The 121896-nt window shown below is 50.5% G+C and overlaps 4 protein-coding genes and 1 long non-coding RNA gene across 6 annotated transcripts; 4 read left to right on the plus strand and 1 right to left on the minus strand.

The window, feature by feature from the left end:
- Positions 1 to 16145: 16145 nt before the first annotated feature.
- LOC133344825 (homeobox protein Hox-D8-like) lies at positions 16146 to 28138 on the plus strand. The gene is made up of 2 exons (XM_061555044.1): positions 16146 to 17816; positions 25087 to 28138. The coding sequence occupies exons 1-2, from the start codon at positions 17312 to 17314 to the stop codon at positions 25380 to 25382; spliced, it is 801 nt and encodes a 266-aa protein (XP_061411028.1). The 5' UTR covers positions 16146 to 17311; the 3' UTR covers positions 25383 to 28138.
- A 1680-nt stretch (positions 28139 to 29818) lies between these two features.
- On the plus strand, positions 29819 to 43911 carry LOC133344823 (homeobox protein Hox-B7-A-like). Its single transcript, XM_061555041.1, has 2 exons — positions 29819 to 30868; positions 41644 to 43911. Exons 1-2 carry the CDS (start codon positions 30238 to 30240, stop codon positions 41922 to 41924), a joined length of 912 nt encoding a protein of 303 aa, XP_061411025.1. The 5' UTR covers positions 29819 to 30237; the 3' UTR covers positions 41925 to 43911.
- A 4804-nt stretch (positions 43912 to 48715) lies between these two features.
- On the plus strand, positions 48716 to 63485 carry LOC133344824 (homeobox protein Hox-B7-like). 2 transcript variants are annotated; one of them, XM_061555043.1, is made up of 3 exons: positions 54057 to 55875; positions 56763 to 58896; positions 63245 to 63485. In XM_061555043.1, the coding sequence occupies exons 2-3, from the start codon at positions 58302 to 58304 to the stop codon at positions 63475 to 63477; spliced, it is 828 nt and encodes a 275-aa protein (XP_061411027.1). In that variant the 5' UTR covers positions 54057 to 55875; positions 56763 to 58301; the 3' UTR covers positions 63478 to 63485. The 2 variants fall into 2 exon arrangements, 1 of the variants encoding a protein (XP_061411027.1); XR_009755375.1 differs by lacking the exons at positions 54057 to 55875; positions 56763 to 58896 and adding an exon at positions 48716 to 49411 and having other exon boundaries at positions 63245 to 63383.
- Positions 63486 to 68249: 4764 nt separating this feature from the next.
- Positions 68250 to 103196, minus strand: LOC133344827 (uncharacterized). Its single transcript, XR_009755378.1, has 4 exons — positions 102658 to 103196; positions 81202 to 81348; positions 79526 to 79614; positions 68250 to 68671 (listed from the first exon to the last, which is right to left on the minus strand). It is a non-coding gene; the product is annotated as an uncharacterized LOC133344827 (long non-coding RNA).
- Positions 103197 to 110002: 6806 nt separating this feature from the next.
- LOC133344822 (homeobox protein Hox-A4-like) lies at positions 110003 to 120910 on the plus strand. Its single transcript, XM_061555040.1, has 2 exons — positions 110003 to 111634; positions 117095 to 120910. The coding sequence occupies exons 1-2, from the start codon at positions 111133 to 111135 to the stop codon at positions 117571 to 117573; spliced, it is 981 nt and encodes a 326-aa protein (XP_061411024.1). The 5' UTR covers positions 110003 to 111132; the 3' UTR covers positions 117574 to 120910.
- The last annotated feature ends 986 nt before the right edge of the window (positions 120911 to 121896 follow it).

A 121896-nucleotide genomic window follows, 5' to 3' on the forward strand; every position in this document is an offset into this window, starting at 1 on the left:
GTCGTCCAGAATTAGTATCCTCATCAGCAGCAGCAGCGAGTGGTGAGGGCCTCCCATAACGGCGTGCGGGGGGTGGGGGGGCTGGGGAAAATCTCATCGTCTTCAAACTAAAGCGGAAGTGGTGTTACATCTGACACCGTGACGTCAAAGCAAGCCTCCCCCCCCCCCAAAGCGCGGGGCCCTGGGCGGTCGCCCTAGGGACGACTTTGGCCCACGGTCAATCCGCTGCTGGATTAACACGCCTCTACACACCCGTCCCCACCTCTCACAATCGGATCCATAATTCCCTACGGGGGCACGTGACCCCCCCCCCCCCCCGCACTCCAACGTGTGCAGTAGACGTATAGCAGCGTCGTGAGATGAGGCCGCGATTTGAATGAATCAACTTTATGATTCATCAACGTCATGGATCCACGTTATGATCAATCCACGTTATGAGAAATTCACGCCGTGAATCCCACGGTCATAAATCCACGTCATGAATTCGCGATATGAATCCACGTTATAATTAAGCCACGTTATGACTAACGCACCTCGCCGATCCACGCTGTAGCTGTACAACTGCGTGTACTGTATACACGTTGACATTCTTTTGCACCGTACGAAGCCAACCGTGCCAATCGGAGGTGCGGGAAATCGGCGGTGTGGGAAATCGGCGGTGCGTTCGCGTGCCTCCGCATCCACGGCCGACGAAGGAACCAACATTGAAGCAGTTGCGAGATATTAAAAAAAGAAATCGTAATGCAACTCGAATTGGTCGTAACCTCCACCGCATTCTCCCACTAAGCGCATGTTTTTTTCCATTCCCAGCGCTCTGCATAGGTTTACGGTCACCCACAGCGGCATTGAAATGTGCATCCCTCCCACTGCGTTCGGTAATGGATGGAATTTACAGAGCGGAACACCAAATTCGCCTGCGTTCCTTTGTCGTTGTTATGGCAAACGCAGGTGAGCGAGGGTGGCGTGCCGAGGGGGGGGGGGGTGGCGGGGGGGGGGGGAGTCTGTCTTGAGGATCCAGGTGGCGGGCCTGAAGGAAATGTTTCCATGCTGGGTGAAGATAAAGGCGCACCCTTGCAATTGCGTTTTTCAAGTCACTGCTGGAGATCGCGGAATGGACTCCACTGCAGTGAACTATCTCTCTCTCTCACTATATATCTATATATACATCTCTTTACGGAGGCACTGTAGAACGGTGATTCGTCTTACTCGAAGCACGCTCCGTAGATGTCTTGGAAGATATTGGGAGCACTCGCATTTTACCCCACCGCACGCGACTTGCTGTGTACGTACCGACGCTCTTTTTTGGGGCCCAACATTTCCTTGTATGGGGATCTAACCGCGCGTGTGTGGTTAAGGTGGTGAGAGGCGACGCAATGGAGAGCGGAGGTGCAGTGGTTAGCGCACTGCGCTACAACCGTGACGTTCCGAGTTCGATTTGCCGCTCATGATCAATAACAGTGGCCAATATTTTAACCTCTCCTAGGTCTCCACCCGAGGTCGAATTCAGCCTTAAATGAGAACTCCCTTCGTGTGATGTGCCGGTCATCATAGGCACTTGCCCAAACAGTATGCGTGGGCTACATGGTGCATCTGTGCCTTTGTGTGCCTTAATAGGTGCTCACTAACGGCACTTGCCCCAACATTCTGTTACAGGCTATACGGGGGTGGGGGGTCTTTATCTTTACTAGGCAATGCAACGTTTTCACCGCACGCGTTCTCCATCTTCAAGTCATCATTTGGCCAAAAGGTGACCGGAAGGTGGCAGCACAGCAATAGATTCCTGGATCTGTCTGTGCTCGAGATTCGAGTGTTTATTTCCTCGTGTACGTACGCAGTGAGCTTTGTCCGGATACTCCACTTTGATCTCGCGTGCAAAATAAACGCTCATCCGGGAGATGGCCAAACAATTCAATGCAGGACCCACCTTGGAAAGGAGTCTTGAGACTCAGTGCTCATTGAACCTGCACAGTGCAGAATGACCTCCGACCCCTTGCCATGGGTGTCGGTCCTGAGAACACCAGGACGCAACCCCGTCCGTAATTTGCATATGAAATCGCGTTTGTGTGCTGCACGCTGCAACGCTTCTTCGTCTCAGTGCCGCGTGTTGCATTCAAGAGGCTGGATTTATTTAGTTATTTTCAGCATCACTTGCATTCAATGCACTTGCTGATTAAATCGCATTCAGAGGTTAATTTGTCAGTTTAACACGTAGACTTTCGCGACCAATATCATCAACATTATCATCCATAATAGAGGTTTTTTGGGTTAGATCGCGTAAATATGTACTATTATGGAGGGTAATTTATGTTCTTACCGCTGTTGTTGTTGATGATGATGATGATGTTTGTTTGATATTACTGATACATATTGCGGCGAGACAGACTTTTGCGACGGGTGTCTGTCACTCGCCTGTGTGCCCGTTTCATTCATTCGCGTCTCCCCTTTCGCGTCGTGTTGCAGCTTTCACTGCAGCGCCGTCAAAGGGGGGGGGGGGACTTGCCTTCGCGCCGCAAAATGCAGCTGACCGTTGCGTCCCGGTGTTCCGTGCAGCCTTCCTCCGAACAAAAAAAATGACCAACCGCATTGTCCGTGCGTCCGTGCCGCGTGAGCTCTGCATGCGATCATGCATCGGACGCCCATCGCCCACGCGGTGGGACGTCCATGCGTTCCGCATTGAAGCCGCAGTCCTTGCCGTACGTCGCTTTTGTGATACAGCGCAAGTTGTAAGATTTCAACACCGCTCGTTGCGCGTGCCCATTGCCCCGTGCCAACCTGAGCACACCGTTGCGCAAGCCCGAACGTCCTCTCGAAGTGCAATGGTTGGCGAACTTTTTTTAAACGCATCCGGTATATGCACATGGATGGGATCGATGTCGAGCAGGAACCTTCGGGCTCGGGGTGAATTCTCCCCCCCCCCTCCCCCGACGTCTCACGCCACCGTCATGTCGGCCGTGCCTCGGAATCCGTTGCCCGCCGGGTTTTATTCGCACTCATAATGACAATGATGACAACAACAATAATAACAGCAGAAACATCATGCAATGGATACTCTTTAGCAATAACAGTATTTGCGTGCGTGCGTGTATGCTGATGTTTTAGACGCCGCACCAGATGGTCGTGTAATGCTGAGTCGACCTAGGGGAGGCCCACGACCGGTGAAAATATTCCCAAACGATGTCTGCGCTAAAGGAGAATCTGACTCGTTTCGCCGACCTCGTAGCGCAGTGCTCTAACCACTGCACCACCGTTCCCCAAACACACGTGCAAAAACAAAGACAAAGATCTCCCGGAGAAACTGTTAGGGCAAGTGCTGTTAGAGAGCACCTATGAAGGCCGGCACGGCACACGAGGGGGTGGGTGGCCAACACCACGCCCGGCCGCCTTTGTATCCCTAGCGGCGATGTTTACGCACCGCACCAGGTACTGATTCGAGGCTCAGTCGACCTAGGGGGAGGCGCAGGAGCGGTTAAAATAATCGTCACCGTTGTTGGCCGTGAGCGGGAATCCAACTCGGGTTGGTAGCGCAACGCGCCGACCGCTGCGCCACCGCTCCCGGTGGACACACGCGCACACACACAAGGGGGACACGCCGACTAACAGACAGACACACACACACACTCATGGCATCATACGAATTGAGTGCGATGCCACACGCCCGCGCGGGTGCTGCGGTCGTGCTCGATAAGCGGGCGCGTGCACGCGCGCGCCCTTCGGATCGTTTATTGTGCCGGGGGAGTGGTGGTGGGGGGTGGTGTGTGCGGGGGATTACGGCGCCAAATCACGGTGATGGATGATGCGCGAGACCGACTCTGGCCAGGCCGGCCGCGATCACCGCCGTGCCCAACCGCGGCTCGCGCGCGCGCCACGTGGTCGCGCGCGCGAGCCGATGCATTCACGAACCGGTTGGCGGGCGTACGGTGCGAGAGAAGTTCGGCGTACGGAAAAGAACGGCGCGAGACCCGGCCGCTGTTGTGTGTGTGTGTGTTTTTTCTTCGTTTTTTCCGTGCGGTGTGTTTAAGTTGTTACGAAGAGCTGCTGGAATGCAACGCGCCTGAACTACTCCTGCTTGTGTATGCAGTTGTTAACGCTGGTTCCTTATGTGTAGTACGCTCGTCGATCCCCACTCCCTGCCATAGGAATGTGGAGTGAGAGTCTTCGTCTTCGCGTGCCAGGTACGCGTTGGCATCGGGATGATTTGACGCGCGTTGTGCGTTTGATGCAGCAGATTACCGCGCAGCGCTACGAACCTGGCGACCCGAATTCGATTCACGCTCACCAACACCAGTGGCGATTATCTGAACCGGTACTGAGCCTCGCCTAGGTCAACTCAGCCTCAAATAAGTACCTACTGCAATCAACATCGCCACTGGGGAGACAAAGGCGGCCTCGCGTGGTTATGGCCATCCATCCCCTCGTGTGCCGTGCCGGCGTTCATAGGTGCTACGCGCTAACAGCACTTGCCCCTACAGTCTGTTAAGGCTATTACGGGGGATCTTTGTCCTTGTGTATGATGCCTACAACTGCTTTCTGCTGCCCGCGTTGTCGAAACTCTCTTCACGAATGGGGCCATCCGTGCTGACGGCTCCGTTGCCTCTGCACACTTTCCGGCAGGTGACCGTACTTTCTCCCTCCGACTGCGGCTGACCGCCTCTCTGTAAACTACAGTGAACTCACAAAGCGTCTTCATACACAGCCACACTGGACTGTCGCTCCCCGTATTGCCATCTGAATGGGCCCTCGCGTGCTGTCGCGTTAAATACGACTTCTAATACACAGGCTTGTGTCACCTCCCTCCACCTGCGGTTGTAAATGTCAGTCCTGTGTGCCGATCTGCAGCCCGGCGTCTGCATTGTGCCAGTCCTGGAGATTGATTGACGCCTCTCCCCTATCCGTCATGCGCATGATGGCAGCAGCAATTTGTTCAGGAGCTCGGTGCCAATGTCGAAATCTGCTGCTGCTGCTGCTGGTCACGACGAGAGGGTTTCAGGGGCGAGAAGAGGTTCGTGTCGTTTTGCGCCTCCTCCTCCTCTGTTGAAGGAGAGCAGTCTACAGTAGTTTATCCATAATTGAGGGATTTTTAGGGGTTAGACCGCATACATATTATTCTGTCGTTATAACCCGCCACCACCCACCCGACACAGGAAATTAGTAAGGTTTGTCACGTAAACAAAACGTGCCATTTAGTTACTAGTTCAGCACGCCGCTTGTGTGTTGGAGAGTAAACCCACAACATTTTCAATTCGAGTACACCGTTTCGCCTGTAATTACAACCAGTCTCATCAGGCGACAACCAGAACAATTGTTTACTGTACGATTCATAGTTTCGGCTTACATAGCCACAGTCGCATTGCTATTGCTTGCCCTTAATGCACATCCCTGTGTGTCTGTGTGTTTACCAAACGGTCCATAGCCTGGGCTGCATGACCAGAAGCGCACTGCAAGCTGTTGTGGCTCGTGTCTTTAGCTTTTTTTTTCCGCATGAGATGTGCGCATTATTGGCCTGTCGACGATGTCCTCATGCGGCCGATGAGGTCCAACCCACGAGTGTCCTTGGACGATCGAGATTTCTAAAACCCGCTCACGCCATCACCGCACCTCGGTGGGACATTGCCCCGCCCCCCGCCCCCGCCGAGGGTAATGTGGAATTTCCACAATTGGGTCCGCGCTATAAACCGGAGGTGTCCATCGTTGTTGAAACGTACCGCAGCACTCTTCAAGGAAAGGGCTGATGGGACCACAACCGTGCTATCGTCGGTCCAATGGACAAGGCCTCCAGCCAACGACACAAACACTGCAACACGCGCACGAGTCATCACCTCCAGCGTGTGATTACTTTAGTTTTTTCGTCGTCGAAAGTTATTTCAAACGCATTGTCCGTTGCGTCCCTCGCTCGAGTGTGTGTCAACATGCATCCTCCATTCTCAAGGCGTCGACGAGGGTTTGTGGATGTGCCCGTTTCTATTAGCGGTACAGAGCCAGTGGCGGACGTTCCACATTCCTATGGCGAGGATTAACTGCGTCTCTCATGTACCCGCTGGTAACTTCGGCCAAAATTGTACGAATTTTATTCACCCTGAAAGGATGATTGGCTAATGATGACGCATTCTGTTAACGCATTGCAATGTATATTCGGCTGATGATGACGCCTACCGTCAATATATAGAAAGGTACACGCATCTTAATTCTGGGCGTGTTTAGCTGCTGGGTAAATTGTTAGCTCGCTTGGAGAGGCCTTCATCCAGCAGTGGATTGACTTTTAACATAGAATCGTTAACACGGCCAAATATAGTACATTGTACACTTACGTAGTAAGATGTCCAAAGGACGCGCCGTGTACTGCTGTCTTAAGATGCGTAAGAAGCCGTGCGGGTATTGTGTTGTGTAGAGTCCTGCGCTACGAACCCGGCCACCCCAGTTCGATTCCCACTCACGGTCAACACCGGTGACGATGATCTAAAGCGGTCCTGGACCTGCCCTAGGTCGAGTCAGCCTAAAATGAGTAACTGGGTTTGGCGTGTAAACATCGCCGCTGTGGGAACAAAGACAAAGATCCCCCGTGTAGCCTTAAGCGACTGTTGGGGCACGTGCTGTCAGCGAGCAGCAACGATGAAGGCCGGAACGGCACACGAGGAATGAGGGAGGCCAACACAACACCAGACCGAATTTGTTCCCACAGCGGCGATGTTTGACACACCGCACCGAGTACTCATTTGAGGCTGAGTCGACCTAGGGGAGGAACTAAGTCGACCCAGGGAAGACCCATGCCTGGTTTAGGGTGTTAACGGCCGTGAGCGGGAATCGAACTAGGGTCGCCGGGTTCGTAGCCCCGGCACGCTCACCGTTACAAAGATCCCCCGTGTAGCCCCCACATACTTTTGGGGGCAAGTGCTGTCAGCGAGTACCTATGAAAGGTCCTCTCCCACACACACACACATGCGTGCTGTGTGTGGGTGTCTGTATGCACACACTCACACACGCTTATACATAGATGCGTGCGAGTGCGTATGTGTGGATAAATATTTTAAACGTAGTGCATCAACTTTCGTAGCGCAATCGACAATATATAACACCAGCAGACAGAAATTAAAAACAAACTTTGTTTATTTTCGTATGCCAGGGCAGATAACAAAGTGTCAATTTATGACGCCTCTTGAAATATCCAGTACATACTTGTTTTTTAATAGACGTAGTCTCACACGCACACACATATATATACAGTTTAGACAAAGATGAGTCACAAATGCCCCCTAAAGCCTTAGCAGACAATTTGGGGCAAGTGCTTTTAGCGATTAGCAACCTAAGAGGGTTGGCACAGGCACACGACGGGGTGGGTGGCCAGCACAACCACGCCCGGCCGCCTTTGTCTCCCTAGAGGCGATGTTTACACATCGCAACAGGTATACTCATTTGAGGCTAAGTCAACCTCGGGGAGGTCCATGACCGGTTCAAATAATCGGGTCGCGGGGTTCGGAGCACAGGGTGCTAACCCCTACACTACAGTCACTGTATATAAATATATATACACACACGTACAGGCGGCTGTAAATATACCGAGTGTGTGTGTGTGTATGTGCTTGTGTACCGTGTGTGCGCGCGTGTATCATGTGTGCAAGTACCGTATGTGTGTGCCCGCGTGTACGGTGTGTGTGTTCGCGTGTACGATGTGTGTGTACGGTGTGTGTACGGTGTGTGTGTGTCTGTTCGCTGTTATGGGTGTGTGTACGGTGTGTGTGTGTGTGTACGGTGTGTGTGTGTTCGCTGTTATGGGTGTGTGTACGGTGTGTGTGTGTGTACGGTGTGTGTGTGTGTACGGTGTGTGTGTGTACGGTGTGTGTGTGTACGGTGTGTGTGTGTGTACGGTGTGTGTTCGCGTGTATGATGTGTGTACGGTGTGTGTGTGTATGATGTGTGTACGGTGTGTGTGTGTACGTTGTGTGTGTGTGTACGTTGTGTGTGTGTGTACGGTGTGTGTGTGTGTTCGGTGTGTGTGTGCGAGTCCGCGTGCCCTCCATCTCGGGTTACGTCCGCTGCCGTGAATGCCGTAGCTGGAGGAGCGTGCGAGGTGGCGTAATGTCACGAGAGAGAGAGAGATACACTTATAACCCATCGAGTCACGATAATAATTAAATTAAGATTACCGTATTCTCCCGATTATAAGACCCCCCACCGCTAAGCCGCGCAGGACCCACTGCCCTGTCCCTCCTCATGCGTTTTAAAGCAAAGTTTGGGGGACTTCTGTTAATCCGGTAGGTACTTCGATGAGCTATTACCACCACCACCACCAGAGTGTGTATTCGTGTCCCCAGAGTCCTATAATATGGACATGATGATGATCATTTGCCCAATCCACTTATTTGCTGGTTTCTTAGGGGTTGTTTGGTCAGACTTCACCACGCTGGTAAGAGCGCCTCGGTCAAGTGAGGTGGGGCGGCCCAGCTTCGTGTTCAGATGATCACTCGCCACTGATGTTCGCCGCGGTGGGAAATCGAACCCTCGGTTGTCGAGTGAAGTGAGCAGTGCACGAACAACCCGCAAAAACTGTCGGCTCTTGAAATGCGCACAATAATAAAGACATGCATCGCGACCAACAAACACGACAAGATAAATATCCCCCGTGTAGCCTTAACAGACTTTTGGGGCAAGTGCTGTGAGCGAACATCTACGAAGGCCGGCACGGCACACGACGGGGTGGGTCGCCAGCATCACGCCCGACCCCCTTTGTCTCCCCAGTGGCGATATTTACACATCGCAGCAGTGACTAATCTGAGGCTGAGTCGACCTCGGGGAGGCCCAGGATCGGTTCAGATAATCGTCATTGGTGTTGGTGGCCGTGAGCGGGAATCGAACTCGGGTCGCCAGGATCGTAGCGCAGCGCGCTAGCCACTGCGCCACCGCTCCCCTATAAGCAAACACACACAGAGACAAACACACACACAGAGACAAACACATACACGCATACAGACACACCGTTTCCGAAATAGTTTCAGAGAAAGTGTAGCAGAATTTGTGTTCTGAGTAAGAATGCATTGGCGGGGGGGGGGGGGGGGGAATGCGTAATTAATATCGCTAACACATTAAAACTGTCCCGATGATGATTGTGACGATGTAGAATATCAAGTACGATTATCAACTCGAAGGGCACAAAAGGTGATGTCACGTAGCGTGCGATGTCGGTCTATACTGCCAGAAAGCCATCACCTGCGGGCGCTGACAAAGCAGTACATCAAGTCGCAACACATTGTGCGCTAAAGTACACGCAGTTATAAGTGTGCCCATTGTGTTAATAGGCAATTCATCATTCGCACATTGTTGTGTATGGGTTTTGAAAAAATATTTATATCTATAAAAGACGAATGCAAGAGATGATACGTGAACTAAAAAAAAATAGTGTGTCTGGCACGGGTCGTATTTTGTGTGCTCTTGTGGTCACAATTTGGGTTAGGCGTGTGTGTGGGTGTGTAGGTGTGTGGGTGTGTGTGGGTGTGTGTGGGTGTGTGTGTGTGTGGGTGTGCAGATGTGTGTGTGTGGGGGGGGCGGTGATGTAGCAGTTAGCACGCTGCGCTACGAACCCGGCGACCCGAGTTTGAATCCCGCTAACGGCCAACACCGGTGACGATTTTCTGAACCGGTCCTGGGCCCTCTCCTAGGTCGACTCAGCCTAAAATGGGTACCTGGTGCGATGTGTAAACTTCGCCACTGGGAAGACAAAGGCGGCCGGGTGTGTTTCTGGCCTTCCACCCCCTCGTGTGCCGAGCCGGCCTTCAATAGGTGCTCGCTAAAAGCACTTGCCCCAACAGTCTGTTAATGCTACACGGGGGATCTTTGTTTTGTTTCGTGTGTTTGTATGTGTGTATATTCCGTGTGTATTTCGTACGTATATTTCGTGTGTGAGTGTTCCGACTGTGTGTTTCGTTTGTGTGTACTTCGTGTGTGTATCTTTCGTATGTGTGTCGTGTGTGTGTGTGTGTTAGTTTGTGTATATTTGATGTGCGTGTATCTTTCGTATGCGCTCCGTGTGTGTGTTTCGATGTGTGTGTTTCCTTTGTGTGTATTTCGTGTGCGTATATTCCGTGTGTGTGTATCCTTCGTATGTGCTTCGTGTGTGACTGTCTGTGTGTGTATTTTGTGTGTGACTATCTGTCTGTCTGTGTGTATTCCGTGTGTGTGTTTCGACACCGCCGTAGAAGCTGCACGAGGATCATTTAAGTTACCCACGATTTACCCCACCCACGAGAAATCCGTCGAATCCTGTATTCAATTAATTTAAACAGTTTTATTTTAACCCATCACATTTGCGTAATTACGTTTTGGCTAATTAACTATAGCTCACGTACATATTTGTTCTGTATATACTGTATATACTGTAGTCACCGTGGTAACACGCTGAAAGTTGCCAATAATTACCATAGTCTACATTGCTAGCGTCCAGGGGGAAATATATTGCTAATAAATAAAATAACAACCCTCGTTGCTGAACGCCCACTGTGGCTTGTAGTATAACTGTACGCAAACAACAAATGATGTATCTATAATACAATAAATATTCAGACCACACAATAACCACAATTATTATCCCAACTCTGCCCACTAATTACCGTTCATGCGAGACTCTGCATGGGTTTCTACCGTTGATGCACCGCTGTTCATGCGCATGTGTTGAACGGGGGCCTTCAGAACCCGCGAGACGCGACGCGGGGTTTGCCCCCCCACACAAAAGCATTCTTTTCCTTTTTTTGTGTGCTCCGATATTTTCCGAGCTAATAATTTTATTTAATTTCCAGAGACCGCAAGCGTAACATTTAAAACAGGTGTGTAAAACTTACTGCCCTTCTTCGACCGTTAAGCTCCTTTAGAAATCTGTGTAGTCACATAAAATGGCTATAAAATTTTACTGTCGATCGTTAGCCGAGCGCAAACCTACATAATTCTGTCACTGATACAAGGCGATGCCAAGAAGCCTGTACGCTTGTCGAGAGGAGAAATACGAACGCACACAAAATATAACGCCCGTGATATTACGGACGAAAATAACAACACGCGAGACGGGACCCAAATATGTCTGTCTGTCGCTATTTCATCAGGCACACGATCGACAGATACAACAGAGAGATGCGGCGATAGAGAGACACGCAATACGGAGAGACGGAGACACGTGCTTTCGGATGTAGTGAACGCACTTGGCTCAACGTACAAGCCTCACCGCTCGATGCAACCGCGCACATTTGAATATTAACACCGTCTGTAAATGCTGAGCTATAAATGAGCGATGCAATTCATTTCTGAATGAACAGATACATACATTTATACGTTTTAGATACGCACGTAAATAGTTTAATATAATAGTTATTACTGTACAGTAGAATTATATTAAAACGTTACTTATTTATGTAGCATTACCATGGATGGGTCTTTCTTTATAAAGTCTGCTTTCCAAACGCGTCCAGGAAGTGGAATCGTCCGTTCATAAATTGTCCAAGCATTTAAAGCACCAACCTTCCTGAAAATGAGGTCTTGAGACTCAGATTATACTATACCTATGTATTACTACAACGATCAAACATACTTTTCGCTTTTTCATTTTGCCTAGAATGTAAATATTCGACTCGATGTGTGTACAACGTGAATGGTTCTGTATGTGTAACATGAACGCTTCTCAATAAATAACGTGAACGCTTCTCCGTGTACCATGTGAACGGTTCTAAATTAATGTACAATGCGAATGGTCCGTAGTGCCCTGGTCGTTGTTATTACATTACAAGAACAAAACGTATCATATCCATATGGCATCGTTCATATAACTCAGACACGGGGAATTGTATAGGTTTGATCTCGGTTGTAATGAATATGCAGTTCAGACTCCGCGAGACAACTCTCCCCATCCTATGTATGACTTTGTGCACGCGTTTCCGTCCCGTCATTATCATTCGTAACACATAGGCATACAGTGGAATTAATTTCTGTTCATATTATACTCTACTTACAACCACGAACACACAACACAGCCAGATTGTTGTTGTTCCAATTATAAACAAAACTATTTAATCTGAATTGTCTTCATCAGTGTCGTCCTCGAATATCGAGGCGTGAGAAATGTCAATTGCGTAACGCTGGGCGCGCTCGCCTCTTCGGACAATAGCTGAATAGGACGAGTGACAACGGGTGACGACTCTAGTCGTCGTATCGGCCAGACGTATAGGCTATGGGACTGCTGGCTATAGACTCGTGCTGACTCTAGAGTGGAATTCACGTCGGTCTCGACGTTTCTATAATTCGTGCTCGAGCGTGCATGTATCTTCGTCTGTGCATGAATGTATCGAGTGGGGAGTGGTGGCGCGGTGGTTAGCGCGAGTTCGATTTCCGCTCACGGCTAACACTATTGACGAGCTATTGACTGAACCAGTCCTGGGCCTACCCTGGGTCGATTCAGCCTCAAATGAGTGGTGCTGGCCACCCACTCCCTTGTGTGCATTACTGGCCTTCAGAGGTGCTCGCTAACAGCACTTGTCCCCAACAGTCTCTTAAGGCTATACGGGGGATCTTTGTCATATTGTGTGCTGTATATAAGTATGCGTGTGAGCGCATTTGGGAGTAAATATGGTTGACTTTTTACGTAAGTATACATGCCGGCCAATGCAAACCTCCACAGAGCACTTACTCCAAGTCTGTAAAGACAATACGGGGGATCTGTGTTTGTGTATGTATGTGTATACGATGTGAGCACATATGCAGGCCAACACGTGTGTGTGTGTGTGCGTGTGCCGCATCGGCCTTCATATGTGCTCGCTTACAGCACTTACCGAAAATAATCTGTTAAGGCTATACGAGGGATCCATAATAAAAAATGTTTTGGGTTAAATCGCGTAAATATGTGTCGTTAAACCTACCAGCACCGGACACAGCCAATTAGTTAGGGTTGTCACGTAAAGAGAACACGTAAACAGAACATGCCAACTCTTACTGATTGGCTTTGTCGGGTGGTGGCGGGTTTAACGACACGTATATTTACGCGATCTAAGCCCAAATAGAACTGTATTATGGATGATATTGGTCGCGAGAGCCTTCGTGTGATACGAGGGAGATGTTTGTCTGTGAATGTATGTATCGTGATTGGCGGTGCTATAGTGGATCAGTCACTGTTCTTGAAAACGAAGATTTAAAATGTCCAGTAACCATAGCGACTTGAAGAACAAAGCACATTTAAAAAAATGAAATGTATATACTGTATATATAACGTCGCGAACCTGACATCCGCTTCCCCTACGTCGACTCAGCATAACAAGGGAGTTCTACGGCTGTGGCGTTGTTCAAAATCACCATTGGACTCAACAAAGGCGATCGGGCGAGCGTGCCTCTGCCAATACTGCCCCCTTGTGTGCGGTTTCGGTTTTTAATAGGTGCTCGCTAACCACTGCCCCCTTTTCCGCCGACAATCTGAGGTCGCGTTCAACTCGATATGGTTTCGCATCGGTCGTGTCACGCCAACGAGCGTCGGTTTAAACATTTTAAAAAAACATCAAGTTTTAATGGCACCAAATAAAGTTGCTCACACAGAGCTAGTGACCGATGCAATGGGTCGCGCGCGTCGCGGAATTAGTTAAACATTTGATCAATTACGCGATTGAGAGCGAGTCAGATTGTGACGTAAAATTCCAATTTAATTCGTCATTAACACTGTGCCATGACAAGTAAAGAAAACACAACATATATTATAGGCGACGGTTTGGGCAATGGGCCTTCTTTATACAGAAAAAGGTGCCCAGATTATTGAGGAGCGGCATGTGCAGTGGTTAGGGCATTGCGCCGTGTACGCCGGCGAGCCCGAGTTACGTGGCCCATCACGATGAGTATCGGTGAACGAAATAAAACAACAATAATATCGGATTCGGCGCTGGAACCCCCTTCACCTACGGGGTTGAATGACCACAGCCGCCGCGGCGTATCGGGGAACACCTTCATGCAGCAGTGGATTGACCCGAAGGCTGTAACTTATTGGAATCGTTGTCGTTAACGTTATTGCCGCGCGCGAGTCGTATCACGTGCAATTATATACGCAACGCGGAGTGTCTATGTTACGCGAAATGCGTGCATAATGTGGATTTTAATATTGTGTGTTGTGAACAGTAATAACGCGAGTAAAACAAACCGTGAGAAAAGATTGTATAATATGTAACGTGAAATGCATTATATATGTTCATTTATTATAACGCGGCAAAACTTAACTAGTGGGTGCACGTATACGGGACACACATAGAGAGCCCGAGCAAAAAATATAAACAATAATATTACTACACAATGGCTCTCAAACATAGCGCATGCAATATTCCATCTAAATATCGCGTTATATTCAGGAAATATCGGGTTATATTCAACCAAATAGCCCGCTATATTCCACAAGAATATTGAACTATATTTCACGAAACATCACGTAATATTTCACCAATTATCGCACTATATTCCATCGAATCATCGCACATTCCATTCACATATCGCCCTATATTCAACCCATATATCGCACTAAATATACAAATTTTCCACCCATATATCACGCTACTGTATATTCCACCGATATATCGCACTATATTCTACCATATCGCACTATATATATTCGACCAATATATCGCACTACAATATTATCCTCATTGCTCACGCTCACTACATACGCGCGGTGGGAAATGCGCGATAATCTGTTTCCAAATTAAAACTCCACTCGTCTCGACCCCAGACACACAAAAAAACACCCCACCCTCCCACCCACCACCACCCCCACACATTCACAGCGACCCCTTAAACCCGCGAATACTGCGCGTCCGCGACCGTTCGCGGCTTTTATTTTACGGTCCGAGCGGCGGTTTTGGAAACGCGACAAAATTTACGCACGCACAGAGGGACGGAGAGAGAGAGAGAGAGGGGAGAGAGTAGGGGGGTGGGGAGAGGAAAGGAGAGATAACAGGAGGAGAGTGGACACCGGTTCGTGGTCTTGGACACCGCCAATGTTTTATTTTGTGGTCGTCTTTAGGCCCCTCGCTCGCCAACAGCTCTCGTTCTCTACCGACCACCTCGCCATGTGGACCCTGCACGGCCCGAGACAGATGTTGTTGCATTCGTAGCTCTCGTTATATTTCGTTTTATTATTTATTGGGATTTTTTTATTGTTTGGTTTTTGAGTCATTTTTGCTCCACCGCGTACGCTCGGTGCGCGAGTTCTGAAATTGTTTCGCCTGTGTGTGCCCGCGTGTGTGTGTCCGTGTGAGTGTGTCCGTGTGTGTGTGTCTGTGTGTGTGTGTCCGTGTGTGTGTCCGTGTGTCTGTGTGACCGATGTGTAAACATCGCCACTCGGGAGACAAAGGCGGCTGGGCGTGGTGTTGGCCACCCATCCCCTCGTGTCCCGTGCCGGCCTTTATAGGTGCTCGCTAACAGCACTTGCCCCTACAGTCTGTTAAGGCTATACGGGGGATCTTTGTCTTTGTCCGTGTGTGTGTGTCCGTGTGCGGCCGCGCGTGGTCCTGGCCACCCACCCCCTCGTGTATCGTGCAGGCCTTTATAGGTGCTCGCTAACAGCCCTTGCCCGTATACAATCTGTTAAGGGTATCCGGGGGGGGGGTCTTTGGTTTTGTTGTGTGCGCGCGTGTGTGTGTGTGTGTTAGCCTGCCTTCGATACATTATACATATTTAAAGGATGAACTTTGGATAGCCACGGAAATGTTGACGTCTGCGGTTTATCTCTGCGCGTGCAATTGAGCGTTCGTTTGGCGTCTGTTTGAGTGAAAGTGAAAGCGGACGCAGATAGTGGTCGGCTAACATCGCGCAGAAATAGAAACTTCATCTAAACAAAGGGGGGGGGGGATCCAGGCGGTGACATTATTGGCCTAATTACCGCGTGTACATGCAGTGCGCTGTCCGCGAATAAAATTCCCGACACTGTTACAATTAGAAGGACCCCAACCCCCCCACCCCCATTATTCCATCTTGAGATATATGTATAAATTCGTTTTTTAGTATCATCTGTACTGTCTGTCGCCGGTCACGACCCGCCTATATATTAAACAAATTTCATAGCGGTGTTGACTGCCAATGGTAAAGGGGGGGGGGGGTATAGCGGGTTGTGTGTGTGGGGAGGAGGGGCAGAGGGAGGGGTATATGTGTGTGTGTGGGGGGGGGGTCCCAATATAAAATAACGTATCGCTTTGTTAATGAGCCGCTCGCAACGCTGTATATATATAAATGATGTAATGGCGTTTGATAACTTACGCGTCTTCCTCGGATCATAAAGAGCTGTGAGGCCCGCGCTCCCTTCGCCTTGTTATGTGAGACACTTGCAAAGCGGTCGTTTATAAAGCAGAGAGAGAGAGGGGGGGGGGGCGCTCTAAAGCTATAAAACAGAGAAAAGGCCTTTCCTGCACGCCGGAGCAACGGGAAGTGAAGAAGTGACAGGTACCCCAAAATAGGGGGGGTGGGTGGTGAGGGGGGTAACGGCACCCCCACGCACAGAGATCTTTGCGCAATTTACAGTCCGTGCGGGCACGGGGAAGATGTCTCTTTAGGAACCCCCCCCCAAAATTAAAGGGAGAGCGCAAGAACTTTCAACACCGAGGCCAGAGTTGTCAGTAGCCGTGCAAGAGAAAAAAAAGCGTCAAAAATATAGACGGGTTTTTTTTTAGGTGCGTATAAATAATTCACATCGCGGGTTAATCGGCTTCTCCTGGCGGGATTTTATTTTATCGCGCATGTACATCCATTTCCACGCTGCGTGTTATTCTATCATTTGCTTCAACATATTAATCCGCCCAATATTCCGCCCCACCGTGTGGCAGGAGCAGGCAGTGGAAGGAGAACATATATAGTGAGTGGGGAGGGCTAGGAAGCAATAAATTCCACATGTTCGCGCAGACTTTGAGCGAAAATACATTTGATCGCCGCGTTCTCGAGGTGAGCAGCCCAAATTTTTTGCGGGGCTCGGCAAGCCTTTTAAAAAAAATTTCTAATCTTATTCTAAATAAAAACTCAACAAACCCAACCAAACCCCCTCCGCTTCGCTGAATGGCCGCGTTTACCTAACAACCACGACGGAGCTCCGAGACGCTTCGTCTCCCCCCTCTGGCTTGCTCTCAACATGTGCGTCCGCGGCAGGGGTGTCACTCTCCCCGCTCGCCCCTCTTAATTGGCATGCAGCGGTAACAACCCCCCCGATCGTGCGCACCGCTCGCGTGCAACGCGGGCGCAACCGCGACCAGCCCGCGCGAGTCTACGCAGAGCGCGCGTCCTCCTGCCAGTCGCATCACCGCCGCCGCCGCGACCCCCTCGCCGACTCCCGATGAATTCGTACTTCGCGAACCCTCTCTTCGCGAAGTACAAGGCCGGCGATGCGCTGCGCCCGAGCTACTATGACTGCCGCCTCGCGCCGGACGCCATGAGTGGCCGCCAGGCCGTCTTCTACGGTGCGGGTGCCGGTACCGGAGCCGGAGGAGGAGGAGGAGGACCCCCGGCATTCGAGCACCCGGCCGGTACCGGCGCGGGCACGGGCGGAACGGCGGGAGTTCACCACCAGGAGTTCTACCACAACGGAAGTTCGGCCGCGGCGGCGGCGGCTGCCGCGTACCAAGCGGCCGGTTCGTGCGCGCTGGACGCGGCGGGTAACTTCTACGGGTACCCGGCCTTCCCGAGGCAGCCCGTGTTCGCCCTGCAGCAGGAGTGCGGCGGCGTGGTGCAGTACCCGGGACCCGACTTCAAGTCGTTCGGGCCCGGCGCCGAGGAGGAGGCCGAGTACCCGGGTCAGGGCTCCTCGTCGGCGCAGCTCTTCCCCTGGATGAGGTCTCAAGGTGCGTGGGTGGTGGTGGTGGTGGTTGTGGTGGTGGTGGTTGTGGTAGGTTGTGGGGGGGGGGGTGGCTGGCGCGGGTCGTCTCTGTCCCCTCGATGGCCCTTGTCGTCTCTCTGCACGCGTGCCTCTGTCTCTCTTTGTGTGCGCTCACAATCGTGCGTCTGGCCATCCCCTTGTGTTGTCCTGTCGATGATCTGTGTACGGGGATGGCAATTGCGCTTTCCCTTCCTCGTTGATAACGTCTTACGGAGCAGAACGATTGTCGAGCAAGATGACGTTTCGGGCAACGTTCCCCGTTCATCGCTGCTTGCTGCGTTGTTGCTATGCAATGTTTATTATTCATGTTCTTGTTATAATTACAAATTATTGTGCTCTCTGATTACTGTCCCATTCCTTATTCCGTAGCTTGCCTAACAGCTGCTGTTGCTTTCATTATTTTTTTGTGTCCGTTGCTACTGCCGGTCGTTTGTTGTTGTTATTGTTTGCTTATTTATGGATGCGTCCATTGTGTCGTGCGCACACAAAAGGCAGACGGACGCGCCTGGCGTACGGGCGGGAACCACAATAGCGCAGCCGTCATAGGATCGGAGCCGTCGTCTGCGGGCTACATCGTGGCCAGGGCCCGTCGATAACGAACGCCGCAGCTAAAGGAAGCGAGCGGCCACTGCGTGCAATCAACTCGGAGATGCGAAGCCGATAGCGGGCCTCTGGGGGTCCTTATCGCCGGATAGTTTTTTGTTGTCGATTCTTCTCGTTTTCACGTCACCTATTTAGGCGCGCGCGTAATTGTCCTCAACTGTACGCTGGCTACATTTCATGGGCGCATGTCGGAAGGATAGTGACGTAACCGGTGAGCACGCATCAATATATATGCAGTATATAGACCGTGCTATCTCGTAAAACGGTTGCAAAGTGCGTATTTTATCTGGGTTGATATGGATGACATGAAAGTTGTGTGTTTTGTAATGCGCACGCAGTTACGCGCTTAAATAATCGACAACGTTTGCGCTAGCTCATAATTACGGTAGTGCTATAGCCGGGGTGGGTAACAATACAAGCAGCTGCCTGTCTCTCTTGGATATTGTGTTGAAATTCACCAGTTTGTTGGATCATTTATTTAACAGTCTCTGTGTATATATATTAATAGTGTCCATTGGACCTCTTGCGAAGACATTGGTTGTTGTTTTTAAAACCAATGCGACCAAATATTGCGCCAGTCGTGTTATTGTGTTGAGCGCATTAACTTGTCCATTGGTTTGATCACCCTACTCGTAACACACTTTAACATTTAGATTTTACTTTTACGGAATTTTACACCCACCACCACACTTTTGGAAATTCTGTCAGCGTGTATACCTATGTCTAGAGATGCTGGCACTACTCTGTGTGTGTGTATTCTATACGAATTGCGTGGGTACACGTTCAAGATAAACAATCTTTATAGGCGCAATAAGCTCAAGTGCCACGTTACCACCGTTCCAGAACAACATATGCGACGTCATGAGCCCTACAAAACGCGGTCTGCAACAAATAACAAGACAACTAGTTTATATATTTGGCATCACATACGTTGCGTTATCTGGGCGGAACATTATCTCGGGGGCAAATGTGTGTGCGTGCGCGTGTGGCGATTGGCATTGCTCGTGGTGGCATTGTGCAATGTTTAAATTATTACAATTATTAGTACTGCCTTCGTAAATCATTGACGCGTTGACTTCTTTTTTTATTTTGCCCCGTGCGTGGCCCCTATGCTGCTCTCTCGCCCGTTTCCATCTAACCGCGTGGGGTCGCTGGGCCGATACGGGGCGGTTTCTTCTAAATGCCGAGGCGAAAGAAAAAAAAGGGGGGGGTGGCTTTATTACAAAAATCTCGAGCAAAGCAGAGCGCGGCCACGGTTCATTAAGTAAGGACAATCGTGGTGGCTCAAACGCTCGCAGGGTCTGCCCTGAACCTCGCCTACCCCCCCCCCCCCTGGCTGCCACCACCACCCCACCCCTCCGTGTTTACAGTCACGGCCAAATAAAAAAAAAATATTCCACGTCGTCAAGTCACTCAATGCTCCATTAACCCCACGAAGTGTTTCCAAACGTAAAAATGTTAATAGCGCGCTACACGTACCGTATAAAGAGAAAGGACACGTACGGCGAACGTTGCGAAAGTATTTTTTTCGTTGGGGGGGTGGGGGAGAGGGCATGTTTGTATCAAGTACGCTTCCCGTGCACGTTGTTCCACGGCAGCCTCACGGATTCGTTTACAAGTAAGCGTTTAAGAGACCGCGTTAGCTGAACGCGCGTGCGTGCGTGCGCGCGAGCAACGATGGCACGCAAGGCCAATCAATGTGCTGCCGATAAACTGGAAATGACCCGGTTTAAACTAAAAAATAACACCACCGGCTGTAAATGCTTATTGCGCGTGTGTAAATACCCTCCACACCGTGTGTGTCCACAACAGCCACGGAGTGAACGGGCTTCCGCTAGCAGGCCGCCGGTGACCTCTGTGTAATAATGATGGTGGCCATAATCATCATCATCATCATTATTTTAATATTATACTGCCAATAGAAATGTACCGGCCTCTGTCAATGCACTGCTGAATTCGGTCAAGAGGTCGGGGGGGGGGGGGGCGTGGGGGGTCCGTTCAGATCTCACTCGCCACTGATGTTAGCCGTGGCAGCAAAATCGAACTCAGGGAGAGAAAAAAAACCCAGGTTCATAGAGCAAATCCCACCGATAATTCCCTTTGTTGAATACGTGTGAGGAATGCGCGCGCGTGTGTGTGTCTGGTGCGGGGGGAGCGGTGGTGCAGTGGTTAGCGCGCTGCGATACGAACCTGGCGACCCAGGTTCGATTCCCGCTCAAGGCCAACACCAGTGACGAATATCTGAACCGGTCCTGGGCCTCCCCTAGGTCTACTCAGCCTGAAATGAGTACCTGGTTCGGTGTGTAAACGTCGCCACTGGGGAGACAAAGACGGTCGGGCGTGGTGCAGGCCACCCACCGCCTCATGTACCGTTCCGGCCTTCATAGGTGCTACTCGCTAACAGCACTTGCCCCTACAGTCTGTTAAGGCTATACGGGGGATCTTTGTTTGGTGCAGGGGGAGCGGTGGTGTGGCGGTCAGCGCGCTGCACTACAAACCCGGTGACCCGAGTTTGATTCCCGCTGACGGCCAACACCGGTGGCGATTACCTGAACCGGTCCCGAGCCCCGTTCCATAGGTCGACTCAGCCTCAAACGAGTACCTGGTGCGATTTGTAAAAAAAAACATCGCCACTGGGGGAGACAAAGGCGGCCGGGCGTGGTGCTGGCCACCAACCCCCCTCGTGTGCCGTGCCGGCGTTCACTAGGTGCAGCACTTGCCCCAACAGTTGAAGGGTATACGGATGAGGAGGGGGAGGTCTTTGTCTTGTATGGTGCAGCGTTAAGTTTAAGATGGCACGCACGACGCGGAACTGAACTAAAACTGTCGCGGTTTTATGAACACCCGTGGGGCCAAACTGCCGCAGGGAAACACGCAGCAAAGTCAGCTGAGGCAACCTCAGTCAGGGCGCTATGTCACCCACAGTGCAGTGCTCGCGTGCGCACGTAGGTAGGTGCTCGCGTGCGCACGTAGGTAGGTGCTCGCGTGCGCACGTAGGTGCTCGCGTGCGCACGTAGGTGCTCGCGTGCGCACGTAGGTGCTCGCGTGCGCACGTAGGTGCTCGCGTGCGCACGTAGGTGCTCGCGTGCGCACGTAGGTGCTCGCGTGCGCACGTAGGTAGGTGCTCGCGTGCGCACGTAGGTGCTCGCGTGCGCACGTAGGTGCTCGCGTGCGCACGTAGGTAGGTGCTCGCGTGCGCACGTAGGTGCTCGCGTGCGCACGTAGGTGCTCGCGTGCGCACGTAGGTGCTCGCGTGCGCACGTACAAAGGTAGAGCTCCCCCGTATAGCCCTGCCAGACTGTTGGGGGCAAGTCCTGTTAGCGAGCACCTATGAAGGCCGGTAAACGGCTGGGGGAGGGGGGGGGGGGGTTTGGACAACATCGCTCCCAGCCACCTTTGTCTCCCCAGTGCTGATGTTTACACACCGCACCAGGTAACTTATTTACGGCTGATTCCACCTAAGGGAGGCCCAGAACCGGTTGAGGTATTCGCCACTGTTATTATTGGTGGTGGGTGGAAATTGAACTCAGATCGCTGTGGTTGGTAACGCAGCGCGCTAACCACACTGCACTACCGCTCGCCACACGCACACAAAGGACAAAGACCCCCGTGTAGCCTTAACAGACTATTGGGGAAAGTGCTGCTAACAAATACCTGTGAAGGCCGGAACGGCACACGAGGGTGTCGGTGGCCACCACCACCACGCCCGACCGCTTTTGTTTCCCCAGTGACGATGTTTATGCACAGCACCAGGTACTAATTTAAGGCTGAGTCGACCTACGGGAGGCCCAGGACCGGTTCAGATATTCGTCATTGGCGTTGTGGGTCTTGAGCGGGAATCGAACTCGGATCGCAGGGTTCATAGCGCAGCACGCTAACCGCTACACTACCGCTCCCCACACCTCCCCACACCTCCCCACACCTACACACACCTACACAAACCTACACACACCTACACACACCTACACACACCTACACAAACCTACACACACCTACACACACCTACACACACATACGCGCGCGCACACAGGGAGAGAGCCCCCGTGATTCATGTGCGAGTAGTACATCCGTTAGACGGCGCGCGTGCGTGCGCGTGCGCGCGAGCGCTCGACGATTTGGCAGCAGAATGTTGGAGGCGAGAGGAGTTGTTACCCGGACGAGAATAGAGAGTGGAGATCTGTCGCCAGCACTTTTAAGCGCAGTCTTGTTTGCAGTGAATGAAGAGAGAGAGAGAGATGGGGGGAGGGGCTTTTCTAATGATTTATAATTTTTGCATTTAATGGGCTAGTTGTCAGCACACTCCGAGATTAACAGCACGTGGCGTTATTCGAGAGTAGCGCCGCACACGCGCTGACTTATGATGGAGATTGCTCAGCAATTGACACTGTCTTCTGTCTACGTGTCCGAGCATTGCAAACTTATCAGGTGTATACGTGTTACGTAATGTGTGTATACATATACTCGATAGATAGGTGAAGTGGTATCGATATGTGTGCGTGTTTACGATGTGTATTACGCTTATTTAGTATAGCATGCCAATCAATACACTCACGGATGTATTCGAGTGCGTGTGTGTGTGTGTTTGTATGTGTGCAATTGTGAATAATATTAGACGGTAATTCAATCGCTAACAAGTCAGCCTGTCCACAGTAAACAAAAAAGGGCGAGAGTGGGGGGGGGGCGTCTGGTTTTGTAGCAGATCGTGTGTGGACATCTGTGAAAAAGAGCTTATTAGCTCATCGGATTACTCCATAATAAATACATATTTTGTGTGTGTATCGTGTGTACGTTGTGTGTATGTTTGTACGAGTCATTGTAAGTACGTGCGCTTGCGAATGCTCATTGCACGTGTTCATATGTCGTGTGATGTGTGTCGACTCAGCCTCGAGTGAGTACCTGGTGCGGTGTGTAAACATCGCCACTGGCGAGACAAAGGCGGCCGGGCGTGGTGTTGCCCACCCACCCCCTCATGCGCCGTGCCGGCCTTCATAGATGCTCGCTAACAGCACTTGCCCCAACAGTCTGTTAAGGCTATGCGGGGGATCTTTGTCTTTAATTGCATGTGCGCGTATGTGTTCGTCACCGTATTACTCACGATTCCTCTTCACTTACCAAGTAACGTCTAATAGAGTCTCGAGACTGGTTCTCAGGAGGGCCCTGCATTTCGATTGATTGCAGGATGTTTGGATAATTCCATTAATGAGTCTTTGACACCGAAGTATCCGGATGAGATTTCATCCACCTAATACAACGAAGCTCCACACAGATGGATTCAAGTGCACGCGTGATTGTGTGTGTGTCTTTGTATATCATTGGGAGACGGTAGTATTTTTCGATTTAAAGCTTTCGTGACTGCAGGGATTCATCTGCTTGGTTATTTCGGTAAAGTCACGTAGAAGGGAAGTAATAAAATAATAAAAAAAAACATAATAAAATAATTCTCACGACGTTTCGGCCACAACGCAAGCAGCCGTCTTCACCTGTTGTAGCCGAAACGTCGTGAGAATTATTTTATAATGTTTTATTTTTATTATTTTATTACTTCCCTTCTACGTGACTTTACCGAAAGAACCAAGAAGACGGTAGTATCATTCCTAGTCGGGGCCTTCCCTACGTCGACTTAATATTGAACTAGTAGCTGGCGCACGGCTTTTAAAGATCTCCACTGGGGAGACAAAGGCGTCCGGGAATGGTTCCGTCAAGACCCGACTCCCACACGCGCCAGGCCGGCTTCAATAGGTGCTCGCTGACAACACTTGCCCCAAACAGTCGGTTAAAGGGTCCACAAGGGGGTGACGTCTCCTTTGTCTTCCATGTGTGTGCCTCTGTGCGTGTACAGCGTTTCTAGATGGGGTCGCATCCAGACGATGACATGGACAAATTGCATTGTGACGTGTACACATTGTACGTATGGGTTGTCATAGCAAATACCTGGACTACGATCCGTGTTTGTTCTTTGGTAAGGTCATGGTATTGTCTTTAGGACACGTGTGTGCGTGTGTGTGTGTTTGTGCGATAGTGTAGCGGTTAGCGCGCTGCGCTATGAACCCGGCGACACAAGTTCGATTCCCGCTCACGGCCAACACCAGTGACGATTATCTGAACCGGTCCCGGGCCTCCCCTAGGTCGATTCAGCCTCAAATGAGTACCTGGTGCAGTGTGTAAACATTGCCACTAGGTAGACAAAGGCGGTCGGGCGTGGTGCTGGCCACACCCCCCCCCCTCGTGTACCGTTCCGGCCTTCATAGGTGCTCCCTAACAGCACTTGCCCCTACAGTCTGTTAAGGCTATACGGGGGACCTTTGTTTGTTTGTGCACGTGCTCTTGTGTTGCGCTAGCCACTCGCCCACACGCGATGATGTAACCCGCACGCCATGATGTAACCCGCACGCCATGATGCAGTGCACAGGCTATGATGTGGCCCACACGTTATTACACACTGCACGCTATGACATAGCTCACAATCGATTCTGCGGCCAACACACACTGCCATGTAGACCACACGCTACGCTGTAGCTCACGCTACGATGATGACCTCGTGTTGCATTGTTTTGTTCATTGCTGTTGTCTTTTTTGCTGCTGTTGTCGTGACGTCTTCTCTGTTGTCGTTGTTGTTGTTTTGCTGCTCACAGTGGGGCCGGGCAGGCGACGGGGCCGGCAGACCTACTCGCGCTTCCAGACACTGGAGCTGGAGAAGGAGTTCCTCTTCAACCCGTACCTGACGCGCAAGCGACGCATCGAGGTGTCGCACGCGCTCGGCCTCACCGAGCGCCAGGTCAAGATCTGGTTCCAGAACCGGCGCATGAAGTGGAAGAAGGAGAACAACAAAGACAAGTTCCCGGCCAGGAAGGAGGACATTGAAGAGCCCGCGAAGAAGGCGGAAGAAAACTCGGGCGACGAGGAGTCGCAAGGCACCTCCAAGGAGTGAAGGGGGCGCCGGGGGGGGGGGGGGACGGTGCGGGGAGGGGCGGGGGGAGGACACCGCAAGGGACACGGAAAACAGATCAGGAGCGAGAGGAGGAGGAGGAGGGGGGGGGTGGTGCCAAGTGCCGGAGAGGATTTAAGAGGAGGAGGCGGTGGTTGCCGCGTCCTATTTAAATGTCAAAACTTGCACCCGTGCACTAATAGAACAAGGCGACGTTTTTTTGTTGTTGATCTGAGTAAACGCGAACAACGCGTTTGAAGGCCAAAAAAAAAAGACACGGGGGAGTTTTCGAACGCCTAAATGCTAAGATGGTTTGTCGGGATGTGATTGCTGGGGGGGGGGGATGCGAAGGGGGGAGACGGGAGGGAGAAAGGGCATGGTGTGTGTGTGTGTGGCGGGATGAATTTCAACAAAAAAACAAAACATGGTTCCGGTAATGTTCCGTGAGCGAGGCGATCTGATGCGTCAGAATAACTTCTCTCCGGATGGAAATGTTTGAGCAAGGTTCGGCTCAACCTTGCTCTTCTCTCCCGCTCCAAGCGCCGCCTGCCATAAAGGGGAAGCGGAGTGGGTGGGGGGGGGGTCTCTGCGATGAGCGGATGGATTTGTTTACGAGGGTGCTAGGTGCTGTCTGTGGCTTGTGAAGGACCCACAGAGGGTCGCCCCTCCCGCTCATCCCTCCAGTTACGAATTCCGCCGCCTCCGCACCCCCCCCCCCCCCATCTCCCCGAAAACGTCCACGTTTTATTCTGTTCACCATCTTGTTCACTATCTTGTTCACTATCTTGTTCACTATCTTGCAATGCGGGCGAGGAGCCAGGCGGAGGCGAGAGTGGATAAAGGATTTTGAGAGGCAGAGGGAAGAATGGACGAAGTGGGATGATGATGATGGTGGTAGTGATGGTAATGATGGTAATGATGGTGATGATATGAACCGAGAGGGGGGGGCGGTGGTGGTTGGTGGTGCTGCTGCGGTGAATCAACAAAAAGTAGTTCAGCCCCCCCCCCTCGACCACCCACAAGTACATAGCAGGGCTAGAGGGGGTGAGGTTAACAAGTCGACCAGTAGTCAGTAGGGCTAGAGGGGTGAGATTAACAAGTAAGTCAACCAGTAGGCAAGAGGGGTAGAGGGGGTGAGGTTAACAAGTTGACCAGCAGATAGCAGGGCTATACGGGGTGAGGTTAACAAGTAAGTCGACCAGTAGATACCAGGGCTATACGGGGTGAGGTTAACAAGTTAGTTGACCAGGTGACAGCAGGGCTAGACGGGGTAAAGTTAAGTTAACAAGTAAGTCTACAAGTAGTCGACTGCGACACTGCTTGCGTTGCCAGTTCAGCGGCATGATTGCCTCCGTCAGTCACCGCAGATTAGTTGGAACAGAAGTCTTAGCCTGACCCGCGCGATTTCAGCTTCACTCGAGATTCGTGTCTTTTTGTGTGTGGGGGGGGGGGGGGTGACCACGAGAAACACAGTGCATGTGATGATGTCCGTGTGGAGTCGCTGTCAACAAATATCACGGGTCGAAGGAGCAACTACGGAAGAATAATAATAATAAGGGTGCAGTATTGCCCAACAACATGAGCTACCTTGTCATTCTTCACTTATACGTGTATATTGGTATTTTATATTAAAGCAACAGCGTATTGAAATGCATGTGTGATTACGCTATGTTGTGTACGATTATACCCGTGTTAAAACGCGTGCGCGCGCGCGCGTGACTATGTAATGTTTAGTGAGATGCATTCGTGGTGCGTTCTAAAAGTGAAATCCTCGTAATTTTCGCGTATTATATCTCTCACACACACCAACACACGCCGTCGGTTTGGTTTTGTATGAAATTATTTCGCGTTTCGTTTTTCAGCAAGGAGGATAACAACAAAAAGACGCGTCACTGTCCCATTATATTTTGTGTCACGCGTGGTGCAACAGAAGAGGGTATTTAAGTTACTTATGTAACCGTGAAAGGACGAAATATATTAAATGACAACACCGCACAGATGCAAAATGCCTCCACTCTCACGTGGTGTTCGCGCCCATGCAAACGCACAATATTACAACAAACATCTAAACGCATTTCTCAATGACAACATTGTGGCCTTAAAATAAATATATGTACTATATATACACATCCACTGTACACAATAGGCAACGTTTCAGGAAATGTTCCCTTCTTCTTTCATGTGCCATGAAAAAGGACCATTGCCCAAAACGTCGCCTATCATATATTTGTATATACTTTAAGGCCAACGGTGTTGTTAACGGATGTGTTGTGTTTCTCGCTGCCGGTATTGTTGCTAAGTGTGCTTGCGCACAGCAATACTGCCAACCCACCAACAACGCCATCAGCATCACCACCACCACCACCGAATCAAATGTATTCCGCACCTCCGGTGAGCACGGCTGAACACGTACGGTGCGAAAGAAGTTCAACATACACACGACGCAATCGAGTCAAGAGGCGGTCAAGCGAACGTCTTGAGAACTAAGACAGCCGAAGCAACGACAACAGCAGAGCTAACAGCTTGCCCATGTAACGATTACGACGAAGCGACAAATATACATTCATATCCAGCACATCCATCTATACAGTACACGCACGGCTCCAGATCGTCAGTCCCACCCGCTGAGACTGCACGAACGGGGATTCCATCTACAACGTCATTGCGGGTCGTGGAGATGTATGTGACCATACTTCACCAAACGTATTGAATCGCAAACAGACGAACACGAACATTTTACAGGCGCGTTGATGTCAAGGTTGGGGAAGGGTGCGGGGGGGGGGGATGACGACAATTGAGAAAAAAAATAAAATCCTAAATGTGTATGTTGCTCGTACTTTTAATTCACGTGTTGTTATTGTTGTTGTTGTTCTTAAGGCGCGTTCACCGCCCTCGTGTGTATGCAATGCGAAACATTCCCACTGCCCTTTTGTGTCAAGTCTGGGCTCACCCCCACCGTCTGCAACCCCCCACCCTCGGCTGGTTTTTAGACGAGGGGAGGGGCTGGCTTGACGTGGGGGGGGGGCATGCAATTGAATACCGTGGATAATTAGTATCGCGATTGCTTTGTGCGTACGACCACCAGAGCCATAACAGACTCGGCCAGTGGTTGGCTCGTGAATGATATCAGATTTGCTCTCTGCGTAATATAAAGTGGGGGGAGGGGGGGGGGTGCACAAATGGCACCCGCTCATGGTCGAGCGAGAGCGTCGTCTGGGACGTCGAAAGCTCCACCGAGTGTCACGCTTGTCCCGCTCCCAACACATGACCAGCTACCCCGCCCGCCGATGTTGTTATTGACGGGGAAGACGCTCAGACACACACGCGCACTCAGACACACACGCGCTTACTCAGACACGCACGCGCTTACTCAGACACACACTGACTCAGACACACACACGCACTCAGACACACACTCACTCAGACACACACGCGCACTCAGACACACACTCACTCAGACACACACTCACTCAGACACACGCACTCAGACACACACACGCACTCAGACACACACTCACTCAGACACACACTCAGACACACACTCACTCAGACACACACACTCAGACACACACGCGCGCTCAGACACACACACTCACTCAGACACACACGCACTCAGACACACACTCACTCAGACACACACACGCACTCAGACACACACACTCAGACACACTCACTCAGACACACACGCGCGCTCAGACACACACACTCACTCAGACACACACTCACTCAGACACACACTCACTCAGACACACGCACTCAAACACACACTCACTCAGACACACACTCACTCAGACACACACACTCACTCAGGCACACTCACTCAGACACACACGCACTCACTTAGACACACATACAGGCGCACTCAGACACACACACTCACTCAGACACACACACACTCAGACTCAGACGCGCTCAGACACACTCGCTCAGACTCACACGCGCTCAGACACACTTACTCAAACACACACGTGCACTCAGACACACAATTACTCAGACACACACTCACTCAGACACACACTCACTCAGACACACACACGCACTCAGACACACACAAGCACTCAGACACACACTCACTCAGACACACACTCAGACACACACACACTCAGACACACACACTCACACACGCGCGACCGACCACGCACTCTCTCACTCGATCGTAAACTGCGGCGTCTGTAATGAAAATGCTTCGGCAGGCAGACAGGCTGCCCGAATAATTCCCCTTTCTGTCTGTCTCTCTCTCTTAAAATCGTCCGTGGAAATAATAACAATCATGCGTGTGTGCGTGCGTGCGTGTGATACGGGCCAGGTACGTAGGCACTGCATATGTATGATGGCGCGATAAACCAACCACGCCACCTCTCGTCGTAGCCCCACGCACCCCCCCCCACCCCCACAAAACACGGCCGAACCAAAAACATTAAACAAAAAGCGACGTGCGCTCGATTAATAAAGACCGGATAATAGATCCGTCGTCCCGTCCTCAAATTACTGTATTCGTTCCGTTTGCCCACGAAATAAATAAAAAAGGCGGGTCGGTTACTAATATTAACAACAACAATATAAACTCGTTTGGGTAGCAAACGCTCCCGCTTGACCATTGTTTAACAACAGCACAAAAAGGCCCCCTATTTAAATGGCTTTAACAGAGTCGAGATGACTGATGCGCCTTTCGCTTTGCCCGCGTGTATTGGCTAACCGCATACCACATGGCGCTGCCACGTGACCTCGCCGTACCAGCGAGAGAGCCGTGCAGTTGTAAATCTGTGGATTTATGTCGTCGTAATTCACGGATTTCTCCCGAGTTTTTTCCCGAGAAATAAAAAAAACGTTTCTGCATGCAAATCATTAGGGCCAAAATATGAATTCTGCATATTACATGAACGCTCTGTTTTCTAAATATGCGTCGGAAAACTCCGCGTATTTGTCCGCCGGAGGTTTACCCGAAGCGCCCTGCGGAGGAGCCTACCCGGGCGAGAGCTGCCCGACTGCGAACGCCATCTCGGCACCCTCAGCCGCCTCATCCACCACCACCTCCTCGTCATCATCATCATCATCCTCGTCGTCCTCTACCTCGTCTTCCCCTTACGCAGCAGCCAGCGCGCTCTACCACCACCACCACCAACAGCAGCAGCAGCAGCAGCACCATCATCATCATCCGCAGCAGCCACATCACCATCACCACCCAGCCTCCCTTTACGCGTCGTCGGGCTTCGGTCTCGAGCGTCTGGGAGCGGCGGCCGCCGCCTCGCTGCACGGCTTGCAGTTCGCCTACGAGCACGGGGCTCTCCACGCCGCGGCCGCCGCCTACGGGGGGGACCCGGCGGCAAAGCGCGGCGACGTCGAGGTGGTGGGGACCCCGGTGGCTGGCAAGCACCACCAGCAGCTCCACCACCACCAGCACCAGCAGCAGCAGCTGCAGCTGCACCAGCAGCAGCACCATGCTGGGCTGCCCAGCGGAGTGCCCATTTACCCGTGGATGCGCAGTACAGGTATTTGTTGTTTGTGTTTGTTGTTGTTGTTGTGATTCCGGCTACAAGCGGCAGCGAGAGACCCGAGTCGAGCGACCGGTCGGGGGCAGATCGAGAGAGCGGGCGGGCGGGGGAGAGACCGAGAGACCGTCCCGGGGGGAGGCCGAGAGACCGGGCGGGCGGGGGAGAGACCGAGAGACCGTCCCGGGGGGAGGCCGAGAGACCGGGCGGGGGAGACCGAGAGACCGTCCCGGGGGCAGGCCGAGAGACCGGGCGGGCGGGGGAGAGACCGAGAGACCGTCCCGGGGGGAGGCCGAGAGACCGGGCGGGGGAGACCGAGAGACCGTCCCGGGGGGAGGCCGAGAGACCGGGCGGGGGAGGCCGCGCGTCGTTCGCCTTTGTTTTGCCTTGCGCGCCGCCGGCTCCCCTCCCCGCGTCTCCCTCCCAGCGTCTCCCTCCCCGCGTCTCCCTCCCCAGCGTGTCCCCCTACTCCCCGCGTTCTCCCCTCTCTCGCCGCGCGTCTATGGCCATTGTTAGCGGAAGCGCAGACAGCGCGACATCTGTGCGGGAGACGTCCGCCTGCGATTTGTGTTCCCGTCGTCGACGCGACAGGGAGACGACGTCGTTGGTGCATAGGCACCCGCTCGAGGACGAGCGAACATTGTTGGTGTTGGTGGTTGGTGTGGTGGTTGGTGTTGGTGGTGTTGGTGGTTGTTGTAGTGGTGGTTGTGGTGGTTGGTATGGTGGTGTTGGTGGTTGGTGTGGTGGTGTTGGTGGTTGGTGTGGTTGGTGTGGTGGTTGGTGTGGTGGTTGTGGTGGTGGTGGTTGGTGTGGTGGTGTTGGTGGTTGGTGTGGTGGTGTTGGTGGTTGGTGTGGTGGTGTTGGTGGTTGGTGTGGTTGTTGTGGTGGTTAGTGTGGTGGTTGTTGTGGTGGTTGTGGTGGTGGTGGTTGGTGTGGTGGTGTTGGTGGTTGGTGTGGTGGTGTTGGTGGTTGGTGTGGTTGTTGTGGTGGTTAGTGTGGTGGTTGTTGTGGTGGTTGTGGTGGTGGTGTTGGTGGTTGGTGTGTGTTTTGTAGCAGCAATAGGCCGTCACTGACGATGTGTGGTCTACGCGAGAGGACTTTGTCTACAGTGCAGTATATAACAAGTATATACTGTGTGCGTTGTAGCTGATTGGCAACAGTGTTTGCATGTTGAACTTCTTTCGCACCGTACGTAGCCAACCGTGCTAATAGGAAGTGCGATTATTAGTTTCAGTAGTCGAAGACGACATGGAGGATTTTGTCATGCGCGCGCGTGTATGTTTATGTCTTTGTGTCGGCCACCACCAGTGACAATTATCTGAACCCGTGCTGAGCCTCTCCTAGGTCGACTCAGCCTCAAACTAGTACCGATCGCGTTGTGTACACATCGCCACAAAGGGAGACAAAGGCGGCCGGGAGTGGTTTTGGCCCCCGCCCCCTCTCGTGTGTTGTGCCGGCTAAATTAAAGCGCACGCTAGCGCTTGTCCCAAAAAGTATATCAAACTCGACGGTGTATGGATGTATGCTGTGTGTGCGTGTGTGAGTGTGTGCTGTGTGTGAGTGTGTGTGCGTGAGTACATGCACAATACAAGCTGCGTGCCGATTTCGATGCGAGGGAGTTGGTGGCGCCGTGGTTGAGCGCGCTTTGCGCTGCGAACCCGGCGTCTCCCGCGAGTTCGATTCGCGCTCACGGCGTTCCAAAACACCAGCGACGAGATTGATGTGATCCCGAACTACGAGTGGAGAGACAAAGGCGGCCTCGTGGTTGTCCGGCCTTAATAAGGTCCTCGCTTTTTTGTTTGTTACATCACCTGACCCCCACCCCCCCCCCAACAGTCTGTGCGGTCGCACAAAGAGAGGGAGCAGCTTTTGTTACAAACTAAACACAAAATCCCTCCGCGGTATTTAATGCGGCCGCTCCACTCTCTGCCCTCGTTCCTGGTGTACCACAATGAGCGATCGAGAACGACCGTCGCCGATTAAGTGTGGTCCCGTTGACGTTTCATTCGCGCGAATGAACTGGATTCGGTGTACGCTTTTACTCGAGTTAACTGGGACACTCCGTGCCACGAACACGACGCAACCAACCAACGTCAAACGCGACGATGTCCCGTAATGTTCGCCCAGGCCCCGTCGCCTCCGAATGTTACGCGCAGCATCAATAATTGACGTCTCTAGCATCATTTGAGTTGCGTTAGCGCGGCGATATGATGATGGCCGGTGTTACGTAGCAAGCCCCTGGCTGTATCCATCTCCAATCGCGTACTCCGGTGCGGGAGGTCTCGATTGTTTTACGCGTCGATGCCGGCGTAAGGCACTACCACTGGAGTCTTCGGTACGCATGTGTTATGGATGTCGAGCTTCTTTCGCACCATACTTAGCCAACGGTGATACTCCCATGTGCCTGGCTGTGTGCACTCTACTTGTGTGCAATATTCCTCAATACTATTGTACCCCATATTCTATATGGCATAATAGATGTGTGTGTGGGGGGGGGGGGGTATTTACATAATTCCCCCAGCAACAGTGTTGCGGACTGGTATAGACCCATGACAGTGGTTTTGTTATGGCGGTACCCACCCCCTCTATCTCCCCCGGCCGCCCCACAAGCACAAGTGAGGTTACTAAGGCCACGTTACCGAGAGAGATCGCGTGCTCACGCCTCCAGTCACCGCGGTGTTAGAGCAGGGCATTCGTTTCATGTTGTGTGTGTGTGTGCACTATCCACAACCCACCCACCCCCCCCCCCCCATCTTTTTTTGCAACGTGGCACGCTGACATTTCCCACATTCGACAACGTCTGTCTACCTGCACGGTGTCCGTGCCGCAGCCTGCGCCCCACAATGTTGAGCAGCAACCCGCAGGCCAATCGAGATCTGGCTTCAACGGCGATGACATTACGCCACGCAGATATTCGCTCGCCTACACTCATAGACCACCAGCAGTGTTGTTTAGGTGAGGGCGGCGGGGTGATGTAGGGGAGAGGTATTTCCACTAAAATGCGTTCCCGAGTAGAAAAAAAATTCTCCATTTCCCTTTCGTCTATTATTTGTTCTCCCCCCCCCCCCACCAACTTGAATCGTCACGAGGAAAACGCGTTCCACGACGCGCGGAGTTTCCCGTGAATACGGCGCGAGCGCTTCGCCGCGCAGCGCTCGACTTGGCCACACGGCGGCCAGCTCCACTCGCGATGTCGCGAACTCTTCACCCCCCGCCCGCCCGCCCCGCCCCCCTCTCTCTCTCTCTCGCTGCTGCTGCTGCTGGGCAATGGGCGCGTGCGTCTCTGTCTGTGTGAGGGCGTTGTGTGCGTACGGAGAGCGGTGGCGCAGCGCTTAGCGCTGAACCACTGTGCTACGACGACCACTACCCCCCATCACCAGGACCCCCCACCCACCCACCCGTCCCCAGTTCGATGCCCGCTCACGGTCACCAACACCAGGGACGATGATCTGAAACCGGTCCTGAGCCCTCTCCCAGGTCGACTCGGCCTCAAATGAGTACCTGGTGTGATGTGTAAACATCACAACTGGGGAGACAAAGGCGACCGGGCGTGGTGCTGGTCACACCTCCCCTTCGTGTGCCGTGTTGGCCTTCATAGGTCAACGTTAACAGCACTTGCCCCAACAGCACGTGAAGGCTATTCGAGGGATCTTTGTCTTTGTATGTACAGTGTGTAAAACATTTGGCATGTTTACTTTAATATTAGAGTGCGTTTTGTGTGTGCGTGTGTGCACGCATGCCTGTGTGTGTGGGTGTGTATGCTTCTGAGTGTAGAGTATGTTGTGTATGTGTAGGGAGCGGTAGAGTAGGGGTTAGTGCACTGCGCTACACACCAGGCGACCCGAGTTCAAATCCCGCTCACTACCAATAACAGCGAATATTTGAATCGGTCCTGCGCCTCGCCTAGGTCAATTCAGCCTTAAATGCGCACCTGGTGCAGTGTGTAGCAAACAGCACTGGGGATGCAAAGGCGAATGGGGATGGTATTGGCCACCCACGCCCTCGTGTGCCGTGCCGGCCTTCATAGGACCTCGTTAACAGCACTTGTCCCGACAGTCCTAAGGCTATAGGGGGAATCTTTGTGTTTGTTTTGTCTTTGTGTGTGTACAGTGTTTGTATGTATACCGAGTTGGGAGTGGCCGTGCTGTGGTTCGTGCTCTACGCTCAGTTGCCAGCCACCTGGGTTCAATTTCCGGCAATGTGACCGATGATTAGAATGCATACATTTATCAGACAGCCTCGCTGAGTCTCTGGGCCAGTGCTCTCAATTTCAGGGCCCACGGCCTTCAGTGCGGCCCCTGACGTGCGGCACGTGACAACACACGGCACGTGACGTCACACAGCACGTGACGTCACACAGCACGTGACGTCACACAGCACGTGACGTCACACAGCACGTGACAACACAACACGTGACTGACAACACACAATACGTGACGTCACACAAAACGTGACAACAACACGTGACTGACAACACACAGCACGTGCCAACACACAGCACGTGACAACACACGACACGTGACGTCACACAGCACGTGCCGTCAAGCCCAACAATGGTGTCAAATGTGTGACCGCCATGACGCTGATGCCTTATCGGAAGAAGTGGCCTCTCCTCTGAAAGTTCGTGAAGAACACTGCTCTCGACTAACTCGCATGAGCTTCATGCTTCAACACGGTTGACCATTTCCATGAATGTGTGTTTGGCCGATGGGAGAACGTTTCAGAGTGCCTGGAGAAAACCCATAAATGTGAGGGGGATAGCACTTGACGGTCAAAGCTTCTCACAGATGGATTCAGCCCATTGCCGGACTGCCATCTCGTGCCCACGTCTCAGAACCAAGTCTGTAACACCTGTTATTAGTCTCTCCCAGACAGTCGTCTCCCAGTCCCACGACTAGCCACGGTCAACACACCCCTGCTTTAGCTCACGACATCTGGCGATATCGGGCTCACTTGTGCTTGGCCTCCTCCTCGGTCGACTCAACCTTATACGATCTTGGCACGTTTCGTGGCATCACCCCCTCGTGTATCCTGACGAACTTAATTGGTGCTCACCGACAGCCCTGCAGTAAGCCCGGGACCCATAAAGCTAATCGGTTGATCTTTATATTTGTCTAGTGTGTGTGTGTGTGATGATATCTTGTTAAATAGTTTAATTTTACTGACGATCTTGTTTATCGTACTGGGCCAAACATCCCAATCGTGAAACTCAGTGAGGTTTTTTTTTCCCTTGATGAACAACTGATATTTTTCAATCCAAAGCTTAACAAAGCGACCCTGAAAATCACTAATTTTGGGACCGCACACAGAAGCAGCAGCATTGCACCTCCGAAACTGAGAATACTTGAGAGGATCCTCCTGCAAATACATCTTGATACTTGGTAAAGGTTTCCCGAGTAAACAGGTGTAAATGAATAAAAACACAAAGTCATTGTCAATACGAGATAGAATAGTGGTAATATAAATGTGATCAAATCAGAGCTGGGAAGCTAAGCTGATTTACTCCTAGTTATATGACTGAACTAAATCTAAACTATGTTTTTATTCTACGAGGTAAGGCCCACTGAACTATATATCTCATTTTCAGAAGCGACCTGGCCACAAATGATAGCTCAACAAAGTGGCTTATCACGTGGAAATGTATTACAGCCCAATACTCAAAACGCGTGTTTCTAAATGTGGAGGAAAAATCCGGAGGGTCCGGAGAAAAATCCAAGCGACCACGGGGAGAGAAAGAGAGATGCAAACTCCAAATACACAGGAACTAGGGTCGGAAACGAACTGTGTGTATCAGTCGAGCTAGATAACAGCTTGCCACTGTATATTTCGTCTGCCGCGAAGCAACGTTGTGTGGACAACATCATATAGATGGGGCTGTGCAGAAAAAAAAAATCTATTGTTATCTCGAACCGGTGCCGGGCCTCCCCTAGATCAACTCGGCCTCAAATGAGTACCTGGTGCGGTGTGTAAGCATCAGCACTGGGAAGACAAAGGCGGCCGGGAGTGGTGCTGGCCACCCACCCCCATGGTGTGCAGTGCCGGCCTTCATAGGTGCCTCACGCAAAGGCTTTACGGGGGGGGGGGGGCAGTCTTTGTTATCCGTGCTTTGATACGCATTAAACCCACGGCATGTTCAGCGTTGTAAATGTGCACAGCGAAGTCGACTCGACGTATTGTTGACCAATCATCGGGTTCGTGCAACGTGCGGAGCGAGCTTAGTCTTTGAACCGGTACACGTGGACAAAAGGGCCCTGTAACCGTGGCTGGGTCGCAAGGCCTGGCGTTTAACGAAGCCTCCACCGACCGTATTTACCCGACTAGAAGATGCTCTGGAGGGAGGAGAAAAAAAGACACGCGCACCCAAACGTATACCTGGTGTCAATAAAGTTGTACAAAACTGGTCTCTCACACGCACAACCAAAGACAAAGATCCCCCGTGTAGCCTTGACAGACTGTTGGGGCAAGTGCTGTTAGCGGCACCTGTGAAGGGCGGAACGGCACACGAGGGGGTGGGTGGCCAGCACCACGCCCGGCCGCCTTTGTCTCCCCAGTGGCGATTATTTACGCACCGCACCAGGTACTCATTTGAGGCTGAGTCGACCTAGGGGAGGCCGAGGACCGGTTCAGATAATCGTCACTGGCGTTGGCCGTGAGCGGGAATCGAACTCTGGTCGCCGGGTTCGTAGCGCAGCGTAGCGCTGACCGCTACGCCACCGCTCCACATCTCTCACACGCACGACCGCACACAGACACACACACACACCGAATCACAAGTAGCATCCTCCAATTTTGTTTACAAATAAGTACAGGGGTGTCGGTGCGTCTTATAATTAACCAGACGGATAAGGTAGCCCCCCCCCCCCCTATGCATTCCACGTTTCGCACGCCTAACTGACGCGTTCGATTCCAAAATAGGTTTTACTCTACCAGCGAATGCCAACGTTGTTACGTATCTAAACACATGCAGTAATATATGAAACACACACGGATCTGCCTGTCGACGTAAACATTGTATTAACAAACGAAAAATGGATGTAGGTCCATCAGCCACCTTCCGCCTCTTCGTATATGCGTGCGTGCTTGCCGTACAGTAATGTATATACTAAACCATGTGGACACCCTGACCTCTAGCAATACTGTACGCACATCCCTTCACGATCTTCCGCCACGTCACTCATGGTATAAATATTCCAGCAATGATGGAGATCATCGTGATTACCATCAGCCATGGTCTCTCAACTGCTGGATGAAGACCTCCCCACGATGCCCCGCTTAGCATAAGAACAGCATCCTCAGCCGTGTAGCCCTTGTTCAGGCGAACCCCTGTTCAGACAAGCACCCTGTTCAGGCGAACCCCTGTTCACACGAGCCCCTGTTCACACGAGCCCCTGTTCACACGAGCACCCTGTTCACACGAGCCCATGTTCACACGAGCCCCTGTTCACACGAACCCCTGTTCAGACGAACCACTGTTCAGACGAGCACCCTGTTCAGACGAGCACCCTGTTCACACGAGCCCCTGTTCACGCGAGCCCCTGTTCACACGAGCCCCTGTTCACACGAGCACCCTGTTCACACGACCCCTGTTCACACGAGCCCCTGTTCACACGAACCCCTGTTCACACGAGCCCCTGTTCACACGACCCTTGTTCACGCGAGCCCTGTTCACACGAACCCTTGTTCACACGAACTCCTGTTCACACGACCCCTGTTCACACGAGCCCCTGTTCACACGAGCCCCTGTTCACACGAACCCCTGTTCACACGACCCCTGTTCACACGAACTCCTGTTCACACGACCCTTGTTCACACGAGCCCCTGTTCACACGAGCCCCTGTTCACACGAGCCCCTGTTCACACGAGCCCCTGTTCACACGAGAACACTGTTCACACGACCCCTGTTCACACGATAACACTGTTCACACGACCCCTGTTCACTTGAGCCCCTGTTCACACGAACCCCTGTTCACACGAGCCCCTGTTCACACGAGCCCCTGTTCACACGATAACACTGTTCACACGACCCCTGTTCACTTGAGCCCCTGTTCACACGAACCCCTGTTCACACGAACCCCTGTTCACACGAGCCCCTGTTCACACGAGAACACTGTTCACACGACCCCTGTTCACACGTGCCCCTGTTCACACGAGAACACTGTTCACACGACCCCTGTTCACACGACCCCTGTTCACACGAGCCCCTGTTCACACGAGAACACTGTTCACACGAGCCCCTGTTCACACGAGCCCCTGTTCACACGAGAACACTGTTCACACGACGCCTGTTCACTTGAGCCCCTGTTCACACGAACCCCTGTTCACACGAACCCCTGTTCACACGAGCCCCTGTTCACACGAGAACACTGTTCACACGACCCCTGTTCACACGTGCCCCTGTTCACACGAGAACACTGTTCACACGACCCCTGTTCACACGACCCCTGTTCACACGAGCCCCTGTTCACACGAGAACACTGTTCACACGAGCCCCTGTTCACACGAGCCCCTGTTCACACGAGCCCCTGTTCACTCGAGCCCCTGTTCACAGGAGCACCTATTCACACGAACCCCTGTTCACACGAATCCCTGTTCACACGAGCCCCTGTTCACACGAGAACACTGTTCACACGAGCCCCTGTTCACACGAGCCCCTGTTCACAGGAGCACCTGTTCACACGAACCCCTGTTCACACGAACCCCTGTTCACACGAGCCCCTGTTCACACGAGCCCCTGTTTACACGAAAGCCCTGTTCACACGAGCCACTGTTCACGCGAGTCGATATGAATGGCTCCATCGCCGTGGTGGCGTTTCCCTCCTTCGACTGCCATTCCGTCAGCAGTCTCGCCCACCGGCCATCGACCAACCCTTTCCAGTGACGAGTCCCTGCACTTAGCCAGCAGTGAATGCGTCGTTGTGTACGCTCTGCGTTTGTTCTGTGATTCCATTCCTTGCCGTCTCTTGTATCTCAGTGCGTCGTTTGATCTACTTTGCTTTTGTTCCGAACTCTTCGGCGTTTTGTTTTTTTCTTACCTCCGTGATCGTTTTTGTGGCCTCACAGCCAATACTCCTCTCTCTACACGCAACGGTGTGTTCCGTTCCATTATGTTCCTCTCTTTCCCATAATCGCACCCTACCATTCTCCCCAATCTCGCTCTCAACCGAACCGTTTTGCTCCGCAAGCGCATCACCGAGTGTATCCAGACGATGTTTTTGAGCAGGGCTCTGAATGATTGGGAACCCGCACGCGGCCCACCCCGTGAGGTGCGGCCACACGCGCGGGAGCCTCCACTGAGACCGAGAGAGTCTCCACTGAGACCGAGAGAGTCTCCACTGAGACCGAGAGAGTCTCCACTGAGACCGAGAGAGTCTCCACTGAGACCGAGAGAGTCTCCACTGAGACCGAGAGAGTCTCACTCGCGAGACAAATGTGGGCTCCGTGCCAGCGCGTTATCTCTCGAGTGCTTGCGCGCCTGTATCTTAATGAGGGTTACGTGTAACTATATTCTTTCGTCACTCTCGTCTCGCTTTAAACGTCCGGTAGCATTCAGTCTCGAAACTAAAACTCAACATTTGTTGTGACATTTTCGAGCTAAGGCCCACTATGCCGTATAGCCCAACGAAGTGGCTTATCACGTGGACATTTAGAGCAGCCTGAAATACTCCAAACGCATGTTGATTCTAAATGTGGAGGGAGAAAAATCCATGGGGAGAGAGAACATGCAAACCCCAAATATACAGCAGGCGTCAGGGTCAGGATCGAGCCCACGACCTCATGCATACCAGGCGAGGTAGTTAACATCTCGCCAGCGGCTTTCACCTGGATTTAATTCATTACTTGATCTGACTCTTTGTCTGCTAATTGCTTTGCCAGTTTAATTTCCAGTTTGGCAAAAGTCGCCCGGCCAGTAATCACCTGGCACATCATCCAATACTCCAATCCGTCCACTGTCTCCCAATCCAATCGCGGATCAATGTCAAGATCGCACCGTCTTCCAGGTCCTCCATGTACAGGGTGGTCCAGATGTCTTGTGACGCCCCCCCCCTCCCGCCATTTAATTATTATAAAAAAATATATGCAAAGGAAAAATAATGTTCGGGGTAATTTAATTGGCGGGTCACAAGACATATGGACCACTCTTTACTCCCCTCCCCCTCGTTCCCCAGCTCCCTCTCCTCTCTCATCTCACTCCAGGCACTGTTCCGCACCCCCCCCCCCCCCACTCTCATGTTTCTTTACTCCCCTTCTCCATGCACCCTCTCTCCACTCCAGCAACCAAGGCGTCCTGTCGGTTCCCAGCCCACCCTTCGCCCGCTGGGAGGTCGCACATTCTCCTCCGCTGCCCCCGCATCATCCGGAATTCCCTTACGACAGACATCCGTGCTCTCGACACCCTGTCTCTATTCTCGTCCCGGCTCGAGTTTCATTTTTTTTCCGTCTCGTTCTCCGTGAAACAACGATGCTCGCTGTAATACTCCAGAGGCCGTCGCGTTTCGACTCTTACCATCAGCAGCAGCATCAATCCACTGCTGCATTAAGGCCTCTGAAAGCTACCTCCACCTCCCACGGCTCGCCCCCGGCATACGAATGTGGAACGTCCACCAACTGGCTCAGTGCCGTGAACGGGAGATCGCGGCCAGTTGCACGGCGGTCATTTGGAAGCGGAGGAGATCGCTTTGACGTCTTTGAGCGATGATTGTTGTACTTATCGTCACGATCATTATCGTTGTAACGTGTTCCCCACACACACACACTCTCTCTCTTGCACCACGCAGGAGGCCACGATGGCAAGCGAGGCCGGCAGACCTACTCGCGCTACCAGACGCTCGAGCTGGAGAAGGAGTTCCACTTCAACCGCTACCTGACGAGGAGGCGCCGCGTCGAGATCGCCCACTCGCTGTGCCTCACCGAGCGACAGATCAAGATCTGGTTCCAGAACCGGCGCATGAAGTGGAAGAAGGAGAACAGAGGTCCGAACCCATCGCCCGAGGAGGCTCACGAGGAGGAAGACGACGACGATGAGGAGGAGGAAGACGAGGAGAAGAAGGCCGAATGATGATGATGATGATGATGAGAGCGACGGTTGTAAGAATGATGCTATGATTTTGTCCATCCCGAGATGTGCATTTTAGGTTCAACCGATGATTGGTGAAGATGATGATGATTATGACGGTGGTGGTAATGATGATGATGCTGGTGGTCACGGTGATGGTGGGTGCGGTTTGATGGTGATTGTGGCGGTGGTGGTGATGTTGTATTGTGCGACCCTCGGCGTGCATTTTACATTAACCCGCTGACGATGGTGTGATTAGGTATTGTACAAGAGTGCATCTCGTGATAACGATGATAGTGGTGACGACGATGGTGCTGATGATTATGGTAATTTGCTTGGCCCACGCCGTCCCGTTTTTCTTCAACCGATTGACGATAATGACGGCGATGGTGACGATTGTTGGTGGGTCGGTGAGTGGAAGTCGCCAGGCTTTATAACCCAGCGATCATCAAACGCATTCTTGAGTGATCTGAGCCGTCCACGCGTCGTGCCCTGACACGCACACCCGGGTGTGTGTGTGTGTGTGTTGGCATGTTATAACATACAATACACGGAGTCGCTTTTTTCAATTTCTTGTAAATCATAAACCGCAATTTTAACTCCCCGTTTTTGCACGCTCGGTGAACCACTATCTGGAATGTTCAATATATACGCCGTCTTAATTGTGTTTTAATAATGTTTTAACCAGCCTGGTGTCTCAGCTGTAGAGCGAGCGACTACCAAGTCGGTGGTGTGGGGGGGGGGTCGATAAAATTAATACCACTTTGTGGCGATGTCCACAGTGGTTGTCTTACGGATATAGATTGAGTCGTCGCCGCCGCTGTCATAGGGATGTGGAATTTCCCGCCACTGGCTCAGGGCTTTAAATACCGCCTCAAAGCTGCTCATTTGAGCATGAATTACTACTACGATATTATTATAATTATGTTTAACGCTCCAGGTGTTTCCTCGCGGAGTAAACTATAAGTACTGTACTCGATAGGCTACATAAATTAGTTTCATGCAAAACTATTGAATAATAATGATAGCAATACTCTGGGCCTGCTTAGAGGTATTAGCTTTCAAAAATAGATCAAGAAAAGAACTACCTAGACTCGAGCAAAGCCAGTACTTTAATGATGCTACCTATGAATTACTACCAGTATATACACGTGCAGAGTGTACACACACACACACACACCGTCGTGATTAAACAGCAAAGGGTGTTTTGTTACAGCTGTGACTCGTTTAACAAAAAATACAATATCCCCGTTGATAGATCTGGTTAACGATACGCATATGAATATATACACATAGCAACTATGACGTTAGTGTTGTGTAGATATATTGCGCGCGTGTGTGTGTGCACGGAGCGTTTGTCTTTCTTACTTCCCCAAAGTAATGGTTACCTCTCGAAACGTAGGGATCACCTTTATATATATATATATATAAAAAAACCCCACACACGTGTACACTACCTTCTTGTAAGCTAGCCACCCACCATATAACCTCGCGTGTCTGTACTTTATATGATTTACCAATAGTGTGACGTATATAGGATTATACTCCCAAATGTGAAAGTTACAACAGATGATACAGATTCAATTCGTGTGCTTGTAATATTTATTACATATACGTGACTTTTTTGACAAGATTTTACAAGGCATGTGTGTATTGTCGTTATTGTTGTTGTGGTTTTTTGTTCTTCCACTTTGCTGCGTGTGTATCATCAAGGCGTGTCTGTTCTCACGCGTCCGCGACAGAGCTGTGGCCCAAGATGGCAAGTAGGTTGAGTGTGCGTGTGCATGTTTCTTGATCATTTTCCTCCTTTTTTTTTGCTAAGAGTGTTATCAAAATAAAGTAATAATACAAAAAACTAATTCTACCGCGTCTTCGAGCATAAAGCCATATTCCATTGCGGTGTTTTCGTGATTAGCATTCCCATATATGGGGGTCCGTGTCGTGTATTCGGTCTCATTTGGACGATAGCACTGGTCAGACAGCGAGCTTCGCGTGAATATCGCGTAGCGCGATCACATCACAAAAAAGCAAAGATCCCCCGTATAGCGTTTAACAGACTGTTGGGACAAGTGCTGTTAGCGAGGACCCGTGGAGGGTGTCACGGCACACGACGGGGTGGTGTGGTCAAGCAGTCAAGCCTGTCCAGTCTTTGTCTCCCTTGCGGCCTTTAAACGAGTACCTTGTGCGGTGTGCATTGAGCATCATCACTTGGGGAGACTCGGCCTGGCGAGCGTGGTTCTGACCACAGCACCACCAATCGTGTGCCGAGGCGGCCTTCATAGGTGCCTCTCGCTTACAGCGCGTGCCCCAACAGTCTGTTAAAGGCGTATAGTGGTAAACCCATACGGCTACTGGTAGCGCCTGTGCATAGATGTGTGCGTGAACACACATTGTATACCCGTAAGTTCACGAGCTCCGTTCGGAACGAGATGCTTGCCATAGGAATTAGCAGATAATATCGTGACGCATGATAATATTCGGCTTGAACGTATATTATTAAACACACCTAACACAAATGGCTATCGTATCTGAACCGATCCTAACTCCGCCGCCACCATCATCGGCGTGGTGAAAGTATGGTTAAACAAGGCCTTCATCCAGCAGTGGATTGACACAGAGCTGATAATAATTTTTTTATTTTCTATTTTAAAATGATTCTTGTTTTTATCAAAAGGCGCTCTAACGTTACGCAGTGCGTGCATTGCATAAACAAAATACAAATGATAACGTTTCGTATCTCGAATGCAAAACTTAAAAAGTACAGCTTATCGCGTTCAGATTAGAATGTGTCCACACCACTCACGACGATCTAAGTTATATACTGCATCATCAAGGCAACTGTTGAAGTGTTTTTTTTTTGTAATTCAGTACGAGCGGTGTGCGTGCGTGATATAATTACGGCGCATGCGATTGTATTTGACTACTGCGTTTGCAGTGGCGGTTGACTACAATACACTCAACAACAACAACTCGCTCAATAGCAACAACGCCGTAGCTTTAAAATGAGAAAATTTCCATTTAATTGGCGACGTTTCAGGCAATGACCCTGCCTGATAGCACGTAAAGCAATTTGGTTCGGTTTTCAGTTGGTTGTGTGTGCCATGAAGAAGGGCCATTGCCCGAAACGTCCCCGATTAAATCTATTTTACTATTGAACATGCCACATTGTTGCTGACGAGTGTGTTGAGTTGTGGGTGTTTGTGTTAAATGCACAGTACACGATCTGCAATGTCGTTTAAACAGCGCGCGTCTGCTATGCGACTGACGCCATGAAATTATATTTATTACGCCCGTAAAAATATCGATAATTATGAGAGAATTCATTTGTAAAACGCCAATGTCCACAGCCCGAATTGGTAAGTCCACTGTTGGAGGACAGGGTCACGAGTTCGGGGGACGTTCGGCCACGCGTTTATTCCACAGCAACTGTTTGGTGCGGGTTCCGTGTGTACGGAGACGAGACGGCGCTCACGTTGGTCGCCGTGATGGTCTCGTGATCTCAACGGAGGTGTTTCTGCTGTGTTTTGCAATTTCGTGCGCTTAACCACTGCCCCACCGCTCCACCTGCAGTCTCTTTTAGTCGATCGAATATTCATTGAATCACCCACACGCGTCTTTAAAGATCAGTACCACGCATTATTGTTGTATACTTATTAATCGCAGTGATATGGAGCCGATAGTGGGGTTAGTTTGTCGCAAAAAACGGCAAGTACGTCACCGTATTTGCCGATTGTTCACATTCGTATCCTAAATAAATTACAAATATACGGCAATGTTCACAATTATCATTGTTACACATAGGGAGGGGTCTTATATGTTTCAACAGTCCAGATTCAAAACATGTTCTGTCTCGACGGCTTGTGACTGATGCTGCCTCTGTCTGACCCTTGGGTAAGGCAAACCGAAATACCAAGAAGACCATTTTTTTTTAAATCGAATTCGAGTTAAAAAAGAACTCAATATTTAAAGAGCCGCAATGCAATGTGAATAATGTCACGGAGCAGTCCTCAAAGTGCCGCATGCGGCTGCGGTGCCCCAGGTTGCCGTCTCCTGGACTCTACAAGAGTCATTAGCCGCGGTTTCTTCACAGCGTTCTTGAGACGTGGTGTCATCTCGACTGCATCAACATCGATACACACATTATATGTATACGCTATGTACACGTGTCACGGCTCGCGACAACCGGCACGATTTAAAGTTGTTTTACAAAACAGAAACGCTTACTTGAATTGAAAGGTAGCTACGAACTTGGGAAAATAGATTATTTGAAGTGAACTCCAAATTCGGGCGGTAGTTATTTATTTTAATTGCATAGGCTAATGTACTGTGATTATTTTATTATTCTTCACTGCTGCTATTATTCACAAACAACATTTAAAAAAAACCTCGTGCGTGCTCTGTGTATCACACCACAGGTAACAATGACCAAACGATCGCTCAACTTGAGCGGTTATAGTACTGTGCTGATTAAACACACTCACCCCAATTAAGCCACTCTTAGTTTGAAAATTACATTCATCATTATTTTGTGTGTTCAGTGTATTGTCATTATTAGTAGCACGTGCAAACAGGACGACGTTACGAGCGCGCAATAAAGTAGTGCCGTCATTAGGCAGTCTCCGCCGCCGGTGCGCGGACGTTTCACGCTCGGTGGGCACACAAAGGCAATGCAAGAACAACCGCATCACCCCCCCCCTCCACCGCGTCTATGTTCGTGTATCCCTTCGCGCAGAAGACAACGGCACGAGACACGTCGTGAGAAAATGAATCGCGTGCTCATATTCGTGATGTATGTCTCAATCCTATCCGCACGGCGCCTTGGTTTGGTGAAATCGACATCGGGCAAATGCGTCAGCAGCATCGCCCGATTGGTTCGAGCTCAGCCTGACTGCTGATGTGACACGGGACGTCAGAAGCCGATGCAAGTTTTAGTTTTGTTTTTTACAATTTGCTTGTGTTGAACCAATACTTGCTGATACAAGCTGACGGGACGGCGCCTTACCGAAGAGAGGCCGTGTCGCTGGCCCGATGGGTTGAACGTGGAGAGCCCAAATATGGGTCGGATGAGTTATTTGTCTCGCAATCGATAATTATCCCAAAAAAACTTATAAAAAAAAATTTGAGCACAGATTCCCGATGGCTCGAGATGGAGGGGGAGGGGGGCATCACTCAGAACGGACGATTCGTTGCCATGTTGCCTGGAGATGGACACGAAGTCGCTCGGTCAACTGTCGGTACGATTTCGCCGACTCAAAAAAAATCGTACGGAATTTTTTTAGTCCCCAAAAATGTTTTTAATCTTCTGACCGTTCGCATATAATACAACGACAAACTCCCACGGTTAAATATTCTCATTTATTTTACAAACAGCGGCGCACCATCCTGAATTATATATATATAAACCAATTGCTGTTGTATAAATACCATGCATTTATATAAACAGTGTATATCATTGAATACAATAAACGAATTAAAGTAATTCTACAACGTATTTCGCGATAATACGCCGCCTATATGTGGATCTTCGAACAAACTTAATTTAGTATTATTACTGTTCTATCTACGTGACTTTACCGAAAGACCCAAAGAGTATGAATTCTTGCAGTCACGAAAGCTTTGTCACGATTTCATATAGTAATTGATATATGTATATATATATATATATAACATTTACACTGTTGTGAAACCACAGCGCATGTCCAGAATAGGCAACCGTATTTAATTGTTTTAAGCGCGACAAGAGGCTAGAACTATTCTACTACTACCACCACTACACGCCCGAATAATTACAGACATTATTAGTGTTTGACAAAGACGGAAAGCTGAGACTCAGTCGTCTGATCTTTTAACATCCATTTGCAAACGACCTTTTCTTTCAAACGAAATATATATGCATACGAATATAATCCCTGGAATTATAAGATCATTGCAATCATAACAATCTATAAGTATACCTTTCCAGTATCGTGAAACCAGACATAACGGCTACAAAAACCCGCATGGACAACAGTCATATAGGGCCGTGGGAAGCAGCGTGTATTCGTACGATTTTTCAGTTTAGTTATTAAATATACCCTATTTTATTTATATATACGAAAATAAAATTGTTATCGATATTTTATAATTACATCTCTACTTATTGTTATCGCGTAAGGGGCTCTGTTGTTCGTGTTAGTATTATTACACGGCCATAACACGCGCGCTCGACGCGTGGCGTTTATATTCACTGCGCAAACACATCTCAAAATCTCGCTATCTCGTCGACATTATTATTATTATTAAAATATATATTTACGCCGTTATATTTATCGCAAATTAACTAGACGTAGTATATATGTGTAAACACACACACACACACAATCTCGCACGCACAAAGTGCACTTATATTCGGTAAGTATCTCGCCGTCCGCCGTCACATTATCACAGTTCGTATCTACACACCTCGCTCAGGCGCAGGTGTTGTTACTCGCAGTGCCAGGCTATGTACACAGAGGTACGGACGTCGAAGTCACGATCGCTATCATCTTTGTTGCTATTGTTGTTGTTATTTCTGAGCGGTAGTTGATTGTTTGATGGCGGTATTGCTCGCGACGCGGTCGGTTATATGTTTTTTCTTCCTGTTTGAAGCAAGAAATCGCTCAAACTTTGTGGGTTTTGTTTAGTTTCGAGTCGCCATATTATTCCATTTTATCATTTGTTTTTTGTTAAATGTGTTTTTGTTAAATGTTTTTCGTTTAAATGTTCGCCCCCCCCCCCCGCCCCCCGCCCCTCTGTCTGTTGGCAAGCGCCAAATCCGCGACTCTCGCCCGGTCCAAAATGGCGGCGCCTTCCTTCTGTCCTCTCAGCGCGTCACTAGAAACACAGTAAATTTGACGATGGTTTATGACAATTTACAACTTTGTGGAACAACTTTACGACGCGAGCGTTTCTCCCATTGGCCGAGCCCGGCCATGTGGAACGGAGCAATGAACATGAACTTTTTTTTATGAATTTCACAGCAATTATTTTATGCATTTTAGCCGAAACCTCCGTCTAGGTAGGAACAATCCCTGAGCTTAACACCAACACCGCCACCATCACCACCCACTCTCCCCCCCCAAATCTAGAAACATTACGGTTTTAGCGCGCGCGGTTCATAATGGCCGAGGCTTATAGGGGCAACAGGAGGCGGAGCGAGGTGGCGTTTTGCCGAGTTGAATGGACCGCGTTGGCGCTCGCGAGAAAAACATTTCAGCTTAAAACTCCAAAACGAAAGGTGGCAACGGCGCCTGGGCCGAGTGTCTCTCGGAGCCCCGTGATAGAGATATCCGATCTCCCTTAGAGAGCGAGAGAGGCAACAGCAGCCACCAAGAGACCTCACGAGCCTCTTCCGACCGCCGTCGTCCCGAGCCCTGCGGTATCACCGGGGCCCAGCCGAGGGGTTTTTCGGGGGTCCCCCCCCCCCCGCCCCCGGTGGGGCGATCTTCCCTACCGCAGCGAAACCCCCGAGGGTAAGTTAAAGTACGCAGGCGTACGCAATGCACGCGCACACAAGAACACCGTACACGTGTATACGGCAGTGTACTCACGCGCGCGCGTACGCACGGCACGGAGGAGGAATGCATCATCTATCCACGACCGCCGGGGCCGCCTTCAAATCCGCCCGGCGCGCGCTCTTTATTTGATTGCGCGCGTGCAGTGCGCGTCGGGTGCGAGGCCTATTCATCGTTGTGGTTATTCATAAATATGTATTGCCGTTGCGATTATTGATAACGACGGCGGTGGTGGAAATGTTGGTTGATGATGTGGAGTGACGTTGGGGGGGGGGGGGAGAAGAGACGGTCGGCTGCGCGCGAAGACGACATCACCCGCGCGCGTGCCAGTTGCAACGTCCGTGCGTGCGCCGATTTGATGTATTATTAACACTCAATGTTATTATTATTATTGATGGTGTTGATGAGTGATGATGCCGGCGGCGGCGGCGGCGGTGATGATGATGACGACGAGAGACGGGTGACGGCAGAGTCACATCGGCGTGTCCGCGGCTCGGACGCGAGAGACGCGGCGCATCTGATGCGGTACTCCGTGCCCGGTGCTCACCGAAGCGGTGATCGCGTTTTTGGGCGGGCGAGGAGAGCCGCTCGCGGCGTACAACTGCGAGACTCGAATCGCGGCGCCGCGGAACGGACGGACGGACGGAGCGAGGCTCCAACGCGAGAGAGAGAGAGAGGGGGGAAGAGCGATCAAAGGGCGTCTCGACTCGACCAGATTCGCGCCCGCGAATTGAATTAAATCTCGGTGTACGTCTGTGTATTATCTGGTTTGTGTCTGTCTGTGTCTTGTCTTGTCTGTGTGTGTGCTACTGGCCAAGCACCCCCTCGTGTGCCGTGCCGGCCTTCATAGGTGCTCGCTAACAGCACTTGCCACAAAAGTCGGTTCAGGCTATTCGGAGGATCTTTTGTCTTTGTGTGTGACGCTGTCTGTGTGGGGAGCGGTGGCGCAGCGGTTTGCGCACTGCGCTACGAACATGGCCAACCCGAATTTGGTTCCCACTCACCACCAATAACAGTGGCGAATATCTGGACCGGTCCTGCCCCCCCCCCGCTCCCTATATCAACTCAGTCCCAAACGAGTACCTGGTGCGATGTGTAAGCATCTGCCACGAGGGAGACAAAGGCGGCCGGACGTGGTGCTGGCCACCCAGCCTCTCGTGTGCCGTTCCGATCCTTCATAGGTGCTCGCTAACGGCACTGGCCCCAGCAGCCTATTCATGCTTTATCTTTGCGTTGCCTGTCGATATGAATGCCAATCTATATCCGCAGCACGCAGACACACTCACGTAAGTATGCGTACGTGCCTCGCGCAATTGACCGCGGTGTAGCGGTTGTAATAAGGTTGAATACAATTTACTACGTTCACGTTAATACGTACACGTTACTACATGCATACACGTATAACATAGATAAGAGAAAGATGCTCCCGTATGGCCAACTGCACAGGCTGTTGTTAGACGGGCAAGTGCTCTTAGCGAGCACCTATCAAGGCTGGCACGGCACACGAGGGGGTGTGGGTGGCCAGCCCAGACAGACAGACACGCACGCGCGCGCGTACACGTTCGAGTGCCAATTCCATTGCTCGTCGCGAACTACATATTTGCCCCCTACGATCCATCGCGTGAAACGTCCGCGCCACTTAGCCGGGCAATTGTTGGGGGCCTGCGGGCGACAAAAAAAACCACGTGCGACCGGGGCAGTGTTGACCAATTGCCACTCGAGATACGGACAAATGTTAGCAACTTACGAAAGGGGGTGCGGGGTGGACAACACCACGCCCGGCCGCCTTTGTCTCTCCAGTGCTGGTATTTGCACACCGCGCCGGGTTGTTTGCTCAATCTACTGCCGTGTCGATCTAGGAGAGGCCCAGGATCGGCTCAAATATCAAATATCCACCGATGTTTATCGGTCGCGAGCGGGAACCGAACTCGGGTGGCCGGGTGCGTCAGTACGCTAGCCGCTACACGCACAAACACGTACACACGTGTGTCAAAAGTGATATTATATAATTATTTACACATCACTATGCGGCATCCGTCGACTGGTGCATCCCCCCCACCACCACCAGCACACCCCGTACCACACGAGGCGTCGCGTAAAAGCGCTGTAGCACGAAAACAGAGCCCTCTGAGACTGCGTTTGTTTGTTGTTGTTAAAGTTTGTGAAGATAATATTCGGTGGTCTTGTCGCTTCTTTTGCGGATACGCAGTGTTGAAACGAAAGGAATTTTTTGTTGTACACATATAGTAGGATATATGCTTGCCACCGGTATTGCCATTCATCGGCTGTGTAACACGGCGGGAGCCATTTTCTGAATAGAGGACGCGCAGCGCCGATGAGTGACGCGCGTTTGGGAATGTCATGTTGGCTCGCTGCTTATGTCAGTGTCCGGTAACCTATCGGGTCGTATTGCTGCTGCTGCTACTGTCTATCGAGCGCATTACTTATCTTCACCAAGTCGAGTATAATTCACCCGGATATTAAGTTTTCATCGGTGCCGTTTTGCGTGCTTTTGTGCGTGTGGTTTCATTTGCTGTCGAGAACGCTTGCACCTCGCGGTAGGAGTGCACGTCACATCTGAAGGAAATATACAAGTTACGGCCCGCGCAAAGGCGATGATAAAGTTACATGTTCTATACCTTTGAATCAGAATTAAAATGTATATTTATACTGGAGGAATCCGATAAGCTGTGAAGCTGTGTTTCACAGATGTTTAGTAAGGGGCTGGTAAGACCGTTACAATAACAAACAATATAAAAAAGCGATCGTTGTGCAAATTACAGCAAAGGCAAACACGTCGCCCAAACACATACGAATTACGCTTAACCATCGCCATCCTACCAGTCAAAGCCCATCGAGGTATTGACTTATTTTTCAGATGCATCGTTTGGCAGGGGTCCAATCAAATCAGGCGTAAATAAATATTACAGCGGGGAAAAAAACGGTGAGAAAGAATGTCAGAAGTATTTTGGGAGAGTGTGGATGTGTGTGCCAATAATGTTTGCGTATTGCTTGAGTGAGTTAACAACACCTCCTCCCTAAGCAATCACGTGTCGTTGAAAATCTGGCGACAAGTAATTGCAAAAGAAGATGCTGCTTTTTGTTGTTAACTTCTGAAAAAAATGTTCGGCACCGATACTTGAAATTAACAAAAAATCACCGTCTGGCGTCGTAGTTTTAATTATTATTTAAAAGGACAAACTAGCAGTTAAGCTGCGGCAAATTAACACAAAAAAATTTAAGCCGGATCAATTAAACAATGTAATGTATTCACCTCCGGCTACTCGCCGTAAAATAATTAATAAATGCGCGCATAAAGGAAAGGGTCACGTGGTTGGCGCGACTGACGTGGTTTTTCCGCAGTGCGGAGGTTTTCGGGCCGGGGGGGGTGGGTGGAGATGGAGGTGGGGGCATAGAGGGTTGCTGGTAGTGGTGGTGGTGGTGGAGGGGCGATTTGGTGGTGGCCGAAGCGCGCGCGGTGGGATCCGGGGTCGCTCGAGGTACGGCTCCCCGCTACGCAGTCCCGAATAGCGCGCGCCTGTGCGCAAGCGACAGCCGGGGCACCACGCAGCGACGAATTCTCTGCTGCGTGGCCCTCGCAGTCCGCACGCCACGACCGCGACGCTCATCCTTATTCGTCATCACGGGTTTAACTCGACTTTATACATCGGTGCGTGTCGCTGTAGAAAGAAAATCGAGTGCAACGAGCAACGAAAATCGATTGTCTAGATGTGGGGCGGTGGGGTGGGTGGGGGGTGTTTCTCGAACGACGGGGAGAAAACGGGCTCTCTCTCTCTAAAGACAAATGACGTGTACAGGAGCTCGGTGGATGCGTGGCGGGCACGTCAGGACGGCCGGGTCGAGGTTAGCAGGCAGCCGTCCGCAAAGAAAATGGATCTGGCGTGGGACAGCGCGTTTCGTGTTTGTCCACAGCTTCGAACGTTCGGGACGGGGGGGTGGGGCTAAACCGAATCGCGGTTGAAGTGTTAAGAGGCTGCCGTCTGTCTGTGTGCAAAAAAAAAAATCTGTATTGCGACCCACCAAATTCGCCCGCCGCCTCTGATGAGCACCGTGGGCTACGTACGGCGCGAAAGAAGTTCAACATACAGTGTACAGTAGTACATCTTGCCTCTCGATACCCAGAAGCCTTCTCACGAGGAGGTGGTGAGGGTAGTCGTGATTAGTCCCCGACTCCAGCAGGCCTCGTGTGTCCGGCCGCAAATCCGATAGCGCGCTCAACATCGTCACCATCATCATCATCGTCGTCGTCGTCGTCGTGAGACAACGTCCGTGAGACGACGTCGCGGAAACATTGGCGAAGTGAGTACGAGAGGAACCAGGACGCGACGTGATTGTGATGGGGGTCCGCACGGTGACCGTCTGTCCCCGTGCCTCCCAACCACCACCACCACCCTCCCTCGGCTTCCTTCCTGGCGTACACCCTCCTCCTCGTCATCCTCCTCGTCCTCCTCCTCGCCACCACCGGCCCCCCGCCCTCCACCCGCTGTGGTTTTGGCTCGCCTACCCTGTAGGTACGACCTTGCGTGTCCCCAATGCAGGTTTGCAAGGTTGTGACTACAGCGTACGCGACGCCACGAACAATGTCTGCGCTCGCCAGGCGGGGTGGGTGGAAGGAGGAGGTGCAGCTGAGAGCCGCGTCCACACCGCCACTCGTACACTCACCAACATCGCCCGCTACACAACCACCACCACTCACCAACCTCGCCCGCTACACAACCACCACCTCACCTGACCTCACCACCTCACCTCACCCCTTCCACAACTACCACTTACCAACCTCACCCGCTACACAACCACCACCATCTCCACTCACCAACATCGCCCGCTACACTACCACCACCACCACCACCACCTCACCTAACCCCCTACACAACCACCACCACTCACCAACATCGCCCGCTACACAACCACCACCACCTCACCTCACCCCCTACACAACCACCACCACTCACCAACATCGCCCGCTACACAACCACCACCACTCACCAACCTCGCCCGCTACACAACCACCAACTCACCTCACCACCTCACCCCTTCCACAACTACCACTTATCAACCTCAACCGCTACACAACCACTACCAACCACCCCTCACCTGCTCCATAGCTCTCAACCACGAACAACCACATCGCTAACCACCACCAAACAACACAACCAACCACCCAGTCAGTGGGGCGGCTCTCGAGTACGCAGGCGGTGCAACTGCGTTGAGGCCCACAGGCCGGAAAGGCATCGGGCTACGAAATGGATAGTGGGGAGGGGGGGCTCTCAATGAATATCACACCGCCCCCCCCCCCTATGATAACCACGCATCAACATTGCACCTAACCAACAAACACGCGACCGGATCAGCCAAAGCAACCCAGACGGCGCAAGATAACGAAGCAGACAACCTGAACGACAAGCAAGGACCCAACTAACAGATCGAGGACGCCAGCTAGACGTCTCCTCACCAGCCGAGCAATCTCAACTGAGCAAGCAAGCGACAGAATGGAGCCGACACAACGAGGCAATAATGTCAGCCAAGCAACTTAACCGAGCAACCAAATCCACCATCAAATCTAACGGAGTCAACCACTCCAGACAAGCCGCCCGTCAAAGCAGCCGAACTATCCCGAGCTTACCAATCGATAAACCCCAATAACCAACCCAAACTAACCTTCCCAAGCAACCAAAGCAGATCAACTCAGCCCTGTCGAACCCGGCATCGCAAATCATCAAACTCGAACAGCAGACGCAACGATAGCCTCACCAGGCAGCCCAGGTAATCAAAACAAGCGACTTAACACAATGCGCAACTAACTAACCCGAGCGACGAAACTAATCGACGAACCCAACCAATCGGACAAGAAACTCAACTAAGCAACCCTAGAAACTTAATCCGAATCGACCCAACATCAAATCCAACTCGGAGCCAACCGCCGTAACTCGGTCAACAAATCAAAGTGGCTACCGCGAGCAACGAAACGCAGGCAAACCAACCCACCGTGTAGACTGACCAAGCGAACGTTTAACCGAGCAACTTAACCAACTATACCTAAACTGGAAAAAACAATTCAACCATAAACAATAAACCCAGCATGTTCGGTGAAAGCATCAACCAAATCACGAAACCCAAGCACGCAACCCACCCACGCAACCTAAACACGCAACCTAAACACGCAATCCGACCCACGCAACCTGCCAATACAAAGTATAACCGCACCAATCCCAAGCAAATAAATCGAACAAACCAAACGCAAACATTCAACCGAATTCAACCAATAACCAAGCTACTCGCAACTAACCATCCGAACGCTACCAAATCACTACCGAGCTGTACTGAGTTGAAGATAAGGTCACACACAGTCGCACCGTCTCTACACAAAGACAGATATCCCCCGTATAGCCTTTACAGGATAAGTGCTGTTAGCGAGCGCCTATGAAGGCCAGAACGGAACACGAGAGAGTGGGCGACTCGCACCACGCCCGTCCGCCTTTGTCTCCCTCGTGGCGTACTATTACACGTCGCACCAGGTACTCATTTGAGGCTGACTCGACCGAGGAGAGGCCCACGAACGGTTCAGATAATCGTCGCTGGTGTTGACCGTGAGCGAGCATCGAACTCGATGTGGCCTACCTTCGGAGTGAAGTGGGCTAACCACTGCGCTACCGCTCCCCGCATCGGTTACACACACGTGCGTACACGTACGTACACAAACATGCGTACACGTGCGTACGTACGCGAAAGATGATTACAACCGCGATATTGGTCGTACAATTCTGTCGGTTACACTAGTTGGGCAATGAAGTCAATAGCCCCGGGATGTTAATAACAACGACACAAAATATAACAGTATTTTCTAAAATATATACAGTATATAGTTGTTGGCATAACAGCGTATCATAAACTGCAATTGAGATGATGTAGAGATTTTGTACAATAGGTAAGCCTGCTAATTGTGCATAGGCTATGTGTGTATATGTGTCTGTTTAAGGCACATGTCCCAACAGTCTGCTAAGGCTTCATGGGGGATCTTTGTCTTTGTTAACGGCTGTGTGGTGTGGGGTAGTCGTGTAGCGGAAATCGTGATGCGCTACGGACCCGGCGACGCGAGTTCCATTCCCGCTCAAGGTCAAACATCGCTGACGAATATCTGAACCGATCTAGGGGCCTCCCCTAGGTCGGCTCAGTTGTGACATTAATACTTGGTGCGGTGTGTCGTCAACATCGGGGCACTGGGCAGACAAAGGCCGCCGGGCGTGGTGCTGTCCACCCAGCTCCTCGTGTGCCGCGCTTGCCTTCATAGGTGCTCGCTAACAACGCTTGCCCCTACGGTCTGCTGAAGGGCTATACGGGGGTGGGGGGATCATTGCCTTTGTGCGTTGTCTGTGTGGACTGGCGTTACATCGGGGGTGGGGATGCAATCTGTTTTGGGTTTTCGTTCGATAAGAAAAAAATAATCGAATTAAATGTGTTCCGACTGAACTTACGACAAAGCCTGTCCGTCATTTCATTTTACATCCAACTGCAACGCGTGTTGAGCCATATGTGTATTTCTTTTAACGGTGGGATTTTAAAAAAATGGCTACAGTATATATCGCAAACTTAATTGCAACATTTAAATACACAGATTTACCATTGTGCCCAGACACATTTTACGGACGACTCCTGTAGATAGTTTCGCGTGTGTGTGTGTGTGTGTGCCGACTCAAGGTCTTAAAGTGGAAGAAATAAAGACAGCGAATTGAAAGATGCGTTTCATTTACCGTGACGTGGCAGGTGGTCCAACTCTTTATCGAGATATTCGCTGACGCAGAACGACCGCGTTGCGTCCCGTCGGTCGGTTGCCAGGGGTTCGTCATTTCGGTTGCAAGCAACATCACCCGTGCGTTCGACTACCGAGCTGTCGGTCAACTTGTTGCGACTTGTGTTGACAAGTCTGGGGACAATTCTGCTGCTTCTGCATAGAACCGATCAGAGAGCCTTTAGGCGTCTCGGGTCGCTCGACTTTCTTGAAGCGTCGTCTATCGCTGCCGTTTACATTGTTGTCGTGGATATTGTTTGTTGCCGCTCGTAATTGTTGCTGTTGTTGGGAACTGGAAGGCCCCCCCGGGGAAAGGCCACCCGATGTCGGAAGGGCTCCGTAGGAAGGCCACTCGGCCATTTCACAAGCAGCGCGCGCGGCGCGTGATGGCGATGCCTCGAGAACGCTGCACGGCCGACGGCGAGCGGGGGTCGCCAGGTGTCGCTGTGACATCGCCTCTTCGTGTGTCACGCGCACCGCGATCATCTGCGGGCTCCATGCCCCCCCCCCAACGAGCCTCCACCATCTTGGGGTGTCGGCTCGCGGCCACCAAGCAGCAAAGATATCGTGGAGGTGGTGGTGGAGAGGGGGAGAGAGATCAACAGACCTCCACGTCGAAAACAAACTTCACGTTGTGCGCACAAACAGTGCAAAAGTCACAACAGCGCCGAACTCGCCACTTCGCATCCAAACTCATCCCCCGGGCTGCTGCCTTTCGTTTTCTACCGGGGGGGGATGAGGGAGAAGGGGGGGGGCATCGCGGCGTCGTTTCGTATCGGTCGATGATTTCGGTCACCTTCCGTAGAAGCGTCATCCTCCGTCTCAACACGGGAGAGACGCACGCCATCAAAAGTATACATTGCTCTCCCCCCCACCTCCCCCCCAAAAAAAGAATCGAATGAAATTAATGATCTTTTTTTGCTGTTGCTGCTGCGCGAATCAATCCTCTGGACGGGGCCCGGGTACTTTGCATTTGCCTTCTCTCCGTGCGAGGAGGAGAGCGTTGCCTCCCCACAACTGCGCGCGGTGGCCGGCCTCGGGATGATACCGGCCGGAAGGTCCTCTTGCGGGTTGTACGGGCAGCAGCATCAGCAGCAGCATCAGCAGCAGCATCAACACCAACAGCATCAGCACGTCTCGGTGGGCGGTCGTGTCGCGGCGCAGGAGACGAATCCTCTCGCGACTACAAGCGGGACGGCATCGGCAACAGCGTCTCTCTGTGTTCCTAAAGCGGCGGCAGCAGCCCTCGCTCTGGGTAGTGTCCAGCAGGCAGTAGCAGCAGCAGGACGTCGAGACGAACGCGGCAACAGCTGCAACAACAACAACAGCAGCAGCAGCAGCGGCGGCGGCTTCGGCGGCTTCGGCAGTAACGGCGCCCTGCGAGGCGCTGCGACCGCCCTGCAAATCCGCGCCGCTCCTCGGGGTGCCGCGGAGTGTCTCGGGCCAGTGGCGGGGCCCGGAGGGTCGCATGGAGCTCCAGAGTCGGGGTCCCATGTGGTGGTGGCCGCAGCGATAGGAGTAGCGGCGACGGGAGGCCGACAACAGCAGGAGCAGCAGCAGCAGCAGCAGCGTCAGCATCGAGAGGAGCAGCAGCACCAGATTTTCCCTTGGATGAGGAGGTCGCATCAAGCTCAGGGTAGGTAGGCTGGTGCGTGTGTTACACTCGTCGTATATAGGTAAACAATAACCCCGCGCAGCTTTTGTTTGTAAGAGCAATAAAACAGAGAAGTGTGTGGGGGGGGGGGGGGGGGTGATAGTGGCAGCAAGGACGTGTGATCTTCCACGACGCACGGGTGTTTACGTCGAATAATGGTAGGCGCGTCCACCCCTGTTTCTTTTTTATATGGGCTATATAATGCTTCTAATGCTAGATACTATAAACGACGGAAGAAGGAGTGCTTTGATCAGAGTTAAGATAGAGGGGGTACTCGTTTGTGGTGGTTGGTGGTGGTGGCTGTGGTTGTTGTGTCGGCAATGTAATGATATGTATATATATGTACACACGTGCGCGTTTAGTTACATGCTGATCACGAGAATAATCATGCACACGGCAACATGGACAGCATAGCCAAGAACACGTGCGCTTCAAAGTAAGCACGAATTGTTAAACTGACGAATTGTGCTGTCAGTTTAGTCGCTTTCACTGAAACTTGAAAAGCAGGTAAGAATTATATTTTGTAAAAATCCCTAAGTTTTGCTAATAAATAATCATTACGTTTGCACGTGATACACGTATATGCAAGCTTCCTATGTAGCGAATGTTTGTGGATTATGGTTGTGTTGTCTGGTATTTGTGTGTGTTTTGTATATCTAGGTGCACCTAGCCTGGCACAAGCACCGTGGCGTCGTCACTGCCACTTCGTGTTGTTGTGTTTAAGTGTTGTTGTAAACTTTAGCTTTAAAATGTAAAAGTTTACATTGTTCCAAACTCGCGCAAATAAACGTTTAGCTACTTAGAACCCCACCAACACCACCACCCACACCACCAACACCACCACAAACAGCACCACCAACAACAAGACGAGCAACAACAGGAGACAATTGGAAAGTTCAACATTCAAAAGTTTATTTTAAAGTGCGCTCACGTACAAGCATCAAGTGGCGTTATATTGGTCAACTGAGCAACGCGATTTCACATCACAATCACCGTCGACACCCTCCTTCAGTTTTAGAAGAATTCGTTCTACTTATAAAGACAAAAATCCCCCGTATAGCCGTAACAGACTGTCGGGGCAAGTGCTGTTAGCGAGTAGCACGTATGAATGGCGGCACGTCACGCGAGGGGGTGGATGGACAGCACCAGGCTCAGCCGCCTTTGTCTCCCTAGTGGCGATGATACACACACAGACACGTACTGTACGCTTAAAAGTAAAAACATTTTTTTACTGACTGCAAAGAGTATCATATGTGAGTTGATTATTTACTAAAGCGAGTTTAGTCGGGAAAAAAAGTTGCAGCCAACAGTCCCGTTTATTTTAAACGAAGCACGTGTTAATTACAACTATAATACCATTGAATTGGTTATGGTGACGAGTGGTATCATTAAGTTAAGTGTTGTATTATGGCGAAAAATATTGTGTCAGTGTGTAACTCTTCACTTCTGCTCGAGAGCTCTCCAAACGAGAAAAGTGCCGGGCTTAACTCTACACCTCAGTGCAGGCAAAGGGCGATGTGGCGTTATGAATGAGACATTTACTTGAACCACGTAACAACAAAAAAACACTTAACTATGGAAACGTTTACACAATGTCATTAAATATTTATGATAATTACAACAATATAAATGTGAGTTTAATATATATATGCAGTATTCCTGATCAAATTACTTTGCACGCATACAGAGGCTATAACAGTAAGGCCCCGACATAACGTGATATTATCACCATCATGCACCGTCTTCCTTTCGTGTCCAATGAATATACCGGGTACATTATACACATATCGTGCAGATGTTACAATTCATTTAACATTGAGCAAAAACTGTCCTATACGCTATTCTGTAAGACCGTGTTTGAAGGTAAATACATAATTACATTGGTTCAAGTAAACCTTGTGTGTATATATATACATATATGTATACGTGTGTATGTGTGTGTTCATAGGTGCTCGCTCACACCACTTGCCCTTATATTCTATTAAAGGCTTTACGGGGGACCTTTGTCTCTTCATGTATGTACCGTACATCTATGTTGTGGGGAGCGGTGGCGTAGTGGTTTAAATGCAGGTCAAATATTTGAACCGATCCTGAGTCTCCCTTTGTCGGTGTGAGAAAAAAACAAATCAATTACTGGGAAGACAAAGGCGGCCGGGCATTTTGTGGCCAAACCACCCCCTCGTGAGCCGTGCGCGCCTTCATAGGTGCTCGCCAACAGAACTTGCCCCAATAGCCTCTTAATGCTATATGGGGGACCTTTGTCTTTTTGTTGTCGGTGTGTGTATATATTTAGTTTCCTGAGGAAGGGCAGACTGCAGATTTATCAAAATCTGTTCCTGTGAGCCAGACACTTTGTTATTATTTTTTTTTAAATAAATATTTTTGGCGTGTGAAAGCTGTAGGTCGACTCAGCTGAAAACCAGTACCCGCTGTCATGCGTGTGTCATCATCACCATCATCACCACCATCATCACCATCACCACGATCATCACCATCATCACCATCACCACCATCATCATCACCACCATCATCACCATCACCACGATCATCACCATCATCACCATCATCACCACCATCACCACCATCATCACCATCATCACCACCATAATCATCACCATCATCACCACCATCACCACCATCATCATCACCATCATCATCACCATCATCACCACCATCACCACCATCATCACCATCATCACCAACCATCATCACCATCATCACCACCATCATCACCATCATCATCACCACCACCATCATCACCACCATCATCATCATCACCATCATCACCACCATCACCACCATCATCACCACTATCATCACCACCATCATCACCATCATCACCACCATCATTATCATCACCACCACCATCACCACCATCATCACCATCATCACCATCATCACCACTATCATCACCATCATCATCACCACTATCATCACCACCATCATCTTCACCATCATCACCACCATCATCATCACCATCACCACCACCATCACCACCATCACCACCACCATCATCACCATCATCACCACCATCACCACCATCATCACCACCACCATCACCACCATCACCACCACCATCATCACCACCACCATCATCACCACCACCACCATCACCACCACCACCATCACCACCACCATCACCACCACCATCACCATCATCACCATCATCATCATCACCACCACCATCACCACCATCATCACCACCATCACCACCACCATCATCACCATCATCATCACCATCACCACCATCATCACCATCATCACCACCATCATCACCACCACCATCATCACCACCACCATCATCTTCACCATCATCACCACCACCACCATCATCTTCACCACCATCACCACCATCACCATCACCACCATCACCACCATCACCATCATCACCATCATCACCACCACCATCATCATCACCAGCAGCAGCAAATGGGGCTCGGCGTGCCTGTGGCCGAGGGCATCACCCACTCCCATCGTGCACTGCGCGGCCCTTCATAGGTGCTCGCTCACATCACTCGCCCCCAAACAATTCTCTTTGGAATTTGGTTTAACACGTCGCCTTGGAATTGTTAAAATGAAGGTGTAGAGAGAGGGCTGTGGCGCAGTGGTTAGTGCACTGCGCTATGAATCCGGCTACCTCGACATCCGCGGGCGCGGCTCACATCAGTGGCGAGTGATATCCGTAGATCGTCGTGGCCAACCCCCCCCAACCCTCTCCTACCGTCATTGCTCACCAATCCGCACTGACCGGCGTGGTGAAGTATGGTGGTCAAACAACGCGTGACGGACGCGGCGGTCAGAGAGGCCTTCATCCAGCAGTGGATTAACAGAGGGCTGGATGCGCTATTATACAATGAAGAGCGTGCAGCCCTGAGAGGGTGACTAGCGCAGACCATCATCGTAGCGAGTATTACAGGGGGGGCGCTGTAGTATTATCATTTATTTCATTTCTACGCACATTTCTATACAGTAATACCTCTTCTAAGACGCCTGGCCATCGTGGAAGAAGAGGCCATATAGCCACTCTTGAGGGCCCCCACTTGATGGAGTTTTCTCGTGGGCGCCCTATCGCCTGCAGCGGCGCGATTTGGCAATTGCACGGCTGCCCCTTTACATTGCAATTACTGAACAGCGCTGCACAGCACTGTGCAGGATCTCGAAGCAAAACCTGCAGACTGGGACCCAGAGGCTGAGTTGTTCGTGAGCTGGCGGGGAGAGCGAGCGAGGGAGCGAGAGAGCACGAGAGAGAGCACGAGAGAGAGCACGAGAGAGAGAGAGCAATGTTTATTGTCGCCCCCACCCCACCCCCATTCACTCCATCCGTACACAGAGGGCCAGGATTCACGACGAGCCCGTACCGCCTACTCGCGCTACCAGACACTGGAGCTGGAGAAGGAGTTCCACTTCAACCGCTACCTGACGAGGAGGCGCCGCGTCGAGATCGCCCACTCGCTGTGCCTCACCGAGCGACAGATCAAGATCTGGTTCCAGAACCGGCGCATGAAGTGGAAGAAGGAGACCCGGACGGGCGGAGGAGGTCCGGCGGCCGGACCTTCGCGTTGAAGGGTGTCGGGGAGCGAGGAGGGTGGTGCCCGGTGGAGGAGGGGGGGGGGGCTTTGCTTGGAAGCGGGGGGCTCCAGTCCAGGGTGGGTGTGTGTGGGGGGGGTCCTGTTGTTGCTGTGGCTGATGATGGGGGTGGGTGGGTGTTAGCGCGCTGCCACTACAAACCCGGCGGACCCTGGTTCGATTCCCGCTCAAGGCAAACACCAGTGACGATTATCTTAACCGGTGCCTGGCTCTTTGCCCCCCTTTGTCGACTCAGCCTCAAATGAGTACCCGGTGCGGTGTGTAAACATCGCCACTGGTGGAGACAAAGGCAGCCGGGCGTGGTGCTGAGCCACCCCCCCCTGGTTTGCCGGGCTGGCCTTCATAGGTGTTCGCTAACAGCACTTGCCCCAATAGCCTCAATAGGCTACACGGGGGACATTTGTCTTTGATGATGATGATGATGACGACGACGATGCTGCGTTGGCCTCTCTCTACCTCTGTGATAACATTCACCGGCACGTTCGTTGAGGTTGTCTCTTGCGTGACAATTGTGCGTGTGTGTCTTTATATGTGTGTATGTATGTGTGTGTTCGGGACTCCAGTCTGTTAAGGCTATACGGGGGATCTTTGTCTTGTGTTCGGATTGTGCGTGTTGTGTAGCAGCCCATGATGTGGAAAACACGTCGGGATGGATTCCCACGTCGAGGATCGTTCATTGTCAGCCTGAGTGGTTTTTTTTTCTTTCGGAGGCCAAATTTACTGAACTCTTTTGAATTAGTTTCGGCCGATTTCGTCAACATGGGAAAATCTGTGCCGTTCGCTTTCGAGCAGCTGGTTATACTTTCACTTGGAAAATGTCCACGTGCTTTTACTTTCGAGAGAACGAGAACACGGAGGTGCAGGGTGGGGGGATCGATGTTCAATTGACTCACTCACTCGAATCGCAGCTGACAATCGCCTCCCCACCACTTGAACGCGTGTCGCACTACGTTTGTATGTTTAGTGCGATAACAACAAAAAATTCACCCCGGTGAGGTCGGATCATCTCAGCTCGACGGTGGCCAATGTTGACGCCTCCACGAGGCTCGTGGTATCAATGGTCCGACGAGTGACAATTGAACTGTGTAATGTTTTTTTTTGTCATGTTCGTTTAAAAATAGATATTTTTTCACTTACTACTTCCGGCACTGCTAGAGTGTTTCATTTTCAGCACGTTTTTTTTTATTTGGAGCGCAGTACGTTCACAATTCGTTGTTTTTTTTTTGGGTTGTTGTGAGTACTCACGCCTCTCCATGTAACTTCCGGTGGGCCTCTGCACACGGCCTCTTGCTTATTAAACCCCTGGTGTTGTTGTTGTAGTCGTCGTTGTTGTGGTTGACGCATTCACGTCAAGTGTAACCTCTGTCGAGTAGGCAATTAGTGCGTTTACCTTGATGCAATTATGTGTAATAAGTGCCAATGTGGCCGCTAAACAACCAAAGCCAACCCTTTACGTCTAGGCCGCAAGGAGCCTTTTAATACCCGAGGTATAGGGAGGGTTAAGAGTTCGGGTTTAGCGGTAGGGTTACAGTTTGTATTGTTAAGGTTCAGAGGTGTGGTTAGAGTTTGGGTTAGGGTTTAGAAGTAGGGTTAGGGGTTGTGCTGTTAGGGTTTAGAGTTACCGTTAACGTGATAGGTTTGTGCTGCGTTATACGTGTAGGGTTAAAGTTGGGCTATCAGGGTTATGACGAGAGTGCAATGGTCTAGGTGAGGCTGTGGCTGGGGTTGGGTTCCGGTTGGGTTCGTCTTAAGGGCACGGCTTAGGGTTATTCCAGAGTTATGGTTATTGTTTGTAATTAATGGTTAATATTAAGTTTATAGTTGGGCGCTAGGATTAGACTGTACTGCTATAGATCACTGTAGAGTTAGGGAGAATGTTAGGGTTGGGGTTATGAGGTGGAGTCGGGTTAGAGTGTAGCATTATAGTTAGAGACGGAGCTGTGTTCGGTTTCAGGTTTTTTTTTAGGAGGGGGGGGGGGTTAAGTTATGGCCAGGGTAAGGTCTCAAGGGTATTCTTCACTGCAGTTAGACCTACGTAGCAAACATGATACAGTATGATCCATTTATGAATACTCAAAACATTTAAGCGAGAAATGTACATAGAACACGACGTTTCATTTTGATCCACCAAATCTCAATGCACCTTATCAAATGTAGTTAGCGATCTCCTTCCTTCGTACGACCATGGGAGCCTTCTCGCTTTCGCGAATATCCAAACGGCCTTTGTACTGTGCTAAGCGAGAGAGAGGGAGGGAGAATGTACGAGGCATGTTGGAAATCAGTGGGGTATCTGTGAATGGATCGCCCTGCATGATGCTCCCGGCACTGAAGAGGGTCCGTAGGATCAGGGTTCAACGTCGCTCTTATATATGTCGCTAATAGCTTTTGTTTTGTGCAATGCCATTGGCTAATAGCGATTAGCTGGCTACCCTATCTTTTTTTTGCCAGTATTTAATGTATGAAAAAATATAAGATCAGGGTTTGCCCTTTCTGGCACTACCGAAAGAACTAAGAAGATGAATCCCTGCAGTCACGAAAGCTTTAAATAGAAAAAAAAAACTAAAACAGGTGTTAAGATGTTCAAACACCAAATATAAACATCTTAGCGAGGCATCCTGTGGTGCATTGTCTTTGTACTGCTCGACAATTTGGTGTTCTCTGGCCTGACGCTGGTGGGACTAGGCCCTATAGAAGGCTGTCTCTCTGGCGTAGGCCAATCAGTGTTAAAGACAATGCATTTATTATAATTATCAGCGCATGTTTTTGCATGTTCACCACAAGTACGTGTGGTGAATGCAGACACGATTCCTTGCAAAAAAGGTTTCTATTTGGTGCTTGAACATATTAACTAACACCTGTTGTTGTATTGCCAGAAAGGGTAGAACCTATTCTTATTTTTTCATATCCTATCTCTGTGTTTGTTCAAGCGCCCCGTTCTTCGATTGCGGCGCGTATTATATCCCCGCGATGTACGAAGGAGACACGTTTGTTAAACAAGGTACGCGTGGCATATGCAGTGCGTTAATTGGATATGTCACAACGGTAATAATTCGTAGTAACAATAATACAAGTTTATATTGTGTATTTAAGTACTGTATTAGCCAGTTTACTGTATCAACCTGTCGACTCACAATTACGAATGACACCGAACTCGCTGACAGCGAGTCCTGAACTCAGGTGAACTCAGCTGATCGGTGTGGCATGAAGCAAGGTCGTGAATGATCCTGTGCAGCGCACGTGGTCTGGAAATATTCCCCCACCTCTCTCAGATGTTCGTGCAGTCGACTCAATGCCCCCTGTTCTTCAACCCAGGCTCAAGGCCTTTATTTTCCTCTTGTTATGATCGACTCTCTCTCTCTTCTCTCTGCTACATACCAGATCGTGGTTGTTCGGCGTGACGTCCGGCGTTTCGCTCCACTTGCCGGGGGTAGGTGGCGAGATGTTAACTACCTCGCCTGGTATACAGGAGGTACGTGGATTCGATCTCGACCCTGACGCCTGCTGAGTTCGCATCTTCCCCCCGTGGTGGTGGCGTGCATTTTTTCTCCGGGTCCTCCGGTTTTCCCATTCACATTTATACAACACGCGTTCAGAGTATCTGTCTGCTGTACATTTGCACCGTGATAAGCCACTTGGTTCAGCTATAGTTTGTGATAGCCAGGTCGCTTCTGAAAAAGAGCGATAAATATGTATAGCTCAGTTGGCCTTGCCTGGTAAAGTAACAATAGTTTTAGTTTAGGGTGTCTTCAGCCAAACGCCGGGGAATTCGCCTCGAGCCCGCACTACGCGCGTTTACGATCCGAAAAACAAACCACATCAGAGAGAGAGAGAGCGAGAGAGAGCGCTGTACTGTGGTTGCACTAACACCGCTGTCTCCGTGAAACGCATACACGTGCTCGTGAATGTCCTCGACCGGTCGTCCATTGTTGGTCACCGCGGACACGCGGTCGCGTTTGTAGGCGTCACGTGACGAGGCGTGCGCTGTGACGCGGCCCCGCGCGCGTTGTTACCCCGTCGCTCTTTGGAGGCGTTCACGCGGAGTTCACGCCGCTGTCAATCCATTCACCCGGTGAACACAGCGGCTGCCGCTCGCTGCTGCCGATGCTGCTCCTTCTTCGCGATTCGTTGGACTAATTCCACTCCGGGCCAGAGCAATAACAACAACACCAACAACAGCATCAACAACAACAACATCAACATGGGCGAACGCATCGAACGTCGCGACGTAACGTTGGAGAGGAGGAGAAGAAGAATACATTTAACAAATAAATGTCATTTTTGTTCGTATGAAAACACAGGGCTCGTCCGCTTTCCATTTGTCTCTCGAATTACATGAGTTCACAGTAGCCACGTGTTCACGTGTTGTTGGGGAAGGGGGAGCGGTGGCGCAGTGGTTAGCGCACTGGGCTATGAACCCGGCTGGCGGACTTCGCTCACAGTGATTCCCGGGACACGTGTATGCAAGTACAGTATGTTGAACTTCTTTCGCACCGTACGTTAAGCGGCCGTGCTACTCGGCGAGCTTCAGTGGTGCTCGATATCAGGAACGGCTCCCCCCTCTTGCTTCTCTGCCGCCCTTTGCGAACCCGTGCTGTCGAGAGTGGTGAAGTATGGTTAAACACCCCCCCCCCTCCACCCGCATGACCGAGACAGCATGGGAAGACAGCATTTATCCAACAACAGCTTTGACAACGAACTTGTTGTGACAACATTACATATATGTAGGTGTATATATATACATGTATGTCTATATGGGAATATATGATACAGATCGAAGACGCTGCAATGTTGTCACTGGGGTGCAGCAACATTTGCTGACTTACATGCACTGTGTATAGTGCAGCACTTTATTTTGGAACAGGCGACCAAATAATTAAATAATAACTCATAATCGGCCGCATGCCAACTCACAGGGAAGCGGTTTCTCCCATGGCCAAAATAACTAAACGTTTAACAGCTAACTCCGCACTTACCAGCGTGGTGAGGTATGGTCGGGTCACTCACGTATAGTGTTGAGCTGAGTGGGGAGCGGTGGCGCAGCGGTTAGCGCATTGCTCGGCAAAACCCGGCGTGACGAGTTCAATTCCCGCTCACGACCAACTCACACAGTGGACGAATATCTGAGCCGCCCTTGGGCTCTCTCTGGGTCGATTCAGCATCAAATGAGAACCTGGTGCGGTGTGTAAAGTAAACAAAAAAGCAACGCTGGGGAGACAAAGGCGGCAGGGGATGTGATACCGGTCACACCACCCCCATCGCGTGCAGCTCCGGCCTCCATAGGTGCTCGCAAACAACACTTGCCCAACGGTCTGTTAAAGGCTATCTGGGGGGGGAGAGATCTTTGTCTTTGCTCCAGTCGAGAGTGGAGGAGGTAACGGGTGGAGAAAGAGGCGAGGTTGCACATGTTGTTATTATTATTTAAGTAGATCTACATCATTACGACTTTTTATGCCTTCTTATAGCAACGCCTACTTTACTTTACTTCGGTAATAACAGCGGTAAACAGCGTACATATATAAAACAAAGTTATTGTATTTAATTTCACCGCGTAACCTCACTGTTAGGATACATATATATATATAAGATAATAGTGTGCGTGGCCGATGGGAATGTGTTTAACACTGTAGATGTTTTATTTGTTTACGTGGAGAGACAAGTATGAGAAAAATTTACTGAATATTTATCGAGTTAATTGTCCTCTGCACAACGACCCTGATGAATATTGCGCGTGCAATACGCGACATCGTAAACATTCAAGTGTCGTAGACATCCCACGCGTAAATCATCGTCGAATTGGTACAAACGCAAGGCGCAGAGCTTCGTGATATTAATAGAGCAGTTCAAACATGTGTGTTACTACATCCATGATTTATTTAGTATGTGTGTATTACGCTTACACTTAAGCCTAATGCGCTATGTTGTACATACAGTATACAAGTTGACCTATGCAGTATCTATAATCGTGAAAGATGGCGGTGACTGACGCGAATCATCCTTCATCCAGTAATCGATTAATCACGACTGATGATGATGGTGATGATTGACGGCGACGATGTTGATGATGATGGTGGTGGTGCTACTACTCCACAACCCAAAGTTCCATTCCCGCTCACGGCCACCACCAACAACAACGACGATCGTCTGAACCGGTTGTGGGCCTCCACTAGGTCAACTCAGCCTCAAATGAGTACCTCGCCCAATGTGCAAACATCACCACTGGGGAGACAAAGGCGGCCGGGAGTGGTGCCGACCACCCAGAACCATCGTGTGCAGTGCAGGCCGTCATAGGTGCTGCTCGCTAACAGCAGTCCGTTAAAGCTTTGATGGGTGGATCTGTGTCTTTTTTAGTACTACCGTTAACGTGCATTAGTTAAACAGGCGGCGTAATCTAATAGCGGGAGAGACTCCCATAAATTCACTGGACATGAGATGCGAATACATTAACATCTCTTCACGAGCACAGTACAACGCGAGCAACGTGAACCCACAGACAGACAGAGGACGAGCTGCAACCGTGAAGCGGAACCCCAAACGAGCCGCTGCAAAGCGGAGAGACATTTGGCTCTTCGTAAACTAATCGATTCCAATTTAAATAGCATCGTTACATTCGCCTTGCGCGCGATATTAAAGATATATATTTAGCTTTAATATCGTTTAGTTGTTGTTATTATTAATATGTACTGTAACCGACATATAAGATACATAATTGTAACAAACATCTATTGGCTGCGTTTGGGTAATTATACGAGGTGGAGCGGTGGCGCAGCGGTTAGCGCACTGCGCCCTGTCTGTGCGTGTGCGTTGTGTGTGGAGTCCGGCGATCTCTGTACGAGTCCCGGCCGCAGCTACAACGACGTCGGCGGCGGCGTGATACCTCAGCCTGGTCCGCCCCTCTCCATTCACCATCAACTCGCACGCACCAGGCCGGGTGAAGTATGGTCAAACGAATTCCCCGTGACCAGCACGGCGTGGGTAGGCCTTCACGTCCAGCCATCCACGAAACGAAAATAATGGGACGTGGGGGTGAGGAATAGATTATAACCGACGATTCGGGCCATGGACCTTCGAGGTAGCAGAGATATAATAGCTCGTTCAGTAGATGACAAGAAGATGAAAATTATTATAATTTAATATCATTACTGCATTTCTATATGGATTTGCGTCCATGCATACATGTTGGGTAACAAAGACAAATATCCCCCTTATAGACGTTAACAGACTGTTGAGGCAAGTGCTGTTAGCGAGCAGCACCTATGAAGGCAGGGAACGGCACACGAGGGGGTGGGTGGCCAGCACCACGCCCGGCCGCCTTCGTCTCCCCAGTGGCGATATTTAAGAAAAACACCGCACCAGGTACTCATTTGAGGCTGAGTCGACCTAAGAGAGGCCCAGGACGGGTTCAAATAATCGTCCCTAATGGTGTTGGCCGTGAGCAGGAATTGAACTCGGGTCGCCGGGTTTGTAGCGCAGCGCGCTCACCACAGACACACACACACACACAGATACACACAGACACACACACAGATACACACACACACAGATACACACACATATATACACACAGAGGTACACACAGATACACACAGACACACATATACACACAGACACACACACAGATACACACAGAGACACACACAGATACACACAGAGGCACACACACATATACACACAGATACACATATACACACAGACACACAGATACACACAGACACACACACATACCACCACAATAACAGCCTTCGCGGTTACGATTTGTCACGGCATTCTAAGTATGCGGCATTACATAAACCAAACCACTGCGCCTGGGAAGAGGAGATGTGGAAATGTGGGTCGTGTAGTGTGCGTGTGCGTGTAGGGTGCACGTGTGTGTGTGTAGGGTGCACGTGTGTGTGTGGAGCGGTGGTGCAGTAGTTAGCGATGCCGCACTAAGACCCCGTGACGCGTCCAATTCGACTCCAGGGCCGCGGCGAACATCAGTGGCGAGTGATGTCAGAACCGGTGCTGGGTCACCTCCCCTTTGCGCCTACTCATTTTCAATTGAGTACCTGGAGCGGTGTGTGTGCGTGTGTGTGCGTGTCCTACAAACAGTCCTGGTAAGACAAAGACGGCTGGGCACTGTACTGGCCACACGATCCCCTCCTGCACCGTGCCAGTTTTGCCTAGGTACTCGCTAACAGCACTTGCCCGAACAGCCTGAAAGAGCCTTTACTGGGTATCTTTATCTTGTGTGTGCATGTCATCGTCGATGGGGAGACAAAGGCGGTCGGGCATGTTACTGGCCACCCACCCACCTTCGTGTGCCGTGGCGGCCTTCATAGGTGCTACCCGCTAACAACACTTGCCCCAACGGTACATTGAGGCTATGCGGGCTATCTTTGTCTTTGGCAATCTCTCAGAAAAGGGGGGGGTGGGATGGTGGAAGCTGGGGGCGACCGTACAAATGCGGTTTCTTTTAAGCGGTCGAGGAAAAGGAGAGGGAAGAGAAAGAATCCGAGGATGGTTGGGGGAATAAAATAAATAAATAAACTCGGTTGAAAGAATTAAAAAGGGGGAGCGAAATTGCCCCAGGACCATATAACAGCTTGAGCTGCGAGCGTCGCTTCTTCTGTTCGGAGGCTCCGGCGTTTCCGCCGTAATTGCTTTATGGAGCTATTAAGGCGACATACCGGGCCGCTTTTATAGCTGCGAGTCGCATTGTGTTGCCTGCCCACAAGGCGACAGAGTGCCCCCCACCCCCCTCCATAAAGCAATTTCGCGTGGAGACGGAGGCCCGCATCAGGGAGATCAGAGCGCACCACCGAGAAGAAGCCATAAACACGCGCGCCTCTGCGTGGTGTGTGTCTCTGTGTGTGTGTCTGTGTGTGTCTCCTGTGTGTGTGTCTGTGTGTGTGTCTGTGTGTATCTGTGTATGTGTCTCTGTGTGTGTGTCTCTGCGTGTGTCTGTGTGTGTCTGTGTGTGTGTCTCTGTGTGTGTGTCTGTGTGTGTCTCCTGTGTGTGTGTGTCTGTGTATCTGTGTGTGTCTGTGTCTCCTGTGTGTGTCTGTGTTAGTGTCTCTGCATGTATCTGTGTATGTGTCTCTGTGTGTGTGTCTGTGTATTTGTGTGTGTCTCTCTGTGTGTGTCTGTCTGTGTGTGTGTGTCTGTGTGTGTCTGCTGTGTGTGTGTCTGTGTGTGTCTCTGTGTGTGTGTCTGTGTGTGTCTCTGTGTGTGCGTGCGGAGCGGTAGTATAGCGGTAAGCGCGCTACGAACCTGGCGACCCGGGCTCGATTCCAGTTCTGGGCCTCCCCTATGTCGACTCAGCCTCAAATGAGTACCTGGTGCGATGTGTAAACATCGCCATCAGGGAGACAAAAGCGGCAGGGCGTGGTGTTGGCCACCCAGCCTTCATAGGTGCTCGCTAACAGCACTTGCCCCAACAGTTTGTAAAGGCTATGCGGGGGATCTTTGTCTTGTGTCTGTGCTGGCCACCCACCCCCTCGTGTGCCGCACCGACCTTCATAGGTGCTCGCAAACTTGCCCCAACACTCTGTTGTGTGTGTGCGAGGAGCTTGCGTCGCCTTCCAGCAAACACGGAAGGCAGAGAGGAGCGACGCTCACAACAACGAGCGCAGCGCCGGGTGCCTAAAACGCAGAGCTGGCACAGCAGGGAGCGCAGGTGGTGCATCTACCAGTAATCTCAGTCAGTCAACCCATGGCACCTGGACCTGTTCCGTAACCTTGCTCCTAGCGGGGCCTTCGATACTTCACGTGGCCTCAAAGTGTACCTAGCATGGCACAAGCGTCGTGTTAACGTCACCTCGAACGGCGGTTGTTGTTGTTGTTGGAGCGACTGTGAAATCTGTGTGTCCCGCTCACGGCCAACACCAGTGACGATTATCTGAACCGGTCCTGGGCCTTCCCTAGGTCGACTGGGGAGACAAAGGCGGCCACCCACGTGTGCCGTGCCGACCTTCATAGGGGCTCGCTACCAGCACTTGCCACAACAGTATGGTAAGGCTACACGGGAGATATTTGTCTTTGTGTGGGGAAGTGACTGGGTGGCTGGGTGGCGGTGATGGCGGGGTGTGTATGTAGTGGGAAGTGGCTGTGTGTGTGTGGGGGGAAATGACTGTGTGTGTGTATGTATGCGCGGGGAGCTTGTGTGTGTGTGTGTGGGGAAAATGACTGTGTGTGTGTATGTATGCGCGGGGAGCTTGTGTGTGTGTGCGCAGAGGACGAGTTTGCGGGGAACGCGTGTGTGTGTGTGTAGGGGGCGTGTGTGTGTGTGCGTTGTAGCTTCTCTGCATCGGAATAATTTACGGGGAATGTTCGTCTCTGGGCAATTAGTGAATGCAAATGTGATGCGCGCTCCTTCGGTTTATGCTCGCAACAGACGCGGCGAGTAATGACCCGTGTGTGTGTACGTATTCATATATATGTGTGTGTGTGAGTGTGCATGTATGCGTGCGTGTGTGACTTTTATCACTCGATATTTTCCGGGAGTAAGCATTATCAGCGTAAGGCACTACCACTAGATTACAAATAATGCCATATATGTGCCTATATTATTTTGAACAGGTTGCATTTCGAAATGTGATGTTGATGTGGCGTGACAAACCAATTCAGGGAACAGCGTTACGGGCTGTTTCTGCTCAAATTAAACATTGTATGACATAAAGACAAAGATCCCCAGTACAGCCCTAACCGACTGTCGGGGCAAGTGCTGTTAGCGAGCACCTATGCACACGATGGGATGACCAGCACCGCATTTGACTCCCCAGTGCTGATGTTTACACACCGCACCGAGATACTGATTTGAGGCTGAGTCGACCTAGGGGAGGCCCAAAAGCGGTTGAGATAATCGTCACTGGTGTTGGTGGCCGCGAGCGGGAAACGAACCCGGGTCGCCGAGTTCGTTGTCTTTGGTGCAAACAGCAAAGACAAATATCCCCCGTATAGCCTTAGCAGACTATTGGGGCAAGTTCGATTAAGCACACACACACATGCGCATACGTAGACGCGAGCGTGTATGTATGATCGCCTGCAGGCGTTGTTTATGCACCGCCTGACAACGATGAACATTCTACCTGCGGAAAGCTTTGTGAATCACGCCAAGGTAGACACGTTGTACTTTCATTTACGTGCATATGTTTTGTGGTATATTAAATCACAAAGAGCTGTCAAATATGCGTATGCTGCTGTATATACAATATATGCGTGTATATATATATATATGTACTACGCAGTGCTAGATTAGGAGTGCCCTTCATCTAGCAGAGAATAGATCATGACCGATGGTAACACGTGTACTTGCTACAGGGGCTGAGCAGTGGCGCAATGGTTAGCGCACTTGCAAAATGATCCCAGCCACCTGAGTTAAATTGCCGGCCACGGCTAACAATCATTGGCGAATGATAATTTAACGTTATGTATTACTTAAATATGTATACTGTGTATCATCATCATAATACGCCACAATCAATCCACCCTGGATTACGATCTTCCCAAGTTGTGACCATTTATCATATTACCATACCATATGTAAATATACACACACATATCCAAATAAAATAATGTATGTGTTCCATACACTACATATATATGTACGTACGGTATATGTACTGTAAGTATAATGTTATTAGATATACGTGTGTTTGTTATCAGCCTATCATGTTACGAACTGGTTAAGTAAGCCACGTGGTAGGGAATCCAGCTTTACAACGCTAACATTATAAACCCTGGTCGCGTTACTAAGTTGCCGGTAGTGACCTTACCTCGGGTTTACACGTCATCGTCTTACTCTACATGAGCATTGCACGGGTTCGTTACTCTCCGACCATTACTCAGGTTAAGAGGACGAATGAAAACAACGGAGAATGATTGGGTTGTATTCTGCATTATGGTTTGACGCGATAAAATCTCCATCCGATGCAAATGCATCGAAGCTGTGCGGCATTCAGTGCACAGACGCAGCAGCAGTCGTAGTCGTCGTAGTTGCCCGCATGGATACAATCGCACTGGCGTGGCGTGTCTTTAATGGTTTCCTATGGGTATCTCTGTGTCTGTGAGTTTCTGTGTGTCTCTGTGAGTCTCTGTGTGTCTCTGTCTCTGTGAGTCTCTGTGTCTCTGTGAGTCTCTGTGTATTTCTCTGTCTCTGTGAGTGTCTGTGTATCTCTGTGTCTCTGTGAGTCTGTGTGTCTCTGTGAGTCTCTGTGTGTCTCTGTGAGTCTCTGTGAGTCTCTGTGTGTCTCTGTATCTCTGCGAGTCTCTGTGTATCTCTGTGTCTCTGTGAGTCTCTGTGTCTCTGTGAGTCTCTGTGTGTCTCTGTGAGTCTCTGTGTATCTCTGCGAGTCTCTGTGTGTCTCTGTGTCTCTGCGAGTCTCTGTGTCTCTGTGAGTCTCTGTGTGTCTCTGTGAGTCTCTGTGTATCTCTGTGGGTATCTATGGGTTTGCTATAGGATTTCGTGGTGTGGGTTTCATGGCCACAATCGCACTAGCCGTGACATTGTCTTACATTTTATTTCTGTGAGCCTCTGTGGATCCCTGTGCATCTCTATGGATTTCTCCGTGTCCACTATGGATGTGCTTTATATTAACAGTAATTCAGTTTATAAAACGAGCCTCTCATCGATAATCTCAAAACGCTGTACGAGAAACAGCGACCAACACTCAGCATGAGAAAGAAAAAATCACTCATGGAACTAAGAGTTCCCCAGATGTACGTTGATTCGAAAATAATCAATCAATCAAAGCACGTTAAACTTTAACGAGAACAAAAAAGAAGCCCGCAACAACTACATGCCGGATTAGGTTACGTTACTTCCGAAAAACATCAAGTAATCATTTACCGAAGAAGAATGACTCTTCAAGATTCACTCAGGAGTCGTCGGGGAGGCGATGCGTCACGGCTGTGCCCGGTTCACGCGCGGGTGGCGAAAGTTAACTTTGTTGGCCAAAGCACAAACGGCGTGGTGGGCAAACAGAAAACGTGAGCCGCGATCTTCTCTCGCTGATTACGGGGAGCCTTATACTCCTCGCCCATGGGGGCACGGGCCACATAAATGTAACTGTTGATGGAACCACCCGCGATGATGATTGTGTTGTTATTACTCTTTGGTTCTTTCGGTAAAGTCACGTAGGTATAAACTAAAATAAATTAAATCACGACGTTTCGATTGCAACACAAGCAATCATTATCAGGTGGGAAAACGACAGCAATAAATGTTTTGCTGAAGTGGGAGAGAGAAAACTTCCAAGTGGGAGAGAGAAAACTTCAAATCTAGATTGTGTTATTATTATTATTGTGGCTAGTGTGTAGTTCAATGGTTAACAGTGCTACGCTGCGAATCAGCATCATGAGAATCAGTATTTATACTGGAGGAAACCCATGAGCTATGAAGCTCTTTTTAATAGATGTCCAAAACCGGCGACCCGAGTTCGATTCCCGCTCACGGCCAACATCATCTGAATGGTACCTGGGCCTCCCTCTAGGTTGACTCAGCCTCAAATGACTACCTGGTGCGGTGTGCAAACATCGCCACTGGGAAGAAAAAGGCGGCCGGGCGTGGTTCTGGCCAGCCCACCCCGTCCGTGTGCCGTACTGGCATCTATAGGTGCTCGCTAGCAGTCTGTTAAGGCTATGGGGGGGGGGGGGGGTCTGTGTCTTTGTGTATGATACGACAATGAATGTGGCTTCTGAGTGAGATGAGTATTATGATGATCGTCTTGCCCGGGCATCGACGACAACCGCTTCATCATCAGCGTGGAGAGGAAGGCCCCGAGACCACCACCGAATTCTACACTGGCCCGTGGACTACGCAAGGTGGTGAAGTGTTTCGGCAGGTTCATTACGACGTGAATGTGGGATCATCAGCATCATCACCGCCATGCATTAGCATTCGAACTCGTGACGAGCTCGTACGTGCATTAGTCATTGTGCGCGCACGTGGCACGAACACCACCACCTCGTGGACACTTGCAAATCCAACAGCATCGATCGCGGATTGATGATGAATATCCATCGCCATGATAAGACTAACAGTACAGGCCCGAACAGCACTAGTTGCAAACAAGACGCAAACATTTGTGCATTTATTAAAACAAACCATCATGATTTCCTGAAGAGGTGCATTCTGGTTCTATTGTCTTGGATCTCCCTCTCAAATGGAGACGTACTTTGCGGCAATGAGCATTCCTGAACGCACTCTGCTGATGAGGCCGGATCATGGCGCAACTGATCCACAAATGTGTATCTCACTGTTGCCACTACCGCTCTGAGTCGGTCACATTATCTCAAATATACTTAGATGGTGGTCTAAGACAATATAAGACCACAATGCAGTTCTTCAGGAACGCTAAAGAATTTTGTTGGCATATGCGCAAAGTCTGCGTGCTCGGTGTCGTTTGAAACTTCCGATGGCATCGATGCCACCAATTAGCCACCGAATCATTGTAAAGTAACTTTAGATCTAATATTTAATCGTAAATGCTCATGCAATATAAAATGCAAACAGATAAACAACCTAACATCCGCGTGTTAATTTTGGCTATGACGATAGTAAGAATATTTAATTTGTACTACTGGGCAGCTTCAGCATTGTGGTGAACTAAATATTAAATGGAGACACTTCTCAGTACTTCTACACGGAAAGCCTGTGTATCGGCAGCACACGCAGTACATTTGTACAACCAGTAGAATGCAACAACGGCGATATTTCGAGACGCATTATCAGTTTTCTGCCAGCGATGCTGCGAAACATTCCCCTTTGTGACGTCATCCCCCCTCCACACTGCCGCCGTTAATTCGTATTTCCCCTTTGTGACGTCATTTCCCACCAACACACTACCAGCGGCCATTCGTATTTTTGTTTTTTAATTAGTGCAGTTAACGTCCACTCGCTTTACATCAACGGGAGAGACACCAATTGTCGTCGTTGATTATCGCGCCGATCGATCCCCGATTCGTGTTCACAGTGGCGAGCTTGAGTCAGGAGAGGGTTGGCATTGGCGCGGCCATAGCTGGCAGCGCGTCGGCCGCGTGCTGTTGCGGAGCTATCGCGGTTCGAATTCCCAGCGGGCCGCCCTGATTAATACCGCAGGTGCATTGACAATAACACCTTCTTGGTTCTTTCGGTAAAGTCAGGTAGAAGGGAAATAATAAAATAATAAAAATAAAACATAGTAAAATACAATTCTCACGACGTTTCGGCCACAACGCAAGCAGCCGTCCTCAGGTGACGAACAGGGCTGTCAGAAAGACAGAGTCTGAGATGAATCCCTGCAGTCACGAAAGCTTTAAATCGAAACAATACCACCAGCAATAATAATGATAATACGCGTCGTGCGCTTCACTCGCAGTGGATAATAAAGACCTTCCTGACGTCATTCGCAAAGGGAAACCTTCCCAACAAAGCCATTGGGTGCCAGAGTCAGGGTCCAAATTTGGCAACATAATTTTTTTAGACGCAAATTGTGATTGATTATGCACGGCAATTATCGCCCCCCCCCCCCCACCCCCACACTGCTTGGATACTGATGCCCGTTTGCTGGTCAGGTGCTGTAGTCAACTTGTGCTGCACGGGGACAGCTGCCACTGGGGGTGCCCTTCCTTAAAATGCGTCAGAGGTCGCAATCGGGTACCCGATACCCGTACCTTACCCGATACCCGGCTACCCGTACCCGGCAGGGTACGGGTACCCTACCCGATACCCGGCTACCCGTACCCGGCAGGGTACGGGTAGCCGGGTATCGGGTAGGGTACGGGTACCCGTTTGCGACCCTGGTGCGGCCGGGTACGGGTAAGGAATCAAAACCCGTTTGCGACCTCTGATATGCGTTGAGATGTGACATGAGGTGTTCTGGGACGAATCGCAGGGCACTGTATTAACCTTAAATATCATCACCGCTCAGAGACAGCAGAGTCGCTTTGCACAGGATGAACATACTGCACCACCGAGACACGAACAATCCGTGTCAAGTATAGACGTAGCTTTTACATGACAATCTGACGTTTCGGTCAATGGACCTACGTACATTGATTTCCTTACCTTTGTTTTGTTTTGCACCACGTTCCTTCTTTGCTCAGTATCCGCATGTCTCTCCCTCGTCCCCAGGTCTCGTCTCAACGCTCGATCACCTGCATGGTTATTGAGATACGCCGTCTATACCAGTCGTTTGGCCATACTTCACCACGCTGGTCGGTGCGGGTTGAACTATCGCTCACCACTGAAGTTGGCTGTTGCCCAACAATCGAATTCAGTTCGATGGTTTAATAGCAGCAGTGCGCTGACCACCACATCAGCAGCGATGGTTATCTGGACCAGCCCTGGGCCTCACCATCCCTTTACCAACCAGCATTGACCAGCGTGGTGAAGTATGGTCCAGCAACCCCCCCCCCCTGACCGAAACAACGCGGGGGTGACCCTTCAATCCAGGCTCTCGATAATAATTATTGTCATCATTATTGTAAACAATTGTTTAGATGTATCAGACAGACGTGCAGCATTGCTCGCGTACGGAGCTCAAAAATCTATCGGCCTTCTCCAGACTACCGGCTCTAATAAGGAAGCGAATGCGTGGCTACTTTGCCGTTGAGAGCAGCGACTCAAAGAGCTGGGAAAACGTGGCCATCTCGACGACGATCGTTGTATTCCAGGCTGGATCGCAGCTGAGCCCTGTCTGGACACCCCCAGAGCGAGAGTGGACGGTCACACCGCCACCGACAGCCCGTACCACGTCTAGTAGCTCAGTGTTAGAGCAAACAAAAACCGGCCTCGCAAATCGAAAAGTTGCGACGCCAACTCCTGGTTGGAGGGCGGGGGGTAGGCGGTTAACTCAACTCAACCAGCTTTCGTGACTGCAGGGATTCATCTTCTTGGTTCTTTCGGTAAAGTCACGTAGAAGGGAAATAATAAAATAATACAAATATAACATGCAGATGCTGTCTTTCCGACAGACCTGTTCTTCACATGAGAACGGCTGCTTGCGTTGTGGCCGAAACGTCGTGAGAATTGCATTTTATTATGTTTTATTTTTATTATATTATTATTTCCCTTCTACGTAACTTTACCGAAAGAACAAAGAAGATCAACTCAACCAATCAGCCTTCGGTGGTCGATAAAATAAGGACCACTTTGTGAGGAAGTCTACTGTCCTTTGATGAATAGGCTCGCCCTCGCTAAAGGAATGCGGAGTTCTCACTGCTTGGCTTGGGGGTTGTAAATAGGAGAAGATCACGTCTCGACGACGAGGCTTAATAGATACTCTTGTTGTGTATTCTTAGTTTTTTTCGGTAAAGTCACGTAGGTAAAACATCAAAATTATTAAAATAAAATAAAAATCACGACGTTTCGGAGGCAACACAAGTCTCCGTCATCAGGTGGGACCGTCACAGCCGGATTAGCTGCATCAAGTGAGGCAATGATTCAAGATGTAATCCCTCATTGCCTCACTTGATGCAGCTAATCCGGCTGTGACGGCCCCACCTGATGACGGAGACTTGTGTTGCCTCCGAAACGTCGTCAATTTTTTTTATTTTCATTAATTTTGATGTTTTACCTACGTGACTTTACCGAAAAAACCTAAGAATATGAATCCTTGCAGTCACGAAAGCTTCAAATCTAGAACTCTTGTTGTGACAGCATGTCCTGTGACGTCACGCCACGGGGGGGCGGGGGCATGTTGAGTGCTGCGGCACGTGGTTATGGGGAGTGAGTGGTGTGACCTCGTGACTCTGTTGACCACGTGACCTGTCCGGTTCACGCATTGTTCGCGTCACGTGACGCCATCACCACCCCCACGTCCCCCTCCTCCCCACGCCCCCTCCTCCATCCCTCGCCTCTTTGCAATGGCACCGGACATCCGGGCGGACCTGGAAATAATTAAGACACGAGAAACAATTAGACACGAGGATATAAATGAGCCACCAAGGCAAACGGAGTTTAACGTCGGCATTGGTAAATGTTTAACGTGAGCCAACGGTCGACAGGATTTTTTTCACGACTCGCTTAATTGTTACAGCGGGGCCTGTGGCCAATGCAACCCAATTCTTTGGACCACAGAGTTCTGAATTGAACCACCTTGCTCCCAGCCTACACATCAGAGACTCACCGCTGCACCCTTATGGTCCCCTCCTCAACGTCCTTAAGGTCTGGGATTGCAGATTCCCTCTGCGTTCCCATGAGGCCATAGAGGCTTCTTAGGTCCATGGGAAAGGGAGCTGTTCCCTGCGTGCCCCCCACCTGACTCTGGAACGAACTCGCCCCCCCCCCCCCACCCCACTAGATCTCAGCATCTCTTTCGGAGTCTGTGGACGTTTTATAAACACGTCTTTAAACTGATTCATGCACTTTTGTTTATTCAACTTTTAGTTCCGTGAGTTATTTTTTTTCTCATTCTGAGTGTTGGTCGCTGCGTCTCGTACAGCGTTTTTAGATTATCGATGAGAGGCTTTTTATCAATTGAATTACTGTTAATATATAGTACATCCATATGGACACGTAGAAATTCACAGATACCCACAGAGATACACAGAGACTCACAGAGACACACAGAGACTCGCAGAGACTCACAGAGACACAGCGATACACAGAGACTCACAGAGACACAGCGATACACAGAGACTCACAGAGACACAGAGATACACAGAGACTCACAGAGACACAGAGATACACAGAGACTCACAGAGACACAGAGATACACAGAGATTCGCAGAGACACAGAGATACACAGAGACTCACAGAGACACAGAGATACACAGAGACTCACAGAGACACAGAGATACACAGAGACTCACAGAGACACAGAGATACACAGAGACTCGCAGAGACACAGAGATACACAGATACTCGCAGAGACACAGAGATACAGAGCTTCACAGAGACACAGAGATACACAGAGACTCACAGAGACACACAGAGACACAGAGATACACAGAGACTCACAGAGACACAGAGATACACATAGGAAACCATTAAGACACGCCACGGCAGTGCGATTGTGTTCATGCAATCCACCCCATGGACCGTAGAGCAAACACCACTGTAGCCTGCGCTCCTTCGACGGAGGAGGGGGAGCAAAACGACACGAACTCTTGCAGCCATCTCGTTGTGACCCAGCAGCAATCAGCAGCAAACCTCCACATCAGCGTCGAGCTCATGATCCGTGCTTCAGCCATCATCGTGCGCAAGGGTAAACTAAAATTTGCAGCCCCCACTCCACCACCTGGTTTATTTGCTTATGGCAAAATGTGTTAGATTTTAAAGTTGTATTTCATTAAAATGAAAGTCATACTGTGTCTGTCTGCTATGGCGGACTGAACCTCGATTAAGTTTTGTTGATCTGTATCCCGCTTATATATTTCCAAGCCTCCCTTCATCTCTCAATGGGCTCTCACCTGGTTGCCATCATAAATGCGATGAGCAAGAACTCAGTTCTGCCTGCGGAATATAAACACAAATTATGCCGTTGTCCATGAGCGTACACATTGGCTTCCCAGACCAACAGTGCCCGGCGTTGTTTGTTTATGCAACCACTCTGGCCCAGTTTCGACCGCATCGCGTCACGTGGCAAATGGGAAGCCGACTGACAATGTTAGAATATTAATTAAATTATTCACGTGCGTGTGGTCACACAGAACGCAGTTTAGCTTGCATGTGATTTTATCCATGAACACGTAATGAGTTTAGTTGCAACTACGGATCACCTCCAATTAGCACGGTTGGCTACGTACGGTGAGAAAGAGGTTGAACATGATACAGTACATACCTATAAACACGGAGCAGAGTAATGGCTTATGATACCCCGTATGATTATGATGATTGCTTCACGTGCGTTATTTGAATTGAGAGTAACAAAAAATGTGTTTACCGTGATATAAATCACTCATTAGAAACGAAGCAGGCTTGGCACACGTTCTCAAAATTCAACACTTTATTTGGTGATGTGCTGCTGTTACTGCTGCGTTGGCAACGGTGCACACGCACAACTAATAATACAAAACTCAACACACCAGTCAATATAAACACTGTCTTAAAAGAAAAAATATATAGTCGGTGACGTTTCAAGCAATGGCTTTGACCCTTCATAGAAAATAAACCTTCATAGCACACTCTGTGCGTGCTATGAATCATGGGTCAAAGCCCGAAACGTCGCTGATAATTATATGTAGTCGCCTCTTAAGGCCATCGTGTTGTTAACGATTGCCCACAAATTCAAGAGCGCCCACGAAGTTAATTTCAAAAACGTTGCAGGGTGCTCACAGAATTCTGCATCTCGCCGTTACGAGCTACAACACACGCATACTGCTCGCAATGCCATGCACTCGCTTCAGTGTACGTGAAGTTCACTCATAAAATATTAATCATTCGGGACAATAGTGCACGGTGAAATATGTGTGTGCGTGTGTGCAGCCAACAGCGGTGGTAGCCTTGTAAATTAATACCTGTGACTTGACAAAGATGAATTTCTTCCCCGTGTAACGTGGCTTAGATTTGAACTCTTTTCAAGTTAAATGATCACCCAGCATAACTTCCAACAAAACATCCCGTGTGTGTGTGTGTGATTAATTCTAGCTCTGCAACAACAACAAACAAAGGCAAAGATCCCCCGTGTAGCCTTAAAAGACTGTTGGGGCAAGTGCTGTTAGCGAGCACCTATTAAGTCCGGCACGGCACACGACGGCGTGGGTGGCTAATATCACGCCCGGCCGCCTTTGTCTCCCGAGTGATGATATTTACACACCGCACCAGGTACTCATTTGAGGCTGAATCGACCTAGGGGAGGCCCAGGGACCGCTTCAGATAATCGTCACTGCAGTTTTCCGTGAGCGGGAATCGAACTCTGGTCGCGAGGTTCGGAGCGCAGTGCGCTGACCGCTACACAACAGTTCCCCGTAACTGATGGGTGCCGCGATGTGAACTACCTCGCCCAGTATACAGGAGGTCGTGGGTTCGAACCCGACCCTGACGCCTTTATATTTGGAGTTTGCATCGTCTCCCCATGGTCGAGCGGATTTTTCTCCAGGTCCTCCGGTTTTTCCCTCCTCATTTAGAAACATGCGTTTAGAGGATTTGGCTCCTTTAAATTTCCACGTGATAATACACTTAATTGGGCTATCATTAGTGGCCAGTCGCTTCTGAATAGCTAAAAAACTCAGTGGGATTTACCTGGTAAAAAATAATAGTACATATCCACATATATATACAGTATATGTTATACATATACACTAATCCTGTTCGTACGATTTTAGTGATATACGGTACAATTTCATTGGGTTATTATGGACAGTCGTACATTATACTCCAAGTGGTAGTGCCTTACGCCGATAAACCCTGCATCAAGTCAGCCGAGCAGAGTTCCGGAAAATATCGAGTCAGAAATGACTCCCTGCGCGTAACCAATATACATGTAAGTGGGTATGCATTTAATTGTATATGTATATGCCTATACGCATATGTGCACATGCATAGCACGTGTGCAGCGAGTGTCGTGTTACGATTAATTCACGCGCGATTCAATAAATCGTCGCGATGTGGGAATCGCGTTTCGATTAATAGATTTTTTAAAATCGAAAATTTCATATATCTAAAAAATATCTATCTTATTTGTTGGGTCAATACCGTCTCGTTTGTATGATTAGGACTCGTAAATTATCTTGCGTTCGCATTGTCGCTTTGGTCCGTTCTGGCTCTGTTCTGTGTGATCTGTCTCGTCTGTGCTGTCATCTCTGTTCGTGATGTCTCCTTCGTAACGGACTCGTTGGTATTGTCGCTCTCCCTACTTCGTGTTTCGTTCTCACAGCCACCCACCCCCCCATCATGTAACATTTTCGCAAAGCTATAAAATGAATACAAGTTCAAATATTACACAAGCGAGTCGATGCAGCGCATCTTGAGCAAATAAAATAAAAATTGTAATCGATGAATCCATTAATCGTTAACATTCCTTCGAAACCAAAATAGATAATTATCTGTACTTTTTCAAACCACGACTGAATGGAGGTCCTAATGTTCGTGGCGAGCTTGCTATACTTCCCCACGTATATAGATATAGAATTAAACGGTTGAATACGTACGGTGCGAAAGAAGATCAACATCCTGTACATAGATGCATAATCCGTTATAATCGATGCCATCAAAACTTCCCACAAAGCGTTGTGCCAGCAACATTTTTGAACTCAACATTTTATTTTAATGAGTCAGCCTGCAGTTCACACAATGTTGTTTCAATGTCCCACTGCAGGAGTTGATTCAAACCGCGTAAAGCGATTTTTTTTTTGGGTAGAAATAGGTGAGCCGCATGTACAGTGCGAAATCGCACAAACCGAACCTGTATAATGCGCAGGGAATCTGTAGAGTACATTGCTTTTAAGGCGGTGTGTTTTTTTTTATCACTACACCATACATGAAGTGCCGGATTATCCTAGTAGCAAAAGTAGCTACATATGCTCTGGGCCCCACACTTTGAAGGGCCCCGCGCTAAATGCTTTCAAGCCATCAATTCCGGTTCAGTGATTCTGCACTTGCTCTGTTACTATAGTACTATACCGCATTCAACTTTTATGAACGACTGGGTGTTTAAGGTTGGTGATTTGTCGTATTATCTGGCTGTATAGCAAATTAAAAAATTCAATTAATTTACTAAGCAAGTATTTTTTTTATATTTCCGTGTTTTATTTTAAATTTAGGGCCCCTTTATAGCATATGCTACAGGCCCCGCACTAGCTTAATCCGGCACTGCATACGTGAATGGATGGATGAGAGGTCTATTTTCCTAAAAAAAAACACAGCCGTTCGTGTGGCCAACCTCACTCCTATTGAGCCAGACTCTGCAATCACTCTGAACGCTCCCTCCTGACTGCGAACTGAGAAACAGCCGCTCGCTAATTCGCCAGCAGGGAACGGAAAACCAAGTCTATGTTTTTGGGAATGTGTTTCGTTTTTTTAACTATAACTTATGTGTATATAAAAATAAACTACGTACAGTATATATAACGGCATTGTGCCAAAGGTTTAACTCCGTACAGTCCTTACGCATAGGCAGACCGCTTTGTTCCAATACTCTTAGATGCACGCTTCTTGTAAATTGCCATTAGATGGCATTATCGGAAAGTCGTTGAACATCACGTCGATCAAACAACGCGGCGAGCCGCTAATAGATTAGTCACGGCTAATGACGATTGATGATGATGACGATGTTGATGATGATGGAGGTTGAAATGGGGGAGACAAATGCGGCCGGGCGTGGTGCTGACCACCCTCGCCATCCATTGGTCGTGTCGGCTTCCATAAGTGATTGGTAACAGCACTTGCCCCAACAGCCGGTCAAGCCTATCCGGCGGATCTTTGTCATTGTAATACTTAATATATTCATTGGTGGGGGTCTAGACTTTGATTTTAATACACATCACTCAGATTCTATCTTCATTCCGCATTAATTCGGTAATCATATCGAATCTCCAAGAGCTTTAGAAAACATAAAACCCGCAAGTATATCGTATACGCGTGTGCTCGCCATCGTTTTTGGTATAGAGTGTGCAAGGCAAACACGGCGAGACGCATGCTCAGAATTAAAACCGAGAGGCAGGAAGATGAATTAATCGATGAGAGCAAAAAAAAGGCAAATCACTGCCATCGCATAATGGACTGTTCGGGCTCAAGTGTTGGTAGGACGCAGAGCTTACAAGGGACGATGGTGTCCGAGACTGGTGGCACAATGAGTGGCAGCCCAAAAATTAGAGGGCGGGGGGGGGGGGGCGGGGGGGGCTATGCAATCTGAGAGGGGGAGGAACACGGCGCTGAAGAATTTTGACTTAAAAGTTTCGTGACTGCAGGAATTTATATTTTTTGTTCTTTCGGTAAAGTCATGTAGATATAAAAAAATAAAAGTAAAACAAATTTAGATATAAAAAAGAAAAGTAAAAAAGAAAATTGATATAAAAAAGAAAGTAAATAAAATACAAAAATATATAAAAAAAATAAAATATTTTTTATTTTATTAACTTTTATTTTTAAAAAAGATTCTATCTACGTGACTTTACCGAAAGAACCAAGAACACGGTGCCGAAGTTGAAGCGAAGAGTTCAGTTCATGTGCGGGAGAGAGAGAGAGGAGAGACCACGGAATTGATTGCGGCAAAGCAGCTCACAGTGATGGATGTGACAGCGTGGGAAAGGAAGGACTTCATCCAGAAGTAGATAGATAATGACGAATGGGGATCATGACGGTGCTGGTGATGGTGGTGATGATGATGGTTACAGGTGATTTCGATACACGCCGTCCGTACCGCACGAGAATCGAAATCGAGTCCACGCGCTGTCGAGATAATTCAGATGCATTGGGTGAGACATGAGAATTAACGGCTTCATATAAAAATAAAACCAGAATCGTAAAGTTTGACTGCGGGGGGTTGGTGAGGTCGGAATTTCCCACCCACCGCCCTCTCACTGAGTGATTGATCGGGGAGCAGTGGCGCAGCGGTTAGCGCGCTGCACAACGAACCCGGTTAACCGAGTTCGATTCCCGCTCACAGCCACAAACACCGGTGACGATTACTTGCACCAGTCCTGTGCATTCCCCTAGGTCGACTCAACCTCAAATGAGTAACTGGGATGATGTGTACAGCGTCGCCTTTGGGGAGACAAAGGCAGCCGGGCGTGGTGTTGGTCACCCCCACCCCCTCGCGTCTGTCGTGCCGGCATTCACAGGTGCTACCCGCTAACAGCGCTTGGCCCAACAGTCTGTTGAGGCTATACGGGGGATCTTTGTCTTCTTTGAGGGCTTGAGCAAAAATAATACGATACAATAATTACCACGGTGAACTAATACAAAACCAGAGAGACCTGTTCCGCCACTTTTAAAACTAAACTAATTATTACAGTTGTAATGCATGCCTGTTTGTGTAATTAGCTGTGTAATATTAATTTTCGTTTTCGGAATGGTTTGTTTAATGCTCCGTGCGTGTGTTCCCCCTCCCCCCCGGCTAAAAGCAACACGCTCTGACCAGCGTGGTGAAGTATGGCTAAACAACCCCTCACCACCCCGCGACAGACACGGCGTGTTGGAAGTCATCACCAAGCAGTTGAATTGACCAACCGTCTGTTCATGTACACGTGCTGCTGTTGTTGTTGTTGTGGGTTTTGTATAGATCGCATTCATCCAGAAGAGCCACGCTGGGTCCCATTGCTGTTTCAGCAGGAGTCCTGCCACTACAGTGGGCTTTTATTTGAATATATTTTCAGTCAATTAATGGTGAGTCGTGTTCATCGTACACGTGGGGAAGGAACCCAAAGGGGGTCGCGGTGATTAGGAGATGTTAACTACCTCGCCTGGTGTACAAGAGGTCGTCGATTCTATCCCGACCCTGTACGCCTGCTGTCTATTTGACGTTTGCGTATCTCTCTCCCCGTGGTCGCGTGGATTTTTCTAGTGCAGAATGTTGTATTGCCATGAATGTACCACGTGATAAGGCACTTCGTTGAGCTATCGTTTGTGGCCAGATCGCTTCTGCAAAAAGAGCTGCATAGGTTCGGGATCGAACCCACGCGCCCCTGCATACCAGGCGAGGCAGTTAACGTCTCGCAACCGCGCCGACGCTTATAGCCGCATATACATGCGCGAAATCGCACAAGGAACCGAATCCGCATGAAGCGAGGGAAACCTGCATCTTGCCGCAGACCGAAGACTAACGTTGATTTGCTCATGTTGCGTCGGGCACCTTTCTAAATTGAGTTGGACTTTCAATTGTTAACGTATGGGACCAAAACCTCTACCCCCCCCCCCACCATGCTCCTACCTCATTCCCTACCTCGCCAGCAGAGGAACCAACATCTCCTTGGGGGTCGTACCTGGTGGTTACAATTAAAAATCCTCGGCCGAGTGATTGGTCGACTGCCCTGGCCAGCCATTGGATTCACGGTCGCTACTTGCAAATTGTAGCGTGGCTGTGGATGGGTGGGTGGATGGGTGGATAGGTGGGTGGGGTACATGAACCAGCTGTCCAGGAAGGTTTTTTGCTAAATTTGTGGGGGCGTGTGACTGGCGGGTCGAGTGGCGGCGGGGGGGGGGGCGCAGCTGTTAATGTAGGTTTAATTTTAGCGGGGGGGGGGGGGTGGAATGAGGGGTGCAGCTGATTGGGCGGATATAACTTTAGACTGCCACTCGGGGAGCGGTGGCGCAGCGGTTAGCGCAGGGGCTCGACAGCCTGGGTGCGGCTCTGGAGCCGCGTGCGGTGGCTCTTCAAGGAACCGCTTCGTAACAGTTCTTTATTAGAGGACCCACCCGTCTCGTATTCACCACCACAGTGCATTGTGGCTCATTGAAATCTTTAAGGTTTTTTTTATATTTATTTTCGAATTTTACACGAAATTCGAAAAGAATGCCTCTTCCTTCTATTTTGATTGGCAACTACAGGGTTGGCGCACCTCGCCTTATGAACGCGATCGGAGTTCGAGATCCAGCCAAGGTTATATCCATCAGTGGCGGAGTGACATCTGAACTGGGTTTCGCCCGCTCCATCTGCCCACTCCCCTTCACCGAGCTGCACTGACCAGCGTGGCGAGGTATGGTCAAACAACCCCAACTCCCCCATGTCTAACATACAACAAAGGGATTGACACAGGTCTCTAACTACCGCCATAGAATAACAACAACAATAACAACAATAACAACAACAACGACGACGACGCCGCTGCGGTGGCAAAGGCACATCGGCACAAAACGACGACGCAATACCCATTCTTCAACAAGAAGGGCCACTGCTATGAAAAAGGGGCAGTGCCCGAAACGTCGCCTGTGATATATTTAGAGACCCCCCCCCCTCCACCGCCTTTCTATGGGCAGTGTATTACATCTAATCAGATTCATATTTATACAGAGCGCATTCACCCAACGCGATTGACCGAGCTTACAAAACGGTGACAGAATGGAAAATGATGCAATTGACAAGGGGCGTGCCACGATAATTGAGGGATGAGCGACAGCGATAGAGGGGCACTCAGGGGGGCGCGGAGGGGCTATAGGGGAGGGACGGGAAGGAGTGGAGGGGCGAGGGGAGGGAAGAGGAAGAGAGTATCTCGAAGGCTAAACACTGAATCCATCGAGTGCTTGTGAATTATGTGCCGTGAATTCACATCCCAGGAGGATCTTTGGCTGAAGGCCACGAACCCGGCCACCGGGTTCGATTCCCGCTGGCGGCTACTTGTGACGATTATCTGAACCGGTCCTGGGCCTTCCCACGGTCGACTCAGCCTCAAATGATATGCACCGGGATTTGGTGCTAGCCACACCACCCCCTCGTGTGCCGTGCCGGCCTTCACAGGCGGTGCTACTCGCGAACAGCACTTGCCCCAACAGTCTGTTAAGGCTATACGGGGGATCTATATCTGTCTTTGCGTGGATAGGTGGATGGGTGTGTGGTTGTGTGGGTGTGTGGATGGATGTGTGTGTGGGTGGGTTTGTGGATGTGTGTGTGGGGGTGTGTGTGTGTGTGGATGTGTGTGTGGGAGTGTGTGTGTGGATGGGTGTGTGGGGGTGTGTGTGTGGGTGTGTGGGTGTGTGGATGGGTGTGTGTGTGGGTGGATGGGGGTGTGTGTTGGTGTGTGTGTGGATGGGTGTGTAGGTGGATGGGTGTGTGGGTGTGTGGATGGGGGTGTGTATGGATGTGTGTGTGTGGATGGGTGTGTGTGAGTGGATGTGTGTGTGTGTGTGGATGTGTGTGTGGATGGGTGTGTGTGAGTGGATGGGTGTGTGTGTGTGGATGTGTGTGTGTATGTGTGTGTTGGTGTGTGGGTCTGTGTGGATGGGCGTGTGTGTGTGGGTGGATGGGTGTGTGTGTTGGTGTGTGTGTGGATGGGGGTGTGTGTGGGTGTTTGGGTGTGTGTGTGTGTATGTGTGTGTGGATGTGTGTGTGTGAGTGGATGGGTGTGTGTGTGTGTGGATGTGTGGGTGTGTGTGTGGGTGGATGTGTGTGTGGGTGTGGATGTGTGTGGGTGGGTGTGCGTGGATGTGTGTGTTGGTGTGTGGGTGGATGGGATGTGTGTGGGTGGATGGGGGTGTGTGTGGGTGGATGTGTGTGTGGATGGATGTGTGTGTGTGTGGATGTGTGTGTGTGTGTATGTGTGTGTGTATATGTGTGTGTATGTGTGTGAATGGATGTGTGTGTGTGTGGATGTGTGTGTGTATGTGGATGTGTGTGTGTGGTTGGGTGTGTGTGTGGATGTGTGTGTGTGTGTGTATGTGTGTGTGTATGTGTGTGAATGGATGTGTGTGTGTATGTGGATGTGTGTGGATGGCTCGAGACGTGCGGGGCGAGTGCAGTGGAGGCGACTCGCAGGGTCATCCCCTTGAGGGCGTGCGCGAGTCGGCGGAGAGGAGAGAGAGGAGCGAGACGCACAGGGGGGTGGGGGGTGACCCGGGGCCACTGGAAGGCCGCCCAGACGATGACGCTGATAGTGGTGGTGGTGATTGTAACGATAATCTTCAGCATTGTTACGATCATTGTCAATTTCGTTATCATCGTCGTCATCATCATTGTCGCCGTCATAAATATCAACATCGTTGTCATACTCATCATCAATAATCCGAACCATCGGCATCATCGTTATCATCACCATCATCACATCATCATATTTCACAACCGTCGCCTCAAATCCACCATCGCAGTCATTTTAAATCGTCACCAACATTAAGGACGATCGTAACCGTTGCCATAGCAATACATCATTATCATGAAATCCCTTTGTTACGCGCTACGCCATACGCACGCGCGCTCTATACGGCAAAGCAGCGCTGGAAATTGTTGCTATGAACTGGTTCGCTGTCCGGCAAGTGCCTGTCTCAGTGGCTGCACAATCAGCTCCTGACTATTGAGCGCCTCCTGTGTGTGTGTGTTGAACTTCTCTATCGGGACGAGCGAGCGACCAGCAGCCAACAAGGCAGAGAATCACACCGCGGGCTGACGTCATCACAATGTAGGTCAAGTATGGGCATTTCAATCTTGATTTGAAGCTTTCGTGACTGCAGGAATCCATACTCTTTGGTTCTTTCGGTAAAGTCGCGTAGGTAGAAAATACAAATAAATCACGACGTTTCGGGCGCAACACAAGCGTCCGTCATCAGGTGGGAAAGCATCAATATTTTCCAACTCCATTCAAGTTTGGCCCGGTCACTTTGAGCTCTGCGTCCGCGTTATAACGCGTGGTGAAGTATGGTCAAACACTTCACCCCCCCCCCCCGCCCTATGATGTGCGGAGGCCTTCATCCAGCAGTGGAGATGTACGTTGTTGTATATGCACTTTGTTAAAAGGCAATTATGTAGAATAGTTCTTAACTTTAAACCTTAACACTACTCGCGCGGACACTGACTCATCATTCTCTGAGTGACATTGTTAGATTGTTAAAATATTACAATTATGATTACGAATATAATTCGAATGTATGAGGGTTTGGGCAGGGGAAGAAAGAAGCATTGGACCTATTCAGATATCTCACGCCACTGATGTTAGCCGTGACCCGGAATTGAACTCAAGTGGCCCGGGTTCACGCTGTGATGCGCTAACCACTGTGCCACCGCTCCTCATCTCCCGGTTGCTTGGAATTAATTATTTTAACCGTCTGACTACCCACGTACACACTGATGTCTAATTATGTGAGCTACATTGTTGAAGTAATATTGATCCACACATTAAAAGCACGCATTGTTAGTACAGTACTGCGAATAATCATAATCAGCCATGGTCGATCCACTACTGGATGAAGGCCTTCTTTCTACCAAATCGCCGCGACCTCTCACGACCTTGCGACGTAAGAGTCCAACCGGAGCACGTGCACACCAAGCGATTCCGTCGCTCCGTCTCCCCGGGGGACGCCTTTTGCTCTCTCTCCCTCACTCAGACGCGTTCCGTCGCTTGGCTTCCACTCCGTTATTGTTCTTCTATTGTCTGTACGTTGAACTTCTTTCGCACCGTACGCCAAGGCCGTAATTATTATAATCTATTTGGGGGGGGGGGACATCCCCCCCCCCCCAATATTCAAATATGCTCCAAATGTCCCCCCCAATATATTGCTATGAGATAGATGTATGTTTATATGATTGTGGTTATGGTTGTACTTTATTAATCCCTAATCTCTGCCATTACATACAATGAGACAAGAAAAGGTAAGAAAGAAAAAACAGAGCAATGTAAAACAATACACTATTAGACATTATTGTAAAAAAGAAATCCATCCCATGTGTTAGTGAATTTTATCATATTTTAGGCAGGAAATGGCAGGAAATTCGTTTTCAAATTTCGATTTTTTTTTTCTGGGGGGGGACCCCCAGACCCCTGCAAGGTTTGCCCCCCCCCCCCCCATGTTGACTCGAAGGCTACGGCCTTGCCATACGAAGACAACCGTGCTAATTGGAGGTGGGTGCGGCGGAAGGAGTGCAACACTGAACACAGAAAACTGTTCGAAATGACAAATCCGTCGCTCCACGCGTGGGAATGAGTTGCCGGAACGACTAAAATCCGCGGGATAATTCTATCGCTTCACGCGTGAGTACCTGGTACGGTGTGTAAACATCGCCACGAGGAAGACAAAGGCGACCGGGCGCTGTACTGGCCAACCACCTCCATTCGTGTGCCGGCTTTCATAGGTCCTACTCGCTAACATCACTTGCCCCAACAGTCTGTTCAAGGCTACACGGGGTTCGTTGCCTTTGTACGTGACACGAGTCGCAATGAATGACGACACACTTAACCGCGATACAACGCAGGTAACTGGTACCTGTGTCAGCCGAGAGAGTGAAACCAAGCCCACAGTGGTTCGTGTCCTAAAGACATCGCTGTAATTGACGCGTAAACAGCAGAAGAGAACCTTGATTGGCATTAGGCGCTGTCCTGAAGCAACCAGAAGCGACGACAAGAACGATCCCAGACATTCCGAATCGACGGCGCGCAACAATCAACAGAACAAACCACGTGTGTGTGTGCATATACACATACAAGACAAAGATGCCCCGTGTAGCCTTAACATAATTTTGGGGCAAGCGCTGTTAGCGAGCGCCTACGGAGGCTGGCACGGCGAACACGAGGGGGTGGGTGGCCAGCACCACGCACGGCCGCCTTTGTCTCCCCAGTGGCGATATTTGCACATCGCATCAGGTACTCATTTGAGGCTACATAGGGGAGGCCCAGGACCGGTTCAGATAATCGTCTATTTGTGTGTATATATATACGTATATGAATATACACACACACACACACGTGTTTGTATCATCAGCAGCAGCCATGGTCACAAGCCACTGCTGGATGAGAGGCTTCGCTCATCAAGCCCCGCCGCCGACTGGTACGACTCTTGCATTGGATCAGAATCCACCTCGACAGCTGCATGATACCGATACTTGATATTACCGACATTGTCCAGACAGCCTGCTGTCAATCAACCCACTGCTGGCTGAAGGCATTCCCACCACGCCTTGTGGGTCACGGGAGTTCCCCGACCGAATCAACTTCCCTGCAGGGCTGGTCAATCCGAAGTTGATTGGGGGTCGAGAATGGACGCGGGGGGCGGGGGGTTGGGGGTACGAGGGTGGGTCGGTGGAGTGGCGTTGATATGAATATACAATGTTAATGATAAGAATACATAATGTAATCACGTGTGATATCCAGACATCCTGGCTGTCGTCGCTCCGCCAGATTAGAGGATAGCATTCAACAAAGCCGGCGACATTGGTGATGTCATCGCGGTTCGTTCTGGCCGTAGGGGCCGCGTGTCCGGTTTTATGTCGACTCATTCCCACGCGCGGAGCGACGGGATTATCCTGTAGCTTTGAGTCGTTCAGTCGACTCATTCGCACGCGTGGAGAGACGAAATTGTCCCGCAGGTTTAGTCGTTCCATCAACTCATTCCCACGCGTGAGAGCGACGGGACTATCCAAGATGCGAAACCAACGCAACTGTGCATTGTGAAATGTGCGAGGTTCAAAATGTTGCGATTTCAACGCGTTTGCGGTTTTCGCACAAGTTTAGATTATGATAATTGAATTTTTTACTGGCAAATGAGGTTCCAATGGTGTAAACGTTTAGATGACTAATAATGTTTCAATCGTCAGCTTTAAGATAATAACATATTTATTTACGTGCATCGTAAACACTTATATATTTTTTAACAATTGGGTAGCCCGACGTTTCGCTAGAATCTTGGAAACTGGTTCGTGTTTACGTGACAACATTATTAATTGGCCGTGTCGGGTGGATGAGGGTGTACGACACGCAATTTTACTCGCGCGGCCTGACCCCCCCCCCTCCTCCCCTCAAATTATTTTTTTATGAATCAGCAATATTGGTCGCGGAAGCCGACACGTGTTCAATATTTTCAAATACATTCACTTCAACCCACGTGAAGAAATGAGTCATCCATGGCTCATTGCAAACGCCATCTCTGTAGAGTGTGAATTATTCTGACAACGGCGCGTAACGCCAGGTAACTGGCACATTGTGATTTACCAGCACCTGCCAACTACAGGTAAATATATACGTGGCAAAAACCAGCCGGGTGAGACGCAGGCCGCTGAGATTACCAAATTATAGTTATATATGTTGGTTCAATATATGCCGTGTAAGATATGACCTAAACGAAACAACATGACTGTACCTTCAAAGCTTTTACCCAAATATGCGTTAAGTTAATTTTAAAAGAAGGGACGACTGTGTGCACGTGACGCATTGCGTCACGTATACACAATATGCGCTTGAAGGATGGTTACGAATGAACGGCCGGATCATGCACTTGTGTGTGTACACGTGCAAACGGCTTCGTTGCATAACTCTCTAAATGTGTATCACGCCGCAGCCGTGCATATGCACGCATACAGTTTGTACTTTGTATGCTGTGTGTGCACATGCGTGTGTGTGTACAGTACATGACTGTGTGTGCTTTGTGGGGAGCGGTGGCGCAGCGGTTAGCGCGCTGCGCTGCACTACGAATCCGGCCACACGAGTTCGATTCCCGCTCACGGCCACCGACAACCGATGACGATTAGATCTGAACCGGTCCTGGGCTTCCCCTAGGGTCAAATAATTCTCAAATGAGTAACCTGCCGCGGCGTGTAGAAATCGTCAGGAGGAAGACAAAGGCGGCCCGGCGAGGTGCTACTCACACACCCGCTCGTGTGCTGTGCCGTCCTTCATAGGTGCTCGCTAACATCGCTTGCTCCCAACAGTCTTTCAAAGGATGTGCGGGATTTGTTTTCTTTGGCTTTGTGTACGATACGACATCAAACGTGGCTTTTTTGTTTTTTGGCGTGATGAAGGCAAATCAATGCATCGCTACGATGTTGGTCGCTTGGCGATTTATTTGCGCGGAAAAGTTGGCGCGTGTGCTCGTATATTGACGAGAGAAAAAACTAATGTTGAACGTTTCACCGACTCAACCCACGCGTTTAACCGAGTCGCCTCGACACGTGTTGTGCACGCCAGGGCTACTGTGCACCAATACGTCCGGTGCACGATACGTGCGTATCTACAGAAAGACACGCGTATATGTACACACAGACAAGTGTGTACGTACACACAGACACGTGTGTACGTACACACAGACACGAGTGTATGTACACACAGACACGCACGTACGTACACACAGACACGTGTGTATGTACTCGCAGAGCCGTTCCGAGGGTAGGGCTTTTCGGAGCGGCCGCCCCGGGCCCCGCGCTTTGGAAGGGGGGGGGGGCTTCGACGTCACGGTGTCAGATGTGATACTTTCGGTTTAGTTGGAAGTCGTCGGGGGTTCCACACAGTGGGATTTGCCCCTGGGGACATCACCCCGCCCCTCCCCCTGTATGTACAAATACCCGAGTTCGATTCCCGCTCACAGCCAACTTTAATGACGAAATGTCTGAAGCGGCAGCTGGGCATCCCCTGTAGGATTGCTCAGCCTTAAACGAGTACCCAGGATGCAGTCTGTAGACATTCTCGTTCTTCGGGAGACAAAGGCGGGCGCGCGTGGTGCAGGCTACCCATCGTATGTGCTCGTTCACAGCACTTGCCCCAACAGTCGGGCAAAGGCTACACGGGGGAGCTTTGTCTTTTATTAAAATTGAGAGACTGATTTCGTATTTCAGAGGTTTCAGATGCTCTGATAATTTCCGTTCTGGAGGCATGTGAACATTTCTTCGTACTCGCAATAGTGACGTCACCCGATGACGTATACAAACGTATCAATGTTTTGTGGTGTCGTGTGTGCATGCTTGCATGTAGCTTTGGCACAGTAGGGGGTACAGCTGGTGCATCTACCGGTCATCTCAGTCAGGCAACCCATGGCACCTGCTGGGTCTGTCCCGAGACCTCCTGTCAGCAGAGAGCCTTCGACACTTCACGTGGCCTCAAAGTGCACCTAGCCTGGCACAAGCGCCGCGGTGACGTCACCGTCACTGAGTGGCGAATGGCGGGTATAGGTATTGTTATGTGTCTTAGTATATATATGTGTCTTTGTATATACGTGGACAGAATGTGTATGCAAGTATGTGTGTGCGTGCATGTCTTTGTGCATGGATATATCGATGTGTCTGTGTGTATTATGTGTTACGAACATCTCTTATTTACGTGCAATATGAACATCACGGATAAAATAATTATTTGGTTCTTTCGGTAAAGTCACGTAGAAAGAAAATAAATTAAATAATAGAATACGACGTTTCGATTGCAACACAAGCAACCGTCATCAGGTAGAACTAAATTTGAGAGAGAGACAAAACACAGACACGGAGACACACATAGACAGACACACAAGCAGAGAGAGAGACAACACAGAGACACACAGAGAGAGAGACACATAAGATAGACACACATAGGCCTAATGTCTCTGTGTTGAGGCTTTAACTAGAGAGAGGCGGGGGGGCAGAGAGAGAGACAACACAGAGACACACAGAGAGAGACACATAAGATAGAGAGAGGCGGGGGCAGAGAGAGAGAGAGGTGGGTCTGCTGGGGCAGCTGTATATAATAATATCTACAAATGATGCCGTTAATATCTCCCACCAACAAACAGTCCCATGACTGCCACAGGACGCAGCGAGGCGTTCATCCAGCAGTGGGTTCACGATTCGTCTGATATTATTATATTGTATTGTTGATATTTATGTAATAGTATTGGAAGATGATCTAATTTATAATATAATAGGGAAAGGGAGGTCTGGACCGCCCGACTCAACAAGCTGCCGCCGTGACCCTCACCAGGACAAGCGGACTGAGAAACGACCAAACGAATATAATAATATTATGTATTATTTAAATATAATAATATCAGCATTATAGCATGAACTTAGGTTCAAACATTAAACGATGACAAGAATCACAATCCTGTAACCGCAGAATTTCCGATCAATTCATCGAAGTTGAACCCGATTCTGGGCCTCGAGGGTCGATTCATCACTTTGGTAAAACGACAAAAAACTTTCACACGTTACAGAGAATTTTCCTGAAATAAAATAAACTATACGCCGATAAACATGAATTTACTTCAACACGGAGCAGGCTTTCACGACCAATATTATCCGTAATAGAGGTTTTTTATGCTAGATCGCGTAAATTTAAATGTGCCGTCACACCCGCAACGACTGGACACGGCCAATTAGTAATGTTTGTCACATAAACAGAGTAAACCCACAACATTGACAATTTGAATACGACGTTTCGCCAGTAATTGCAACCAGCATCATCAGGCGACAGCCAGATATGTGGAGAAATCCTCCTGTTTCGTTCTTTAACAAATACACCGACGTTATGGAAAACATTCTATTGTCTACATTTTCATCCTCATGTATTCGATGGCACTTTATTAACGTCGTGACATCTGCCACAAAACGTGTAAAAGTGGCGTGACCTTTACATTCAACATAACGCCGAGGTCACTAACAACACTGTGCCGTTAAAATAAATTAAATATATAATAAATATAATCGGCGACGTCCCTTCTTAATATCACGTATAATTTTGTTATACATTTTTGTTTACTGTTGTTGAACTGTGTTCAGTTTGGGTTGGTATATACGAGCGCATACTTAGGCTGCAGTCTTAAAATAAATATTTATTTAAAAAAATAACAAAACTAAAAATTAACCATCATATGTTTCGTGTTCGCAACCATTGCAGTTTTCTCAGTTGCGGCGATGACGCACGAAATTAAATCACCGCAGAAATTGTCTGCGAGTTCCATTACTATACATGTATGTTTACACTGCTCGTCTCACATATATGTACTCGTTATCATACGCGCGTGCGGTGAGCATTCAAGCTTTTATTGCTTCAAAGCGTCGATGAATGGACCCGTTTGTATGCACGCAGAGCATCGCGAAACGCATATCCATACATTCACGGAGGGTCACAATGTCATAGGTGAGTAATTACAATCACTACCACCACCACCACCACACCAAGAGCGAGGTTGCTTTACGGCAAGCGGGTTTTTACGATTATTATTGAATTAGATCAATAGATTGTTGTGAGCCGAGATCGCAATCGTCATCGTCAGCCATGGTCGATCCACTGCTGGATAATGGCCACCCTACACCGCCTGCAATCTGTCGCGAGCATGCGGTGAAATGTAACATTTTTGAATGATATGAATAATAACAACGACGTTATTTTAATTGCGTTGTTTAGTTGTGTGGCCCAAGTACGAGCTCCTTGGTAACACAAGCTCTTGCTGCAGGGAGATAGCGAGGGAAGACCTGAGGCGTTGTAACGAGCAGAGTGATTTGAGTAAAGATGGGGCTGTCTGGTGATACCGTACCGCGCGTGCAGTGGTGCACAAACAACAACAACAACAACAACCACGTCAATATATTCATCAATACCACGGGCTTCTAAAACAAAACGTGATATCACAGGCGACGTTTCGGGCAATGGCTCTTCTTCATGACCTCTCTGTTAGGGGAAGAAGGGTTATTTCCCCCAAACGACGAGCTGGGCCACGATGTTATTCCCGAATGCTTGCGCTGAGAGTGAGTGAGTGTGTGACTAAAGCCGCGTGCATCGCTGCTGTAGCGTCTCACGTCGTGCCGTGTGTGTGTGAGTGCGGTTCCGTGAGTGGGGAGCGGTAGTGTAGCGGTTAACGCGCTGCGCTACGAACCCGGCGAACCAGAGTTCGATTCCAGCTTACGGCCGACGCCAGTAGACGATTATTTGAAGCAGTCCGGGGCCTTCCCTACGTCGACTCAGCCTCAAATGAGTACCTGGTGCGGTGTGTAAACATCGCCACTAAGGAGACAGGGGCGGCCGGGCGTGGTGCTGGCCACCAACCCCCTCGTGTGCCGTGCCGGCCTTCATAGGTGGCCGCTAACAGCACTTGCCCCAACAGTCTGTTCACGGCTACACGGGGGAATCTTTGTCCTTTGTGCGGTTCCGTGAGTTGGCTAAGGCCTTGCGAGAAATCTAAGATCGAGGCGGCCGTGTAAACGATGTCTCTCACCGCACGTACGCACGGATGACATCGCATGCCGTGCGCGCACGCAGAATTATTCGCACAAAGCTGCACACGTTATCCGTCGCGCCGTAATTACTCGCCGTCTAACGCGTTGGCTATATGGTACTAAACCTATATGCGTGTGTGTAGCCTTGAAGTGAAAAGTTCGGTGGGTGGGGGGGTGTTTGCAATAATATATAATAATAACGTGGGGCGAAATCATCCGGTGTGTGTACAGAGAGAGGCGCAGGGTGCGCTCTGCATCGGCGGCTCGTTACATCATCCCTGCACGCACCTTGCGATTCGTACGGCTGGCCACGTCCGGTGCGAAAGAAGTTCTACACACCAACCACACGCAGCGTCGCGAGAGATGGCACCAGCTTGTCTGAGGGTGGAGACCTTCATCCAGCGGTGGATGTGACCGAGGCCGATGATGACGATGATAGAACGTGTGAAATTTTTGTTTGCACTTATTTGTATAACTGCAAACAACCAATGTATGCTCAACCATCGTACGTGAGACAAACGGTTTAGAGGGTTTGCGCAGTGCGGCTTCAGTGTTTGGATTTATTTAAAAAACGTGTCATCGAAATTCGGCATCGTGTCAAGCTGCTTGCCTAACGTTGTATAAGTCCACATGGCACGCTCACGTTAAACATGATACCGCTGTGGTGGTTTCATAGTTTTAGCGTTAAACGTCGCATAGCATGAAACGTTGCGAGCAAGGCGGTGCACTAAATAATAAAGACGTCGCACATTGCTCATGCATAGCTGTGACTCGATCTCTCTCTATATAGAAAAGATTGTATTTATAATTAGGCGTATGTGTGTGTGTATATATATATAATTAGGTGTGTGTGTATATAACCAACCCATTAACGCGAGGACCCCATTATGGAAAGACAAATAGCAGTGTGTGGTCTGTTGCAAACAACGACTCGAGTGAGTGAGTGGGTTAGTGAGTTAGTGAGTGAGTGTTTGCGTTAGTGAGTGAGTTAGTGAGTAGGTGAGTTGGTGAGTTAGTGAGTGAGTGGGTGTGTGAGTGCGTTAGTGAGTTAGTGAGTGAGTGATTGAGTAGGTGCGTTAGTGAGTGAGGTAGTGAGTGAGTGAGTTAGTGAGTGAGTGAGTTAGTGAGTGAGTTGGTGAGTGAGTGGGTGAGTGCGTTAGTGAGTGAGTTAGTGAGTGGGTGAGTTGGTGAGTGAGTGGGTGAGTGAGTGCGTTAGTGAGTGAGTTAGTGAGTGGGTGAGTTGGTGAGTTAGTGGGTGCAACCTCTTTGATTCTACATCGGTGTCAAGTATAATTAACGCATACCACAAAATCATCATCATCATCACCACGCGTCTTTGTGGACAATGTTCACAGCCAAATAAATAAACAAACGCCACATTATCCCCACATTTCTCTCCACACCTACTAAACATTCGATTTTTTATCGCAACTCGTCGTTCACGTGGCCTCCTTCCGTGAGTGCAACTAATCGGCAGCATTGTTTCAATACAAGAAACAAAGGATAACGACTCAGAACCGGTTCCGACATTCGGCGTTTCGCCCCCCCCCCCCCCCCCCATCGGGCTCGCTTTGAACCACAACGCCGACCAAAATGCCCGCCGATGCTCGTACGGGGCGACGACCCTTGGTGTAACGGCGGCACGGGCTCCCGTGTTGGTCATTTTCAATTAAAGAGGGCATTTAATGCGCACTGACCTCTCGGGGTGGGGGGGGTGGGGGGCTTTTACCTGCCTCTGACGTCACGTCGTCTTGACCTCTCCGCCGACCGTCCCCTCGCGGCGCCTGTCGCGCCAACGAGGAATCCGCGCGCTTCGTTCGATCGCGGCACCTTGAACAATTCTTTAATGGACAACTCACTCGCGATTGTTCTTTGTCGCTAAGAATCACCGCTGCTACACGTTGCCTCGGCCGGGGAGTGCTTGCGGGGAGGAGGGGGTGGTAGCGGCGGACGGACGGGCGGGGGGTGGGGTGCCTTTTCTTCTCCATCGCCGACCAATTCCGCCAGCGATGTGGGTCCCACTGCCGGACGAGTGTCATTAAACCAGCTCTCTCTATATATATATAAATAACAACAACAAACTCCTCCAAAACAATCTCCGCCTTAAACAAAACAACCACTCGCCGTTTCTCCTCCGTTCCGTACCCGTCGCGGCGCGCGCGCGCACCCCTCTTCCTGGCATGCCCGGCGTCTCCTTCGTGACCCCGAGCAAAGCCATGGCTGCGGTGTTTATAGGGGCCGGAGGGGCAACAGAAGCGGCCTTATCGGGCCGAGGGTGTTGGGCGAGCCAGGGGCAGGGACAGTGGCAGGGGGTGGGCGCGCCGCGTGTGACCGCGCTAGGACACGGGGTGAGCGGGGGGTCATCCCGTCTGCCATCAATATTAATTATCGGAGGAAAGAGAGGGCTAGTGGGGTGGTGGTGGTGGGGGGGGGGTGGTGAGGCCATGGAGGACACTAAAGGACGCTCTCTCTTCTTTAGCTGCCGGGGGCCGCGTGTGGCCCAGCGGAGGGGGTGAGAGAGGGGAGAAGTTAAGATTCAGGGACGCGGGTTGCGAGACGTTGGCAGGGAGGTCATTTGCAGGGATGTCCACTCCTATACGCACCACTCGCATTTCATTTTAGTTCCCAACATCTTAAAGATGGCGAGATGCAGGTCTTTTGATGGGGATTTATCTAACTTTGTATATCTAGATCGTTATAACGATCTGCTTGTGTTGCGTATAAGTACACGCGCGCGAAATCGATGTATATAGATAAATGCTGTGTGTACACCATATCTGTACAAAACAAACGCTTCAAGAAAGTTACGCGTGGATTCACGCGTGGCTTCTTGGTTTTCCGGGTTTTCATCATCATCATTATTATTATCAACGTGCCCCAGCTCTCCCCGTGGCATCGTCTCCATCTCCTCGTTCACTCATCACGATCGATGGCCAATCGCGGGTCTTCTCGACGCGATACTACCGCTGTGGTTTGGTGCTGATTTAGTTTTAAAATTGAGTTTTAAATACACACGTCTACATCGAAACATCGATATATCCCAAATATGTATAGGGCCGCGTGTGCGCACATATATCCGCGTGCGTGTAAATCTATATGTAGAAGAAATAAAAACTTGCGTTAGATGTTATGCATTAAGATATAGCAATGCGACAGGGCGGTGTGTAGCTTTGTAAATGCACTACTGGATTGTTTCTACTGTACTCGTGTTATTATAACACGTTCAGTGCCAGCACACGAGTGCTGCTCCTAATCCATTCTAGCTGGCACGTTATTGATCATGAATGTGTGACAATGCTACATATCACCCATACAACAACAACAACAACCACTTGCTTCAAACACGCAAGCAAACATCTCGATGGGTAACTAAGTTATGAATTGCACAAACGATTAGTCTCTCTCCGAAGCGGACGTACAAATAATAATTATGATGATAATAAAGAAAATACATTTCATCTTCACTTCATTGTTATACAGGTAAGATCCTAAAAACTATAATAACATAATCCGAGAATCTGAATCTCTCAACGGGTGACACACGTGGAGGGCTTCGTGGCAGCCGAAAGATTTCCACGATTTCTCTCCAACTCCTCGTCTTGTGAAACCTGGCAAAGCACTTGACCCACACGCCACTCAACTGGGAGACGTGGGACTACTCCCTGCGTCATTTCAGCCCGAGCGTTCCAAAACACTGCTCCTGAGACTACACTACATCCATCTTCATAATATAGAATGTCATATGGATCGGCGTCCATTGTGCTCTAGTTCTAGTGCCTTACGCCGGACAATCCATCCCTACTCTCCGAACCAGATTGTAACAGCGTTCCCGGAAAATCTCGAATGGGAAATTAAGCCATGTGCATGCACTGCTGCAGTCTTGCACAGGGCATATCCTTAAAAAACATTAATTTCATTCAGTGTATTTGCATATAGGATATTCGACAGCTGAGCATAATTGCGTTTTTCAGACGATTTTTTTTCTAGCTCATAGGACCCAGCAGTTTAAAGAGGAGCGCTCTTGCCAATAACATCGGATGAATCAGCAGAGTTCGTCTAAGGAAGCCTGACACTGCTGATGAGACCCAAACCTTCGGAACCGGTGCAGAGTTGGTTAGCTTCGCTGCGACACACGGCGCTGGATAGAGACTAATGCTGTGAGTGTGGATGGCCAATAGGCCGATGGACTGAAACGTATTCTATTATTTTCATGTGGAGAGAGGGAATAGAGGTTGCGCAATTATTATATGAACCAAATAATGAATTATACACATGTTATTTACCCTCGCACATCCAGGCTTTCACTCGATGTTTTCCGTCAGGATGCGAGGCTGGCTTTCGGCAGGCATTGTCGGCGTAAGGTACTACCACTGGAGTCGTAGTCTACCCTCTAATATCCCCGTAATCCCGTGAACGCGATTCACGTCTCCCAAGTTGCGTGGACAAAACAAACAAGACGGCGGGAACGGAAGCACCGCGGACTCGGTGCTCGAACGGACATCCGGAACAGCGATCCGGACTGTCCCGGCTGGCACGACGCAGGGAGTTCGGGGACCCCCCCCCCGCTCCCCCGTGCGAAGCCGCGTGGGGCCGCGTTTCGTTCTCGTGCGGGGCGCGTTGGGAACGAGCCCGCAGGTGAGGGTCTCTCGCGGTTAAAGTGCAACGTTCGTCCCATTTTCGTGCCGGTTTTGTTTACCGAGGCTGCAGGGAAGGAGCGACTGATTGAGGGATGGTGCGTGTGTGTGTGTGCCTGTGCGTTCGCGTGTGTGTGGGGGGGGGAGCGGTGGGGCGGCGGTTAGCGCGCCGTGCTACGGACCCGGCGACCCGAGTTCGATTCCCGCTCACGACCAAGACCAGTGACGATGTTCTGAATCGGACTTGGGCCTCGCCTAGGTCGACTCAGTCTCAAAGTACTTGGTGCGGTGTGTAAACATCGCCACTAGGGAGACAAAGGCAGCCGAGCGTGGTTCTGGCCACCCACCCCTAACTGTGCCTTGCCAGCCTTCAAATGGCCTCGCTAACAGCACTTGCCCCAACAGTCTGTTCAGGCTATAGGTGGGGAGGGGAATATTTGCCTTTGTCCGTGAGTGCGTGAGCATCTGTGTATGTCTGAGCGCGTGTGTTAGTGTCTCTGTATGTCTGAGCGCGCGTGTGTGTATTCGTGTGTGTGTGTGTGTGCTTCTGTCTGTGTGTGTGTGTGCGTATGTGTTTGTTCGTGTCTCTGTATGTCTGAGCGCGTGTGTGTGTATCCGTGTGTGTATGTGTGTATCCGTGTGTGTATTCGTGTGTGTGTGCTTCTGTCTGTGTGCGTCTGTGTGTGCGTGAGTTCGTGTTTCTGTTTGAGCGCGTGTGTGTGTATCCGTGTGTGTGTGTATTCGTGTGTGTGTGTGTGTGCTTCTGTCTGTGTACGTCTGTGTGTGCGTGAATTCGTGCCTCTGTTTGAGCGCGTGTATGTCCGCCTGTGTGTATCTACTACGTATATGCTTGGGCCTGTGAGTCCGCGATCGTTGGCGCATTACTCAGTCCACAGCACTATGAACACCGGTGTCGAGTGGTGTATCTGAATCGACTCTGGGTCTCCCCTAGGTCGATTCCGCCTTAAACGAGCACCTGTGGTGACCGCGCGTTAACATCATCACTGGGTGGACAACGGCGCTCGGACTACGTGAAGCTGGCCGTGTGCCCTGCCGACATTAATAGGTGCTCGCAAACAACGCGTGGCCCAACAGTCTATGTATGCGACTGTATGGGAGGAGGTGGGGGGGACGAGCTTTGTATTCGCATGCAGTCGACCGCACGGTTCGATTCCCGAACCTGCAACACCAATGCCACTGCGTATAGGATGAACCCCATCCGAACCTCAATGATGTAAACTCAGCCTGAAACGCTTACATTCACAATATTTGCCCCGAGGCCATATAATCACCCTCGCGCGCTGTGGCGGCCTTTCTAGGTGTTCGCTAACAGCACTCGCCCCAACAGTCTACCTTTGATGAATGGTATAACTTGCTTTTGTGTGTTGATCCTTCATACATAATGCGTAAAGGGCCCAACAGCGATAAATGGCAGTCTTGGTTTCCATATATGTGTACAATATACCTTCCAAAACATGTAAATATATCATATAAAATGAGTCATACAAAAATATAGCCATGTACCAACCCACTGCCTCCCCCCAAGCCTTACGATCGTGTTGGGTTGTTAGACCATACTTCACCACGCTGGTCAGTGCGAGTTGGTGAAAGGGGCTGGCCCCGGACCGGTTCAGATCTCACTCGCCACTGATGTTAGCCGTGGCCGGGAATCGAACTTCGGGCTTCGGGTTGTTTCGCGCGATGTTGCTGCCAATCACAGCCTTCGCCGCCCTTGCCCGAGCAGTCCCATAAACACGACACTCATACACAGTAAACAACAACAACAACAATGGTGAAACAATACAAAGAAAACAATAGTCGTATCCTGCAGCCGTACACATGCGTAGTGAACCCGAACCAGTAACGCTATCAGTGCAGTGATGCTGCGGGTGTTTGGGCGAGTTTATATATATATATGTGTGTGTGTGTCGGGGCACCGTCACGAGGATTGCAAAGGAAGCGATTTTAGGAACCCGTTGTGGAGAGGGGGGGGAGGCGGAGATGGATGGCAGAGTGGGGGGGGGGGTGGTGAGGGATGGAGCTCGGAAGAGAAAATGGAGGGGAAGGAAGGCGCTCGTGGAGATGGGGGTTGGGAGGTTATGAACCCCCAGATAAATGTAGTCGGGGGGGGGGAGGTCTGTCCATCGACTGGATGTTTAGAAGCAGCGAGCGGTTGGTCAGCCGCTGGTGGTCATCGGGGGGGCAGTGGCGATGGGCACAGCCGTCCTCTGGCCTCTCGCGTGCGTGCCGTGAAAGAGCACCGGCAACGCGCCGTCTGCTGTGCGGTGGACCTTGTGAATGTGCCCGGACGTGGTGAGATCCACGCGTGTCCCGGAATGCGCTGGCGCTTAAATAGGCGCCGCATGCGCCTGTCCGTGCGTGCCTTGTCCAATTAAACAGACAGATGTGGCTTACAAACAACAACAACGACAATTTACCGCGGCAATGAGTATCTCTGGGAGAAATGTAGAACGCGTGCCACGCAGACACTGGGCGTGCGGTGGTTGGCTCGATGTGTTGTTCATCAAGAGAGAGAGAGCGAGCGATACGATCACATACCGAGCCAAGCTTGCGAATAAAATCGACTAATACGTGAATCGTACTAATATATATTTTAAAAATAATCGACCCGTGGGGGGGGGGGGAAGCTAACGTAAGATAGATTTAAACATTTTCCCGAATAGTAGTCAATACACACTTCATCATGAAAGGGTTTTTTGGGTGAGATCGCGGAAAAATGTGTCGTTAAACCCGCCACCACCCGACGGCACAGTCAATTGGCAAGGTTTTGTCACGTGCCAATGAGTGACACACTTCACACAGGTACACACGTGTGTGTGTGTAGCACTGCGCGTGTGTGCCAGAATCTCAGACTCTGTTGTGGGAGAGGTGGTCGCATGTCATTGTTCCCGCTGACTTCTCTCGCGGGTCTGCCCTGAATAATTATCTCACTCGGGAGCTCCGAATTCCATTTAATTGCTCCGCCCTTGAGCCTCGACGGCGCTCCCCCTTTGCTGTGCGCTCACGAGGTGACGGGCGGGCGGCTGCTGTTCCTGCTGCTGCTGTTCCTGCTGCTGCTGTTCCTGCTGCTGCTGTTCCTGCTGCTGCTGTTCCTGCTGCTGCTGTTCCTGCTGCTGCTGTTCCTGCTGCTGCTGTTCCTGCTGCTGCTGTCCCTACTGCTGCTGTTCCTGCTCTTCTTGCTGCTGCTCCTACTGCTGCTGTTGCTGCTCATACTGCTGTTCTTGCTGCTGCTGTTCCTGCTGCTGCTCCTACTGCTGATGTTGCTGCTGCTCCTACTGCTGCTGCTCCTGCTGCTGCTGTTCCAGCTTCTGCTGTTCCTGCTGCTGCTGCTCACTACTGCTGCTGTTGCTGCTCCTACAGCAGCTACAGCTGCTGCTGCCACTGTTGCTTCCTGCTGTGTATCAAGTCCACAGTCATTGCTGCAAACGGAACAAAAGGAACGGCATTGGTTGGCTGGTTTTGTGCGCCGGGGCCCCCGCTCATTTGTAACGAAAGCCTTCTGCCCTCTCCAACACAATCCAACACGAAAGCCTTCTGCCCTCTCCAACACAATCCAACACGAAAGCCTTGTGCCCTCTCCAACACAATCCAACACGAAAGCCCTGTGCCCTCTCCAACACAATCCAACACGAAAGCCTTGTGCCCTCTCCAACACAATCCAACACGAAAGCCCTGTGCCCTCTCCAACACAATCCAACACGAAAGCCCTGTGCCCTCTCCAACACAATCCAACACGAAAGCCTTGTGCCCTCTCCAACACAATCCAACACGAAAGCCCTGTGCCCTCTCCAACACAATCCAACACGAAAGCCTTGTGCCCTCTCCAACACAAACCAACACGAAAGCCTTGTGCCCTCTCCAACACAATCCAACACGAAAGCCTTGTGCCCTCTCCAACACAATCCAACACGAAAGCCTTGTGCCCTCTCCAACACAATCCAACACGAAAGCCTTGTGCCCTCTCCAACACAATCCAACACGAAAGCCCTGTGCCCTCTCCAACACAATCCAACACGAAAGCCCTGTGCCCTCTCCAACACAATCCAACACGAAAGCCCTGTGCCCTCTCCAACACAATCCAACACGAAAGCCCTGTGCCCTCTCCAACACAATCCAACACGAAAGCCTTGTGCCCTCTCCAACACAATCCAACACGAAAGCCCTGTGCCCTCTCCAACACAATCCAACACGAAAGGCTTGTGCCCTCTCCAACACAATCCAACACGAAAGCCCTGTGCCCTCTCCAACACAATCCAACACGAAAGCCTTGTGCCCTCTCCAACACAATCCAACACGAAAGCCTTGTGCCCTCTCCAACACAATCCAACACGAAAGCCTTGTGCCCTCTCCAACACAATCCAACACGAAAGCCTTGTGCCCTCTCCAACACAATCCAACACGAAAGCCTTGTGCCCTCTCCAACACAATCCAACACGAAAGCCTTGTGCCCTCTCCAACACAATCCAACACGAAAGCCTTGTGCCCTCTCCAACACAATCCAACACGAGTCTCACCAAGGTCACCACCACGGTCCCTCCATTACTGCCCTGGCTGCAGCTGCTGACACTGTTGACGGGTTTTTGTTGTTGTTCGTTTCATGGTGCATTGTGGGTTTAATTTCGCGATATTGTTTGGTGAGGTTTTGTGTGTGGGGTTTTTTTTTATTTTCGCCAAGTGCATCCAAGCAGAGGCTTCGCAAATATTTGTGCATACTTGAACCCATAATCCGCCATCAAAGGCCACTTCGCCGACGGACACGTTGAAAATCTATTCTGTTTGACTCGACAACAACACAAACTAACACACAGCGCGAGGCCACGCAACGTGGAGTAGAATGATCACGTGGATGTGCGAGGATTGTAAATCGGCTTTAAGTGGAAGAAAAAAAACAACGCAAATTTAAACGTCTTCGTTGTGATTTAATTATCGCCCGATTAGGCTATTAGTCAGGTCTATTGAAAAAAAATGCAAGTACATCACTCGTGCGGCGATTAACAATTAACGCGCCTCATTCAAACCGCACTGCACGAGCACTGATGGCGATGATGCAACGCACCGGCGTGACATGCACGAACTTCTTATTATTCCCCATTCGTAATTGTTCACTCGTGCATCGCTACAATCATCATCACCACCACCAACCATCATTACCACCAGCATCATCATAGTCGTCACCAACACACTTCCATCGACGAGTTGTTTAGCATTCAATGCGAGTCATCGGTGCTGCTGCTGTTATTATTATCATCATCATTGTTGCTATCGCCCCCGCCACCACCACCATCATCATCATCATTGGGGGGGGGGGGAGACGTCAAAAAACGCGAAGTCCCGAGTGAAGGAATCAAGTGGCCGGGAGCTGCTTGCTGCATTCATCTCGGCACGTTTCCTTATCCGGGCTTTCGAGCGCGCGCTCCCATTGGCTGAGCGCGTCACATGCGCCGACGCTAAAATATACAACGATCGCTTTTGGAGGTGGGCTTCCCGCGACAGCAAAACGACAACGGCAGAAAATATAGCATCTCCGAAACACCCCAGCAAAGAAATTAATGGCCATGAGTTCATATTTGATCAACTCCAACTACGTCGACCCCAAGTTCCCGCCGTGCGAGGAGTACTCGCAGGGAGACTACATCCCGGAGCCGAGCCCCGAGTACTACGGGCAGCCGAGAGACCCGGGCTACCGGCAGCCAACGGAGCCCGTGTACCCGCCGCAGCACGCGGACTACCCCGAGCAGCCCTACCACTGCGGCGAGCCCGAGCCGGAGGGTCTGGGCACAGCGCAACCTGCGCTGCAGCTGGGCGGCGGCGGTGGCGGGGTGGTCGCCGCCGCTGCGGCACCGCAGGCCGTGACCCCGGGCCCAAGAAGACAGCCGCAGCAGCAGGGACACTTGATGCGCGGTGCCCTGCATCACGATCCGTGCGGGGAATCGGCGCCTGCGTGCACCCAGCAGATGGGCGCTGCTGCGTCTAACGGGCTGGCGTGCAGTAAGCAGCAGCAGCAGCAGCCTGTAGTCTACCCGTGGATGAAGAAGGTGCACGTGAACACTCGTAAGTAGGACCACACACGCTGCTTTTGTTCCGAGCCGGCGTGTTTTATTTTTGTGTGTTTCTATCGCGTGGCTGCGTCCCGACCCCCGCGCTCGCTCGTTTGCTCGCTCCCTCTCTCTCTCTGGGTGTGCCAGTGGGTCCCCGTAGACTCGCTGGTCTCGGGGAGCGCTGGCGTGAATTGCACATTACCGAGATTTATGTCGCCTTAAAGGACGACGCGGCGGCCCCTTTCATAATATTTATTGCGGCTGGTGGTTTATGGGCCTGAGCGAGGCTCGCATTTTTTTTTTCTCTCTCTCTCTCTGAACTGGGGATGCCCTGGACGCGTGGTGGTGGTGCAAGTGTGCTGACGAGGAGGGCACTTCGTGTTTTGTGTAAAAGATGCTCTTCTCGGCCACGCGCGCTTTCCCCAAACAATAGCGGCCAGTGGCAGCAGTGGCGGCGCAACGCGCACGCACGGTGGCCGGCCACGGTGGCTGGAGTCTGTGTGCCGTCGTGCTGTTTAACAGCCACAGCTAAACACACGTCAGCTCGGTGCGCGTAACGACTTGACGTGCGCGCTTAAGTTTTTATTTTATTTTTACCGCTTCTCGTAAAAAAAAGCATTAACGCAATAAAAAACACACGCACACACAGGCGCGCGCGCGCATATCGCTGGATGTTTTTTTTTCTTTGACCAGAAACAAATGCAGCCATTTCCATAGCGCGTTTAAATGCGCATTAACGCAATGCTCGACTCAAATCACAGTCCGTGCGCGCGTGTGTTGTGCGAGCGCGCCCTGTCCGCCACGTTCTGTTTAATTATAGCGTTGCGTTACGAGCGGCGTGGCGAGTGTTGTAGATACCGATGAAGACGGGGCGGTGGGGAGGGGGGGTGGTAGTTTAGTGGCTGTGACATTCGTGAGATACTCGGCTCGTCCCGCGTTTTCATCGCAGCATCGGCGGCCGCGTTAGCTCGGTGCTCGTCGTGCGCGCGATGGATATTCCATCGACTCGGTTGAAATATTTCCACTCGTAGTAATAACAGATGTTTAAAAAAACATACACAAACAAAGATATACACTCAAAATCTTCCCCGCAACCCTTGGGTGACTTATGCGTAAACAATAAATGTATCGCTTTTAGACTGTGGCTGCAGCGTGCGTCGTGAAGTGAGAATTAATGCGATGGAGATGGTAACGATAATGGTGATAAGACATTCCGCGGTTCACTGTACGCATGGGGAAGACGCACACCACTCACTCACAACACACACAGCACTCGTACACACACCACTCATATACACAAGACTCGTATGTACAACACTCATTCACAACACACACATCTCCCATACACACACCAATACTTACACAAACAACACGCACACCACTCACTCACAACACACACAGCACTCGTACACACACACACCACTCATATATACAATACTCACATGTACAACACTCATAGCTCCCATACACACACCAATACTTACACAAGCAACACGCACACCACTAACTCACAACACACACAGCACTCGTACACACACCAATACAACACGCATACACAATAATTACACACACAACACACTCGCACACAACACTCGCAACACACACACAGACAGCCCGCGCTCCCTCTGCAATATTCACAGCCATTTAGCGGCTCGGCATAGCGTGCACAACAGCCTCGGCACACCACGCGTCTCTCTGTGCGTGCAAACACACGACATCTTCAACGTGATTTTTTAAAACGCATTTTTAAAACACTTCTTTAAGCAGCGAGATGTAACTCTCAACAATGCTTTTGTAACAATGCGACCCACGGGGGCATCTTGCAGAAACGCTTTTTACATTCGCCTGCGTGGTCCCGGCCTCGTTTGGGGGCTTTGCCCGCCGGTCTCTCCTCCTGCAGGTCTCTCCTCCTGCTCGTGATTTGTGTTGGAATAAGAAGTCGTCTGTGTTTCTCGCGCGAAGAACCGGTTCAGTTCGAATGGACTGCATCTCCGTCACCCACACATCCACACACCAATATACACTCACCCACACACACCAATACGCACCCACCCACCAATATACACTCACCCACACACACACCAATATACACCCACCCACCAATACACACCCACACACCAATATACACTCACCCACACACACACCAATATACACCCATACACCCACACACCAATATACACTCATACACCCACACACCAATATACATCCACACACCAATATACACTCATACACCCACACACCAATATACACTCATACACCCACACACCAATATACACTCACCCACCAATATACACTCACCCACACACACACCAATATACACCCACCTACCAATATACACTCACCCACCCACCAATATACACTCACCCACCCACCAATATACACCCACACCAATATACACTCATCCACCCATATACACTCGCCCACACACCCACCCACCAATATATACACCCACCCACCAATATATACACGCACACACCAATACAAACCCACCCACACATCAATATACACCCACTAATACACCCACCAATATACACCCACACACCCAACCACCACAGGGACACAGGGCCCGAGTTCCGAGCTGGTGACATCTCGCGGAGTTTCACTGCTGCCCGCCCCCCGTGTGTGCTTGCTCGAGTTTACTTGTTTGTCTGTTCACATCATGAGGTTGCTGTGGCATAGTGCGGTGGGGGATGGGAAGTCGGAGGAGGAGGAGGGGGGGGGTAGAGAGGGTGGTTTGCAGCGTCTCGTGGGGAGCGGTAGCGTAGCGGTCAGTGCGCTGCGCTACAAACGCGGCGACCCGAGTTCCATTCCCGCTCACGGCCGCCGCCCCCAGTGACGATTCTTTGAACCGGTCCTCGGCCTCTCCTAGGTCGACTCGGCCGCAAATGTGTACTTGGCGCGGTCTGTAAACATCGCCACTGGGAAGACAAAGGCGGCGTGGTGCTGGCCACCCCACCCCCTCGTGTGCCGTGCCGACCTTCATAGGTGCTCGTTAACAGCACTTCCCCACACAGTCCGTTTAAAAGGCTACACGGGGCATCCTTCGCCTTTGCTCGGCAGCGTGCCACCGATTTGTAAAGCTGCGCCATGTGAACGCGCTGTAGTTACGATGGGAGAACTGTGATCACGCTCTGCTCGTTAGTGTAATGATGGTGCGTTTGTGTGTGTAGTCGTGTGTGTATCTTCGTGTGTCTCGTGTGTGTACGTGCTTAAGTGCGAGTACGATTGCCGCTCACGACCGACATTAGCGACGATGATCTGAACGGGTCCTAGGCCTCCCCTAGGTCGACTCGGCCTCAAATGAGTACCTGGTACGATGTGTAAATAACATCGACGCGAGGTGAGACAAATGCGACCGGGCGGTGGTGGCTTACCACGCCGGCCTTCGTAGGTGCTCACGAAGAAGAACTTGCCCCGGAAGTCTGTGGTTGTTTTTGATGTATGCGCATGTGTGGTGTATGTGTGTTTGTGTGCATCTATCGTTCTGCTCGTGTGTGAGTGTTCAGTAGCCGTGCTTGACAAGAGGCCTGTGGTACGAGGGATCCAAGCGGGGTCCCTTGTCCAATGTCACCCCCCCCCCCCACCCCGTCCGCGCCCTCTTTGTCGCCTGGCGTCTGGGCCTCTCTGTCCCGTGGCAGTTGCACCGCCTGTACACAAGTACTACACACGCCACTGCGTGTGTAGTACTTGTGTACGCGTGCATGTCTCTCTCTCACTCACTCTCTTTCTGTGCATGTAGATGCTGTGTGCGTTTGTCCACTTGTACTCTGCGTCCGCGTGTATTGCATTGCGTGTGCGTGCCCACGTTGTCTGTGTACGTGCGTGTCTTTTGTGTACGTGGGGAGCGGTGGTGCAATGGTTAGCGCGGCGCGCTACGAAACTCGGCGCCCCGAGATCGATTCCTGCTCGCGTCCAGCATCGGTGACGATTGTCTGAACCGGTCCTGAGCCTCCCCTAGGTTGACTCGGCCTCACGAGTACCTGGTGCGGTGTGTAAACATCGCCACTGGGGAGACAAAGGTGGTCGGGCGTGGTGCTGGCCACCCACCCCCTCGTGTGCTGTTTCGGCCTTCATAGGCGCTCGCTATAACAGCACTTGCTCCTTTTGTCTGTTAAGGCTATACGGGGGCTCTTTGTCTTTGCACTTGACGCGTGGGTCCGTGCGTGTGTACGTGTCTTTGTGTTGGCGCGCGTGTGTGTGTGTGTTTACCCGGGTACCCAGTGTGGTCTGTCTCTCGCAAATAGTTTTCCTAAACAACGTTTCAAGGCGCGAAGGGAAACCCGTTCTTTAATTTGTGAGCTAATTTTGGAGGAACACGCAGTAGCCCGAGACGTACAAAGTAAGCGTTTCGCTATCTTCTCATGCACGCTCGACGACGTTTTCTGAATCCACTACTGGATGAAGGCCTCCCCCACGCATGCCATGTCGTATAGCGGGGAGGGGGTTGTTTTGACCATACTTCACCAGGAGTAATTAAAGGCGTGATTCCGTCAGGCCCGATGGTCTTTCGGCCCTTGTATCGAGACGGACATCTGGCCTCTCTGCTACATCGGACACACGGTGGATGTTGGTGACGCCGACATTTGCGGCGTTTTCGTCCAAATTAATAACCGGATGACAATCGTGGCCACTGTCGAGAGAAGTAAACAATTCACGCACCAAGCACTCCTTGATCAAGTTGAGCAAATATTCCAAACGCGTCGAGGCTATACCGGATGCATACGAGTCCTCGGCATCGTCATCGTTGTTGCGACCTCCAAGAGACCGGTATTGACGTTCGTATCAAAGACAAAGATCCCCCGTATAGCCTTAACAGACCTTTTGGGGCAAGTGCTGTTGGCGAGTAGCACCTCCTGAAGGCCGGCACTGCACGCGAGGAGTTGGTGGCCAGCACCACGCCCGGCCGCCATTGTCTCCCTCGTGGCGATGTTTACTTCGCCGCACAAGGTATACTCATTTGAGGCTGAGTCGACCTAGGGGGGCCCGGAAATAGTTCACTGTAAGCGAGAATCGAAGTCGGGTTCGGAACGAAGCGTGCTAACTGCTACACATTCAAATCGGGTCCATCCTTTTGAAACACCCTGTATATACTGTTTACCCATACGTATGTATGTAGAACTTCTTTCGCACCGTACCTAGTCAACCGTGGTAATCGGAGGTGCGGGGGAAGGGAAAACATACTAAACACAAACTGTTTTAAAGAAATGAGTTTTCAATCTGGATGATTTCAAAGTGCATAGCTCCAGTGGCTTCCAAATATCGGAAGAGCGTTCCAGACGGCCGCAGAAGCGCGTCCGAAAGCGCACGACGCGGCGACCGTCTTTGTACGATGGCCAGCCACGCGCGCGCACACTCCCGATTTTATCACGAGCGCTGCCGCTTTGGACGTGCGAGGCTCATCTCACCTGGCGATGATTGCCTGTTGCGTGGTGTGCTCCTGCCGCTGTCTCCCCCACCCCTCCACCCGCCCCAGTCAACCCCAACTACACCGGCGCGGAAAGCAAGCGCTCGCGCACCGCCTACACCCGCCAGCAGGTGCTCGAGCTGGAGAAGGAGTTCCACTTCAACCGCTACCTCACCCGCCGGCGCCGCATCGAGATCGCCCACTCGCTGTGCCTGAGCGAGCGCCAGATCAAGATCTGGTTCCAGAACCGGCGCATGAAGTGGAAGAAGGACCACAAGTTGCCCAACACCAAGATCCGCTCGGCCACGGCCACCGCCGCCACGGCCATCGCCACCGCCGGCGGAGGCTCCTCGTCCTCGGGTGGCGGAGGAGGCCCCGACACTCCGTGCGGTAGCGGAATGGCGGTGACGGTGGCGCCGGGCTCCGTGGCGGCCCACGCCGCGTCGGGTCAGAGCGGTCCCGCCGGTGGCGCGGCCTCAACCGCCGCCGCTTGCAAAGGCGGTGGCCACCAGGCCCGCGCGGCCGATGGCTTGAGCAGGCCCTTGTGAGGAGGACGAGGCGAGCGAGCCGTGGCCGTGATGGCTGCTGCTGCTGCTGGTGGTTGGTTGGTTGGTGATGTTGATGTTGTTGTTGTGTAGAGCAGAGGGACTGTAGCTGTGCGGCGGGATAGCGGCAAGCTGAAGTAGAGTAACGAGTTGGTGTGCTGTGGTAGCCGCCTCCTCCTCCATCATCATCATCATGAGTATTCATCGCTGCTGCTGCTGCTTCATATGAAAGGGAGATGCAACTCACGTACATATCTGGCTCGTGTTTTCTGAAACCATGTACAAAATACATAGACACACTTACGCACACACACACAATCGTACGTACAAATACGCCGAGGTTTTGTGTACAGGGTAAAGCAACATGAATGTTGAGGCTTCGTTAAAGTAGAATTAAGACCCCCCCCCCCCCCACCTGTTTAATCAGGTCCTCTCCTTTCTTCTTTCTCCAGCATATCTCTTTACTCATTCTCTGTCCGGTGACTCCTCGCCTGTCTCCCTCTTTCACCTGTGTGGTGCTCTGGGATGCATTGTTTTAAGAGCGCCTCTGTACAAAATCTAAGTTGGTATTATTGAAGTAGCTGACGTTCCATTGACATACCGTGTCAACCCACACGGCTTATATACCCCGTATTCGTGTACAGGGAAATTGAGTTTTCAGGTCCGTACGGCGTACAGCCGTTTCAATACGGGCAAAAAAACATGTTTTGTCTATTTTGTTTGTGTTTTCTCCCTTGTGATGGGACTTTGTAGGATAAATGTTGAGATTTCTCAGTGCACGGGGTGACCAATAAGTTCTGAATCGGCCTGTAATAAGGTCGGCACTGATTTGGGGTTGACCGGTATGAATTGACGTCATCACATCGCTGAATCGGCGCTCTTTGAAAAAGAAAAGATTCAATGACTTAATCTTTTCACGACTTTGTTTACAAACAAATCACTCGCGAAGTTGCATGCACTTCGACGCACACGCGCGTGACACACACACGTGTGACACACACACGTGACACACGCACACACGTGTAACACACATACACACGTGTAACACACACACACGCATCCTGGCCGCGAGCCCCAAGAAAACGAGCGTGTCACATTGGTCGTACGTTTTGAAGTTACGCCTTCCTTTTTCGAAGAGTCGCAGCTTCACTCGGATTGTGTTTTAGTATCGGCGTCGTCGTCGTCATCACCGCCTCCGCCACGGTGGGGTATGATCGCTGTCTTTGCCATCCATCGTGTGTGTTCTATTCGTTTGGACCAATCGGTGGGGGGGGACGTCAGGGCCATCGATCGTGAGCGAGCTTCAGGTGATCTCGCTCGCTCGCTCTCTCTCTTACGGGGACCACAGCAACTGCTGCCGTTGCTGTAGTCAATTGCAGGCGACTGCGGTGTCCGTGTCGCCGCGTATTTAAAACGCCGCATCACTTTAATGCACAGATTTTTGTTGTTGTAATCTATAAGGAAAACACAGGGTACGTTTTTATTTTATTGGCTGCATTACAATCCATAGCGGAAACGTTTTGCCTCATTTCAACGCAGAGCTTACGGAAGCTTTGTTTATATGTGTGTGGGTGTGTATGTTGTGTGTGTGTGTGCGCGCACGTGTATGACCGTATGGGAAGCGGTGGGGTAGCGGTTAGCGAGCTTTGCAACGAACCTGGCGAACCGAGTTCGATTCCCGCTCACGGTCAACGACAGACCGAGGGAAGGCCCAGGTTCTGGGCTTTCCCTAGGTCGACTTGTCCTCAATGAGTACCTGGTGCGGTGTAAACATCGTCACTGGGGATACACCCCATCGTGTGCTCGCTATAACAGCACTTGCCTCGGCAGCACGTCAAAAGCTGTAGTGGGGGGAGGGGCATGTTTGCGTGGAGTTGGTGGCGTAGTGGTTGGCGCAGTGGGTTACCACCATATCGTCGGCGACCTGTGTTATTCAACGTCCCGGTCATAGGATAGCCATCAAGTAAGTGGCACTTCGTTTTTTTAAACTAACTTATGTGTTTTGGCCTCCCCGAGGGTCGACTCGGCCGTAACCGAGTTTGGAGTACTTGGCCGAGGTTCATTGTTTAAACCGTCGGCAAGGCAAGACGCGCAAGGGCGGTCACGCGTGGCTGTCTGACCGCGCCGCGCATCATGCGCGCGCCTTAATAGGTGCTCGCAAAGCGGCACTTTCCTCTGGAACAGTCTTAACGCTAAAGGGTGGTGGGCGGGGGGGGGGCAGGGCAAGGGAGGGGGGGTATCTGTGTCTTTGTGTACGTGTTCACGTTTGCATGTGCGTCTGTGTGTGTGTGCGCGCGGTAGTGTAGCGGTTAGCGTGCTGCGCTACGAACCTGGCGACCCAGGTTCGATTCCCGCTCACGGCCACCAACACCAGTGACGATTATCTGAACCGGTACCGGGCCTCCCCTAGGTCGGCTCAGCCTCAAATTAGTACCTGGTGCGATGTGTAAACATCGTCACTAGGGAGACAAAGGCGGCCGTGCGTGGTGTTCGCCACTCACCCCCTCGCGTGCTGTGCCGGCCTTCATAGGTGCTCGCTAACAGCACTTGCCCCTACAGTCTGTTGAGGCTACACGGGGGATCTTTGTCTTTGTGTGCGCGCGCGAGGCATTTTAAATACACACAACGACGCTTAATTTTGACATGGGTTTCTCTTTCCGGAAGTCGCGTTATTTTTTCCATGGCTTTATCCGGCGATGTGATTTTAAAATAAGCTCTTATCAAGTGTCGTTTATATTCTCTATACATAGAGTTACACAATTATTAATAAGTGTTATTATTAATAAAAGGTCCGTTGTATTTTACAGGCGGAACGTTGGGGTGGGGGTGGGGGGGATGGTCGTTTCACACAACATCCACTTGTTCTTAAAACGTTGACTCTTTCATAATAAGTGTATTTCGTTTTCGCCGTGTACATAATTATATATCTTGCGACAGCGTTAATGTTGACGGTTTGTACAAAAAAACCCCCACAAATATGAGTTGTGTACACCAAACGGAGCTATACAGGGTGTGTAAATCTACTCGTGTGTATTTATATATAAAAAAATATATATTAAAAAAACGAACACAAAAATGCATAAATTAAACGCAACAACAACAAAAAACCCACGACTAACTCGGTTTGCCGGACGGAGGTTGCGAATAGCAGCCAGGAACACGTTCGCGTCGCGCTGATGCTGATGTAGGCGCTGTCGTCTCTCTCTCCCACGTGGAACGCTGGCCAAGGCGTCATCGCGGTGAAGAGTTCACGTCATTTATGCTTATTATTATTATCATGTGGTTAATTATCTGTTTCATAGGAAGATATTATTATTAATAATAAAGTTCATTGCATATATGGACTTTGTGTGTGTGGTTTTTTTCAGAGGTTTTGAAATACAATGCGCGATAATAAAAATAACTACATCGGCAGTAGTAACGGGAAAGAGATTCGGAATTGGACATGTGTCACGGCGTGTGCTCGCTAACAGCACTTGCCCCAACAAACTGTGAAGGCTATACGGTGGATATTTGTATGGATGACGTGAGTGGAGCGGTGGCGCAGTGGTTAACGCATTGCGCTACGAACTCGGCGACCCGAGTTCGATTCCTGCTCACGACCAACACCAGTGACGATTATCTGAACCGCTCCTGGGCTTCCCCTAAGTCGACTCGGCCTCATGAGTATCTGTTGCGATGTGTAGTAAACATCGCCATTCGGGAGACAATGGAGGTCTGGCGTGGCACTGGCCACCCACCCCGTCGTGTGCCGTGCTGGCCTTTATAGGTGCTCGCTAACAGCACGTCACGCTTTGTTGATATCAAGACAAGGCAGCGCGTGGTATGTGGAAGCACGGCAGCATAAGTCACCGCGTCGTACATTTTCCCCTTCTCTCTCTCCAATAGAAAGGTCAAGGCGCAGCCCTGCAAAATGTAGCTCGCTCCAATCACGCCGCTGCTGGCAGGAAGGGGACCTCCTACCCGAGACGATGCTTGCCCCACTCTTCCATGATGCCGACCCGGCGTCTCTGGTGGGGAAGGTGGGGGGGGGGGGGTGCCCACACTTTAACCCCGCCGCACTCGCGATCTGCCGAAAGCGACTTCGGTGTTTAATAATCTTGCCACACTGTTTCAACTGCCTCCTCCGGGAGATGGAATCGAACAGGCGTTCTCTCGGTTGCAAGTCCGGTGTTCTAACCATCACACTGCGGTGGCAACGTGAAGATTTTGCTGGATAGTGCTAAGTGTAACCGGTTCTTTCCTAAAACCGACGTTAGCGGTATAACAACGATACAAACATTATTTTAGCAACCTTAAGATAACCAAGTAACATCGCATTTGTCT

The sequence above is a fragment of the Lethenteron reissneri genome, chromosome 20, assembly GCF_015708825.2.
Source record: "Lethenteron reissneri isolate LAM-NWPU_2019-01 chromosome 20, ASM1570882v1, whole genome shotgun sequence".
In the NCBI taxonomy this organism is placed as follows: Eukaryota; Metazoa; Chordata; class Hyperoartia; order Petromyzontiformes; family Petromyzontidae; genus Lethenteron; species Lethenteron reissneri.

What these genes read in the sequence shown, in the direction of transcription:
- LOC133344825 (XM_061555044.1), top strand. Translation starts at nt 17,312, where the DNA reads ATGAATTCGTACTTCGCGAACCCTCTCTTCGCGAAGTACAAGGCCGGC. An exon ending in CCCCTGGATGAGGTCTCAAG is followed by an intron (nt 17,817 to 25,086) that starts GTGCGTGGGTGG and finishes TGCTGCTCACAG; the next exon opens with TGGGGCCGGGCAGGCGACGG.
- LOC133344823 (XM_061555041.1), top strand. Translation starts at nt 30,238, where the DNA reads ATGAATTCTGCATATTACATGAACGCTCTGTTTTCTAAATATGCGTCG. An exon ending in CCCGTGGATGCGCAGTACAG is followed by an intron (nt 30,869 to 41,643) that starts GTATTTGTTGTT and finishes TGCACCACGCAG; the next exon opens with GAGGCCACGATGGCAAGCGA.
- LOC133344824 (XM_061555043.1), top strand. Translation starts at nt 58,302, where the DNA reads ATGATACCGGCCGGAAGGTCCTCTTGCGGGTTGTACGGGCAGCAGCAT. An exon ending in GAGGTCGCATCAAGCTCAGG is followed by an intron (nt 58,897 to 63,244) that starts GTAGGTAGGCTG and finishes ATCCGTACACAG; the next exon opens with AGGGCCAGGATTCACGACGA.
- LOC133344822 (XM_061555040.1), top strand. Translation starts at nt 111,133, where the DNA reads ATGGCCATGAGTTCATATTTGATCAACTCCAACTACGTCGACCCCAAG. An exon ending in GAAGGTGCACGTGAACACTC is followed by an intron (nt 111,635 to 117,094) that starts GTAAGTAGGACC and finishes CACCCGCCCCAG; the next exon opens with TCAACCCCAACTACACCGGC.